Source organism: Panicum hallii, chromosome 9, assembly GCF_002211085.1.
Source record: "Panicum hallii strain FIL2 chromosome 9, PHallii_v3.1, whole genome shotgun sequence".
Taxonomy (NCBI): domain Eukaryota; kingdom Viridiplantae; phylum Streptophyta; class Magnoliopsida; order Poales; family Poaceae; genus Panicum; species Panicum hallii.
In genome coordinates this window covers 47,879,543-48,023,721 of record NC_038050.1, presented here as the reverse complement: position 1 = coordinate 48,023,721, position 144,179 = coordinate 47,879,543, and the positions used below count along the sequence as shown (strand labels likewise).

General features: G+C 46.4%; 6 protein-coding genes across 15 annotated transcripts; 2 read left to right on the top strand and 4 right to left on the bottom strand.

The window, feature by feature from the left end:
• Positions 1-45,103: 45,103 nt before the first annotated feature.
• Positions 45,104-46,633, bottom strand: LOC112873099 (GDSL esterase/lipase EXL3-like). Its single transcript, XM_025936124.1, has 4 exons — positions 46,189-46,633; positions 45,972-46,102; positions 45,645-45,839; positions 45,104-45,550 (listed from the first exon to the last, which is right to left on the bottom strand). The coding sequence occupies exons 1-4, from the start codon at positions 46,631-46,633 to the stop codon at positions 45,104-45,106; spliced, it is 1,218 nt and encodes a 405-aa protein (XP_025791909.1).
• A 20-nt stretch (positions 46,634-46,653) lies between these two features.
• Positions 46,654-47,745, top strand: LOC112873098 (cilia- and flagella-associated protein 251-like). Its single transcript, XM_025936123.1, has 3 exons — positions 46,654-46,794; positions 46,894-47,328; positions 47,467-47,745. Exons 1-3 carry the CDS (start codon positions 46,654-46,656, stop codon positions 47,743-47,745), a joined length of 855 nt encoding a protein of 284 aa, XP_025791908.1.
• A 4,476-nt stretch (positions 47,746-52,221) lies between these two features.
• On the bottom strand, positions 52,222-56,215 carry LOC112876436. Of its 10 annotated transcripts, XM_025940552.1 has the most exons (6): positions 55,669-56,215; positions 55,190-55,295; positions 54,722-54,805; positions 54,359-54,643; positions 53,102-54,270; positions 52,222-52,613 (listed from the first exon to the last, which is right to left on the bottom strand). In XM_025940552.1, exons 4-5 carry the CDS (start codon positions 54,623-54,625, stop codon positions 53,119-53,121), a joined length of 1,419 nt encoding a protein of 472 aa, XP_025796337.1. In that variant the 5' UTR covers positions 54,626-54,643; positions 54,722-54,805; positions 55,190-55,295; positions 55,669-56,215; the 3' UTR covers positions 52,222-52,613; positions 53,102-53,118. The 10 variants fall into 10 exon arrangements, 8 of the variants coding, with proteins under 8 accessions (XP_025796337.1, XP_025796334.1, XP_025796336.1 ...); XR_003225314.1 differs by having other exon boundaries at positions 53,018-54,270; positions 54,722-55,295; XR_003225315.1 differs by having other exon boundaries at positions 52,222-52,610; positions 53,018-54,270; positions 54,722-55,295.
• Positions 56,216-56,686: 471 nt separating this feature from the next.
• Positions 56,687-70,229, top strand: LOC112877918. The gene is made up of 2 exons (XM_025942289.1): positions 56,687-56,969; positions 69,610-70,229. The coding sequence occupies exons 1-2, from the start codon at positions 56,729-56,731 to the stop codon at positions 69,948-69,950; spliced, it is 582 nt and encodes a 193-aa protein (XP_025798074.1). The 5' UTR covers positions 56,687-56,728; the 3' UTR covers positions 69,951-70,229.
• A 7,883-nt stretch (positions 70,230-78,112) lies between these two features.
• Positions 78,113-98,092, bottom strand: LOC112876275 (probable alpha-mannosidase At5g66150). Its single transcript, XM_025940349.1, has 28 exons — positions 97,865-98,092; positions 97,701-97,784; positions 94,407-94,495; positions 94,150-94,324; positions 93,703-93,822; positions 93,506-93,592; positions 93,362-93,433; positions 93,150-93,263; positions 92,702-92,802; positions 92,519-92,612; positions 92,241-92,408; positions 92,063-92,146; positions 91,670-91,735; positions 91,546-91,602; positions 91,157-91,370; positions 83,347-83,483; positions 82,571-82,639; positions 82,415-82,474; positions 81,608-81,679; positions 80,633-80,680; positions 80,056-80,121; positions 79,701-79,813; positions 79,084-79,168; positions 78,866-78,976; positions 78,689-78,784; positions 78,536-78,583; positions 78,384-78,452; positions 78,113-78,301 (listed from the first exon to the last, which is right to left on the bottom strand). Exons 1-28 carry the CDS (start codon positions 98,090-98,092, stop codon positions 78,113-78,115), a joined length of 2,916 nt encoding a protein of 971 aa, XP_025796134.1.
• Positions 98,093-104,272: 6,180 nt separating this feature from the next.
• On the bottom strand, positions 104,273-105,835 carry LOC112873095. The gene has a single exon (XM_025936120.1). The coding sequence runs from the start codon at positions 105,833-105,835 to the stop codon at positions 104,273-104,275; it is 1,563 nt and encodes a 520-aa protein (XP_025791905.1).
• Positions 105,836-144,179: the final 38,344 nt, after the last annotated feature.

Sequence of the window (144,179 nt, the reverse complement as noted above, 5' to 3'; positions counted from 1 at the left end):
ATCCATACCACGCATGGTGGAAAAATAATTAACTGAGCATCCAACCATATTAATCATCATCATTGTTCCTCTTCTTACTCTATGTGGTATAAGATTTAAGTAGTCTCAATAGCCGTGAGAAATGGATGATTCGAATCGAATTTCTTAACCTTGCAAGGGAAATCTAAATACACGTCTTGTGGTTACTCACACAGTCACACGCGCAATTTTTCCCCTTTATTTGTGTTTCATGGAACAGGGCCACCATCCTCGAGTATAGGTCCACGAACCACAGAACGATGCTGGACCGTGGCTGCTCTTGCACTCACCATGTGCCCATGGGAACGACGTCAAGATGGTGGAAGGTATATTCCAGCCCCGATTCAATCAAGTACTTAAGCTTACCGATTACCATATTCTCGGCATGTAGTTAATACATTCAAAAACTTAACCACCACTACCACACACCACGACCTTAGCATTTTCACTAAATAGACGGAGCCTCAATCATCAATAGGAATATCATAATATAGCCCCTGTCCGTCGACCTTATGATTCCAACATAGGTAAAACAAGCAACTCCTGTATCTCGCGAGTGATACAAAATCACTCGACTTTTACCTGAGTCCTATTAGGGTGGCAATATAGCGACCGATACAGACTAGTATTCATATCATAGGTACTAAAATTATGCAATTAGAATTTCAATCAACTCCTACAAACTTAATGGACAATACCATATATAAATAAAAGTTGCATAAATTTTAAAAAAATAGGGGTTATGCTCCGGAGCTTGCCTTCCTGAGCAAATCTAGCATTGGGCTCTTCCAAACTTTAGATCGGGTCTTTAGCAACTTCAGTTAAATTAACTTGAGCTTCGCGGTGCTCACTCTCGAACTCTAGCACCAGCTCGTAGGTTCCGTCGGCAAGTCGTCGATTCTATATGAATGCATATGTATGAGTGGTTTTAATGGTACAAGATAAATAACTATTTCACTGTAAAGTTGTCATTCAACAAAATTCAAGTTAAGTTGTAAAGCACTTTATTTTCTTTGCCCACTTAAAGCACTTTATTTTCTTTTCCTTGGGCAGTCATTTATCGAGTAGTATCTGGATTAACTAACTTCATTAAGTAATTAAGTAATTGAGTGGTTTTGCCATTTTATTAATGGCCATCTTTCAAAAGTAAGCATGGATTAAAACAAAACAACTCATAGAGATAGTTTCTGGTGTTGAGATTTTTACGCGGAGCACATTACTTAAGTACAAACTCACCGTAAAATTTTCAGCCATTTTTATTCATCAGATTAATCATGAAAAATCCATTAACAGCTACTGCTAGGATCAAGATCTATTTATACAGAACAAACTATGCAAAAACTAGTGCTCAACATTTTACCGAGTACTCCTAAACTTATGATGAGTCTACTGTAAATTTTTAGATTTTAGTGTGTAAGATACATGGCATAGAAAATAAGTCAAGATACATCTACATTAATTAAAATTTATTTCTACAGGTAGTTCCACAAAATTTCTATGTCTCAAACTTTTCGAACATGATAATCTAGTCAAAGATAGTCTCTGATTAAAATTTTTTATTTTTTTAAGCACCAAAACTAGTTACTTTGATTTAATGTAGTTTTTCTTATCTAAAAATATATGAGCAAGTTAGACAGAAGTAAAAAGTTCCAAACTTTATCCATAGAATTTATGCATCCAGATTAGTCTATTATAAAATTTTCAACCCTAAAATATTAGTAGAACAGCATGAACAAATAACTCTACCAAAAAAGCACATCAAACAAGATCCCACAAAAACTACTCGTAGAGACATGTTCTGGCCTTAAAATTTTTTACACAAATCTTAACAAGCAGAGACTAGCTTATGGTCCAAAAATCATTCCCAGTACTATCCTATATCAAGAGATACATTTATGGGTTATATAAAATAAGATTCATTTTAGATCAAGTTTTAGTTTGTAACTGGTCATCCATCTATGCAAAAGTAGTCGGGTTCATCAAGATAAATTTTAGTTTGCATTTTTCTTATTTTTCTATAATTTTAGATTGATTTTACAAGTGACAGCCTCTTGAAAAGAAAAAGTACTTCGGGTTCTCGTAGATAAGTTCCTGGATCTAGCAGAAAGCACCCTAAAAAGAACTCGTCGATTGCAATGTAGTCCCTCGGTGGGGCTAGGCTATTCCCGGCCAAAATCCGGCGAGGGAACTAGTCGGCAGCAAGGGGAAAGGGGTGGAGGAGCACGAGGAGGTTGAGAGAAACCTGTTGATGTGCTTGGTTGGGGCTGGGGTGGCCGGAGTTGGGCTGCTGGCTGTGAGCAGGAGCTCCGGTGAGGTGCGGGCGATGGGCGGCGGTGGCCCGGCGAGGGAGGGTGGCGTTGGGAATTCGGGGAGAACCAGCAGGTCGAGGGCGATCCATTTAGAGCCTCGATTTGAGCAGAGGAGGAGCGGAAAGTGGGGCTCAACGGTGAGGTCGAGTGGCGGCGTTAACTGCGTGGTGGTGGTGGTACTCAGGCGCGTTTGAGTAGGGGTTCGGTGCAGACCTTTTATAGGCACGCAGGGGAGGAGGTGAAGCTGGGCACGACACAACGGAGGGAGGCGCAGTCGGGACAAGGTCACGGCAAGGGCGCGGCGTCGCCGGCGCGTCGTGGTTCGGCCGTCGGGAATAGATGGCCGCGTGGCGCGCGCGTAGGGCATGGGTGGATTCGGGGAGGGGAGGGCGATTTGTCACGGGCCGGTCGGGGCCTGTCGGGGCGCTGTCCTTTGGCGCGGCTCGCCGGCAGGCATCGTCGGCTAGGTGGCCGGCGGCCGCTGCCCCTCGATGGGACAGAACAGGGGAGGGGATAGAAGAGGGAAGGAGGGAGAGAGAAAAGGGTCGGGATTCAAATTAAATTTTCTCAAAATTTTAAATAGAAACTTGAAATACTTTGAACACAAAAGTTGTAGCAAATTTAAAAATCTACAACTTTTGTTTTAGCCAAAAGTTCATTTGAGCCATGGTTTAAAAGTTATTCTAAATTCAAGACTACTATAATTTGAATTACTAGTCATTTCTTGTGTTAAATTTTGAATTTACAAATTGTGTTTGAAGTACACTCTGTAAAGTACTAAAATATGAGTATATTTTTATACTACATTTATCAGGAAATGGTTGTAAACATAAAAGGAAAAAGTCTCACATACACACATATATACACATGCACATGCACACACATAATTAAATGCATTGTTTCAATAATTCTGTGTTATTATGCATGATGTAATGTTTAGATTTTCTTGCTTAGGGTCAGCTAGGGTGTTACACTCAGTTTGCACTACATGAGTAGTATCACCCACAGCTTCGACAACATCTTTGAGCCATAATAGGGTTGATAAGCTGCATTGTATGTAAGTAAATTTACAAATTATTCATGTGTAGTAAAAAATATATTATAAGAAGGAACGAACATTGCAATGTTGGGAACTGATCCGCGTGTTCGATCGCCCAATGGCAAGATAATGGCGCCATAAAAGTGAAGTCCTCAACGATGAGGCAACGCATCCTCGAACATGCCTCCATGGCCACCAAAACCACCGTGGCGGCCACCACCATGGAACATCAACTATGATAATATCATATTGCAATTGCATATGGAATCAAAATGGAAAAAGGTTTCAATTTTAAATTGGTACCACAATCCCTATCAAATATCATTTATATCCTTAAGTACACTATGATATATATATATATATATATGATAAAATCTACCATCACTACAGGAAAATAGGCTATTTTCGTCGGCCAGAAGCCGACGAAAATAGGCCAAATGCCGACGAAAATAGCTATTTTCGTCGGCCCCCCGACGAAAATAGGCCGACGAAATAAAGTCGACGAAAATAGGCTTATTTTCGTCGGCTGCCGACGAAAATACACATATTTTCGTCGGCCATGTGAGCCGACGAAAATAACACAGTATTTTCGTCGGCCACGATAGCCGACGAAAATAGGTAAATATTTTCGTCGGCAATGAACAGTATTTTCGTCGGCCAGGTGGCCGACGAAAATACTTGGCCTCCTGCAAAAAAAAATATCATTTATGCTGTTACGAAAGTCACTCATCCATAACATGCGGGATCTGTGTTCAGCCTTTGTATCCTCAAAATTGCCACCATGACATGCGGGTCACTCATTCAGAATTCTAACTGAGGTTAAAGGTTCAAGCAAAATAGACACGTGATATTTATTAGGAGTATGATTTATAATTGAAAAAATCAGAATACAGACTAGAAATGCAAAAGAAGCTAGTGCACACCCACCATTTCACAGACGATGATGAAACAAACTGCAAACTAGTCTTTAAGGTAAAATCCAAAGGAGCTCTTTTCCCTGGAATGGTGATCTTAGAAGGGCACACGTCTGAAGACTTCAATGCAGCATCACCAAATTGTACATTAAGGTTGCTGAGTCTAGAAGCCACAAAAGCATCACGAGCTCCAAACCCTTTCAGTACTTTTTCCTAACATTATGTGGTACGAATATTAGCTGAAATGACAACATATTACTAAATTATAATAGATGAATGGTTATTACCATATCAAATTTGTTAGAACCAGTCTGCTTCTCATCACCAACATGAAGCTCCGATACACTGCGCAGAGCATTTGCACTACATTTCTCAACTTTCTTGAAACCTGGCTTCGCTGCCTCCGTCGTTGATGGAACAGAAGAATCCAACGCAGCACACACAAAACCATGGGGTCATCGTCAGTTCAAGCAACATTGGCAATACTGAAGTTGTGTGGAGAAAGAGAAAATGTGGCTCATGGTAAATGTAGCTTTCTTGCTTAAATGAGAACACTAGTCGGATTCAGACGGCACAACCTGCACAAATATAATGGTCCTAGCATTTGCTAACATTGCCTGTCCAAGCTAGCTAGCAGCCCTCGATAGATGACACTAGTTTCAGATTTGATGTATGAGGAACTAATAATGTTCAGGGAATTAGAATGACCCTGGATCGAACTGTGTGTGTAAACGCGGAGGCAGGCAGGCACACCATACCTAGCGCGCGCGACATGGCGAGGATCCCACGCACCCGATGCCCGTTGATGTACACCACCCGGCCGCCCGCCGCCTCGATCCGCGCCAGCTCGTCCGGCCGGTCTGGCTGCAATAAAAAACAAACGGCAATTGCTTAGCTGCAGCGGCGGCGGCGGGTGGCCGCGGCCCCGCTGGGTGGCGCAGCGGCGGGGGGGCCGGCTGGGCAGCGGCGGGGGGGCCCGCTGGGCGGCGGCAGCGGGGGCCCGCGCGCCCGAGGCGGCGGCGGCGGCCGCGGGGTCCGTGCGGGGGGCGCGGGGGGCCCCGCTGGGCGGCGGCGGGGGGGGGGGGGGGTGCCGCGCGCCCGAGGCGGCGGCGGCGGCGGCGGCCGCGGGGTCCGTGCGGGCGCGACGCGGCGGCGGCGGCGTGGGCCGCGGGGCGGCGGGGGTGGGGGCGGGGGTTGGGGGGCGGTGGCGGCGGGGGCGTGGGGCTCGGGAGCGAGAGGGAGAGAAGACTGTGTGCGCGTGGGGGCTGGAACGAGATCCGAACGACTTTTATTATTAGGTCTCTATTTTCGTCGGCCTAGGGCAGGCCGACGAAAATGTTGTATTTATTTCGTCGGTCAGTGCTTAGCCGACGAAAATATGAGCATTTTTTCGTCGGTTTGAGCAGGCTGACGAAAATAAGTCCTAATTTCGTCGGCCTGTATTGGCCGACGAAATAAAATATTTATTTTCGTCGGCTTGATTTTAGCCCACGAAATTATACCTGGCCGACGAAATTGAGGTGTTTTGGTGTAGTGCATGGAGCTAATACTTATATTTTCCTTAATAAATTTCTTGCATAAAAATTGAAAAAAAGAAAAACCAACCGTCGGCGCGGGGAGGGTGGCACGAGGAGTAGGCTGGAGCGGGGAGGAGGCGGCGGCATGAGGAGAAGGTTGGCGGGGGGAGGAGGCCGGTGGCACGCAGGGTCGAGGCGGGCACAGGGAGGAGGGCTGCCATGGGAGGAGGAAGGGAGCAAGGCATGCATGGCGGACGCGAGGAGGAGGTCGGCGGGGGGAGGAGGCCGGTGGCACGCAGGGTCGAGGCGGGCACAGGGAGGAGGGCTGCCATGGGAGGAGGAAGGGAGCAAGGCATGCATGGCGGACGCGAGGAGGAGGTCGGCGGGGGGAGGAGGACGGCGTGGGGAGGAGGCCGGTGGCATGCGGGGTCAAGGCCGGTGCGAGGACGAGGGCGGCCGCGGGAGAAGAAAGGGAGCGAGGCGTGGCGGAAGGGAGCCGCGCGCGGCCGTAGGCCGACGCGTGAGGATGCGGCAGCGCACACCCGGCGCTAGGAGGTGGCGGCGTGAGGAGGAGGCCGGGAATTTAAAAATTTTGGCCTGACGGCGTCTTGCGTGCATTGCTAAAATTTTGCTAGGTCCCGAGCCTCCTCTCGCTTATATAGGAGGGGCATTTATAGGGGCGGGTGCAACCCGCCCCTAGAAATAATTTTTTTCTAAAATTTTGTTTAAAATGTAGAATATAGCAAAATACATTAAATAAAAGTGAAATTTATACACAAAGGTTATTGTGACCTATAGATTTAAAAAAATATGAAAAGCATATTTGAGTACAAATTTAGGTTAAGAGTGTGGAAAAATCAATGTATGGCTCCCCTTCAATAGTATCTTATACAACTCCAGCTATACTTTATGATTTTCATACCCTTAAGCATTAAATGTAGTGAAATATGCTAGGTATATTTTTTTCTTGTTCTATAAGTCACAATATTCTCAGGGTACAAGTTTCAACATTTTTGATGTGTTTTGCTATTATTTATAATTTAATCTATTCTTCAGATTAAATTAGAAAATTATTTGTAGGGGCGGGTAACACCATCACCCGCCCCTGAAAATGGGTCTTATTTTTAAGGTCAGATGATGGCGTCACCCGCTTGCCACTACAAATGGGGCTTATTTTCAGAGCCTCTAAAAATACTTTTCTAGGGGCAGTTTAGCTGCTACAATAACTCCACTGGGTTATATTTTAACCGTTCCTTGGGAAAACGGGACGTTGCTACTAGTCGTCTTTACACTCAAAGGATGAAATATTATTGTTGCTCTCTTCCCGCCAGTTCCTCTGCACATGCATGTAAATTTTCTTTACGCTGTGTGGATTTCCATAAAGATCTCTTCAACTCTTTAGAAAAGCGAGCGAGGAAGATACCGTACCCTTTTGGGTCTCTTCACTCACTCAATACGTATACACGAAGATCATCCTTGGTCGTGCCTCGCACATGTACTCAAGATTCGTTGGGCACCGACCATCCAAGTCCATACCGAAAGGTTATAAATACAGCTACATCGAGAGGGCCAGACGGAAAAATAAATGTTTGTGCCTGTGGGTGATCGTACAGACATAACCTCTGTAAAATATCACTTTGGCAATGTCTTCTGCAGATGTCGCTCATGCATGGCCGATATGTAGTTGCTTATTAATTATTTAATTTCTTTATTGCTTGACACCGTATTGAATTTCGGGCCGCCAAGCTTTTGAAAATTGACCAAACTGTGCTTATAAACCTACCTTCCTACCGTACCTGAAGATGCCATAAATAGAAGTTATATAATTAGTTTACCTTTAGTAACACTTCTATGAAATTATACTTATATTTAGTATTTCTAAGAAAACTAAATTATTTTACTTTAGTAATGCAAAAGAGAGCAACCCCTTGTGAAAAGCGTGACATTATCCTGAAACCATATGAGATCCTCCCCTCTGGTTTCGCTAGGAGGGGAAGGGGTCGGATCAACGAAAGCGTGTGCCTAAGTGGCATCGCCTCCAATCACTAGGTGGCCACCAGAGTACGTGGTCACGTTACCATCCTAAGCACCCACAACAACCTTATTAAAGACACTACTAAAACAATATTTATATTGACGGTCAAAACGTATTTGTACTGTCAGTTTTAACACCCGCCAGCAGTCTTGTGTCAGCACAAATCAATATTTATGCTAACGGAGGTATGACCGCTGGCACAAATATATTCATTATGCTGGCGATTGTCTTAAATGTCCGCGAGCATAAATTAATTACAATCATTTTGAAATTTTAAAATGCATAACTAAAATGAAAGAATATTTTCGTATTTTACTAGGCATCTACACCCAAATGCCGATCATTTGACACAAGTTCCGTATTTTTTCAATATTTTTTTGAGCATATGTGATGAACGTGGTTCGAGCCCGAGACCTCTCGCTTTGCACGTTCCTTCCTTACCATCTCACCTACTTATTACATCTTACCTTTCAAGTATTGCTATTTTTTCACACTTTCCCAAATCTTATATTGTGCGTTTGACACTCTAAATGATCTCAAATTAAAAAGTTGACAACTACAAGTTTTAGATCTCGTTGAGCACTACAACTTTGGTATAAAGTTCATCTTCATCTGAAGTTGTTTAAAAATTTTAAAAATTTGATTTTTTAAATTAAAAATTAGATTTAAGAAAAGGTAATGAATATTTGGCCTAATAAATGATCTTGAACAAAAAATTTGACAACTAAAAATTTTAGATCTCATTGAACTCTATAACTTGGATATAGGATTTGTTTCCATCTTTGATTGCCTATAATATGGATACAAGGTTTAAAATTCAATTTAAGAAATGGTAACGAATATTTAGTCTAGTAAAAGGTTTTGAACAAAAAGCTACAAAGTTTTTAGATCTCATCGAGCTCTATAACTTTCATATAAAATTTATCTTCATCCGACTTCATATAAAATAATTATTTAATTTTTTCTTAAAAAATAATTTACCCTGGAGGTCGACATAAGGGGTTGCTGGGAGTTGTGGTGGCGGTCGACATAAAAAATAGTAACAAAAATTTGTCAATTATGCTGGCGGTTGCTTATATGGACCGCCAACATAAATATAAAGTATTTGTGCTGGCGGTCGGCAATGACAACCACCAGCATATACCAGCACAAATGCTTTATATACTAGTAAGGGGCACCGCCTGAAGTAGCTAGCGCACTCCAATTAGCATGCTTGGGCTCCTTCAGATCTAAGTCCGCACTTCATCTCTGCATGCGCCATCTCGCACAGTCGAGCCTCGCTTCTTTGCAAGCCCGGTGATAATCCATCCCTTTTAAGTCTCCGTGTGTGAGCGTATGGCTTATCTCATACCACAACACTATATCATATTCTTGAGCCCCACAGGATGGTAATGGATCATAACCCTAATACTATCTTCACAATCTAACTTAACCTTTATATATTTTTAGCTTAAAATTAAGATTAGAGACCGATCCTTTTAGATACCTTTAAATTATTAGGCTAAAATTTGAGTCCCTCTGCTACCCCGCCACGAAGGCCGACGAGGCCAACCTCCACTGACCACTTCATCCGCCATATGTGCACCCGCTCTCATCCCTTTGCACGCCTGGCAGCTGCGGGTCATGGCCAAGCAGCCCGCACACATAATTGCGGCGATGCTTCAAATTATGTTTCAGTTGTTGTTTGAGGTTTTGTTCAGTTATTCCCGAGATAGGAGGGGTCAGAGGGGATTGAGGAGGATTAGATCCCCAACTAACTTGTAGGGGATCTAATCTTCTTCTTAGGGATTAAACGAACATGGCCTGAATCGTTTGGCTTCTAAGAAAGATCCTCATATATTTATGGAAGCGGATTTGACATCCTCTTGCTGCTTTATAGGTGGTAATTTCTTTAGCGACATCTAACATATACCTATAATACAACTCGCGAAGTCCTAACATAACCAGCAGACTCGTATTTATATTAGGCATTATTTCAACAATTTCTTTATGCAATAGCCATTTTAATCCATCTGGTCATAGTGCTTTGTTTGGAGGGATGGTTGTGCTTATAATCATGTTAATATTTAAATAGAGAGCGCCTCCAGCTGACCCCTTAACACTATGGGAAAAGATGTGCTATAGTAGGATAACATACCCAGTGTTACAAGTTGTTACAGCATTTCAATGTTACCAAATATGATAGCACCTAAACCGTTATATGAAAAATTCATCCAAAAATATAGATGGATAGAGTATACATGGATATATCATCATGCAAAGTTTGACCTTGAACCAAAAAAAATTGTGCAAAGAGAAATAGAAAAAGAGAAATCAGCACTTCAATAGCCACGAATCAGCACTTGAATAGTTGCAGGTCTGCTACTATTAAAGTGCTAATTTCTCTTTTTAGTTTCTCCTTTCACAAGTTGTCATTTAACATCAAACATTTTGTGATTGTAGATACTTGCTCTATCAATCCATAATTTTAGATGAATTTTTCAAGCTACGGTTTAGATACTACTGTATTTAGTAACACGGTAGCACAATAACATGTAGTGACATAGGATGTTCTCGCTCCAGCAGTTCCCCAATATCTCTTTCTTTTGCAACATTTATAGATTTTTCTTAATATTCCAACCCAATCTCCAAATAAAGGAGAAGTTTCTCCTCTCATGTATTGGGATGATATTATTGGAGAGCTATAAAAGCAACTCCCCCATTAACTGATGAATGTGATATTGGCACATTCCAAGAACATCTTATGAGAAGTTGTTTATTGTGGGAATATTGGAGATGCTCTAAGCATCATGGTATTAGTTGAATGTATGCAGTGATGGAAGGTTACAATGCGTCTGTAGTAAAGTAGTTACACCCAACAATTTTCAAAAGCATTCCGGATTAGTTCTGCCTTCTGCTCAAGATGTTCTGTTACAATCATTTTCCTTGTCTCTTAATTGTGATATTGTATTTCCTACGAAATGATTATGTGGCCATTGCATGAAAGAATTCTAAAGTTATATCACCAAAAATAATCCAGTTTAAAGTCAAACACCACCACAATTTTTAGGAGCGGTTGAAAATATATTTGCAGGGGTGGATACGGAACCTGCTTTTGGTTTTCGCTGCTGCAAACAGTTGTTTGCATGAGCGGGTAATGCGCCCACCCTATAAACCCATTTTCAGGGACGGGTCATGGGCTCACCCACTTCTGAAAGGTATTTTCTAAGGCGGGTTAGGGTATGACCCGCCTGTATAGATCAATTTATAGAAAATAAATAAGTTAGAAAAATATTGAAAACAACAAAATATATAAAAAATATCCCAACCAACCGGCCACCACCACAAAAGCCCATCTACTACACAGGTAATATTTTTTTAACGAAATATGCACACTTGCGTTAACCGGAGTTTGAACCGCTTGCCTCAAGCCCTGCGCGTATGTTGTCGGTCAAAACCTACCGGCGAGCAGCGACAGGCAACACGAGGAGCCGGGAGGCTCCCGGGACTGCTGGTGGACCCCGGTCCCTCGTCAACGGCCCGAGATCCGGCACACGACCTGGCGTCTAGGTTGCTAGGCGTGCCACCTAACCTTGTACCTGATCAGGAAGGTGTTATAAGTTAGTTTCCTGCATGCACAGACACGTATAAACATTAGTCCGAGCCGTGATCGGCTCATCGGGTGATTCCCGATATCGGCTGTAAAGAGCCGATTGTATTCAGTACCAGATCGGATCTATTTGTATGAATAAGGCAAGCATATCCGATGGTAATATAAAACTTGCTTTGTAACCATTAAGCTAATCCAATCTACGATGGTTAAAGCTTTCACTGCATAGTCAGAACATCCTACACGTAATTGAGCCTAATAGATACGGAAAGTAATGAAATAACAATCTAAACAGAGGCCTAAAAACCAACAGAGAGCCGATTCCCGGAACGATCCCTTTTTAAGTTGTTATAAAGCACCAAACGTACTGCCGGAACATTCAACCCGTTTGAAGGGTCTAATCATGCAGATATTAAACTAAATCTTCGATGAACGAAGACTAACCATAACAGATTAGATCTACTAAACAAGAACAGAGCAAGATGCTGCCCTTATACCCGAGATCGGGCACGATGATAGCTGAACGTTTACAGGTAACAAGTGACGCTCGATTAAAGCGTGGAAGAGCCGATGCTATTCTATAAATGCCAAGATAACTAGTGTTACTCGCCATCAACAACGCTTTAGTATGAGAAACATAAAAGGTAGATAAGCATTAATGATGCCGCCCCGATCACACGAGGCGTGATCGGGGGCTGCATGGCACATACCCGAGAAACCCTAGAACAGGGATGGCGATGCGCCGAGAATTGTTGGTGAATGATTGATTGTTTTATTCATAATCTAGGGTACATATTTATAGTCCGAAGACTTACCTTCCCTAACCAATCCTAACTAACCACGACACGAATCTTGGCTATCTCTATCTAAACTATTCAAACACACATGCCTATCTAGATACATGGCCAACCCCAGCCTCAAACACCCGCGCAGGGGCCGATTCGCAAGCCCACTACGATTACCTTTCGAGCCCATCTTGCTTCGCAGCCCACCTTTCTGGCCCGCCTAAATTATGGCGGTAACAGCGTATCCTCCTCTCCACCACACTACACAATCACTTGTGATTCTATGAGACATGCCCCCCTAGTTTCGGCAATAATTATTCCAAAACCATTTCTCTTTATCCCCCGCCTCTTTGACTTCCGAAATCCGTACAGGCATGCCTCTTCGAGTTCCAGGGGATGTGACTACTCCGCATCAAACTCCTTGGAAACCATCATGGTGCCGATTCATCTTCCACTCCATCTTTATAAACCTGCCCCCCGGTAGTTTTCTTTCTCTCATCCCCTTCCTTCAGCCATTAGCAACCGCACCTGATACAACTTTTCTCCTCTCGTAATGGCTTCTTTTTCTTCCTCTGCTTCCTCCACCATCTCGAGAGTACGACCCTATAGCCGCTTACAAGGTCCGTGCCCCCCTGCATTGGGATGCAGAGGAATGGAATTTCCAGACCTGGTCAGAGGACGACGAGTCCCTGACCGATGGCGAAGATCTCCACCTCCTCCTCAGTGGTGAGCTGGAGGAAGATGACGAGGATGACACGTCCTGGGAAGAAAACTTCTTCTTCTCCTCGGAAGAAGAAGTCGATTCCTCATCAACCGAGGAGGACTCAGTGGCAGGAGGCTTCCTCCTTGGTGGATCATCGGAGGATGACGATGACGACGACGACGATAAAGAAGCCGAGGACAGTAGCAGTTCAGCAGTGACACCGGCGGAAACGATGGCGGTGACGACGACGACAGCGGCAACGACAGCGACGCCAGCACGGCTCCACCGATCAAGCACCGCAGAATCTCCGGCGCCTACTGGTGGTAGACTGTAGGATTAAGCTGATAGATCAGCTCTAGGAGTAATCGGCTCCCCCTTTTGTACTTACTCCCCATTATAAATAAAATCCTTTATTTTAACCGCAACTCGTTAAGAAACCGATCTCTTGGGAGCCGATGGCAACGCATCAGTTCCTTTCCTTAAAATGCTAATCCGGATCTAAGTCAATTCTCCAATCCATTTCATTTTCCGCTTAATTCCGGAACCTTCCCCAAAAAGATCTTCGAAGATTCCCCGAATCCAAGTTATTCTCCAAAACCTTTTGCTCATAAACTCTAACCGCAAAGACCCGAACCAAAGCCTTTAGAGCACAAACTCATACTTGCGCTTCCAACCCTAGATCTAGTTCCCAGGTTCTTGATCTTTAGGGTTTCCGATGGCGGGATCTTCGAATGCCGATGCGGGTGTCATTGGACTGAAGGTAAAACTCCGACCTTTGCTAATTTAATGCAGCAATTATTAGATCCCTTGCACCACTAAATGATCCTTCTCCAGTTATTTGGCTTTTATGGATTCTTCAGATTTCAGATATTCTCTTGCTGCATCCTTCTTCCCCCAATTCTTTTTGTCTCGGGCCTCGTTCTTATGAGAAACCCGTAGATCTGATTTCTTGGGAGGCCAATCGAATTCCATTCGTGAGCCAAGACATAGATTTAGATTCCTGGGCTGACAGCCTACATGCCTGGCCAAATCCTCCCAAGGGCTGGGTGACCTGGTATAACAAAGTAGCAAAGACCTACCAGCCCACATGGGAGACCATAGGGATAGCTGATGCTCTATCTTTGTCTCTATCCCCTCTCGAGAAGAACAAAAATCTTCTAAAAAACCATCGGCTACTTTTGGTCCGATGCCTTGAACTGCTTCCTATTTGGTCATGGACCGATGACTCCAACCCTCCTAGACGTAGTGATGATCACTGGTTTGGACATCTCATCATCCTGCCCCTCTGCCTACAGACTATCCGAAGTCCCTTTCAAATTGTCCTCCAAAATAGAGTGCACAAACTGGGGTGCATACCTGAACCAGCACCTTAAAACCAAAGGCCCTATGACCGAAAGGGAACACACAGCCTTCCTGAATTTTTGGTTGGAACACTTCTTATTTTGCGGTCCTTCCCTTGTCCCAACCAAGAATTATCTCTCCCTACCATATGAACTAGCCAAAGGTAATACTGTTGGCCTTGGCAAGTTGTTCCTTGGGGAGGTCTACAGATACCTCCACCTGATATCCTTGAGCCTACTTTCCTAGAAAAAACTTAGGACTGGTGGTCCCTGGTGGTTCATCCAATTGTGGGCTCACCTATACTTTCAGAACTTCATCCCAAACTTCTTTATTTTAGCCGATAACTCTTTTTCAGATCAGAGTGGGAGGCGGATTAGATGTACCAGCTTCGGCCAGGCTTTGTATAGCCTTCCTGGCAACAAGTTGAATCCCTCACAAGCTTCAAACTGGTTTAGGATTTTCTATAGGGGCCTGAACAATCCTATCTTCCTTCCCTACACTGATTCTGAAATTTTTGAGAACCCGATCACCTTCAGATTGGCTGATTTTGCCGATGATGACAGCACTCGGCGTCTATATTCTATCATGATCCGCCCTTGCCTCCTTCCAGTCAGCATGAGCACCTCCAACTGGATCATCAAGCCAGGATACGAATTCTATCAGCCAGTCATAGCAGCTTGGCAGTTTGGCCTCGGGCAAGTTCCTCCTCACTTTTTCCTTCATCATTTGACAACAAACAGCCGATCTGCCCGACGTCATCACCACCCAAAGATGCTACAGCCTGTTTTCAGATCTTCTAATCCCAATCCCTGTTGACCTGTCGTTCACCTCTTCGGCCATCGACTTCGAGAACTGGTGGTCGATGTGGAAGACTCATGTCTTCCGAAAAGCCCTGGGGCCGATGCTGCAGCAGATTCACGCTGAGTATGAAGCCCCTGAAGGAGAGGTATTACTTTCAATTCAATGTTTTCCTCCTGACTTTGTTTAATTCCTTCTCTAATTCTATTTGCTCTTTGTGCAGTAGGAAGATGGTCCGGAGCCCAGGAACGATGATGGCTCCACCTTCCAGTTTTCACCGATTGCTCCGGTGGTCCTTTTCGGCAGAAACGCACCTCCTCCGTCAAAGGCCATTATGCGGATCCAACCTGGCTCCGCCAAATCAACTCCCAAGCGGAAGCGGTCTTCTGACATTGCTGCCCCCCAAGCCCAAACTAAGGCAAGGAAGATGATTGTCAGGAAAATTCGGAGGGAAGCTGGGCCATCTTCCACCACTCAAGAAGCTCCGATCGTTAGCCAGGTTTGGATCATCCCTCTTATAATTAATCCTTTGAACATGTATATTTTGGTTTGATTGCTCTTTTCTTTCTTGCGGGCCGATGTCGTAGACATTTCTAGTGGGGAAGAGCCCGCACGCCAAGAAAACCCAACTCTAGAGGCCCTAGAGGATTCTTTGACGATGGTCAACGCCTTAGTCAACCTTCGGGACTCCATCCTGAAGACTCCAGAGAACCCCACAACACCAGTCGATGCTTCGGTCGGCCTTCAGGATCTGCAGGAGCCGATCGTTGCCACGTCGGATGTTGGTCATTCTCTGCAGGAGCCGATCAGGTGTGTCCTCAGGAGCCGATCATCACTTCATCGGCTGTCATTGCTCCTCCTCCAGAATAGGTGTGTTTTATCACTGAGTCATTTGCATCTTCTTTTCCCTGTGCTGCTTTAATCTTATGTCTTCTTTCAGGGTCTGAACCTCTCGGAGTTACTTTCATTCGATCCTACATCCGTCTGCTCGGCCATATTATAAGTCAACAATCATCAGCAAGATTCAATCGGCGTCTCCAGCCAACTTCTCCGCGTGAAGGACCTTCTGTCAGCTTCGATTGACACCTTGGTCCAGGATTCCGATGCAGTGAGGCAGATTCTTGAGGAGATCAAGTCTCAACTTCTGGAAGTCCTTCAGATCTAGCTCTGGCCAACCGGGCACCTCCCTTTCTTCCGGGCAAGGGTAGAACAGGCTCGGCACAGAATTGAAGCTCGTCGCTCTCAAGTCCCCTTGAAGGCCAACATTGCCGAGAGGTGCCGGTTGCTTAACGAGAAGAAGGCGACTCTGGACGCTAAGGCCAATACATCTATGCACGCTCAAAGGCTTCAACTTCTGGAGAAGGAATTAGAGGACCTCAAGGCTAAGGTCCTGGCGACCGAGCAGCGCATCCAGGAAGAGAAGAACCTTATTGCCAGCTCCGAACGAGAAGCAGAAAACTTGACCGCTCAACTGAAGATAGAACTCGCAGAGCTGAGCGCTTTGAGTAAGCAGGTGGTGTCGGAAGAGGACTAGGACGATGAAGCAGTGATTGGTGAAGCTGATCGCGTCCGTCTTGAAGCCATTGCCACCATCGACGAGTTCCTTCAGTAGACTTCCTTGTAGTTACCCTTTGTAAGACAAACCTGCATGTAACTGTTTTAAGATTCTAAAGTCGATGGTCGTACATCGGCTATTCGACCAACTCAATGCGTTGGGTACAAAGTACTCCTATCCTTATATATATATATATATGTGGGCCGACTGCACATATCGGCCCTCTTCCCTTGTGCCCAGCCTGACGCGTAACATCGGCTTTCACCTGTACGAGTCATCAAGTCCTGTCGGCTCATATCCTCTCGCGTAGCGTCGGCTTCCTCTGATACGGGCCAACTGATCGTATCGGTTCATTGCCTGATGTGTAGCATCGGCTTTATGGCTCATCATCCCACATACTTGGGAAGTACTTCTTGAGATGTTGACCGTTGACCGCCACCGGGAATTTGACACCATCTAACTCCTCAAGCATATATGCGTTCCCAGATAGGACTTGGTCAACACTATAAGGCCCGTGCCAGTTTGGAGACCATTTGCCATACATTGCATCCTTAGTCCCCAATGGTAGCACTGCGTCCCAAACCAGATCTCCAACTTGGAATTCTTTTTGTTTGACTTTCTTATTGTACGTGAGGTCTACTTTGGCCTTATTTTCTTTGATCTTCTCAAGTGACCAAAGTCTGAGGTCCGTGAGGTTCTCAACATTATCATTCATCAGAGTAGCATACTCTTCAGCTGTTAAGTCATTTTGGAACTCTATGCGCCTCGAGCCGGCCGTAATTTCCCATGGTAATACGGCCTCCTGTCCATACACTAGGTGATAAGGAGAAGTTTTTGTTGCTCCATGGCATGAAATACAGTATGTACACAATGCTTCTAATAAAACCTCATGCCAACGCCTAGGATGTTCATCAAACTTTCTCTTGATCAACTTGATAAGGCTCTGATTGGACGCTTCAGCTTGTCCATTTGCTTGGGCATAATATGGAGATGACCTAATCAGCTTGATGCCCATGTCAGTAGCGAACTTCTTGAACTCTTCTGAAATGAAAACCGAACCTCCATCTGTTGTAATGGTCTGAGGAATTCCGAACCTGTGAATGACATGCTCTTTGACAAAATTGATGACATCCTTTGATGCTACCGACTTCATGGGAACTGCCTCCCCCCACTTGGTAAAGTAATCTGTGACGGCCAAAATAAACTGGTGGCCTTTGCTGGATGGAGGATTAATTTTGCCGATCATATCAATGCCCCAGCCTCTGAACGGCCACGGTTTGACGATAGGGTTCATTACTGATGCTGGTACCATCTGAATCTTCCCAAACCTCTGACATGCCTAACATCCTTTATAATATTTGAAGAAATCTTCAAGCATGTTGGGCTAGTAATACCCTGATCGCCTAATTAGCCACTTCATCTTGTGAGCCGATTGGTGAGTCCCATAGGTGCCTTCACGGACTTCGTGTAAGAGCCGATTGGATTCAATCGGTCCCAAGCATTTGAGCAGCAAACCTTCCAAAGTCCTGTAGAACATGTCATCTCCTATCAGGACGTATCTTATGGCCTTGTAACATATCCTCTTGGGTGCCCCCGAGCCGAATCCTTCAAATTATTGAAGATATCAGCTCTCCAATCTTCTTGGTCTAGTAGGTGTACCTGAAAATTGGTTTTGTTCGCCATAGCCTTGTATCCCGAAGCCATCTGTGCCAAATCATTGGCCTCCGAATTTCGGGTCCTAGGTATCCAATAGAAATTCATGTATCTAAATTGGGCCATCAGCTCTTGACATTGTACCCATAACGGGAAGAGCGACTCACTCTCACACCTGTATTCCTCTGTGAGCTGAGAGATCACCAATTTTGAATCCCTGAAAATTTCCACTGCTTGAGCTCCGGCCTCAAGAAGCAACTCCATACCCTTACGCACTGCTTCATATTCCGCGAGATTATTGGTGCAAGCGGTAGGCAATCTGATTGAAAAAGAATACATTGCCCCCCGAGGTGACACAAGTAAGATACCTATGCCACATCCATCTCCCACAAGCCAATCCGTCGAAGTACATGGCCCATGCGTGTACAAAGAGTACTGCTAGGTCAGTATTGATCCTTTCTGCAATGAGATCTGCCAACGCTTGCCCTTTGACCGCCTTTGCGGGTTGGTATCGGATATCAAACTCTGACAATGCAAACATCCACTTTCCAAGTCGGCCTTTCGACACAGGAGCCGATAGCATGTGCTTGATGACATCCGATTTGCAGATGACAATTGTCTCGGCTGATAGAAGGATATGATGAAGCATCGTGCATGTAAAGAACAGACAAAGACATAAATTTTCAATATCAGGGTACCTTGTCTCCGCATCTAGCATTCTTCAGCTGAGGTAGAACACAATCCTTTCTTTGTTGTCATGCACTTGTATTACTACTGAAACGATGGAGGTGTCACCTACTGATAAGTACACGTAGAATGGTCTATCTTGTTGGGGTGGAACTAACACGGATGGTTTTGATAGATACTTCTTGATCTCTTCAAACGCCCGTTGCTGCTTTGTCCCCCAGCGAAACTCATCATTGTCTTTAATTTTCACCAACTCCATAAAAGGCTCAATCCGCCCGGAGAGATTGGAAATAAACCTTCTGACAAAGTTGATCTTACCAATGAGCTACTGGAGCTCCCTCTTCATAGTAGGTGGCACCATTGTTCTCACAGCTTCTTAACTTTTTAGGTCGATCTTGATTCCTCTTTCATGAACCAAGAAATTGACCGGCCGATACGCCGAAAGCGCATTTCTTCGGATTCATCCTAAGCCCGAACCTTCTAGTTCATTCCAGAACTTGCCGTAGGTCCCCCAAATGCCCTTCAACCGATGCAGACTTCACCACGACATCATCAATATAAATTTCCACCAGCTTACCGATCAGGTCGTGGAAAATGTAGTTCATGGTACACTAATAAGTAGCACCAGCATTCTTCAACCTGAAAGTCATAACCACATATTCGAACAGTCCTACTGCCCAGGCACTCTGAACGCGATCTTGTTTATGTCCTCCGGAGCTATGAAGATCTGGTTATAGCCGGCATTGCCATCCATGAAACTCAAGATCTTATGACAAGCAGCCGCGTTGATCAATGTCTCCGCGACAGGCATCGGGTATTCATCCTTTGGAGTAGCCCTATTGAGGTCTCTAAAGTCCACACAGACTCGCCATCGGCCGTCTTTTTTCTGCACAGGTACGACACTTGAAATCCACTCGGCATACCTGCAAGGTCTGATAAATCCTGGTTCTAGCATTTTCTCCACCTCTTTCTCGACCTCCACCAGGACTTCAGCCTTCATTTGCCATGCTCACTGCTGAAATGGCCGAAATCCCTTTTTGAGAGGGAGCCGATGCTCGACTATGCTCCTGTCCAACCCAGGCATTTCCGTATAATCCCAGGCGAAGCAATCTGCGTACTCCTTTAGCAAAGCTATCATCGGCTCTCGTAGACACGGGCGTAACTTTTTGCTGACAAATGTTGGTCGTGGCTTATCCCCAGGACCAATATCCACTTCTTTGAGCTCGTCAGCTGATGTAAACCCGTATCCTAATTTTCCATCATCTGTTAAGTTAACGCTGCAGATGGACAGAGAAGATAAAAAGAATTTCGGCCGATCGTTCAGATCGGCTGCTTTAAATCCTTCATTGATCTTTGAAATTTTACAATTGAAGTATGACCGGCTGCTAGAGCTGGCTTCCCTGTAACTACTATGATCATGTAAAACACTTGCCATCAAAAGTTTACATTTTATTTTTTAGGGCCGATCGCGGTGTCAGACCCGGGGCCACGGGACTGTGTACATAACGTAGTTTAAATAGGCTTAAGAGATAAAGCCTATCTTATCTCTTATTTGTCTCATTTATCTCTTATTTATCTTGTATGAATAGGAGATAAAGCTAGTCAGTACAGAAGGAATCTACTCAAGTTGTATTCGGTTACGATTCCTTATCTAGTATTGGACTAGAATTCTTGTAACCCTGACCTCCCGGATATATAAGGGGGGCAGGGACCCATTCAAAGCAGATGATCAAGATCATTCAACACTTAAGGGAATACAAACCACCATACAGGACGTAGGGTATTACACGCCCTGCGGCCCGAACCTGTCTAAATCTTGTGTTCCTTGCACCTTCGAGTTCATGATCTCGGCGTCTCCTCACCTAAACTTACCACCTTGGTTATACCCTTCGGTGGGCAACCGGTAAAACACCGACAGCTGGTGCGCCAGGTAGGGGAGCGCATCGAAGATCCACCGGCGAACTCGATGGCATCTTTTCAGTTCACCAGGTCAGTACCTTCTCAGGGTACAACGTTTGTTTTTGGCTCGTGGGTCTACATCGCAGATGGTGCGGGCAGTTTTCGTCCATTCCTCATCGACATGAAGCCAAAGACTCCCGTGGCAGATCCTCACAGCGACCTTGACAAGTTCGTTGATGATCTCGACGACTTGTCAATTCATGCATCCGCTGCAAGGATCAAGGTGGATTCTGCTTCCGGCGTGACTTCATCCGGTGCTGTGGCAACCTTCCTTGGGTTGGACTCGTTCCAATCTAAGGATTTGCATAGCCGATCACGACTCGGTCCGTGCAGTTTGTCCACTGATCTCCAGGAGGCCGATATCTCCAGGTCCCTCTCTACATTGGAGAAGGACCTGGACTCTCTGCTCCAACTCGAAGGGCTCAAAGCCACCGCACGACGGGGGGTTTCGGGTTGTTTTGGTACCAACGATCTGATGATCATCTCCACCCCGGAGGGGCGTTTCATGCATTGGAAAGGTATGAAACCTTCTGATCTACTCGAGGCTGAGGATCAACTTGTGGCCCACCTCGAGCCTTTGCCTTTTCAGGAGGGCAGGCCGTTAGCCACCGTGGTGGAGGAGTCGACTGAACTAGTCGACGAGGGCTCTGAGGAACTCATCTCCCACCAGGTGCTGATGGCAGAAGAAGGTGAGGATGATGGCGACTTGCCCATCGACGAATTTGATGCGATTTCCAAAGACGAAGCCACAGCCAACGCCGGCGATGAAGATGACGCCGATAGTGAGGCATGAAGGACCCGGAACAGGGCTCGCGCAGCTCGCCGAAGGAGGGTCAATGAGTGCATGCGATCCATGCATCGCGAGCTTGACGCCGAATTTGCTACCGTAAGCGAGCGGGGCTTCCAGACTCTGGTGGCCAATATCGCCAGGGTTACGGCCATACTCGAGCGCAATAACGATCTGAACGTGCGTCAACCACTTCGTTACACGTAGAGGGCCTAGATTCAGCTTGATCAACAAAACTCAGCGTCTACTCTCAGGGAGGAGGCGTGGGCGAAAGCCGAAGCCAGGCTCACAGCCAAACGGCAGGCGGCCGTCCTGGACCTCAGTGCAGCAACAACAATAATGCTCGCAGGAGTCAGGCTCCTAGCGGGAGGCAGCAGCCACCTCCAGGAGGTAACCCGCGATAGGCCAATCATCAGCCTCCTCCAGAAGACCTGCGCCAGCATATCAATGAAGGCCGCGATGCGCGGTCCATGATCAATTTCAGGCGAAAAGTGCGTGAAGAAGTCGAGACGAAAGGTACTGATTGCAGCGACCGTTTCCCAGCTTTCTCCGCACGATTCAGCAGCTACAAGTACCCTGAGGGCTTCAAGCCGATCAGCATCACCAAGTATGATGGTAAGCAAGCTCCTCAGCAATGGCTACGTTGCTACTCCACCGCCATTGAAGTAGCAGGGGGATCCAACATCACCAAGGTCATCTACTTCCCGATGGCTTTGGACCCCGTGCCGCTCACGTGGTTGGAGAGCCTCAGCAACAACTCGATCGACTCCTAGGAGCGGCTCAAGAAGGTCTTCATCGACAACTTCCAGGGGCAATCGCTCGTGCAGGTACTCGTCATGATCTTGCTCAATGTAAACAGGAACGTAACGAGCTCCTACGATCCTACACACGCCGTTTCTTCGATGTTCACGCCACCATCGCGAATATCTCGGAGGAGGACATCATCGACTACTTCTACAACGGCATCACTGATCCAGGCATCTACAGAGATTTCGGGCGGAACAGGCCGAAGACTGTTGCAGGGTTGTGTGACATGACGCACGACTAGTCCGAGCAGGAGGAGAAGATGCGGGAGCGGTTTTCGAGGCGCCAAGATGGTAATCTGAGGCGTCCTCATGACAACCGCAACGACAAGAGCCAGCGGGACTATCCGGGTCCACCCCGAAAGCGCAAGCCAGATGATCTCATCGTGGCTGTGGATCGTCCCTCGCGAGGCAAGGAGTCGACGATGCTGGAGGAGTTCGAGAAGCTCCTGTAGAAGAAATGCCCATGGCATCCAGGTGCCAATCATGCGGCAATCGATTGTTACCACCTACGGAGGACTTTCAGCAATTCCGACGGTGGCAAGAAGAACAAGAAGCCCATGGACAAGGAACCCGAAGACGACGACCAAGGGGATCAGGGCGCAATCCAAAGTTCCAGGATGCTTCGAAGACCGTCAACTTCATCTTCGGGGGGGATAGAGACTTCGGTTCCAGGCGGAAACAAAAACTGCTTCGCCGGGAGATCATGACCGTCGAGCCGGCGGACCACAACCACTCCACTGGTCGGAGGTGCCCATCTCGTTCTCCCACGATGACCAGTGGATGAGCTTTTTGGCGCCCGGTAGGTTCCCCCTGGTTCTGCACCCGGTGGTTGCAGAAGTCAGGCTCACCAAGGTGCTCATCGACGGTGGGAGTGGTCTCAACCTCATCTTCGCCAGCACTTTGAGGAAAATGGGTCTGGACTTCACGGACATGCTGGTTCTAAGCAAGTCTCCTTTCTACGGTATTATCCCAGGTAATGCAGCACACCCACTTGGCACGGTGGTTCTTCCAGTCACTTTCGACACAAGGGAGAATTACCGCAACGAGTTCATTAAATTCGAAGTTGCTAACTTCGAATCTTCTTATCATGCTCTACTGGGTCGTCCGGCACTTGCTAAATTTATGGCAGTGCTGCATTATGTTTATCTACTTCTTAAGATGCCAGGACAAAGTGGGGTACTCACTCTCCGAAGCGACTTGAAGAAGTCATACGATTGCAACCAGGAGGCGATCCAATATACTTCGACTACGCGTGTGCCAGATGCTTCAGGAGAAGTACTCACGGCCGCGCAGCAGCTCTCGAAAGCTGTGCTGGAGATCCCTTCAAGAAAGGCTAGCAAGTCGAGCGTCCAGTCGACTGGTGACGTGGCCCTCAAGTCGATCCACTCTAGGAGGGTGACTCATCTAAGACCGCCGTCATCGGTGCAGGCTTAGATGAAAAATAGGAACTCGCGCTCGTCAGTTTCCTTCGGGCCAACTGAGACATATTCGCGTGGAAACCAGCAGATATGCCAGGGGTGCTCAGGGAGCTGATCGAGTATAGTCTGAATGTACACCCAAAGGCTGTGCCCAAAAAGCAACGCCTTCGAAGATTTGCTCACGACAAGCGTGAGGCCATTAAACGGGAAATAGCTAAACTCCTCACGGCTGGCTTCATTAAAGAAGTGATTCATCCAGAGTGGGTAGCTAATCCCATCCTTGTAAGGAAAAAGAACAATGAATGGAGAATGTGTGTTGACTACACCGACCTCAACAAGCATTGCCCAAAAGATCACTACGGGCTACCGCGCATTGATCAAGTCGTCGACTCGAGGGCGGGTTGTGTGCTCCTTTGTTTCTTTGATTGTTATTCAGGATATCACCAGATTGCGCTCAAGGAGGAGGATCAAATCAAGACTACATTCATCACCCAGTTCGGGACTTACGCCTACAAAACTATGTCTTTTGGTTTGAAAAATGTAGGAGCAACCTATCAGCGCGCTATTCAGATGTGCTTTGCCGATCAGCTGCATCGAAACATTGAAGCCTACGTGGATGACATGGTCATCAAGACCAGGAATCCCGATGGCCTGATTGCAGACTTGGAAGAGACGTTCAGCAGCCTACGCAGGTTTAGGTGGAAGCTCAACCCAACTAAATGCGTTTTCGGAGTACCATTAGGGAAATTGCTCGGGTTCATCGTCAGCAATCCGGGAATTGAAGCCAATCCTGTGAAGATTTCGGCCATCACTGATATGGGGGCTCCGGCCACAATCAAAGATGTGCAGAAGCTAACAGGCTGTATGGCAGCCCTGAACAGGTTCATCGCCTGACTCGGGGAGAGAGGACTACCCTTCTTCAAGCTCCTGAAATGCCAAGACAGGCTCCAGTGGATGGAGGAGGCCAAGCGAGCCTTACAAGACCCGAAGCATCACCTTCAGTCCCCTCCGGTCCTTACAGTACCATTGCCGGGGGAAGATTTACTACTCTACATTGCTGCAACAACCTATGTTGTCAGCAGTGCTATTGTAGTCGAGCGAGGCAAGGAAGGCCATGCATTTAGAGTGCAGAGGCCTATATACTTCGTCAGCGAAGTACATTCCGAATCCAAGGTATGATACCCGGCAGTTCAGAAACTTTTATATGCAATTTTGATTACATCAAGAAAGTTGCGCCATTACTTTGATGAGTACAAGATCACTGTGATTATGGATTTTCCGTTGGCAGATATTCTCCATAATCAAGATGCCACGGGGCGTATATCTAAGTGGGCAGTGGAACTGGGGGCTTTGTCTATCGACTTCAAGCCACGCACTGCAATCAAGTCTCAAGCTCTAGTCGATTTTATGGCTGAGTGGAGGGAGAATCAAATTCCAACTCCAGTCGACAAGCCAGAGTATTGGACTATGTACTTTGATGGGTCTCTTAAGCTCGACGGCAGTGGTGCTGGAGTTCTATTTATTTCTCCAAGAGGTGAACAATTGAAGTATTGTCAGACCCGGGGCCACCGGGCTGGGCACATTACGTAGTCTAAGAGATTAAGCCCGTCTTATCTCTTATTCATTTTGTTTATCTCTTGTTTATCCCGTTTAAATAGGAGATAGAGTTAACCAATACGGAGAGGATCTACTCGAGCTATGTTCTGGTATGATCCCTTGACGGAGGTTGGTTAGCATCTTTATAACTCTGACCTCTTGGATATATAAGGGAGGTCACGGACCCCCCTCAAAATAGAAGATCATTAGGTCATTCTACACCAAAGGGAATACAAACCACCATACAGGACGTAGGGTGTTACGCTCCGTGCGGCCCGAACCTGTCTAAAAGTCTTGTGTTCCTTGCACCTTCGAGTTCCAGATCTCGGCGTCTCCTCACCCAAAACTTACCACCTTGGGTATATCCCTCGGTGGGCAGCCGGTTAAACACCGACAGCTGGCGCGCCAGGTAGGGGAGCGCGTCGAAGATCCGCCGGCGAGCTCGATGGCATCTTTCAATTTCATCAGGTCAGTTCCCTCTCAGGGTACGACGTTTGTTTTTGGCTTGTGGGTCTGCATTGCAGATGGTGCGGATAATTTTCGGCAATTCCTCATCGACATGAAGCCAAAGACCCTCGCTGCGGATCCTCGCAGCGGCCTCGACAAGTTCGTCAACGAGATCGACAACTTGCTGCTCCATACTTCCGCAGCATAGGTCGAGATGGAGTCTGCTCCAGGCTCGACTTCTTCTGATGTTGCGACAACTTCCCCTGGTTTGGACTTGTTCCAATCTAAGGATTCTCATGGTCGGACTCAACTCGGCCCATGCAAACCGGCCACTGACCTTCAGGAGGCCAACGCATCTGGGTCCGTCTCCATGTTAGAGAAGGATCTGGACTCGCTGCTCCAAGACGGAAAGCCCGAAGCCACCTCGTGTCGGGGGGCTTCGGGTTGTTCTGGTCCCGGTGATTTGGTGATTGCCTCTTTGCCGAAGGGGCGCATTGTGCATTGGCTGGGCATGATGCTCTCCGATCTACCCGAGGCAGAGGGCCTGCTTGTGGCTCACCTCGAGCCATTGCCCTTCCAAGAGGGCAGGCCATTGGCCACCGCAGCGGAGGGGTCGACTGAACTAATCGACGAAAGTTCTCATGAGCTTTCCTCCCGCCAGGTGCTAATAACCGAAGAAGGTGAGGACTGTGGGAACTTTCCCATCGAAACTTTGAAGCGATCTCTGAAGATGAGATCACGGCCAACGTCGGTGACGAGAACGACGCCGATCGTGAGGCGCGGAGGGCCAGGAACAGGGCCCGCACAATCCGGCGGAGGAGGGCTAACGAGCGAAGGCGATCTATGCATCGCGAGCTCGACCCTGAGTTTGCTGCCGCAAGCGAGCGGGGTTTCAGGACTCCGGTGGCCAACATCGCCAGGGTGACGGCCATCCTCGAGCACAGCCATGATCCAGATGTACGTCAAGCACTCCTCTACGCGCAGAGGGCTTGGATCCAGCTGGATCAACACAATCCGGCGTCCATCATCCGGGAAGAACGCGTGGACGAGAGTCGAAGTCAGGCTCACAGCCGAACGGCTGGTGGCCGTCCTCAACACCAGATCAGCAACGACAACGCATGTGGGAGCCAGGCCCCTGTCGGGAGGCAACAGCCACCGCAAGGGGGTCATCTGCGACAGGCAAATCGACAACCTCCTCCGGAGGACCTGCTCCAGCACATCAATGAAGGTCGCGACGCGCGCACCGTGATCTCCTCCAGGCGCAAGACCCGCGAAGAAGTCGAAACTGAAGGTACTGACTGTAGCGATCGATTCCCTGCTTTCTCTGCTCGTTTCAGCAGCTACAAGTACCCAGAGGGCTTCAAGCCAATCGGTATCAAGTTATCGGAATCCCTGGTCTTGATGACCACATCATCCACATAGGCCTCAACATTCCGGTGCAGCTGATCCGCGAAACACATGTGGATCGCACGCTGGTATGTTGCTCCTGCGTTTTTCAATCCGAAGGACATTATTTTGTAGGCGTAAGTCCCGTACGGGGTGATGAAAGCAGTCTTGATTTGGTCCTCCTCCTTGAGCGCGATCTGATGATATCCTGAGTAACAATCAAGAAAATAAAGAAGGACACAACCAGCCATCGAATCGATAACTTGGTCAATGCGCGGCAGCCCAAAATGATCTTTTGGGCAATGCTTGTTGAGATCAGTGCAGTCGACACACATTCTCCATTCATTGTTCTTTTTCTTTACAAGAACAGGATTCGCTACCCACTCTGAATGGATTACTTCTTTAATGAATCCAGCCGCGAGAAGTTTAGCAATCTCCCGTTTAATGGCCTCACGCTTGTCGTGGGCAAACCTCCGCAGGCGTTGCTTCTTAGGCGTAGCCTTCGGGTGTACATTCAAAGCGTGCTCGATCAACTCCCTGGGCACCCCTGGCATATCCGTTGGTTTCCATGCGAATATGTCTCGGTTAGCCCGAAGAAAGCTGACGAGCGCGAGTTCCTATTTGTCACCCAAGCCCGCACCGATGACGGCGGTCTTAGATGAATCTCCCTCCTGAAGTTGGATCATCTTGAGGGCCACATCATCAGTCGACTGGTTGCTTGACTTGTTGGCCTTCTTGGAGGGAATCTCCAGCTCCTTGCGTAGCTGCCCGTCCTTCTCGCCCAGCGTTTTGACTTGCTGAAGGCAGTCGACGAACTGACGTTCAGTATCGCCAATCACCTTCTGCAGCCTTTCGACATCATTTGTACGACGATACAGCATATTCTTCACGTCAGTAAGCAGCTCCTCTTTGTGTTTCATTATTTTCCTAAGCTCTGCGGTAAGGGTGCTTCAGCATCTAAGGGGAGTTACTAAGGAAAAGTACTCGAGGGGAGCGAGGGCCTACCTTGGTGCGCTTTCTTCTCTGCCTTGAGCTGCTCCTGGTACTCTGCTTGTTGCTCCTTGAGCTGTTGTTGGAGCTCGGAGTTGGCCTTCTCGAGGTTCTTCAGGTCATTCTTGAGCAGCCAAGTCTCTCGAGTTCTTTCTTGCTTCAGCATGTCCAGTTCTCGCTGCAGATAGCAATTCTTTGTAATTTCCTCGGAGACGCGCTTGTCCAGGGCAGCTAACTCTCGCGCATCACTCACAACCGCGCGGAGTTTCTCCGACTTCTTCTGGGACTTGGTGATTACATGTTGCGCAAAAGGTGGAGATTGAGTCATAAACAACCCACCAATGTGCACAGCTGGAACATTACCCAAGTACTACCATGGAAAAATCGTATAAGTCCTTGAAGGTGCTCTTGAAGGTCTTCAGATTTTCTGCCATCAGCAGGAGGTTGTTCACCAGGTCGGTGGTGATGACGTTCTGGTACCCCGGCCCGGCCCTCAGCATCTCACGGGGATTTCCCGAGGACCCGGCGATATCCCCGGGAGGCGATCGCTGGACACCTGCAAGTATACAATGTAGTCAACACATTGTGCCCAGACCTCGGAAACCAGTCGCGGGCAGATAAGCGCGTACCTGTGCCATCGGTAGGTGCGGCATCAGGGGTTACAACTTGTTCTCCGCCACCAGGTCCAGCCCCATCTTGTCGGAGCTCGGGAGGCGGCAAGTCGGGAAGCGCCGCATCTGCCTCAGGGGCCACCTCCGTGGGTACTGGCCCTCCAGGCGCCGAGGGCTCGGAGGCTGCAGCAGTCGGGGCAGGCTCCGCACTGGAGGGATCAGCCCGGGTTGATGGCTCTGGGGCTGCAGTAGCCATGCCTGGGTCCATCTGAAGTTGTACGGCGCTTGCAGCCCTGATGATATCGAAGACATTGTTATCCAAGTGGGCAAGAGCAAGATCTTCAAGCGACAGGAGGAAAACTCACAGTGTCGACTTCTTTTTGGCGGCCTTCTTCACCCACCAGGCCCGTCGAGGAATACCTGTTGCTGGCGGCGAGGCTTGATCGGCCGATTGAGGGGTCCCCGCCACGGCAATAGTCACTGCAGCGGTGGCGGATGGGCCTGTTTCCACCCTTTCGAGCTCGGTCCCAGGTGGCAAAGCAGGGAGACTACAAGTGGATACTGTCAGTACTCAGCCTCATTGATACTTAGCAACTCGCCAAAACAGCAACCCAGTACCTGGAGGACTCGACTTCTTGCGCCTTGCGTTTGCGCACTTGTCATTGGCCCTTTGGCACCAGCGGTAGAGCGCCGGCCAACTCAACGCTCTGGTCGGAGGAGTTGTCCCGGTGCGGTTCTCCTTCGGCTCCTTCTCCCGCCTGCGAGTCCACGCAGTCGGTGGACTCGCTGCTGCCTTGAGCTGCAGCAAGGCGAGCCTTCTTGGCTGCAGTGGCAGCAGAAGGGCGCGCCTCTCCTTCGGCTCCTTCTCCTGCCTGCGAGTCCACGCATTCGGCGGACTCGCTGCTGCCTTGAGCCGCAGCAAGGCGAGCCTTCTTGGCCGCAGTGGCGGCACAAGGGAGGAGATGATATGGTTGGGGGAGGTCAGGTTGCGGCGGGTAGCTGCAGTACAGCTCCGTGTGTCCCTGCAGAAAGTTCTTCAGTCAAGTAACGGTGCAATAGCAGGTATCTTCAGTGAAAAGAAGTCAAATACTTACCGGTCTGGGCGGATTTTGTGCGGAGAACAATGTGGGCACGTACGGCACGGCGTCCACATCTAGCAGCACCCGCTGAACTCGCTGGAGCGCGACTTCATCTGGCAACTCCTCTGCGCACATGCGAGAAGGATCAGCGGGGCCTCTGTAGTCGAAGCCCAGGCAATGGCGCTGTTGGATGGGTTGGACGCGGCGTTTGTAAAATGAGAACATGACGGAGGCGCCGGTCACCCCCTTCTTCTTCTGTGCCTCGATGGCCTCCAGCAGTTCTCTGACTTGAATCATCTCCATGCCGGAGGGTTCAAGGTTCCATTCCCCCCTCACCACTGGCGGTCTGTTCGACTTCGTCGGAAGATGGGGAGCATGGTTTTCGATGTAAAACCACTGGTTTTTCCACCCAGGGAGGTTTGAGGGGAATCTGTACGAAAGGTATTTTTCGCCGGCCTGCTGTCGCAGTTGGATGCCGGCGCCCCCTACTACAGCAAGTTTCTTCGTGGTAGGCTGGGGTTTGACGGGGAAGAGGAAGCGGAATAGATCCCAGTGGGGTTCGATTCCGAGGAATGCTTCGCAGAAGTGGATGAAAAATGGAAATATAGCAAATGGAATTAGGGTTGAGGTGATGGAGCTCAAGCCCGTAATAATAAAGAAGGCCACGAAAGAAGGAACAAGTGGGGAGGGCCAATCCCCGTTCGGCAAAATGGAAGAATGTGACGATTTCGTTGACATTCTCCATGGGGAAAGGTTCACGGTAAGAGGGGCGCCAATTGACAAGGTTCTTTTCTTGCAGCAACCCCTCGGAAACTAGTTTGTTCAGATTGTTGAGGGAGCACTTACTATGTGTCCACTCTGCGGTCGATGGCTCCGCATCTTTCTTGCTTTCCTCGGTCTCTGACTTCTTGGACGCCATCTCCGATGCGCTGGCCACGAGATGCTCGGGGGCTACGGGGAGAGGGGTGGGGAGGTCGGAGCAGGAGAGTCTCCTTGGAGGGATGGCGGCGGCGCTTGGCTCGGATTGGGCATTTCGGTGGCTTTTGGTGGAATGCGGATTGAAAGGGTGATTTTTTCCTACCGTTATCGCGGGGTTAAATAACCAGCGGGGTGGGGAAAAGTTACTGTTCTGAAGTCCAGGAGTCACTTCCGAGAATATTCCGAATCTGAGGGGTCGTTTGATGGATTATTTGGATTCGATATTCGATTAATCATTTTTTAGGGTTTGTTCGCCCGAAAAAAGTGATTTTTTGAATTAATAATCTAACACCCATCATCTGTACCATTGTTTTGGTAATTTTGCAAGTTGTCATTTTTAGCCTGCATGCCATGGTTGTTGGATCCTTATCTCCAAATTTTGTGGGATTTGGATTCAAGGCTCGGGGGCTGCAGGATACGTGGCATCGACTACTTATTTTTTAAATTTTTTGAAGGATAAGTAGGGTTACAGACAAATGGGACCCTCAGCCTGATTCTCCGATTCAACCTAAGGCTCGGGGGCTACTCTATATGGAGTGCGATTTTTAAATCGCACACCATAACAAAAATTCGGGATATGAGCACCTCATAGCTTCGACGCAGCCAAACAAGTACTCGAAGAAGGACTTCAAGATGAAGTTTCAGAAGAAGTCGAAGACTGCTTCGAAAGTACTCGATAAGCCTGCGGTACTCAGCTACGAAGAGCTCAGGGGCTTGTCAGACCCGGGGCCACCGGGCTGGGCACATTATGTAGTCTAAGAGATTAAGCCCGTCTTATCTCTTATTCATTTTGTTTATCTCTTGTTTATCCCGTTTAAATAGGAGATAGAGTTAACCAATACGGAGAGGATCTACTCGAGATATGTTCTGGTATGATCTCTTGACGGAGGTTGGTTAGCATCTTTGTAACTCTGACCTCTCGGATATATAAGAGAGGTCAGGGACCCCCCTCAAAACAGAAGATCATTAGGTCATTCTACACCAAAGGGAATACAAACCACCATACAGGACGTAGGGTGTTACGCTCCGTGCGGCCCGAACCTGTCTAAAAGTCTTGTGTTCCTTGCACCTTCGAGTTCCAGATCTCGGCGTCTCCTCACCCAAAACTTACCACCTTGGGTATATCCCTCGGTGGGCAGCCGGTTAAACACCGACAAGTATGTCCTCCAGATCCTTTGGGAGGTATCCAATAATGAAGCCGAGTATGAAGCGCTCCTTCACAGGCTCCGTTTGGCGATATCACTAGGCATCAAGCGACTTCTTGTATATGATGATTCCCTTTTAGTTGTTCAGCAAGTCAACAAAGAGTGGGACTACAACAAGGAGACGATGGACGCTTATGTACAGTAAGTGCGCAAGCTGGAAAGCAAATTTTCCAGCCTGGAGGTTCATCATGTTTACGGGAGCATAATGTTGGCACGGATATACTATCCAAGCTGGGGTCTACTTGTGCACGGGTTCCAGCAGGAGTCTTTATTTAGGAGTTAAAGCAGCCATCCATCAAGTCTTCACCGTAGGTAACCACCGATGCGGGCTCTCAACAACCCGATCGGGAGGTTATGATGCTTGGTGAGGACTGGAGAGAGGCTTATATCGATTTCATCTGGGATCAAAGGCTACCGGCAGGGATGGACGCAAGGAGCGCAGAGGCAGCTCGTGTCATGCGCTGAAGTAAGGGGTTTGTCCTAGTCAACAGCAAGCTCTACCGGCGTGGCGCTCGTTCAGGCGTTCTCATGAAGTGCGTCCCGAAAGAAGACGGCTACGACATACTCCGGGAGATACATGAGGGTGTTTGCGGCAACCACGTAGCTACAAGAACGCTGGTGGGAAAAGTATACAGGACTGGTTTCTAGTGGCCCACCGCAGTGTCCGATGCTGAGGATCTTGTGCGGAGATGTCAAAACTGCCAATTCTTCGGCAAGCAGTCTCATGTCCCACCCACAGTCTCATCACCATACCGCCATCCTAGCCGTTTGTTTGCTGGAGCCTCGATATGATTGGGCCCTTCACAACGGCGGTGCCAGGCGGCTTCACCCATGTGTTGGTGGCTATCGACAAGTTTACCAAGTGGATCGAGTACAAGCCGATAGCCAAGCTCACACCAGATCGAGTTGTTGATTTCATCTCCGATATCTTGCATCATTTCAGCTTCCCAAATACAATCATCACAGACTTGGGATCAAACTTCACGGCCAACCAGTTCTTGGAGTTCTGTGAAAATACGTGCATCAAGATTAAATATGTCTCTGTTGCACACCCAAGGGCTAATGGCCAAGTCGAGAGGGCAAACGGCATGATAATTGATGGCCTCAAGAAAAGACTCTATGATGAAAAGAGCAAGAAAGGAGGCAAGTGGATACACGAATTGCCACATATCATCTGGGGGCTCCAGACTCAGCCGTCCAAAGCCACAGGACAAACACCATTCTTCCTCGTGTATGGTTCTGAAGCTATCTTGGCAGCCAACATCATGTGGAAATCCCCAAGGGTTGAAATGTACAATGAAGGCGAGGCAGACGAGGCAAGGCAGTTAGAGCCCGATTCTGTCAAAGAGGCTCGCTACACCGCTCTTGTTTAGTTAGCCCGATATCTCCAGGGGATCTAGTCCTACGCCGCATCCAAGACGAGTCCAGTTTACACAAGCTCAATTCAAGGTGGGAAGGTCCGTTTGTCGTCAAGCAGGTTACAAGACCGGGGTCGTATCGACTACAATACCCCGAGGGCCAAGATGTTCCGAATTCCTGGAACATTCAAAACCTGCGCAAGTTCTACCCATGAAGAAGCACGCGTGGATAGCGGTTCTCCGGACGCCTAGGCAGCCTCTTTCTTTCGAATCAATTTGGAGGCTACGTGTCACAAAATTCGGAATGTAAATTTTTCTGTTAACAGACGGAGGCTCCGGCCACGTTCATGTTTGATAATTCGACTTCTTGCCATGAGTTGTGATGGAGGCTACGGCCACGTTCATGTTTTGTTGACTTCGTGTTACAAGTTTTGACGGAAGCTTTGGCTACGTTCATGCTTTATATGAATCGACTTCCGCCGTGACCTTTGATGGTCGCTCGCGATGATGATCGGATTTTTCCCAACAAATTCGATCCGTTCGATTGGTTTATACCTAACTTGTTGGATGAGCTCGCATGAGGAGCTATTTCGACTACATCCAGAGTCATTGCACTCGGGGTAGTTTCGTTTTCTCCGCCATAAGCACGGCGGTCACGCGATGATGCTCGCATTCTTTCCCAACAAGTTCGATCCGTTCGTTTGGTTTCTACCTAACTTGTTGGATGCGCTCATATGAGGAGCGATTTTGACTACACCCAGAGTCGTTGCACTCGGGGTAGTTTCGTTTTCCTTGCCATAAGCACGGCAGTCTCGCGACGATGCTCGCGTTCTTTCCTAACTGGTTAGACCTGCTCGATCGGGATATATCTAACTTGTTGGATGGGTTCCTACTCGGAGCCACTATGACTACTTCCAGGGTCGTTGCATCCGGGGTAGTGTCTACTACTTCGCCCTCAAATCTGGATGATAGTTCAGCTAAGGCACATACAAGTAGAGACATCAAATAAAAACATATATACAAGGCAACAAGTACTTGTTTTTACAGTCTAATCCTGTAGTACATTTTTCACTATCTATTCCGCTACAGGTTGGGCTTCTGGAGGTACTCATTGAATTGATCTTCAGTGCACTCCGCAGCCACTCCCTACGCAAACGCCTCTAGTGGAGCCTCCGGCCAAAAGGATTTTACAAAGGCGAGGGCGTGGCTGACACACGCGACCGGGGCTTCTGTGAGGAACTTGACGACCTTCTGCGGTGCTCCGAGAAGTCGCTCCAGCAAGGGCTGCTCGCCTACTTCACCTTCTTCTAGTGGATCCACCATGTCCACAAGCTCTTGGGCGGCCCCCCTGAGATCCTCCAGCTCCTTTTGCCGCCGCTCATCCTTCTCGCCTAGTGTCTTGATCTGCTGAAGACAATCGGCGAATTGTTGTTCAGTGTCGGCGATTACCTTCTACAGCCTTTCGACGTCATCTGTACGACGATACAGCATATTCTTCACGTCAGTAAGTAGCTCTTCTTTGTATGTTAAGATTTTCCTAAGCTCTGCGGTGAAGATATTTTCAGAGTCCAAGAAAAATTGTTAAGGGAAAGTACTCGAGAGAAGAAAGGGACCTACCTTGGTGTGCTTTCTTTTGCTCTTTGAGCTGCTCTTGGAGCTCAGAGTGGGCCTTCTCGAGGTTGCGGAGGTCGTTCTTGAGCAGCCACGTCTCTCGCGTCCGCTCTTGTTTCAGCTTGTCGAGCTCTCTCCGAAGATAGATGTTCTTCGTCAGCTCTTCGGATATGCGCTTTTCTTTGGCAGCAAGCTCCTGGTGGCCACTCACGACTGCTTTCAACTTCTCGGACTTCTTCTGAGAGTGCATGATTACGTTCTGCATAAAGGAGGAGATTAAGACAAGCAACTCAACAACGTATACAAGCAGAAGAGCAATCATGTCTTACCATGGCAAAATCGTACAACTCTTTGTAGGCCTTCTTGAAGGTCTTTATGTTGTTGTCCGTCAGCATTGGATCATCCACTAGATGGGTGGTGATGATGTTCTGGTACCCGGGCCCGGCCATCAGCAGATCACCAGGACTCCTTAAGGTTCTTGCGGCTTCTTCAGAAGGTGGTTGCTGGGCACCTGCAAGTCAAGATGCATTCAGTACATAATGCCCGGGGTCTAAGCAGCTAGCTGTGTGCAGTCAGACACTTACCTAAGCCATCTACAGGAGCGGCATCAGGGGCCTCGACTTGTTCTTCACCACCAGCCCCGGCTTTGGCTTGTTGGGGCTTGGGGGGTGGCAGGTCAGGCAGCGTCGCGTCTGCCTCTGGGGCTGGCTCCTTGGGCGTGGGCTCCTCTAGGGCTGATGGCTCGGGGGCTAGGGTAGCTATGGCCGGTTTCGGTTTGTGCCTCACGGCGCTTGCAGACCTAATTAAGCAGAGTCAGCTATCTCATTACAAGTTGAAAAGGACAGAATGTTCATTGTGCAACAAGATGTACACTTACAACGAAGACCTCTTCATGATAGCCTTCTTCACCCTCATGGCCCATGGTGTCCCAACCATGATACTTGTTGCTGGCGGCGGGGTGACACCAGCCAGTGGCGTGGTGCCCGCCACGGCAATGGTAACCGATCCTGTCGCCGAAGCTGCTGGATCCGTTCCCATCTCTTGGCGCCAGGGCTCAGGTGGAGAAGCGGGTGGACTGCAAACGGAAAGCATCAGCATGCAACAATATTGATGTATGACAACAAGGAAGCATATTCATACCTGGATGACTCGACTTCTTGCGCTTTTCGTTTGCGCACAACCCAGCGACCCTACAGGACCGAAGGCAGAGTATCGGTCAACTCCATGGATGGTCCGGGGGAGTTGCCTCTTCTCACCTCCCTCTCGGCTTCCCTTTCCACCAGGGGGCTTCAGCCTTCAGTGGACTCGCCGCCGGGCAGAGCCTCAGCTACTCGAGCCCTCTTCGCTTCGGCCATGGTGCTGGGGAGGAGGTGGTCCGGTTGAGGGATATCGGGTTGTGGTGGGTAGCTCCGGTACAACTCTGTGTGCCCCTACAGAAGGTTTTCAGTTAGCAGTGGTAGAATAGAATTTATTTTCAACATAAAGTAGTCGAACACTTACCGGCTTTGGAGGATTCTGTGCAGCAAATAGTTGCGGGACGTAGGGAACCGCATCCACATCCAGTAGCACTCGCTTGACCCGGGTCAGTGCAGCTTCGTCCGTCAGCTCCTCTGCGCACATGCGAGATGGATCTTCAGCGCCCTTATACTTGAATCCAAGTATATGGTGTTGCTGGATTGGCTGGACTCGGCGCTTGAAGAAGGAGAACATTACGGATGCGCCGGTCACTCCCATCTCCTTATGAGCCGCTATGGTGTCTAGCAACTCTTCGACTTGATCCATGTCCCCCCTGGGAAGTTCGATATTCCACTCCGGCCTTACAATAGGTGGTCTATTTGATTTTTCTGGGAGTTAGGGGTCATGATTTTCGATATAAAACCAATGATTTTTCCACCCGGGAATGTTGGAGGGAAATTTGTACGCAAGGTACTTGTCGCCGGGCTGTTGTCTAAGTTGGATGCCGGCGCCCCCTACAACAGATGGATTTTTTGAGGTGGGTTGTGGTTTCACTCGGAAGAGGAAGCGGAAAAGATCCCAATGGGATTCGATTCCTAGGAAGGCTTCATAGAAATGGATAAAGATTGTGATATGGCAAATGGAATTTGGATTGAGATGATGGAGCTCAAGCCCGTAGTAGTAAAGAAGACCCCGGAAAAAGGAGCAAGAGGGGAGGGCCAAACCCCGTTCAGCAAAATGGTAAAATGTGACAATTTTGTCCACATTTTCCATGGGGAAAGGTTCGTGAAATGAGGGGCGCTAATTGACAAGATTCTTGTCTTGGAGCAATCCCTCGGAAACAAGCTTATTGAGGTCCTTGAGGGAGCACTTACTGTGTGTCCACTCCCCGGACGGCGGCTGCGCCTTCTTTTTCTTCCCATCCTTCTCTGATCTCTTGGGCACCATCTCTAGATCCGCTCACCACGAGTTGCTCGGGGGCTGCGGGGAGAGGGGCGGGGAGATTTGGGTGGACTGGGGTTCTCCAAGAGGATGAAGGCGGAGTGCGGCTCTATTTGGGGGATTTTGGTGGTTCTTGGCGAATTGCAGATTTGAAGCACAGTTTTTACTCAACGTTACCGTGGAGTTAAATAACCAGTGTTGGGTGCAGTTTTACTGTTTTGAAGTTGAAGAGTCGTTTCAGGGAATATTCGGAAGTTGAGGGGTCATTTGATGGATTGTTTAGATAAAATATTCGATTAATCATTTTTTCAGGGTTAATTGTCCCGAAAAAAGGGGTTTTTTGAATTCCAGATCTAACTTCCATCATTTGTACCATCACATCAGTTCTTTACCATATGGACATTTTTACACTGCATGCCACGACTATTGGATCCTTATTTCCAAACCTGAGAGATTTGGATTCAAGGCTCGGGGGCTGCGGGATACGTGACATCGACTACTTATTTTTTTGAATTTATTTGAAAAAGTAAGTAAGGAAGATTCAAGTTTAATGCGACCCTCAGCCTGATTCTCCGATTCAACCTAAGGCTCAGGGGCTACTCCATATGGAGTGCGATTTTTCAATCGCACACCATACCAAAGAAGTAATTCGGGGCATGAGCACCTCATAGTTTCGATGCAGCCAAGTAAGTACTCGAAGAAGAACTTCAAGACGGAGCTTCAAAAGAAGCCGAAGACTACTTCAAAAGTATTCGAGAAGTCTGCAGTACTCAGCTACGAAGAGCTCGGGGGCTTGTTAGACCCGGGGTCACAGGACTGTGTACATAACGTAGTTTAAATAGACTTAAGAGATAAAGCCTGTCTTATCTCTTATTTGTCTCATTTATCACTTATTTATCTTGTATGAATAGGAGATAAAGCTAGTCAGTACAGAAGGAATCTACTCGAGTTGTATTCGGTTACGATTCCTTATCTAGTATTGGACTAGGATTCTTGTAACCCTGACCTCCCGGATATATAAAGGGGTCAGGGACCCATTCAAAGCAGATGATCAAGATCATTCAACAGCCAAAGGAATACAAACCACCATACAGGACATAGGGTATTACGCGCCTCGCGGCCCGAACCTGTCTAAATCTTGTGTTCCTTGCACCTTCGAGTTCATGATCTCGGCGTCTCCTCACCTAAACTTACCACCTTGGGTATACCCTTGGGTGGGCAGCCGGTAAAACACCGACACACGGGATCGGCCTTGCCGAGTGTGTTAGAGCAGCTCGTTCTTTATGACTTATCTACTCTGTAAGGCCAGTGGATAAGACCAGCCTCACCCCTTTTTTGTAGCTTCAATGCGGTCGCAGCCTTCCAAACTGATCCCTGAGATCGGCTCTTGATCTTCCGCGTCCCAGATGCTCATGGCAGCATGCGAGATCTTGATCAAGTCATCTACATGAACCACCTCTACCTCATCTCCATCCCACTGAATTAGATATTGATGCATTGTGGAAGGGATGCAGCAGTTGGCATGAATCCAATCCCTACCAAGTCGGACATTGTATGTGCTCTTGCTGTTGACGATGAAGAAAGAGGTTGGGATAGTCTTGTTTCCAACGGTTAGATCCACACTAAGGACGCCTTGTGCCTCTGATGTTTGGCCGTTGAAGTCGCTTATCGTAACATTGGTCTTGATCAGATCTCCAGCGGACCACCCCAACCGACATAGCACTAAGTACGGCATTATGTTAACCGCCGCTCCTGTGTCGACCAACATCTTGTTGACAGGCTGGCCGTTTATGTAACCCTTGAGATATAAAGCCTTCAAATGCTTGTAGTTCTTTGCTCGGGGCTTCTCAAACATTACTGGTTGTGGCCCCAAGTCAAGCTGGGCTACCGATAACTCTTCACGGCCTCGAGCATGGAACTCCGCGGGGAGTACAAACACCATATGTGCATCAGCCGATGTCTTCACATCGGCTCTTGTCGATTTTGGCCGCCACTCCATCCTGGGAGGGCGCGACTCCCTTTTCTGCGTGTAGTGGACTTTGTCCGCCAAATCCAGGCGCGCCTTCCTCAGCGTCTCAAGATATCTGGCCTCAACTTCCTCCAGGCTACGCAACCACTGTATCCTGCGTTTCTGGGAACGGTTAAGTCCATCAGGGCACCAGCGCGGCCGGTGATACTTATCCTCTTCTTCTTCAAAGTCCACCCTTCTTCGTGGTGGTTGAATCTATTCTTGCTGGGACGGCACAGGTCCCAAACGTCGGAAAACCGAGACCCCTTCTGCATCACGCTTCCGGGATCCGCACTCCGGGCAATCCTTAGTAGTGGGCAATCAGCTCATGCCAGAGTCCTAACAATACTTGAAGAACGGGCAATGCCAATGATCACACGTGTCTTCCCGCTTCTTCAAACTTTTCCCAATACAGTGTTCATACTCTTCCTCCTCCGACTCACGCTGGAGGCATTGCTGGTCCTGGTACTCATATTTTTTGAGGAGATCGGAAGAAGCTGGCCGCTGATTCCTGACATGCCTTATTTGTTCTTCCGTGATATATCCCTTTTCCCCTTTTTGGGGCCGATCGCAAGGATCGGCCTCTTCATTCCTGGTTCGACGGCGCGACGCAAGCCCTGCCATCTTAATACTGAGTGTGAAATCTAGTTGTCGCCTCGCAGACCGGTCATAACCTTCCACCGTATTCACACTCGAAAAGGGCTGGGTGTTGACCTTCATGGCAGTTTGGTCCAAGATCAATCGGCCTTGCTCAATAGCCGATTGGATCTGCCGACGGAGTTCTTTGCAGTCGCTCGTGTTGTGAGTGAAAGAGTGATGCCACTTGCAATATGATCTCCCCTGCAGCTCCTATGCTGTAGGAAACTTGCAGCCTTCAGGTAACTTCAACTGCTTCTCCTTTAATAACAGATCAAATATCTGTTCAACTTTACTCACGTCGAAGTCAAAACCTTTCGCAGGCCCATGCTGTATCACCCACTAACCACTTCATCCACCATACGTGCACCCGCTCTCAACCTTTGCACGCCTGACAGCTGCGGGTCATGGCCAAGCAGCCCGCACACATAATTGTGGTGATGCTTCAAATTATGTTTCAGTTGTTGTTTGAGGTTTTGTTCAGTTATTCCCGAGATAGGAGGGATCGGAGGGGATTGAGGAGGATTAGATCCCCAACTAACTTGTAGGGGATCTAATCTTCTTCCATCCCTGTCAGCTAGGGATTAAACGAACATGGCCTGAATCGTTTGGCTTCCAAGAAAGATCCTCAGATATTTATGGAAGCGGATTTGACATCCTCTTGCTGCTTTATAGGTGGTAATTTCTTTAGCGACATCTACCTTATACCTATAATACAACTCGCGAACTCCTAACATAACCAGCAGACTCGTATTTATATTAGGCATTATTTCAACAATTTCTTTATGCAATAGCCATTTTAATCCATCTGGTCATAGTGCTTTGTTTGGAGGGATGGTTGTGCTTATAATCATGTTAATCTTTAAATAGAGAGCGCCACCAGCTGACCCCTTAACACTATGGGAAAAGATGTGCTATAGTAGGAGAACATACCCAGTGTTACAAGTTGTTACAGCATTTCAATGTTACCAAATATGATAGCACCTAAACCGTTATATGAAAAATCCATCCAAAAATATAGATGGATAGAGTATACATGGATATAACATCATGCAAATTTTGACCTTGAACCAAAAAAAATTTGTGCAAAGAGAAATAGAAAAGGAGAAATCAGCACTTCAATAGTCACGAATCAGCACTTGAATAGTTGCAGGTCTGCTACTATTAAAGTGCTAATTTCTCTTTTTAGTTTCTCCTTTCACAAGTTGTCATTTAACATCAAACATTTTGTGATTGTAGATACTTGCTCTATCAATCCATAATTTTAGATGAATTTTTCAAGCTACGGTTTAGACACTACTGTATTTAGTAACACGGTAGCACAATAACATGCAGTGACATAGGATGTTCTCGCTCCAGCAGTCCCCCAATATCTCTTTCTTTTGCAACATTTATAGATTTTTCTTAATATTCCAACCCAGTCTCCAAATAAAGGAGAAGTTTCTCCTCTCATGTATTGGGATGATATTATTGGAGAGCTATAAAAGCACCTCCCCCAGTAACTGATGAATGTGATATTGGCACATTCCAAGAACATCTTATGAGAAGTTGTTTATTGTGGGAATATTGGAGAAGCTCTAAGCATCATGGTATTAGTTGAATGTATGCAGTGACGGAAGGTTAAAATGCGTCTGTAGTAAAGTAGTTACACCCAACAATTTTCAAAAGCATTCCGGATTAGTTCTGCCTTCTGCTCAAGATGTTCTGTTACAATCATTTTCCTTGTCTCTTAATTGTTATATTGTATTTCCTACGAAATGATTATGTGGCCATTGCATGAAAGAATTCTAAACTTACGTCACCAAATTTGATCCAGTTTAAAGTCAAACACGACCACAATTTTTAGGAGCAGTTGCAAATACATTTTGCAGGGGTGGATACGTAACCTGCTTTTGGTTTTCGCAGCTGCGAACAGCTGTTTGCATGAGCGGGTAATGCGCCCACCCTATAAACCTATTTCCAGGGACGGGTCATGGGCTCACCCACCTTTGGAAAGTATTTTCTGAGGCGGGTTAGGGTATGACCTGCCCGTACAAATCAATTTATAGAAAATAAATAAGTTAGAAAAAATTGAAAACAACAAAATATAAAAGAAAAAAAATATCCCAACCAACCGACCACCACCATAAAAGCCCATCTACTATACAGGTAACATTTTTTAACAAAATATGCACACTTGCGTTAACCAGAGTTTGAACCACTTACCTCAAGCCCTGCGCGTATGTTGTCTGTCAAAACCCACCGGCGAGCAGCGACAGGCAACACGAGGAGCCGGGAGGCTCCCAGGACTGCTGGTGGGCCCCGGTCCCTCGGTCAACGGCCCGAGATCCGGCACACGACCTGGCGTCTGGGTTGATAGGCGTGCTACCTGACCTTGTACCTGATCAGAAAGGTGTTATATGTTAGTTTCCTGCATGCACAGACATGTATAAACATTAGTCCAAGCCGTGATCGACTCATCGGGTGATTCCCGATATCGGCTGTTTACAGCCGATTGTATTCAGTACCAGATCAGATCTATTTGTATGAATAAGGCAAGCATATCCGATGGTAATATAAAACTTGCTCTGTAACCATTAAGCTAATCCAATCTACGACGGTTAAAGCTTTCACTGCATAACCGGAACATCCTATACGTAATTGAGCCTAACAGATACGGAAGGTAACGAAATAACAATCTAAACAGAGGCCTAAAAACCAACAGGTAGCCGATTCCCAGAACGATCCTTTTTTAAGTTGTTATAAAGCACCAAACGTACTGCCGGAACATTCAACCCGTTTGAAGGGCCTAATCATGCAGATATTAAACTAAATTTTTGATGAACGAAGACTAACCATAATAGATTGGATCTATTAAACAAGAATAGAGCAAGATGCTGCCCTTATACCTAAGATCGGGCACGATGACAGCTGAACGTTTACCGGTAACAAGCGACGCTCGATTAAAGCATGGAAGAGCCGATGCCATTCTATAAATGCCAAGATAACTAGTGTTACTCGCCGTCAACAACGCTTCAGTACGAGAAACATAAAAGGTTGATAAGCAGGAACGATGCCGCCCCGATCACGCGAGGCCTGATTGGAGCTGCATGGCACTTACTCGAGAAACCCTGGAACAGGGGCGGCGATGCGCCGAGAATTGTTAGTGAATGATTGATTGTTTTATTCATAATCTAGGGTACATATTTATAGTCCGGAGATTTACCGTCCCTAACCAATCCTAACTAACCACGGCACGAATCTTGGCTATCTCTATCTAAACTATTCAAATACACATGCCTATCTAGATACATGGCCAACCCTGGCCTCAAACACCCATGCAGGGGCCGATTCGCAAGCCCACTATGATTACCTTTTGAGCCCATATTGCTTCGCGGCCCACCTTTCTGGCCCGCCTAAATTATGGCGATAACAGCATATCCTCCTCTCCACCACACTACACAATCACTTGTGATTCTATGAGATATGCCATTTTTATTAATTCTGCAATCAATGTGTGGGAGCGGGTGACGCCATCACCCGCCCCTAGAAATCCATTTCCAGGGATGGGTGACGCCACCACCTGCCCTTGAATTTTTTTCTTCTTATTCCGAAAGTTTGTTTAAATCTTAGAATATAGCAAAATAAATAAAAAAGTAAAAAATTCTATACTATGGTTATTGTGAACTATAGATACAGAAAAAATATGCCGACCATATTTTATTATATATAAAGGATAAGATTGTAGAAATTTTAAAGTATAACTTGAGTTGTACGAGATAGTACCGTGGGGAGTTGATGAGTTTATGAAGAATGTACACTGAACTCTATGTATAATGTTTTGAATCTTCTATGATGATGAATATTCATCTAAAGGATGACGTCATGCCAATTTACGGAAGATTGAACCTCTTTTATGTATTACTATTGTTTTTTCTACTTTTTTGCTGCTGAAAACTCATTTAAATCGTAGAATATAGCAAAACAGATAAAAAATATGAAGCTTATACACTAATGTTATGGTAAACTATAAGTCCAGAAAAAATAATTCAAAAATATTTCAGTATATATAAAGGTTAAGATTGTGAAAAATTTAAGTCTCATAAAAAATATTTTTAGAGGTGGGTGGAGATGTGAGCCGTCCCTGAAAATGTATTTTTGGGAGCGGGTGATATCACCACCTACCTCTATGGCCAACATTTACGGAGGCTTGTCGGCCATTGATTAACTTCGTTTTGATTTTTCAAGTGACTAGATTGTTCCAGTGTATCCAATGTCTGCATGCTAAAGCATTGGCATGTTGGCCAATTCCGGTCGTCACTGCAGCTGCCCAAAGCTTCGAGGACTTGACAAAGTCAAACCCTAAATATATCCAAATGAAGCTATCCTTGTAAGAGAAGATGTCTGCCATATATTACGGATCAAAAATCACCATGCAGGGCGGAAGAACAGACAAAATAACTTTTTTTGTGTCACCAAAACATGAGTATGATCACCTTTCACAATTTTGTGCTTACTTCTACTCGACGATGAACAGATGAATGGAGAACACCAAATGCATACTAAACAGATGATGGTCACTGAGTTGTGGTGATGTGAGAGCATATATGTAAGTACTGATTGTGCATGCGACTCACAGATATACCTTTTTACAAAACTAAAAACGGCCGGCTCAGCAAATAAATGAATTCTCGACGATCTAGGTAAAGTAAAATTTCAAAGAGACTAATAACCATACAATTTTGATCTTTTTATTTGGAGCAATGGAAGAAGTCTGAACCTTACAAACTTTGTAGGATGACACGGTCGACCACACACGCATGTCGATCGATCATACTTACGTAGTACTAACCTTAAAAGAGTCGAATGAAGGACCTATAGTAATTAATAAGAAAAAACATGAATTTAACTAATGGATGTATCTCATGTATCTCCGGATGAACTCATCGATCATGAGCTTGTAGGCCTTCTCGGTGGGGTGGTAGCTGTCCCAGAACACGTACTGTGACGGGTCCGGGCAGAGACGGCTCCCAATGTTGCAGAGCGGGCCCACGGCAAAGCCCAAGTAGCCGCAGCACGAGTCCTTGCCGTTGGTGAACCCCAGGTCCTTGTAGCGTTGGACCACGTCGCCGAGGATGGAGTAGAGGTCAACGTAGAAGATGTTGACGCCGCGGAACCTGCCGGCCAGCTTGGCCACCTCCAGGCTCAGCTTTCTGTTGAACATGAGCGCCAGCTGGTTGCGGTCCGTTGCACACTGCGTCTTCACGCCGCCGGCCATGCGCCGCTGCGAGGGCACGCACCCTATCGGCGGTGCCCCGGTCAGCGCGATCTGCCGCGCGCCCTCGCCGATTAGCCTCTGCATGCATGCGGATTGGTGGGTGATCATTCACCATGCGATGCAAAAAAAAAAGAAGGGGAAAGACTTGGTCGTAGCAAGGCATGACATGCACCTCGACCAAGGAGATGGCTCTCGCGGCCATCATGTAGGCGTACTCGGGCGAGCTCATGCCGTCGGCAAGGGTGAAGTGCTCCACGATGTCGTTGCTGCCGGAGCAGACGATGAAGAGGGCCCTATCGGGGATGGCCCCCACCTTCGCCTTGTACTCGGCGAACAGCTGCAGCTGCCGCTCGATCGTCATGGTCGACTGCAACAAATTAAACAGATCGACCCACAGTTTAGATATTAACCGGTCGATCGATCACGCTAGCTCTTCCAATGCAAACACGGGTTGGGGTTGGTCGAGATCGATCAAGCAATAGTAGGTCGATCTACTCACCGATGTCTTGCATGTGGCGTTGTTGTAGCCGCTGCCCGCCGACGCGAAGCTGACGCCGGTCTTGAGGTCCTCCAGGGTGAGACTCTTGTTCAGGTACGGTGGGAGCATCTCCTTCACCCCAAGTGCAGACGCTACAAATATATATAAGCCATGTACGTAATTAGCATGCATGTGGTGCGGTCAAAAAGCTTATTGTAGCAAAATAAATGGTAATCACCTATGAAGTCCACGGAGATCTTGCCATCAGAGAACCGGCCAGTGGCCTTGTGGCCAGGGTACTCCCTACCATACGGTGGGAAGTTGGCCTTCACGACGGTCATAAGATAGTTGTTGTTGCCGGTGTCCACAATGGAGTCCCCAAACGCGATCAAGGCTGGCACCTTGGGCCCACCAGGTGCCACCGCTGGAGCTGGAGTTGAGGGCGGAGCCCCTGGCTGAGGAGGAGGATTGCCTTGCTTAGGCGGAGGAAGAATAGGAGAAGGTAGTGGTGCTCCCAACCGTGGGGTGGGAAGACGAGGAGTAGGAGGTGGAGCGCCTTTTCGAGAGGGAGGAATAGGAGTTGGAGATGGTGCACTAGACCTTTGGGAAGGAAGAGGTGTGGGAGATGGAGCACGCTTTATTCTAGAGGGAGGAAGAAGAGGAGCATGGGAAGGAGCCCTCATCCGAGGAGGAAGAGACGGTGATGGAAGTGGTACCCCCAACTGTGGGGAAGGAAGGTGAGGAGTGGGAGGTGGAGCTCCCTTTCGAGGGGAAGAAAGAGGAGCGCGAGGAGGAGTTGGAAGTGGTGCCCCTAATTGTGGGGAAGGAAGGCGAGGAGTGGGAGGTGGAGTACCTTTCCGAGGGGGAGGAATAGGAGTTGGAAGTGGTGTACCAGACCTCGGGGGAGGAATAGGTGCGGGAGATGGAGCACGCTTCGTCCTAGAGGGAGGAAGAAGTGGAGCGCGAGCAGGAGCCCCCATCCGAGGAGGAAGAGGCGGCGTTGGAAGTGGTGCCCCCAATTGTGGGAAAGGAAGACTTGGAGTGGGAGGTGGAGCTCCCTTATGAGGGGAAGGAAGAAGGGGAGCGTGAGAAGGAGCCCCGATCCAAGGAGAAAGAGGAGGAGCTGGAAGTGGTGCCCCCAATTGTGGGGAAGGAAGGCGAGAAGTTGGAGCAGGAGCTCCCTTTCGAGGAGAAGGAAGTAGGGGAGCGCGTGGAGGAGCTCCCATCCGAGGAGGAAGAGGAGGAGTTGGAAGTGGTGCCCTCAACTGTGGGGAAGGAAGGTGAGGAGTGGGAGGTGGAGCTCCCTTTCGTGGGGAAGGAAGAAGGGGAGCACGTGGAGGAGCCCCCATTCGAGGAGGAAGAGGAGAAGTTGGGAGTGGTGCCCCTAACTGTGGGGAAGGAAGGCGAGTAGTGGGAGGTGGAGCGCGTTTCCAAGGTGAAGGAATGGGAGTTGGAAATGGTGCACCAAACTTTGGGGGAGGAATAGGTGCAGGAGATGGAGCGCGCTTTGTCTTAGAGGGAGGAAGAAGAGGAGCGCGAGCAGGAGCTCCCATCCGAGGAGGAAGAGGCGGCGTTGGAAGTGGTGCCCCCAACTGTGGGGAAGGAAGGCGAGGAGTGGGAGGTGGAGCTCCCTTCCGAGGCGAAGGAAGAAGAGGAGTCCGCGAAGGTGGAAAAGGAGTTGGAATCGGTGCTCCCAACTGTGGGGTGGGTAGAGGAGTGGGAGGTGGAGTGGCCTTCCGTGAGGGAGGAAGAAGAGGAGCACGAGAGGGAGCACCTAATCGAGGAGGAGGAATAGGAGAAGCTAGGAGGGGTGCCCCCAACCGTGGTGGAGGAATAGTAGGAATTGGAGGTGGAGCGCCCTTTCGTGAGGGAGGAGATAGAGGAGCCTGAGGTGGAACCCTTGACCGAGGAGGAGTTGGAAGTGGTGCCCCCAACTGCGGGGAAGGAAGTGGAATGGGAGATGGAGCTCGCTTCCTAGAGGGAGGAAGAAGAGGAGCCTGAGGAGGAGGAAGAGGTGGAGTTGGAAGTGGCACCCCTAACCGTGGAGGAGGACGAGGTGGAGAAGTGGGAGGTGGAGCGATCGTCCTAGTGGGAGGAGGAAGAGGGGTGCGAGATGGAGCTCCCAATTTAGGAGGTGGAAGAGGAGGAGTGAGAGGGGGTACCTTCAACTGTGGGGGGGGGAGAGGAGGGGTGGGAGCAGGATCTACAACTGCACCGGCTGCAACCATAGCTCCGGCGAGAACGAGGAATCCAGTGATGATGAGGTGATGCGGCAGCGGAAGGGTAGTGCACGCCATATTTTGGGGGATGAGTTGCTTGCCTGAGAATGCTAGGAGAGTGCGGTGTGCAGTGCTAGAGACACCTCTATGAATATATATATGGCTGGCCACCTCATGCTCACCAAGTGACTCCATCCGTCTAAATATGGCACTTGGATCCATGCATGCAAGGTTGATCGGGCGATGCAGCTCCACGTCAATGGAGAGCTCACATCTGATGCGGAACAACCGGTCCTTTCTCTACGTTGCGGCAAATGCTAGCTGCAGATATTTGCTCCCGTTGTCTAAAAAAAATACGATTTGTTATCTCACCGAGTAATCCTAAAACATCAATTTTGTAAACTCTCACCTGTGCCTCTCGTTTAATGCATTGTTCATTGAACCATTCTCCGCCATGTGCGATCCGTGTTAGTGGGTTCGCTGGCCTTGGAACCGGTGACTGATTCAGTCCGCTAAAATCGTCCTCAAATGAGCAGCACGTGTCCATCTCGTCTTGTTGTTCATGCATGGCTTGCTGCATGCTTCTCGATCGCCAATTGGAAATTGCATGCGGCCGAGCCCTCCGTCACCGCTCGCGATGCTGCGGCACCGGAAGTACTGAAGCAAAAGCAGTGCTCCGGTCCGGAAGTGCAACTATACCGTGAACATCTCCGAGACAATAATTTATTGCCAATGCAACTAAAACAACAAATTGATTATGGGTAGGAAGGTCAGGTCACGTCTAAAAATGTATTGGAATGTGAGAAGTATCATTATAAAAAAAAATGAATGCTAGAACAGCAACTATTCTGAAATGAATGGAGGTAGTACTATTTAAGCCTTGCAGATTGCAGACCATGGTGGTACTTTTCATGAGAAATCAAGAAATGCTAATAGGATTCATAGGCTAACTACCTGTTGACAAATTCAAGCATTTGTTATAAAGCTTAATAGCTTACATGCATTATAACAATAGTGTTATTAAGAACATCATTTGTATTTCCACGGATTGTAGAGCAGTGCTAGGTGATTGAGGATTTTGGCGCACTGCGGCCGGAGACCCCCGGCGATAAGCCGCTGCGCGGCTACGCACCACACCGGCGGCACCCAACGATCAGATGCAGTCGAGGGGCCAAGCCATGTGAGCTTCAGTGGGTGCCAATGCACCTCCATATCAAATCCAGAATTAAACTACTGTTCCGCTAATCTAATTCTACACTCTCGCTATAAGGCGCTCTTCCTGGCGCTCGACGCGATAGACGCGACCGCGATGGAGCTATCTCCTGCCACCCGCGTGACCGCCCAGATATTAAGTTGTTTTCTCTTTTTTATTTCTATTTTTTTCCATTACGTTCCGCAAGTGCTATCGTTTCCTTGTCTTTTCAGATTTTCCATCATCCTCACGCTCTATTATGTGTTGAAGCTCTCTTGACAACTTTTTTTATGAAAATCTTACTAAAAAGGTATATCGAGGATTCGTACTCAGAAGTTGTATGATGAACTTTTGCGTAAAAAGATTGTGCACGAAATCTTCCCGATAAAGATAACATCATACAAGTTGTGCTAAAAATTATCCTCCACAAATTATTTAAGAAAAAAATATGCATTAAAATTATATGTATCGTAAAAGTTGTGTTCAAAAATTATTTTTCAAAGAGTTGATATGAAAGAATTATACGTATCGTAAAAGTTATGATAAAGTTATGATGCAAAATTATCTCTCAAAAGGTGTGTGTGTAAAAAGTTATGCGTAAAAGTCATATTTAGAAGTTATAAATTTCCAAAAAAGAAAGTTGCGGAGAAAAAATCTTCCCAAAAATAAAATACACAGGCTGTCAGAGATCGCGCGCTGGAAGCGCTCGTGGCAGGCGCGCGCTGATTAGCAGGCCTCCTACTGATCCAGCACTATCTAGACCCCAGCGTTCATATATGGAGGCTAGCTCCGCCCGTTGTCGTAGCCACTGCTTTCTGATGCAAAGCTGACACTGTACCGGTCTAGGTCCTCCACGGTGAGGTTCGTTTCCAGGTAATAAGGTGGCAGCATCTCCTCCAACCCAAGCGCACACACTGCAAACGTATAAAGGTTTGGTTATTTGTACAGATGCTCATAAATTACATGTGCAATGACGAGAGTTCGTTGCAGTCTGTTACAAACGTAGATCAGCTAGTAGGAAGTCTGTGCTGATCCTGCCGACGGAGAACCTGCCGGTGGCCTTGTGATCACCTAGGAAGTTAGACCTGGTGATGGTCCGGATGTAGTTATTTTGCCTGTGTCCACGATAGAGTCACCGAACGCGAACAATATGTTGGCACCTTGGGCCCATTTGGTACCACCGCCGGATGAGGAGCCGCGCGCCCGGTGACATTCGCGCCTGCCGCTGGGATGCTGACTCCGGCAACAAGAGCCACCACTGCGGCGATCAGATTTTTCAAGCTATAGAATTGGGCAGAGCTGATGGATGGTGGTGTGATTGGATAAAGTTGGTCACCAGTCATAGCAGAGTGACTTTCTAACTGGCAGTTACATCCGTGCTAGATCGATCAGGATGCTGATTTGGCAGGTGATCTTGATGGGCTTACACATTTGGGATGCTCGTCTCTTGATTATATATATATATATATATACTACTCTCCCCAAGTGAAAAAGTGTTGAGTTTTGGCCTCCTTACAAAGGAAAAACCTTCTGGCTTTAGTGCAATGAGATGTGTGTAGCCTACTAGTAGCCTTGATTACCGGAAAGAGTGGATTGCTCAAGATAGTAAATTGGATTTTTTTCCCTTCATGGAAAAAGCCATTTTATTACCCAAGAAATTCACTTTATCTATTTAACCTTAGAATAAAATATTGACAATGCTCCCTCCATTTGAAAAAGATTAAAATTCTGTCCTTCTAACGAAAAATAACCTTCCAACCCTAGTGCAATGAGAAGCATGTAGCCTTTTTCATTATTAGAAAAAGCAGATTGCTCGAGCTAGTAAAATGGACTTTTTTTTCATGGAAAAGCCATTTTACTACCTTGAGCTATCCACTTTGTCCATTTGATCTCTGAATAAAATGTTTCTTCAATTTGCTATCCAAACTATTTCTATTGGTGCAATAAACTCTTATTGAGATTTATCCTTTCCATTGTTTAGAAGTTAAGTTCTAAGTTCAATTTTGCACTTTGGGCATTATTTGGACAAACTCCTGTACACAGAACACAGATATTAGCAACCATAGATTTATGAGAAAATTCCCTCTATGGCCCTAGAAATAATGGCAGTTCCCTCTATGGCCCTAAAAAATTGAAACTCCCCTATTTGGCTCTCTTTTTAACTTTGGTTCCTTAGGCTCTTCCGTCAACTCCGTCAGTTATCTCGCATGAACAGTAACTTATGATTTTTCATCTATCTTTTCTTCACTAAAATGACATCCAGATCACCTTCAAAATTCATAAGATTTTTTACAGTGTACAACTAATGGAGATGATCCCGTTTTGCAAAAAACCACATATGTAGCGTTTACTATCTTAAATTTAAAATTCACCAAATTAGGCTACTTTTTAAGACTATCTAATTTTTTAAGAAATAAAACTACTATACAAAAATTGAATAAAAATGCCTAATAATTTTAAGATGAGATGAATTAATTTATAAAATTATTTAGTATCATAAGTTACTTAGAGAATTTAGGAGTTCTTTAACAAAAATAAATTTAAACTTTCTTTTAGAAAACAAATTTTTAAGATAACTTCAAAATTCTCTAAGTAACATATATTATGAAATAATTTTATAAATTAATATATCCCATCTTAGAAATATTTGTTATTTTTACTTAATTTTTTGACACTATTTTTGTGCCATAAAAAACCAGATACTCTTAAAAAGCAGCCTAATTTAGTGAATTTTAATTTTAAGACCCTAAATATTACACGTGAATTTTTTTGCGAAATGGGTACGTTTCCATTGGTTGTATCGCTATAAAAAGTTTTATGATTTTTGGAGGTGATTTGGAGGTCATTTTAGTGAAGAAAAGAGTGATGAAAAATCACATGTCACTGTTCTCAGCGAGATAACTGACATAGTTGATGGAACGACCTGTTCTCAGCGAGATAACTGATAGAGTTGACGGAAGGGCCAAATAAGGAAGAGGGCCAAATAGGGGAGTTTGAAATTTCCATGTCCACGGAGGGAACTGCCATTATTTCTAGGCCATAGAAGGAATTTTCTCTAAATTTATCCCCTCACACATAGCAAGCTCAGACAATTCCAAAAAAACTCCCATGACTAAGTTCAATGATTAGAGCATGCTGCCATGTTGACACTGGGGTTGTCGCTGATCTCATGAGTAATTTTGAAATAGCAGATGTGCTCTTGGCACCTGCCCCTTCCTTGTCTTCGTAATCTCCTATCTCCTTATTCACCTGCTGAAGAACACATCATAAATTTGTCTCAGTTCTTGTATTCTAGCAAGATAAACCATAATGTAATTTTCAGCTAGATGTAACATAACTTTCGCTGTCTTTCCTTTCCAATTTCAATAACGATCATATGAATTTGAATTATATATTGCAGAAATGAACAACAATTCCCAAGATGTGAAAAAGGCTGCTCTGTAATTTACTTTCCTTTTGCACAATGAAAGGCCTAGCAGAAATTTTGGGATCCTGGTCCTTAAATAAGTTTGCCAACACCAGTTAAGGACACCACTTCTTTTTCTCAAACACGCAGGACAGCTGCGTGTCCTTGTGTTGGAGGGAAAACACCAATTTTGACATGAACAATTGCAAAGCGTAACTATTAAGGAGGATGAACTATACACAATGTTTACCAGGATGCTTCCAGTTAGTGTATTTCCAACAGTATCAGCATGCAACTCAGTACATCAATTCATTGTCTGCTACATGGATCTCACCATTGTATTGTTAGTGTTCAATTGTTTTGTTGGATGCCACCGCCACCATAATACTGTTTCGTTGTTTGCCGAGAAAATTCGGCAAATGTCATCCCTTCTCTTAGCCTTGATGATAGGGGGGGAATTTTTTCCATAATGTCTTGCATACATACATCTTCATCATAAGAGCCCGCTGATCCATTACTGATGATTGAAGTCTCATTGTTATGTCTAGATTGCTCTTCAGTGTCCAAACAGTAACCGGGATAATTTAAAGTTTTGTCCCATGAGGGCTGAAGGAAGACTACAAAGGTCTCACGGCTGATGTCTGTAAAACTTAAAGGTCTGCTCACAGAATGAAGTGTAGATTTCAGTTTCCCACTGGACAAGATGTCTGCTGCCTCTCCAACCTGAACAATGAAGCTCTCAGGAGAGCATTTAACAGAGAACATCTTCCTCCCATTGCATAACTGCAAGTGTGTGTGCCCATTAGGATGATGGTATTCCTGGCTGATCAAACATTTTTCTCCCTCAGAAGCCCTCAAGAATAATGGTGCTGTTAAAACAGTAAGGATTCCAAAGTCAAAGTGCCAATCCTGCCATAGATTCAACAGGGAGATTTCAGCAGCCTTACCCTGAACCGAGGTATCTCTAGAATTATTATTTTTTATTGCCATTACAGGAGTCATATCTTCTGACTTGATGCAGCAGGGGCACAGTGATCCGGACCTCCTTTGAGAACCCAGTTGATAAGGTTTTACTGCCACTTTCTTTAACGAGCGTTTTCTTGAACTGTTCTCCTTTTCCCTGATAATAATGTTATCCAACTCAGAGTGGTAGTGAATGAGCCTTGCCTTTGCAGTACCAAAGTCAGTGATGCTCTTTTCTAACTGACCTCCACCGATAACAATGTCACAAGCTCGTGCAATCAAAATCCCAAGCTCCATCATGTACAAGCCCAGTTCTGTAACGAGCTCACCAATATTCTCCATATCATCATCACAGTTAGATTCCTCAGATCCATCAAAATCATGTATCTTCTCCAAACAAACAATTCCATTGCTGATGCTTTCAGTGTTGTTCACTAGCTCTAGCATGGCGAGTTTACCTGAATGCCTTAGAAGCTTCGCAAACGAGGACACAGACCTATCAAGCTTCTTCAAAGGCACGTCGCTGCCCAAACCATGCTTCTGAAATAATCCACAGAAACATATTCAAGCACATTTTGCAGTTTCTACATCAAGAAAGCGAACATGGAAGGGGATGAAGAGGGGCAACCTTAAGGATTTGGGAGCGCGTAGGATGGTCCATGAGGGCAAGGCGGCGGGACAAGGGGAGGAGCCGTCGCCGGAGGGCTCCCATGCGTGGCACTTCGGCGATGGCCAGCAACCCGGATCCACCTCGGCCGAGCTCAGTCGCGATGGTATCCAAGACGCGGCGACGGCGGTGGTCATCAGCTGGCATTTCAGGAGATTGGAGGAGGACTAGGTCGGAGAAGGAGATCTCCGTGATGTCCAGCACCGTCGCCGCCACCGTCTTTGCCATTGGGCAGGTCTATGCCTACTGTAGGGAAAACAGTAAGGCATGAAACACAAAAGAAACACCCATTAACCAGATGGTAAGAAAGCCCAGACTAAATACCTGTTCAAAGTAAGGAACAGCCTCTGAAATTTAAGATGCTGATGTAGAAATGATTTGCTCCAAAAAACATCAAGCAATGAAATCCTGCAAATTTACTGCACAAATTCCTTTTTTTTCTTTTGCATCATATTAAATGATTCCTCAACAAGCAGCAGCAAGAAAAGAAAAAACTGAAAAACTGCTTCTGTGCACCTATGCAGGAGACTGCACCCTACACTTACAGTACTCACACAAGCTAAGGCTTAACAAGTTAGAGTATTCTTAATTTTCTACTGCAATATTTTGTCAACATAGGACCGTAATGCAAAGTCAAAGTATGATAACAATTTCTTTTCGTAGCATCCAGTCATTTTACTATACTCCATGAACCATGGTAAAACTAAGTCTAGTTTCCATGTTAAAATGGCAAATCTGCAATAAATCAGTGTATAATTTCCTTTCCTAATCTTGTAGAAATTTATTCCTGACCGTAATGAATTCAACACTCAGAAGGGAACCCTAGACCAAGAGAGGCATGTGGTGCCGAGGAATAAGGGGATTGACTTCATGAGCCCTGCTGCTGCCAGAAGTTAATCTGCAGAGCATAGATATCTGTCTGAAACATGGTGCAAAATAACAGGAAAGGAAACAAACATGGTACAAAATATCTGTCTATTGTGGTAACTGACAAAGACAATATAAAACCAAAGAGACGCAGCTTTGACTTTACTAATAATTGCAATACCATGGCCAGTAGCCGTTGAAGCTGGATCAACTTTGATCATCAGAAGAAAATTAGCAAAGTAACATTCCATGGGAAGGAAAAGCAACGACCTTAATTATGTGCATGCACCCTTATTTATTCTAGCAGAACACAAGCCATCGGTGCACCAGCGGATTGGCCGCTCTTCAGTGCCCCCACACATACATGTATACTAAAGATAAGCATGCTTCAGTGCCTTAAATACCTGGCGGAGGCAATCTGTCGAGCACTTGGTGTGCGAGGTGGTGAAGAACTCCTGCACCAGGCAGCGTCAAAGTCGGCGTCGCCGGGCGGAGAGGGGCAGGACGGCGGCTGGCGTGCTAGGAGGGGAGGAATGCGTCACTGGCGGACGCGCGCGGCAGACCCGAGTCGGCGGCGGCGTGTTGAACGCGCGCGGCAGACCCGGCGCTTCGGGTGCGCGCGGGCCGGAGCGGCCGTGACCGGGAGGCTCGCTGAGCCGCGTTGGGGAGGCGTCCGGCAGCCGCGGCCGTGGCGGGGAGGGGTCGCTGAGCCGCGTCGGGGAGGCGTCCGGCAGCCGTGGTGGTGGCGGTGCACAAAGGCCGGAGCTCGGGCGGCGCGGCAGGGAGGGTTCCCAGTCGGACGGGCGCGGGCGTCGTCGGTGAGGCGGCGGCGCACGCAGGCCGGAGGGCGGGTGGGCGGTGCTAGGACGCGGAGTCACGCGCGGGAGGCCGCAGGTCACGCTAGCACGCCGGAGGCCGCAGGTCACACGCGGGGGATTTTTTTTTTTTTAATCCCACGCGCGGGGGAATTTTGCCCCGGGGGAGTGCGCGGGGCAAATTTATTAGAAGGGCTTTCACCGCCAGCCAAACTGATAATCCGGTGGTGAAAAGCTTTACAATATTTTGCAGCATTATTGTGTAGTAAATGCCTGATTTATTTGCAGCATTAATTAGTAGTAAAAATGTTATTATTTTCAACATTCGAACAAATCCAACATCCAACTCGCCACCTGCATCTTGCACGCGCGCGGTTACACCCGTACCACCGCACCACACGACACCTGAACCACCCCGATCGATCCGACGCATGGAGCAGTTGCCATGGACCAAACGCACAGGTCACGCAGACGCGCCTGCTCTGTACACATCATGCGGCGCACGTACACCCTTGCTTTCCAAGTCAACGTGACGGACCAACCGAAGCATCGCAGACGCGCCCTTTTATACCCTCCTTTCCTTCCCCGCCTCAGCGTACTAGTCGTAGTTTGGTCCGGGCCCAACAGAGAGCTACAGAGCTGCGACGACATGCTGCGCCGGAGAAGAGCGGCTGCCGCTTTGCTCCTCATCCTTGTCGCGGCGGCGGCTGCGGAGGAGGAAGCAGCGTTGCTGCCGGCGGAGCCGATGGAGCTCTACTTCTCGCCTGCGGAGCTGGCGCGCATCGCGGGGTACGGCGAGGAGCCCGTTTCGTCGGTGTTGGTGTCCGGCCAAGTCGCCTGCGAGCTCTGCCTCCGTTCCGGCTCCGACCTCCTCGCCTTCGAGCTGCCAGGTATTACTGAATTCATTCCCTGCTTAATTTTCTGCTGTCCGATCAAGTCGCTTGCAATTAATTCTGCTTTCGTAGTAGTTTATTTATATACTAGCACAGTGCAACGGGCTAATATAAATTTTATCCGGACCCACATAGAAGTACAAATTTTATGCTCTTTCACTTTATTACACGTGGTGCTGTGACCGTGTAAGGTATTGATTATTCGGGTTTCGATTGATTTGTTCGGGTACTCCTATATTCGGATCCATTTGCCATTAGAAAACCACGCACACATTAATTCATGGCCTGTTTGGTGATGAAGCGCTCGCTAGCTGTTGGGCTGGAACCGGCCGCCAGACTGCTCCATAAACAAATGGTCGTCGTCGTTGTAACGTCTCAGCAGCAAGGCGTGATGGGCAAACTCCCCGTCGAATCATTCACAGACGGGGCCGGTCGTTTTCTCTGCGGCTGTTGGCCGGGCCGGTAAACGCCGGCGGCCTGGGTGGGGATGAACGCGGCTGCGGAATCGGAAAGCAAAAGCAACACGGCGACCTTGTAACCCAGACCATGCTTAGCCACCGCGCGTTCCTCGTCTCGATTAACTGAGTGTACACGTACACGGTCGATCGATCACGTCTCGCCTTGGAGCTGGAGGACACGACGTGCTTCTGGACCCTCGTCCTTGGTCACATGCGTCACGCAGGCCGGGTCGCCAAAGCAATGGACTAATCACGAGTACTACTACTCTGCTACCGCTTGAAAAGGTCGTTAGGTGCGCGGATGTTTAGAGAGGTAAATATACAGCGTTAGGTGCGCGGATATTGTGCAATTGTCCGGGTCGCCAAATCCGGTGTAGTACACTAGTACTACACAACAGCCGCGGGAATACACAGGGAAAGCAGCCCTGGACGGAAGAACCAACGCAACCGCTCCTCCAGAATTCCAGTTGCCTTCGTGTCTGATGATAGGTTGTCTCTGCTTTGTCTCCATACAGGTTGAAGTTAATCATAGCCCGACTCCAAAGGATAAAGTAGATGCGTATATAACGATGAACGTATTCTTCTATTTTAGTTTTCTTTCTTTTCTATGATGTTTGTCATGGCTTGAACCCCACTACACATTAATTGAGATTCGAAAAAACAGAATAAAGACCAAAATCTGTGGAGTTAACTATTGCGAACGTGCCTGGGCATGTATTTTATTAAGAGGAAGAAAATTACAGCGACGCTACTACGAGAGAGCCCTTGTAGCGCAGGGTTACAAAACCACCAAGCAAGTAGCCACAGCTGAAAACAAGCTTAAGCAAAAGAAAGAAAGAGATGAGAAGCCACCCAGCCTAAAAAACCTAGAAACGACCAACATCCAACCCTACATAATGATACATCATGATCATAATTGTCTACGGGGATTAACTAAACGATCAAGCTGTAGCCAAGGTGGTAAAGCATCCACCCAGACGGTAAAGCATTCGTCCAAAACCGAACAACGCAGCAATCAGCGGCCAAGCATCCGCCAGAGAAGCGACGACGGCGGCAAAGCTTCCACCAAGATGAGAGTTGCGGCAAAGCATTCGCCAGTAGAGCATAAGACAGCGGGAAAGCATCCACTAGAGATGACCACAGGCGTAGACATGTACCGCGAAGATGCAACAAAAGGACACTGGCAGGGTAGGACGACGACCTCAAACCGACCACCAACTGCCACGACCATCAACACCCAGTCCCCGGACGGCGGGCGGTGCTGACCAGCAAGCCGGCATAGGCGGCAGCATCCCCAGCCAGCACGTTCGCTGCTCGCCATAGCCTCGTCGCGCGCGTTGGCCGGCGCGCGTCGTCGCCAAATAGCTAGCTGGAGGGCACAGGGCACAGGGCACCCCTTTCCCCAGCATATGAAGCAGTAGACCATGGGGCGCAGTCGCGGCTTGGCAACGGAGCCTTTGAATCTGACCATGACGCGGCTGCGCGGCGAGCACACCCCGCACGCATGCAAGCAGTCCGGCAGGCTCGACCCCGTCACGCGCACCTCCTCCTCCCGCAGCAACGCGACGTCCGGACGGCGACCACGGACACCGGCGAGGGGAGGGAAGTTGACTGCAGCACCAGCCTAGTGCCGAGATCCCTCATTAGTCCCGGTTAGTGGTGCCAACTGAGGCTAAATATCACTGTTCATCTGCACGGCCGTTTAGCCCGTGTACTCACCGTGTACACACTACACAGTGACTAGCCGTGTTCTGTTTAATTAGTCGTTTACCCCGTTTAATGACCGTTAACCCATTTAAATAGCTGTTTAGTCTAAATAAATAGCTAAACGGTAGGTGACCGACTATTTAGCGTTTATCATTTAGGCTAATATTGCTAAATATAGACCATTTGGTTCAGGTTGGAGGTTCGAACCGGATCTAAAGGGTCCTTTAGTTCGGGTTGGAGCCTTCAACCCGGACTAAATGGTCATTCACAAGTTAGTTTAAAAGCAACACATCCCATTTGGAATCACATGTGTTGTGTAGGTGGTGTGGTAAGAAAGGTATACGTGAGGCATGGTGGAGCTCATGAATTAAATTTTTGATGTTGTAGACCATTTAGGGGTTGTTTGGCATGGCCAGATAGAGCTAGCTCTGGGTGGAGTTGGAGCTGGCTGGATGGGATGTTTGGCTACAAGAGTACCCAGCCCCAGAAGAAAGGGTCTTCAACATGGATTGCCATTATTACCCAACTCATAGTTCCACATGTCATCCTTCTGATCCGTATCTTCTTCTTCCTCACGACGTGCACGCCAAGGCCACAGTCGCCACCATCTACGCTAAAAACTTCGCACCCACGCTGAGCTTGTCCCCACACTCGCCGCCATGCGCCCTTGCCTCACGGGCTTGCGGCTCGCCTGTGCATTGCTCCTCCGGCATGTGCGTAGCCGTTGCTACTTGTCTACAGCTCTGCGCATCCGCAGCCGTTGTCGCTCGCCTGCAGCCCTACGCGTGCGTTGCCGCTTGCTTGCTTGCGACCCTGTGCGGCTGCGCTGAGCTCGCCGCACAATGGGGCGGCAGGCAGAAGGTGGGGCTCACCGGGGAGTGCGCCTCCACGGTGAGGAGGGGCCGACCGACGGCACCCACGGTAGCAGGGGAGGAGAGGGGCGGCACTCGGTATGGGGAGGAGGGGGCGGCGCTCGGCAGAGGGGCCCGGCAGCAGGTGGCGGCGGTAGGTGGAGGCCCTATGCGTGCTCTGCCGCTGCCGCTTCCTTGCGACCTTGTGCGGCTGCGCCGAGCTCGCCGCACACTGGGGCGGCAGGCAGAAGGTGGGGCTCACCAAGGAGTGCGCCCCCACAGTGAGGAGGGGCCGACGGATGGCACCCACGGTAGCTGGGGAGGAGAGAGGCGGCGCTCGGCATGGGGAGGAGGGGGCGGCGCTCGGCAGGTGGAGGCGAGGGGTGGGAGGCGCCGAGGATAGGCACAGGAGGGGGAGAGAGAGGAAACGAATTGTTTTTTTAACCAGTGGCAACGGCGGGTGATTACTCCATAACTCCACGTCTAGATGCATATTCGAGCTTTCTGGAGTTGCAAAAGAGATACTCCAAAACTTCAAATTTATTTGAACTACAGCTATAGAGTTTTGGAGCTTCATGAAGTTTTGGAGTTGGGGTGTTTGACTACAAAATTATCTGGAGTTGGTGGAGTTCAGCTCCAGAACTATGCCAAATAGACCCTTAGTCCATGTTGTAGCAATCGGGGCTGAAAGTCCAGAACCTTTAGTCCTGGATTGGTAATTGGTAGTCCCGGTTGGGAATTCGGGACTAAATGCCTATTCTGTACTAGTGGGACCTCCTCATCCCCTGTTCACGGTCGTCTTCACCTCTCCACAGCAAACCCGGCGCACTACTCTTGCACGGTTGGTTCACTCAGAAGAATCAATGCACAAGACAGCAACACCTTGCTCTCTCATTCTCTAGGCCTAACATAGCACTAAACACTCTTTAAGCATATATTAATACTTTGGATATGATCACTTTAGCACTATGGTGGCTTGAAAGTCTTTTTTAGTGTGTGCTTCCTCTTGTCTCCAGCAACACCAAATGGGCAAGTAGAGAGGGTATAAGTAGCCCAACAACTGGAGAGTAAAATTGCGGTAGCACCGGATCATCCCATACTAGCACTGGGTACCCTCTCTGGACATTCCTTTGATGGAAACTCCAATGGTAGCACCGGATCATCAGTACATGTATTCTTGTATTTACCGGATAAACATTTAAGTGCAATCTAGTAAGCACCGGATTATCCTCTACTAGCACTGGATCATCCGGTCACGCATATGATCAGCTTCTCGCTTCATATTTTAGGCCTAACTATCTACTCCGGACTCCGATTTTGATGATCTTATACTCTGTGGAAAGCTTGTGAGATGCTCTCTAACATTCTGCAAAAGTTCATCTCATTTTATCACATTTTGAGTACCGAATAAATACTCAAACTCATGCACTACTGTCAGATCATCCTATCACCTTTTTCTGCACTTCATATTTGGTCATAACTTTTCACTTGAGACTCCGATTTTGATAATGTTGGACTCCAGAAATTTTGTGAAATTGTCTGCAAGGTACTTTATAAATATAATATATTTGATTAACCAAAATATAAATATTTATGGGACATGTCCAATTCATTGCTCTCTTTATCCCGATTTCGGTGGCTTTGTTTGTGTTAAACCCTTCAACTATTCATTATTAACACACATTGTTAATTAAATAATTATGTTGTCACTCAGTCATCAAAATCATAATTAATAGTCTAATTTGGGATCATTTTCCTTACACGTCCCTTTGGTTAATCCGTATTATACTAGAGGGTTAACCCAAGCCAATGGGTTTGACGCGTTAGATGCTTGTGTCACGTAGTCAATGATGCAATACTCTTAAGGCGTACTCCCTCCATCCTATGAAAATGCAATCCTACCATTTGAAAAAGATCTTATAAAAAAGTACAATTCTAAGAATTGGATAACAACTACTGCCTAATTTAGTGGTTAGATTTAATTTGCTTATCAAAATTAACATATGTTCATGATTTTAGAAAGTTGGGTTAGTTGCGTGCAGATAATAAATGAGATATGAGGGCACATACGTCATTTCACACCATCAACAATTTGCCTGGAAAAAATAGAACTGTACTCTTGATGGGACCAAGGGAGCAGTGTTTAGATAAAAAAAAACACCTCCGTCTACCTTTTTTTCCTTGCCACAGTCGGCAACAGCACACTTCTTATGCCACCGATGTTGCCGATCCCAAAAATTTAAGTGGTTACCCTTTGTAGCTGAGTTGTAGCCAAGCAGGAAAAACTTGAAGGTTTTATTGAGGACGTTGGGGTTTACAAAGTTGTTGGAGGAGTACTATTATATAATGGAAAAAATAAGAGTTTCAGTTTTAATTTAATCTGAAGATAAATCATGACCATGACGAAAATTGCGTAGAGAAAACGAACATATCTAAACATGCTCATCATATGATTTAAGATAAAATATTGCAGTAGCAAGATCAACCCTAAGCAGATCATACTAGGTATGAAAGACATAGTTAGGGACAAAAAACCATACGTTTCTTGCCTGACCGGAATAACCAGGTAAAGAAGACGACGACGACGATCAGCACCTCTGCGCGCTTGACGACGCCGAGTCGCGCCCCACTGACGAGGAGGAAGACAAGCCGTGGCGACGAGGACGTAGAAGACGGCGATGTGGAAGCGTTCGAGCAGTCGCGCAGAGCGCTTCCCAAAAACCTTATTCGGTCTCTCTCGGTGCAGGATCGCTGAGGACGAGGTTCCGAAGACCTGCTCTCCCAATCGCCAGTGCACGCCGACGAACGGGATGAAGTAACGTACGCGGCGGCGCAGCAGGCAGGCTGAGGCGTGTTGTTCGTCTTCTGTATTATTTTTTTTTGGCACCTGCGCATTTTTATAAGAAAGAACCGCTAGGGTTTTTGGCGTCCCAAAAACCAAGTCGGTTACAAGTTCCCAAAATTCCGCGCGTGAAATCTATAACAGATTCGAAGTGGTAAAACAAATATGCAAAAGGAAGCCACGTGCCCGCAAGGATTGGACCGGATTTTGGCGGATCATTCACGCGCGTGCTCGCGCCCGCGCCCGCGCCCTTCGCCCGAAGCCCGAGCTCGGCGAGGCGAGCGAGCGCGCGCGCGTGTTCTTCCTTCTTCCTCTCACCCACAGTTGTAAGAGCATGGAGAGCATCCAACTATTTAAGTTGGGTTTTCTCCACCTCCACTAGTAAGGTGGGACTAACTTGTTGCCATGCACCTTTGCACTAATGCGCCTTTGAGATTTTATTGGAATTATTTGGATTTACATGGGCTGGACCCAAATATTCCAACAATCCCCCACCAGATCTCAAAGTCTCATTATGACTTTGTCTCAACCCAATATTGTTTGATATACCAGTGTTTCAATGGAGACTGTTAAGTTGAACTTCCATCTAGAATAGCAACTTACACTCGTTCACAACTTGAACAATGGACTAAGCCTTGAATTGCAAGTTTTGTGCAAATGAGTTTCACTTATAGTCAAACTGATACTTGACCTCCAGTAGGCTACTTCACGGTTGGAGCATATAGGTCGTACTCTCTGGTCTCTTCATGAGCTTAATAGAGATCACCCGAATCTCACAGACTACGACCGTCCAACAGTCGGGCTCACATAGGTGTATTCTTTCAAGAACGTTCTGCAGGATAACATCTTTACTAATTAAAACCAACAGAATACATTAAGGCCAATGCCAACTTGCCATGCAGTAATCGAGAGTATTCCATCCTTCTCGAGTGAGTTAAAAGGTTACTCTCATACTAACCTCTAGCTTGTTCTTCTCAGATCCAAATTCACGGGATCTCCGATCACATAGGTTGGGTTACCACTAGGGAATAGCTCATATGGGTCTCAAACCCATCTCCTTGGATGCATTGTCTATCACATTGCGTGACAGCTCCTTGGTGAACGGAGCAGCCAGATTTTTCTCAGTGTGGACATAACCCACAGTGATAACTCCGGAGTTTCTCATTTTTCTGACTGATTTTAACTATCTCTTGATATATCTTGAAGACTTCATATTATCCTTTGAACTGTCTACCTTGGCAATCACCGTTTGATTGTCACAGTTTATCATTATTGCCGACAATGGTTTCTCAACAATAGGTAAGTCCATCAAGAGCTCACGAAGCCAATCGGCTTCCACTGTAATTGTATCTAGTGCTGTGAGTTCTGTCTCTATAGTAGACCTCGTCAGGATCGTCTGTTTGCATGATCTCCATGAAACAACAGCACCGCCAAGAGTGAAAACGTATCCACTAATGGCATACAGCTCATCTTGATCCGATATCCAATTAGCATCACTGTATCCTTCTAATACTGTAGGAAAACCGGAATAGTGAATCCCGTATTCCATAGTACCCACCAAGTAGCGCATTACGCACTCAAGCGCACGCCAATGATCATCTCCCGGATTACTATTTAACCGGCTCAACTTGCTAACAACAAAAGAGATGTCAGGCCTTGTTGCACTCGCAAGATACATGAGTGAGCCAATCATCTGTGAATATCTCAATTGGTCTCTGCCAATTCTTCTATTCTTTCGAAGGATCAAGCTCGGATTATAGGGAGTTGGAGTAGATTTGCTATCCTTATAGCCAAAGCGATTCAACATTTTCTCCACATAATGGGATTGCGAAAGAGTAATCCCATTCTCTCCCTTGATCAGCTTGATGTTAAGAATAACATCAGCCTCACTAAGATCTTTCATTTCAAAGTTTTGACACAAGAATATCTTGACCTCGTTGATTACATCAAGACTAGTGCCAAAGATCAGTATGTCATCGACATACAAACACAATATAACTCCTTGACCCCCACCATAGTGGTAATACACACATCGATCAGCCTCATTGACACTAAAGCCTGCTGATATGAGTGTCAAGTTGAATTTCTCATGCCATTGCTTAGGTGCTTGCTTCAGGCCATACAAAGATTTATACAACTTGCATACCTTGTCCTCATGATTCTCTACTACAAACCCATCAGACTATATCATGTAGATTTCCTCTTCCAGCTCTTCGTTGAGGAAAGCTATCTTAACATCCATCTGATGGATGAGAAGACTATGCGAGGCAGCCAGGGAGAGTAGAACACAAATAGTGGTCAATCTCGCAACAGGTGAGTAAGTATCAAAGAAATCTTCGCCTTCTTTCTGGGTATAACCCTTAGCCACAAGTCGAGCCTTGTACTTGTCAATAGTACCATCAGGCTTAAGCTTCTTCTTAAACACCCACTTGCAACCCACAGGTTTGCAACCATATGGTCTTTCGACCAGCTCCCAAGTTCCATTGGAGAGAATTGAATCCATCTTGCTACGGACAACTTCTTTCCAATCATCCGCATCAGGAGATGAGAATGCCTCAGTGATTGTTGTGGGAGAATCATCTATGAGATAAACAGTGAAATCATCACCAAAAGACTTTGTAGTCCTTTGCCTCTTGCTCCTCCTAGGAGCATCACTGTGAATCTCCTTATAATTTGATTCAAGTGTGTGTTCATCATGCTCAGAAAATTCAACAGATTTACGAGTTGTATTCACTATTTCATTCAGTGGTAATGAAGATATAACATACGAGTCTTTCATAGGAAAAATATTCTCAAATAAAGTAGCATCACGAGACTCAAGCAGTGAATTTACATGTATATCAGGCACCTCAGATTTAACTACTAGAAATCTATAAGCAATGCTATGATGTGCATAACCTAGAAAGATACAATCCACAGTTTTAGATCCCAACTTGCGCTTCTTGTTGATTAGCACATTCACCTTGGCCAAACAACCCCATGTGCTCAAGTAAGAGAGTGAAGGTCTTCTCTCAATCCACTCCTCGTAGGGAGTATTTTCTTTATTCTTCATGGGAACTCTATTCAGAACATGACATGCAGTCAATATTGCCTCCCCCCACCATGCCTTAGATAATCCAACGGTGTCTAACATGGCGTTAACCAAGTCAGACAACGTGCGATTCTTCCTTTCGGCAACCCCATTTGATTGGGGTGAATAGGGAGGCGTCCTCTCATGAATAATGCCGTGTTCTGCACAGAATAAGTCAAAGTCGTTAGAGAAATATTCACCTCCTTGATCGGACCTAAGTCGTTTGATCTTTTCTCAAGTTGGGTTTCTACTTCAGCCTTATAGATTTTAAAGCAGTTAAGAGCCTCATCTTTCGTTTTCAACAAGTACACATAGCAAAATCTAGTTGCATCGTCAATCAAAGTCATGAAATAACTTTTTCCACCTTCTGTTAACACGCCATTCATCTCACAGATATCTGAATGGATGAGTTCTAGAGGTGCCAAATGTCTCTCCTCTGCCACCTTGTGAGGTTTTCGAGGTTGCTTAGATTGCACACAACTACGGCACTTAGAACTTTTGACAATGGAAAAATTCAGAATTAAACTCATGGTGGAAAATCGAAACATAGAGTCAAAATTCAGATGACATAACGCGAGTGCTAAAGAGATGCATCGCTCTCATTTATACCATCAGAAATTAGAAATTAAGTTCACGGACTTATTACAATAATCTGAAACTGAAAAACGGAACAAGCCTCCGCACTCATAGCCTTTACCGATAAATTGTCCACACTTAGACATGATAAATTTATTGGACTCAATCACTACTTTAAAACCATCCCTACACAAAAGGGAGCCACTAACTAGATTCTTGCCGATAGTAGGGACATGCTGCACGTTCTTCAGCTGCATGATCTTTCCCGAAGTTAGCTTCAGATCGACCGTGCCAACACCATGAACAGTAGTATGCGACCCATTGCCCATCATCACGGTAGAATCCCGAGCGGTCTGGTAAGAAGAAAATAAGGTACCATCATAACACCATGAATATTTGCACCAGTATCAAGCCACCAACTAGTAGATTGAAATACTGAAAAAATCGAAGGTAAAGAATTATACCCACTGGTTTCTGCTCCAGTCATGGTGACCGTGTTCGTAGTCTTCTGCTCATGTGGACGCTTCCTTCCTTTGCAGTGTGGGCACTTCTTTGCCCAATGATAGGTAGATCCACGCACAAAACAACCTTGACCTTTCTTGAACTTCTTCTTGAAAGTAGTGGTAGCGGCTTGGTCTTCTTTCCCTTGCCCTTGCCTTTGCCGTGAGACTTCTGCACCATGTTGGCACTAGTCTAGCCCTCAGCAGCCATAGATTGCCCATCCTTGGCCCAAGCTTTCTCCTCAACATCAAGGGATGCTATCAAATCAAATCAGACACTGATATCTCCATCCTCTTGTGTTTGAGAGTAGTGGCGAGATCCCTCCATGAAGGAGGCAACTTGGCAATGATGCCATCAGCCACAAACTTGTCGGGTAGGTTGATCTTGAGGTGCTCAAGCTCCTTGGCCATGCACTGTATCTCATGAGCCTGCTCGACTACAGATTTTCCATCGGTCATCTTGTAGTCATGGTACTGCTCCATGATGTACAGCTCAGCGCCAGCATCTGTGCCGCCATATCGGCCTCCAAGGCGTCCCACAACTTTTTAGCGTCTGTATGATGGAGGTACACATCCTGTAGAGGATCTACAAGTGTACCGATCACAGCATCCACAAAAAGTGTGTTGACCTCGGTAAAGGCCTTCTTCTGCTCAGGGGTAAGAGTCCCCTCAGGTTTGCCCTTGGACACCCACAGCACATTCATGGCAGAGAGCCACAAAATCACTCTCATTTTCCATCTCTTAAAGTGCTCGCTAGAAAACTTCTCGGACCTCAGAGCATCAACAAATCCAACCATGAAACTGAATTTCCTATGATAAGGTTTTCGAATTGATGGAAAATAATAAGAATTTCAGTTTTAAATTAATCTGAAGATAAATCATGACCATGACGAAAATTGCGTAGAGAAAACGAACATATCTAAACATGCTCATCATATGATTTAAGATAAAATATTGCAGTAGCAAGATCAACCCTAACCAGATCATACTAGGTATGAAAGACATAGTTAGGGACAAAAAACCATACGTTTCTTACCTGACCGGAATAACCAGGTAAAGAAGACGACGACGATGATCAGCACCTCCACGTGCTTGACGACGCCAAGTCGCGCCCCATTGACGTGCAGGAAGACGAGCTGTAGCGACGAGGACGTAGAGGACGGTGATGTGGAAGCGTTCGAGCAGTCGCGCAGAGCGCTTCCCAAAAACCTTATTCGGTCTCTCCCGGTGCAGAATTGCTGAGGACGAGGTTCCGAAGACCTGCTCTCCCGATCGCCAGTGCACGCCGACGAACGGGACGAAGTAACGTACGCGGCGGCGCAGCAGGCAGGTTGAGGCGTGTTGTGCGTCTTCTGTATTATTTTTTTTGGCACCTGCGCATTTTTATAAGAAAGAACCGCTAGGGTTTTTGGCATCCAAAAACCAAATCGGTTACAAGTTCCCAAAATTCCGCGCGTGAAATCCGTAACAGATTCGAAGTGGCAAAACAAATCTGCAAAAGAAAGCTACGTGCCCGCAAGGATTGGACCAGATTTTGACGGACCATTCACGCCCTAAGCCCGAGCCCGGCGAGGCGAGCGAGCACGCACATGTTGTTCCTTCTTCCTCTCAACCATATTTGTAAGAATATGGAGAGCATCCAATTATTTAAGTTGGGTTTTCTCCACCTCCACTAGTAAGGTGGGACTAACTTGTTGCCATGCACCTTTGCACTAATGGGTCTTTGAGATTTTATTGAAATTATTTTAATTTACATGGGCTGGCCCAAATATTTCAACATGATAAAGGGCTGTTTATTGCGAGAGCCAAGAGATAAATTAAGTGGCGGAAAGAATGTAGTGGTTAAAATATTCTTTTCTCTATATCAGCCGTCCCGCAGACGAGGAATAAGGTAAGATTTGCAGGCTTGTTGCAATTAGTATTCCTATCCGTCAAACGCTATCCGAGTTGAATTTTTTTTGTCATGGACACGTTTTTTTTATTTGTGCATATCATCTTTGCGCAGGGACCATACTAATCTTGTACGAATTTGTTAGCTCGCCTAATTCTCCTCTTCTTTGTCTGGACATGTCTACTGACCAATATATATCCTCCGCAATACTGTAGAGGAACGAATGCCACTGAACTGCAGAGGATCTGGTTCGTTCACTCTTAAGTGCCAATCTTGATCCGTCCCTTTCTGCGTGGCACCACCCTTCACTTCAGACGATGGTAGGTGGTCACTGTCTGGATTGATGCGTACGATGGCAGTGCTATTTGTCTGGTCCAGGTGCACTCCTTTTCCCCGGTGCTATCAGCACGGACTCAAAAAGCTGCTTTAGATGTCCGGATACAAAGGCACTACGGGAACCGGAGAAATTTATCACGCGTCCAGATGTAGCTCATTCACCTTTTTTGAAAGACAGATGTAGCTCATTATCAGATTGGGAGTTTCTCACCTGTTACACCTTAGAACGGGTGCGTTTCCAACGAGTACACGCTAGTAGCAAATTAGTACGATTTCCTACCGAAATAGGAGTATTCGAGTATTTGCAAAACCCAGTGAGAACAAAAAGCTCAACATGTTGTCTTTATAGCAACCATATCTTGGTACTTTTCCATCGGGTGATGAATTGTGTATTTGTCTGAACCAGGTGCTAAGATAGCCCTACTCTGTAAAACTGACGGACCCAACGATCAAGTGGCTGACTCTGCATTTGCAACGACTGACGAGTTTGGCAACTTCACAATAGATCTCCCTTCCCAGCTCCACGCCACAGCAAATCTGGAGAGGGCTTGCACTGTGAAGGTGCTCCAGCTCCCCGCGGACTCCTCATGCCGCCTCCGACACTGCCCCAGCACCACCTATGGCCTCAGGCTATCTTCTGAGGAAGATGGTGTTCGAGCCTACACCACCGGGGTGATACGGTTGCAAAACAGTGATACGCCGCATGACAAGTGTGTGAGTGTAGAGGAAAGAACTGAAAGAAGATGAACAATTAATGGAAAATTGGAGTTCACGTTTGCATCAACATTGAAGAGAAGGTAAAATTTTGAGAGAGACAAGTTCACTGGTCTCTAGTATAGCTGGACAAGCGTGTGTATAAATGTAGACCGATATGTGTGTAATCTTGGCAACGACAAAAGTACAGGAATCAGAGGGTTCATCTTTAGAGAGTTCATTGTTCACTATAGCAACAAGGAAAGACACCGTACGCAATATGTGGATCCATACTACATTTACCAATGGAATTGTCATTTGGTACCGCGAGAATTTTAATTACATAACAAAATGAGTCGTATACAAACCCCCCTTTCAAAAAAAAACTAGATTGGGAGACCACCAAATTTAACCTGCTTTGATATACACACAAGAATCTGAATAAAAAAATAGTTTCTGTTTTATATATTTTAGAAAGCTAATTTTTCATCCAAGGGTGTTTAAGATTTGTGTGCATGTGTTTATAGAAGTGACTGTACATGTATACTTGTATGTGAGCTATACATCTGTACTATGTTTCACAAAGAAAAAGTCAAAAGATGCCTTGGAAATTCATAGTGTTCCATATAATGCCAGGTGCTAGACGAGCAAGAGATTGAGCGTCTGTCTTTTCTTTTCTTTCAAACCAAATTTTGACAAATAATGAAGAGAGCAAACATCCCCAGTGTATGTTCCTCTGTCTGCTATTTTTCACAACAAACCCAATAAATGTTGGAAAAATTGGTCAAGTACCATTGCAAAATGACTCGCTTCTATGACATATGACCCGTAAGAGTAGGATAACAGACTGAGCACTTTTGCATGTTGTTAGGTTTGGTTGGTGCTATAGCAAGGACTTAGGTTCGGTGCTGTTCCATTAGGCTATTTGGAATAACTTATCGTTCATCATATCTCAAACCACAGGGTTGATGTTGCTCAAGGTCTTAGGTTGAGCTAACGTTTGAATGGTTTCACTGGTTGCAAAGAAACACAAGTTCAATTGATCCCAATCGGTAATCATGAAGGCAGTGCATCATACGGTCGAAAGACTTATGCCATGGATCAAAGGACCCACATGTGGCGAATCAGCGACTTCAAGCTCCAAACCACCATCCAGAGGAAATCCAAGTGGTAGCATGGGCGGAGGGTTGGGGTACATTGCGGTGCAAAGGTTAGGGTGGAAGGGGAGAGTGAGGTGAGTGAGAGGGCTGCGGATAAGTCCCCAGGCATTTATTCACTTATACTTTTGAGGTTTGGTTCCGACTATCAAATCCATACTAAAGAGAAAACAAAGCAAAGTACCTAGTTGCAAGAAAAGTACATGACCAAACACAAAACTTGTTTACATCAAATTTGTTAACCAAATTAAAAAACAATAATTAGTACAACTGCATAAGACGACCTAGTTCCTCGATTGATATGCAGTGGACGTTGAGTTTATTGTCATGGAGGAGTTGGATCACCGACTTATCCCACCAACTTTATATGTGCCCATGGAGGAGTTGGAACTGGTGCCCCCAACTGTGGGGAAGGAAGGCGAGGAGTGGGAGGTGGACCTCCCTTCTGAGGGAAAGGAAGAGGAGCTCGAGGAGGAGCCCCCATCTGAGGAGAAAGAGGAGGCGTTGGAAGTGGTGCCCCCAATTGTGGGGAAGAAATACGAGGAGTAGGAGGTGGAGCTCCCTTCCTAGGGGAAGGAAGAAGGGGAGCTCGAGGAGGAGCCCCCATTCGAGGAGGAAGAGAAGGAGTTGGAAGTGGTGCCCCCAACTGTGGGGAAGAAATGCGAGGAGTGGGAGGTGGAGCTACCTTCCGGGGGGAAGGAAGAAGAGGAGCTCGTGGAGGAGGAAGAGGAGGTTGGATTGGTGCTCCCAACTGTGGGGTAGGTAGAGGAGTGGGAGGTGGAGTGGCCTTCCTAGAGGGAGGAAGAAGAGGAGAGCGAGGGGGAACACCCAATCGAGGAGGAAGAGGGGGAGTTGGAAGTGGTGCTCCCAATCGTGGGGAAGGAATAGTAGGAGTGGGAGGTGGAGTGGCCTTCCGAGATGGGGAAATAAGAGGAGCACGAGGGGGAACTCCCATCTGAGGAGGAATAGGGGGAGTTAGAAGTGGTGCCCCTAACTGTGGTGAAGGAAGGTGAGGAGTGGGAAGTGGAGCTCCCTTCTGAGGGGGAGAAATAGGAGTTGGAAGTGGTGCACCAAACCTTGGGGGTGGAATAGGTGTGGGAGATGGTGCACGCTTGGTCCTTGAGGGAGGAAGAAGAGGAGCGCGAGCAGGAGCTGGTGGAGTTGGAAGTGGCGCCCCCAACTGTGGGGAAGGAAGGTGAGGAGTAGAAGGTGGAGCTCCCTTTCGAGGGGAAGGAAGAAGAGGAGCCTGCCGAGGAGTTAAAGGAGTTGGAATTGGTGCTCCCACCTTTGGGGTAGGTAGAGGAGTGGGAGATGGAGCGGCCTTCCTAGTGGGAGGAAGAAGAGGAGCGTGAGGGGGAACTCCCAGTCGAGGAGGAACAAGGGGAGTCGGAAGTGGTGCTCCCAATTGTGAGGGAGTAAGTGTAGGAGTGGGAGGTGGAGTGACCTTCTGAGAGGGAGGAATAAGAGGAGCACGAGGGGGAACACCCAACCGTGGTGGAAGAGGAATAGCCGGGAGTGGTACCCCCAACTTTGGAGGAGGAAGAGTTGGAACTGTAGGTGGAGCGCCCTTCCGTGATGGAGGAAATAGAGGAGCCTGGGATGGAACCCCCAACCGAGGAGGAGTCGGAAGTGGTGCCCCCAACCGTGGGGAAGGAAGTGGAGTGGGAGATGGAGCTCCCTTACGAGAGGGCGGAAGAAGAGGAGCGCGAGGAGGAGGAAGAGGCGGAGTCGGAAGTGGTACTCCTAACCGTGGGGGAGGAAGAGGTGGAGTGGGAGGTGGAGCGCTCATCCTAGTGGGAGGAGGAAGAGGTGTGCGGGCGGGAGCCCCCAGCCGAGGAGGGGGGAGGGGAGGAGTGAGAGGGAGACCTTTCATCTGTGGGGGAGGAAGAGGAGGGGTGGGAGCGGGAGCTACAACTGCATAGGCTGCACCCATGGCTCCGGCGAGAATGAGCAATCCAGTGATCATGAGGCGATGCGGCAGCGGAAGGGTAGTGCGTGCCATGTTTGGGATGAGTTTGTTGCTGTAAGAATGCTAGGGTGACACTTGATGGATTGCGGTGTGGGGTGGCAAGGACACCTCTATGAATATATAGGGGTGGTCGACCTCTTGCTCACCAAGGGAACCATTGTCTAAATATGGCAGTTGGATCCATGCATGCAAGGTTGATCGGGAGACCCAGCTCCATGTCCATGGAAAGCTCACATCTGTGAATTGATGCGGAACAACCGATCCTACGTTTTGTGGTGAATGCTAACTGCAGATTGATCGAATAATCAAAATACAATTTGTTATTTGACCGGTTAATCATAAAACTCTAACCTTTTAAACTCTTTACTTGTCTATCTCGTATAACGCAGTGTTCTTTGAACCATTTTTCGGCATGTCCGGTTCGGGTTAGCGGTTTCGCTGGCTTTGCGACCGGTGACTGATTCTGTCCGTTGGCTAATTCTCCTCGACTGAGCAGCACGTGTCCATCTCATCTTGTTGTTCATGCATGGCTTGCTGCTTCTCGATCCAGTAGTGCCAATAGGATTCAAACGATTTGGACCGAGGGAGTATTATTTAAACTCTATGGATTTCAGACCATGATAGTGCTTTTCATGAGAATTCCAGAAGTGCCAATACGATTCATAGGTTAACTACCTATATATTGACATATACAAGCATTTGTGTGATAAAGCTGACATACATTACAACAATAATGAAATTAAGAATATGTACATAATTGGGAATTAGTTATAGGTAGGTTTCCTAGCGGAGGAACCTGATATATCTGGAGACGCGTTCATCGATTACGATTTTGTACGCCCTCTCGTAGGGTGGTAACCATCCGAGAACACATACTGGTCCGGGTTCTCGTACACTGGGCTGATGAAATTGTACAGTACGAGTACACCTGACTCCAGCCCGATGAACCAGCAGCAGGCACCCTTGCCCTCTTGAACCCTTCATCCGGCCATCCAAGAAACAAGTAAACACACATCAATCTGATTGCATAGATAACATCAAATATCTGAATAGATAATAAAGATGTGTAGAGGTCGATGTTGGCAAGGATTGCGTAGAGGTCGAGGTAGACGAGGTTGACGTCGTGAAACCTTCTGGTGGCCTGCTTGTCGACATCTTGGTTCAGCTGCCGGTGGTAGAGCAGCGCTAGCTGGTTGAGGTCTTCGGAGACCACTGCCACTGGAGACCCCCCGCTGATCAGCGGCTGCGCGGGTACGCACCCCACCGGCAGCACCCCCGTCACCGCAATCTGCCGTGCTCCCAGGCTCATCAGCCTCTGCGAGCCACGCGATCAGATGCACTCGTTATTAGGGCCTTAATTCCTTTACCGAGAAGATCACTTAACAAATATATTCAACAGGTTGTAGCATCTCTTTCAACCCAAGCGCACACGCTGCAAACATATATAAAGGTTTGACTTGTACATCAGTTGATCACAATTACATGTGCAGTAAAGAGGCTTGCAGTTTGTGACAACCTAGATCACCTGGGAAGTCCATGCTGATCCTGCCGCCGGAGAACCGGCCGGTGGTCTTGTGCAGTGGTCGGGGATCCGAATTCGGAAGTCCCTGCCGCGTGGTGATGGTCCGATCCGGATATAGAAAGTGTTGCCCACTTGGTGCTACCGCCGGGAGGAGCTCCTGTGACATTCGCGCCGACCGCTGGGATAATGACTCCGCCAAGAGCCTGCACTGCGGCGATCAGATTGTTCATGCTGTTGAGGGATCCGAGTGGCGAGAATTGGCAGTGCTGATATGATGGATGGTGGTGTGACTGGATAAAGTTGGCCACCACTCTCTCCAAAGTGACTTTCTAATTGGCCGTTGCATCCGTACTAGATCGATCAGGAGGCTGATTTGGCAGGTCACCTTGATAGACTTTCACATTTCGCTGCTCGCCTCTTGATTATATAATAGCGAATAAGCCCGTACGTTGCAACGGGAGGGAAAAATAAATTCTTGAACGCCGTAGCCAATAAAAGTACCAGAATTATATATTTTCTATGTTCACCATGAAGACGACATTGCTTGTCCAAATTTGTCATATAAGAAGTTGATAGATCTTAAGATCGGACCCATTTGTTAATAAAATGATTAAAAGTTCCCACCTTAAGGCATGTTTTGAACGAACGAATAGAGAAATAGAGGAATATGGGAAAATAAAAGGACAAATGAAATTCGTAATGATACATCATTTCAAGATTACCATGTATCCAAAAATATAATTGCAAAATTTGGTGACAATTGTGTATGATAAATTACATTTGATGCAAATATCTCCATACTACTTAAAATGTCTCTAGGTGTTGTTTCATATATATTTGTAATAAATATAGAAAATACTGACAATCATATTTTCAGTATACATATCAATAAGATTTCCTTTTTTGCAAAAGGGCATTTAGTCTTGTGGTTAGGGCACCTGAGTAGCATCCAGTAGTCCTAGGTTCGACTCCGTATAGAAATGGATTAAAAAAGACCTAGATTCAATAATTTTTTATAAAAATAGCTGCCTTCAAAAAATAAGATTTCTTTTTGCATGATTTTTTTCAAATCGAGGTCATCCCATTTTCATTGCATGAACGGAAATACAAAGTCTTACATACCAGAACAAGACAAAAGGGAAAAGGGGAAGGGATGAGAGAAAGGGTAGTCATCGAAATAAGGGGATCATTTTTTACCTGACTTTCAGGCAGAAAGGGCCGCCCCACCGATGACCACCGGCTACCAAGGGTTCCCGGCACTACTACAACAGGGGTCATCACCGCCGGTTCTAAAAGAACATCACCGCCGGTTTTCATACCCATTGAATTAGAGTCGACGGCGATGGGATTAGCCATCACTGCTGGCTCCCCACCCGGCAGTACTGCTCCTTTCATAAAACAAAAAAAAATAGCAACGCACAGCAGCCCCTGCACGCCGCCCCACCCCAGCTGTCAAGGTCCCCCGCGGCCGCATCCTTCGCACCGCGGCGGCTCCACACCCCGCCGCATCTCTTCGCATGGCTCTCCACACGCTGCCGCGGCTGACTCTCGCCCCGTTGCGGCGTCGCTGCCTCGCGCCGCTGTGGCTCCGCGCACTGCCGCGTCCTCATGTCGCCGCGGCTCCTCGCACCACAGCAGATCCGTGCGCTGCCGACCCACCCCACCGCGGCCCACACGTCGCAGCCTCGCCCAACCGTTTCTCCGCCTCGCCGCCGTCCCGCCCGTCGGGCTGCGGCCCCGCAGCGGCTCTGCACGCTGCCGTGGCCCTGCGTGCCGCTAGCTGCCCCGCGCGCAGCGGCCTCGCGCTGCCATGCCTCCGCACGCGGCCTCTTCCTCTTGGCCGTGCCGTTAGCGCTCGCGCTCGATCTCCACGAGCAGCTCATGCACGGAGGGAGAAGGCGGAGAGAAGAGGCGTGCTGCTCCACGCGCCGCCACGGAGGGAGGAGGTGGGGAGGAGGGAAGGAGGCAGCGGCGGTGGGGGAGAGGAGGATGCGGGACAGCGGGAGGAGAGACAGGAAGGAAATAAGGATGGGAGAGAAGAAAATAATGAGAGGTAGAGGAGGAGGGAGAGAAGTACCGAGAGGAAAAGAATTGAAGTACGTAGGGCGTGTGGTCATCACCGTCGGTTTCTAATATGGTCCGTTGGTGATAGTCCGCTATCACCGTTGGGTTTTATCAAATTGGTAGTGATAGCGCGTTTGGAATATGTTGTTCTATAGTAGTGCAGGTATAGCCAAATAGCAAGCTAAAGTATTGAAACTTACGGACTTAGAAACGAAATTTTTTTTTGTGTGATTGGAGGGTAACTGACATGCTAGATGAACAAGGACTCCATGGATTTCATGTTATCATCACTGTTATCTTAGTGGATTCGACGGTTACCATTCTGATTTTTTAAAAGGTATGTATTTTGCTGCTGGATGACCCAATTAAGTTTTATTTAATTAAATGAGATGGTAAAAAGATATGTGTGAGGTAGGAGGTACTGGGTTTGAATACCACCAACGCATGCACAAGGCATGCGGGCCTTTTCCAAGGTTTGAAATATTTTTTTAGAATCTTTTATGTGTCTTGCCATTTAGTACCACCAACGTTTACTAAAAGGTCGCTTTAGTAACCGGTGAGTGACCAGGTACTAAAAATGTTGCTCAGTACCCTCTGGTTGGGGATCCAGTACCGATGGAATGACCAAAGCCCTATGACTCAAGTGAATGAATACGGAGATGTCATGCATATATGATGATGATAATGATGGTGGTGCCGGAAGCGCAGATTTCCATAATTTGACAACATATGGAGACTTTTTAATAGTCCGATTTACTTTGACATGTACTTTAGAGCCAATGACAAAGTAGAGAAATGCAATATAAAGGTATGTATTTAAGACAAAGGTAAATGCCAAGTTTATCTATGAGAAAAGGCTTAGGGCTCTATATATGTTACATGCGGAGAAGATGTCATTGGGTTGTGCCTGCTTCGTATAACTCGAGGACTGACTCGTTTAAAATTGTAACATACTTCCTCTATCCCAATATACAAGTCATTCTAGGAATTCTATAACAGATGAACAAGGAGGTAAAATATCATGTTTACCTCTATTTTATTACCCATATTTAGCACTATTTGATTTTTGCATGCACATGCACTTTATAAACAGTGTAGAATGACTTGTTTTCCGGAATAAATTTTAAATCCCAGAATTACTTACTTTTTAGAATGGAGGGAGGAACATATAATCTGAAGCATGCAACTTTCCTGATTTTGAATATGAGTGGTTGTCTGAAATTAGAATTTGTGATAACCATGAAAGTACTATCAAGGCTAACCCAGCATGATAGAAGACTAGAGCATTGGATATAACATTTGCATCGAAGGGTGACGTGACAGACATGGACCAGAAATGGAAAGATAAGGACTCGATTGGCCAACAAGAAGTTGACGGACGAAATTGAGTCCCAGACCCCACAGATGATGAACGGGATTTGATACGGGTCAGAAAAAATGTAGCAAATTGCTTCTATGTATTCTTGTTCTCTCTATATAAAGTATGCAACTGCAAGTCTGTAATTCAGAACTTCAGCAAGAAAGTGCGTATTTCCATGGGTCCCAACTCAACTACAAGAGCTTGACTGTCAACTGGGCCACCCTTCAATGGGGTGAGACCACTATCCGTGTCCCCAACTACCTTCCAGTTGAGCTTCTTCATGTCTGACTTCTTTTGATTTGCAGAAAGGTTAGTCTCGGTCAACTCCTTGATCTGCATAATTTCCACATAGAGTCATAACTTAATGGTCTTAGATCTGAAAACCAAAACTGCAGAGCAAATAAATTTTACTTACATTTCTCTTTCCGAACACCTTTCTTAGTTCAACTTTTGCTATAACTGAAAATCGAGGGTCCTCTGCTGCCTGCAGATCCAGCAAAGGTTGATCAGCATCATGGGTCCGCTGCCAAGCTGACCAAAAAACTATTGAATAAACTATTAATATACCTGAAAAAGATGGGCCAAGCGAAGTAATGTCGTACCATCATCTAGATTCTGAAAATGTATAGATGAGTTTCATTGATGAATTCAGATTGCTAATATGGTGTGTACCAATACTTCTTTATGAGTTAAGGGTGGATGGAGAGAGCATTATAATACCTGCAAGGTTATAATTGCAACATTATCAGGAAGACTGTAATTCGCATCCATCATGCTTGCTCTGGCAACATTATAGGATTTCCAATTTGTCTCATCCTGTAAGAACAAAATTATTAGTTAATTGTGGAACAGCATAGAAGCATTATACAGACAGGTTCAGAGAGTAAGCAATTATACCTCATGAGAAAAAGCCAGAAGATAGGGTGAATATACTTGCTGGCCATATGTTCTTCGCCAGTGAGGTCCATGACCTAGCTTGTCAACTTTGACATAGTATGTTCCCCTGGCCTGTCATTTTTATTTTGTGCGGAATTACAAGAGCTATTTTCAAATAAATAGCTGCATGCTGATGGAGAATACAGAGGCAACTTCAATATTGTCAACTAAATGTATACCGTGAGCCCCTTGCAGCTTCCATCCAGACAAACAACTTCACCTAGTGGCTCCTCCACACCTTTGCCATCATCTCTTACTGTTCGCCTGATAATGACAAAGTACATGGTTATTACAGAGGGTTCCAGTGTGCGCAAGGGAGATGTAACATAGTTATGTTCTAAAAAAGACTATTAGAATTCCTAGGGTTTGGTTTGTTCGATAGAAAGGATTGTAAGCTTTCCAGGAGTCCCCATTGTAAACCTAAGCTAGTCTTTGTCTACAAATATACAGCAAGCATCATATTAAGATACAGAAAACATATCCAGTGTGTTCTAAAACTTTGTCATAAAGACTTGGCTCCGGATCCTAAACATTTTGGTCAGAATGGTTCAAAAGAAAAGAAATCCATGAGCTGACTCCGAGATCCATGCCCGCCCCGCCCCGCCCCCCGCCCCCCGCCCCCGCCCCCCCCTCTCAGAAAGTATACCATACATTGTGCTCTAGAATTTTTTGGGGCCCTGCTTAAGACCAAGGCTGATCCTATACAAACTATCGAGCACAAGAGATCTTGGAACTATTTTGTCTTCTACAGTAGCAGGAACCTACAATTTGCTCAAGTGACTTCATCAGATAGTACCTGTGTAGCATAATCTCTAGCTCACCATCGCGAATACTTGATGCTCCAACAGCACGGTCCACAAGTACAGACACCTCATATTTTCCATCTGCTACATACGCTCCTAGATTGACCTGAAAAGTTGGGGTGTTAGATATCTGCAAGACTAACGGTGTCTAGTTGTAGAAAATTGAATCCTATATATATTGAAAGTATTTATGTATCATCTCACCCAGGATACATCGTTGCATGAAAAATATACACCAATACTTCTACGCGGCCCGGGGGGATGTCTCATACAGATAATTTTTTGTGACTCATATTCTATTATGGGTTCTAAAAAGCTGAAAACGGTTCAGTCTGAAAATGTGAATACCGGATAGTAATTTCCTGCAACCGGTTCAGTCATTTCAAGGTTCCAATCTTCCCTGTGGTTTCTCACCTGTAAATGAAATTCTATATGAATATCCATGGAAAAAGGGAGTTGAGAATAATTTAAAACTATAGTTTCTAAATTCAGAAGGTTTTCACATCAAAAACTTTTCAGTGGAGTAATAATGAAAAACATTAAATAGTGAGAAGGTTCCACAATGATCTACCTAATAAGTACCGTACAACTGTCTGATTTGAAACAAGTACAGCTGATGTCCAACGGACAAATTATATTTATTATTACCCTTTTTAGAAAATCCCTTCCATTAGAATCAGTATAAAATGTACTGTTCGTGACCATGTTTGCTGTCAGTCGAGTGATCACCTCCTTTCCTACATCATCATCGATAGGGATTGGGCCAATCTTATGTATTCAATAGGAACAAAATTGTTAGATCACATTTGAGTAATAGAAACACCGATACATGCTAGCATCACTATAATATCATACTGATATTGTCCAACCAGTAGGTAAATCTTATTCAAACATCTTTCTCCAAAGCTGAAAGTACTTAACTGACCGTGTATTCAACTTCAGCGTGCTCCTTGTTCTTGTAGAGTCGTGCAACCTATATAAAGAAAATTATTAACAACTATTTCCGTAGTGAACTGTTACCTAATGGTGATTAACTCATTCAGATGTATAACTTTGTCGGAACTACGCAGGCTAGAAAAAAAGAAATTTTTCTAGTACTAAGGTAACGCAAAACGAACAAAAACAGAGGAACGTATTTAGTAACGAAACCTAAAATGAAGAAGTGTAAATTGCAATAAAATCTGGCACCATCCAAGTGTCTAACAATAGGGTACAACAATTTAGTCCTTATGAAGAAAATTCAACACTTCTATGAGATTATCGTGTGATTCCTAGAATAAACATGCCTTAAATTATTAGTAAATTTTAAAAACCACATTTTTCAAATGGGGCAAGAATTTAAACAATAATATATATGTTCATTTATGCCTTAAACATACAGACCCGAATTTAGCTCCTGCGTTGATAACAAAAAGATGGATCAACAAAAAGAAATGCTCTTACATTAGGATACTAACAAACTATAGAATCTAATAAACTAGAGATATCTAATTAATTAGCCAAGACTAGAACCCATTTAGTTCTTGTGGTTGTATTGTTATCTTGGGTGGTCACTTCATGGTTTAATTAATCATGTTCATTAAACAAGCCAGTTGATCCATAGACACACATGACCGTAGTAACGAGCTCTATTCTTTAGTACTCTCTTCTAAAACTTTTCTTTTGATTGGTTTACTGTTCTTGGTTGTGCTTTTTTGTTTGTATGTTTGTATGCTTGTGCCAAAAAAATGAGAATAAATTCCAGAAAATTCCCAGGAAACCTAAACGATGGGTAATCACATTCTAAAAGTTATTCACATCCCAAAATTAAATATTTTTGGTTGTGACAGGGATCCACTAATCATGCAATCTACATCATATATTTAACAATGATGGGTTCCAAATTGCTTAGAGATCTGACCTGATAAATCCATGAGCTGAATTGTTGATGCACTTCATCAACCAGAGGTCCACGGATAACTTTCAGCGGCACCTAAAATGAAACTATAAGGGATCAATCCACTGAAATAGGATGATGAACATGAAGTTCTAACTAGCTAGTGCGTGACCTTAAGTTACTTTTTAAACAAAATATTGGTACATTAGAACTGTGTTCCTCTCTTTATTTTACAAGAGCTATTTGATAGCAAAGACCAAGTTAGGATGTCTAGATGGATCTATTTATTTGAATATAATAACAATATTGTCTTAAGTTAACCTATGTTCTGTGTTGTATATGACCTATAGAATCCATGCAATGAAACATGAAAGATTGGAGTCATGATAAACAAATCACCAAAATGTAAGTTTGAAAAACTTTGATTATTATCATTCTGATTCAGTTTTATGAAGTTGATAGAACAAAATTGCACCTCACATAACGAAAAAGGTTCAACATGCTCAAACAAAAATAATGTTGAGGATTATACTTGTTGATAGACCAAGTTGATTGAATTCTTGTTCAGGAAACAGATCAAAAGGTTTTGAGGTATTACACTATGATATTCCAGACTATATCCTTTTTAAGTCCATGGTGCTAAAATGCAACCAAAAGAAATACTGCACTATTAACAACTCTTGTCTGTGTGGAAATACAACAAGCACCAATAAATGGTGTTACTATTAATAGAAATTTTAGTCATCTTATACAACTTAATAAAATGTCATTGGTGAGATATATCAATGGAATATGGATAATAAATACAGATCATATGCTGTGAGGTATTACCGATGATGAAACAATGGTTGGTGTAGTACCATTTGGTCTAAATATATATGCTCCAGATGCCTAATATTAAACATTAAGCATATACATCATAACTGTAAATATATACTGTGGCCAGATTTTCTTTAACTGAGAAAAGATTCAGTTCCTTAGAAAAACCTGTGAATCCACGGTATCACCTTCGTTTGATATATACCAAAGAAAGCTTTGTTGAAGTGGTAAATCCACCTGAAACAAATTATCCAAATTTTGATATATAATTAGTGCTAATTAACTTGTATGATAGGTTAGGGCTCCAAGGAATTGTGATACTGTAGACGAGTTCTGTATCTAGAAAAATAACACGAATTTTTACTTGATGATTATTCCCTTAGAGCAAGCAGTCATATCATTCACAGAAGAAACAATACGCAGACATATTTTCTTCATAGAAACATAAATAGCTACATATAGTTTTTCATGATCTAAGGTTCTGTTTACCATAATATTAATGACATGGTACATTACCAAAACGGAAAATTATATACAGAATCCCTGCATGTAATAAAGTTATGTGTTCTTAACTTCTTATGCAGAAAATATTAGATCATGAGTAGTATCCAAAAAATATGCTAAGGCTTCCCTAAAGATAGTATATACAAGATTACAGTTTACAGAAATGTTTTATATATGCCAACTAGTTCCAATGCCTAACCAATTCAGAGGTTAGATCCATTGCAGATAATAATGTGACATTTTCATATATCAAGTATAAGCATGCATATAATATGATAGATCAAGTATAGGCACGCATAAGTTGGAAACTGGTTTGTCAATCTTATGTTAGATACCCCTATTGAAAAATGGCAGTTTTATATCGAATTGTCTCAGATGTAACTTGGAATACTGCTACATTTTTATCAACTCAACTATGACAAATTTATCTTAAGACTCACTCCAGATACAGAATTAAATATCCTCTTGAGTTGTCCTGATGCTGATGAAAACAACATCTTTAGAGGCCCGGGTCCAACTTCAACCGTATCAATACTTGGAGAAACCATGGTTGAGACATACCCATTATTGTTGTATCCTAGACAGATTGCAGGAAATTGATCACAATCTCACAAATTAATTTGATAATTTTTGGATTGAATGACAAAGAACATTACTATCATTAATCATGTAGTAGTTGTATGGCTAAAGCAGAAGATACTCACTAGTGGAAATAATTACTTCAGTGACAAACATTTTTCATCACCGTAAAGGCCAAATATGTCATTTTGATGAATTTTCCTTCGTCAAAGAAATCGTGTCAAGTTAGTTCTACCGTGACGAAATTCCCAAAAATGTCACATAACGGATTTTATCTGTGACAAAAAAAATTTCATCACGGAAGCATTTTCATTCTGTGACGCGTCACTAAAACGTCACAAAAATACCAGATCCACTGTGACGCGTCACTAAAACGTCACAAAAATACCAGATCCACGTGTCCTGGTCCACGGTACTCGGGATCCGCGACTGCTACAAAAGAGTTGTTGAGATCCCTTGGTTCGCGGGCGCGATTCTGTGCGTTGCGCCTGCGTTGAGCACGCTTGGTGTTCTTTGCCCGCCGGATCCGACGGTGCTCCTCGTCTTCATCATGGGGAGCGTCAGCTGTGGGCTCGTCAACTGAGATGTCCGCGAGTTGTTCGTTGTCGTACTAGGTGCCCAGCTCGTCTTCCTCCGCATTGTGAAGGGAGGCCATGCAGACTTGACGATCCGGCGAGTGGTTAGCCCTAAGGCTGTACTTGAGTAGCTCTGTGCTACTTTCTCCTTCTTCCGCGATAGGAGAAAGAGGTCTACCCTCTTGGAAGGGTAGTTCCTGCATGAAGGCCACAAGACGGGACTCGTAATCAAGTAGTTCGGAGGGCTCAAAGCCCTTCCAGTACATGAAACGTCTTTGCAATGTTGAAGTGATGGTTAAACCTAGAAAGCTACCCAAAAAAGATTCGGTGTGGCTGTCGGGTTGCGAGTAGTTCTCAAGGGCGGGGGCCGCCCGACAAGCGGTGACTCACTCATCTCCTAGTCCTTTTCGTATCTGGCTTGAAGGTATAGTACTGCACGCGGAGTACTCTTCATCGGAATCCGAGTAGATTTCAAAAACGGAGGCCTCCCGGCAAGCGGTGGCGCCCGCATCCTTGATCTTGAGCAGAAGATCCAAATCCTTCTCCAAGTTGGAGAGGGATTTAGATCGTGAGGTCTTTTCACATCGGTTTGAATCCGACCCGAATAGATCTGGTGCGTCACGAGTGGAAGTCGTGTTGAAAACGGACATCTTTTCAATCTACTAGGCCAGATCGGGAAGCAGCATGTCATCGAGGTTGTCGGTGAAGTCATCTAGATCGCTGCTTGAAATTGATGAAGAAGCCTTCAGCTCCTTGAAGTTGGCTAGGTGGCTATTGAAACCTCCCAAACCATTGGTGACATAGATCCAAGAGCCAAAGATGAAAGTCATGCCCTCGTCGAGCACGACGCTGGTGAAGTTGAAAGATGCCATCGAATTCTCCGGTGGATGCTCGATGAACACCCCTACCTGGCGCACCAGTTGTCGGTGTTTTACCGCCACGCCCATCGAGTGATACCCTGAGGTGGTGAGTTTGTAGGTAGCGTGTCGCCGAGATTAGGAATACGAAGGTGTAAAGGAACGCAAGATTTTAGATAGGTTCGGGCCGCTGAGAGCGTAATACCCTACGTCCTGTGTGATTTGGATTGCCTTTGATGATGATTGTCCCCGATGGGGTTCCTGTCCGCCCTTATATAGTCTGGGGGACAGATTTACATGGAAGTCCAAGTAGGGTACAAGCCCAGGAGTCCTACCCGAGTACTTCTCCGGTAGTTTCCTACCGTGTCTAACTAGTCTAACTACTGTACGAGTAATCCTACTGCATTACGAGTAGTTACAACAGATGTAGGGCGTGGGCCATGTCCCATCCCGTATCCTAGGTGAAGTGTGCCACGTGGGTAGTCCCGTGTGACCGGGTCTGACAATGCTGGTGAGTGACATGGCCAGGATATGCTGGCACGGCACGTGGCTTCGTCCACACTGGCAAGTGACGTGTCGGGCGGCACATGTCGCAAAGGGGACCGAGATGTGGTGAGCTAGCATAAGGCCACATGGCATGCTAGCATTATGCCACATGTCATTATTTTGTCCACCCACGTGTCCTCGGCTCGTTTGGACACGTGTGATCTTGTAATCAGTCCACGTGTCATTTCACGACATGGCCACGTGTTGTTTTCCGGTTTGTCCACGTGCCGTTATCCTGTTCGCCCACGTGTCCTCTCCTAATTTGCCCATGCACCTCTTTCCTGTGTGTCCACATGTCATTTTCCTGTTCATCCACGTGCCCTTTTTGGGTTCGTCCATGTGTCGGTTTCCTGATTACCCACATGTCCTTTCCTAGTTCGCCCACATGTCGGTTTTCTGTTTGCCCACGTGTCCTTTCTTGGTTCTGCCACGTGTTGGTTTCCTATTTGTCCATGTATCCTTTCATGGTTCACCCACGTGTCGGTTTCCTATTTGCCCACGTGTCCTTTCCTAGTTTTGCCACGTGTCTGCATCCAAATTTCGGCCATTCTAGATGAACAAAGGCATCGCAATTCTCGCATGCGCACGATAGATCAGCGCGCGTTGGTGCCAGCGCCACGCGCTTCAGGGGCCAGCGCCACCTCCCTCTCCAAACCACATCCACGGGCCTCTAGCAACACTGGTAACACTCCTTGTTGCTCAACATTGTGCCGGCACCTCCCGCCGGCGCCGCCACCGCCCGCCAGCGCTGCCACCGACTATTCCATGGCCACGGCCTATCTCATGTACTGCCAGCAGTATCGTCGATGCCGGCGCCACCATTGGCCATGTACAGGAGGACGACGGCCACATAGACCGCCACTTTGTGGGTGCCCGTGGCGGTGCGCTCGAGATTCTCATCGAGGACTGGTAGAGGTCTGATCACAGGTCCACGGAAAGACGACATGCATCCTAGTGACGAAGCAGGCCTCCGGATTGCTGACTTGGGCTAGGCGAGGAAGGAGGGTGTGATAGCCATCGGGGTCGTACCATATGTCGTTGGCCAACCACTCTATTGAAATGCGCCAGCCGACTTCGGGGTCGCGGCACATGCGGCGCATGAAGCGGCAGGTCGCCTGAAGCGCGCGGCGTTCGAACATTGGCCACACCAAGGTCGCAGCAAGGTGGCTCACAATCTGAATGGCCACCTCGGTAGGGAGATCCGCTAGTGACAACGGGCGCCGCCTCACCACCATGAGTCCCGGCGTCAATGACATCGCCGAATGAGGAGCGCAAGACGAGGCCACCTGAGGGCTCGCGCGCCGGCGTGGATGGAGCTGTGGCGTGTGGATGTCGGCGAGCCGGAGGGTTGGATAGGCGAAGCAGCGCGCGACGTATGGTGATTGGAGAGGAGGCGGTGGATCACTATAGCTCGAGAGGGGCTACAGTGCAGTTGGGGATTTCTTGAAAAAACAACCCTCTTTTGGGGAGGGGTGAGGACGATGAGATAGTAGGAGTTTGATGTTGAAATCCCCTCTTTGAACTAGCGTAGGAATGGCGACGATGTGGAGGAGGGATCTCTTGAAGATGACCCCTCTTGGGAATTGCCGCTGAAGACCGCGTCGTCGCCAAGAAGTTCAGGCATCGCTGCGTCTCGAGGGGATGGCAACCGTCTCGGGAAGATGCACAGGAACAGGAACCGTTACGGCGCCAGGGGAATTTACAAAGACACCGTTCCTTTGGAGTAGTCGTTCAGGAAATTAAACAAAGGCACATCCAAATTAAATACGTTGAGTTTCTATTTTTTCAGGGTAATATAAGATCTTCATTAATAATCACATATATATATGTATATATTTACATTGGCAATATTGGCTACTAGGACCAGAAAAGCAAAAGTTACACTATTAATTCACTCTAAAATTGTCTCCAAGAACAGCTCAATTTCGCCGCAAATCCGGCAGTGCTCGCTGCAAAACTGTCTGCATAGATGTTTTGCCATTTTAGATGAACGGCGCAATTCCCACCTGCGCACGGAAGTTCGCCATGCACCGGTGTCGGCGCCACCAGGTTCAAGGGGCCAGCACCACCTTAAATCCCAGATCGTATTTGCGATCCTCGGGCTGCACGGCAAACACCCCTTGTTGGTCAGCATTGTGCCACCGCTGCTCGCCGCCACCGCTGCGGATTCTGTCACAGCTTGTCTCATGTACTGCCTAGCAGTGTCGTCGACACTGGTGCCGCCATTGGTCAAGTAGAGGAGGAGGGCAGCCACATAGGCTGCGGAGGTCGTCCATTGGCCGCTTCGAGGTCGTAGCGAGGTGCCCTGCAATCTGAATGTCCACCTCGCATGGGAGATCTGCCATCGATGATTGGTGCCGCCTCGCCGCCATGAGTGCCGGCGTTGACAATGTCGCGGAACGAGGATGATAAGAGCAGAAGATCTTGAAATCCCCTCTGCGAACTGGCATGGGAACTGGCGATGATGTCGAGGAGTTCTTGAAGACCCCTCTTTGTCGCCAGAAAGTTTAGGCGGCGGCGCATCTCGGGGATGGCAACCGTCTTCTCGATCATGATGGTGCGCGGCAACAGGAATCGTCGCGCAGGGAAGGCCTAACATTTATTTGTTCAAAGAGAATGCGAGTGTGGAGCTAGGCGAAACACTTGACTAGCGCAGTGGTGGATAGCAACTAGCCTTGGCCCATGTTCAATCCCATGCAGCAGCAAAAGTTTTCCTCCTTTTTTAGGGCTCGTTCGACACACCTATTTTCACAGCAGGCCTTTTTCTCTTCCTGGCCGGATCAAGTGGATCCTGGTGGCTCGCTCAAACCTAGGCCGGCTCCACAACAATTTCATTTTGGGATTGATTTTGAAACAGGCCCAGGCCTTATTATCTACGGGCACCACCATGACACATGGCCACGATGTGGACATGCTGGATAGGGCAAGCAACACGTGGTTGCATGACTACCTGCCGTACCCACTACATGTACACATGGCGGCCACGTAGACCCACCCAACGGGACCCGCATTAACACATGTTAGCCACGACGACCTGTTAGCCCTCACTCGTACACGTGGACAGCCGGGTCCCACTTGACCAGTGGACCCCGCGTTGACATATTTGACCCATAACCCTGACACGTGGACCTTCGGATCCCGATTAGCACACGTGGCCGTCGGATAGACATATTGGACCTGGGACCTACAATTACACATGTTAGCCACGTCGGCCCCCTGGTCGTACTCGTACACGTGGACGGCCGGGTCCCACTTCTCCAGTGACCCCGAGTTGATATATTTGACTCACAACACTAACACGTGGACCTTCGGCATCCCAGTCAGCACACATGGCTGTCAGGTAGATATTTTGGACCAGTCAATTGGGACCTACAGTCACACGTGTTATCCACGTCGGCATGCAGGCCCGTACTCGTACACGTGGACGGCCGAGCCCCACTTCTCCAGTGGATCCTGCGCTGACATATTTGACCCACAACCCTAACATGTGGACCTTCGGGTCCCGATCAGCACACCTGGCTGCCAGGTAGACATGTTGGACCAGTCAACCAGGACCTACAATTACACGTGTTAGGCACGTCAGCCTGCTGGGCCCGCACTCATACATGTGGACGCCCAGGTCACACCTCTGCAATGGACCCACATTGACATAGTTGACCCACAAGCTTGGCACGTGGACCAGCGGGTCCAGGTCGCTACACGTGGCAGCCACGTAGACACGCTGGACCCTCTGTCATCACATGTGGCCTATGGGTCCCAACACTACATGTGGCTCACTAGTTCTATGACGTGTCACGGTTAGCACAGGTACGAGGAGTTGATGGCGCACCGTTTTTGTGATGATATGAGATGTTATTCTGTGACGCGCGTTTTACTTTCGTTATAGTTCCGTAGGGGCTGAGGCTACCACCGATGAACTACGATGAAACTGGGATTTTTATTTTTAAAATGATGAAGTTTCAAATGTCACGTGGAAAAACATCATGGAAGCTACTATTTCTATTAGTGACACAAAATTGCCAAAAGAGTAAAATGCATCACGAGTCCTTGAAGTTGTCCCATTATGTCAACGAGGCCTCTAAACTTGTAAAATGCATTTTTGGATCCCAAACCGCGTAAAGGTTCCATCTCAGGTCCCAAACGCGCCATGTGAGGTTCTGATGCCAATGTGACATGCCACCATGGTGCCATTTTGGCGAACACATGCACCCCCTCCAATTTCTATCATCTTCACTCAGCGTCCTCTCTCCTCTCCTCCCTCCGAACCTGCCTCCTCTCGCATGTGAGTGGGCGGCCTTGATCGGCGGCTACCTAGCCACCGGCTGCCTCGCCGGCGGAAAGGTTCCAGTGAGGGGGACTGGCCTAACAAGGTCCCCGAGGCGCGGCACAACCAAGGCACGGGCTATCATAGGGAGATGTCGGCCGGGGACAGCCGATAGCCAGCAGGTGGCGGCCATGGCCGTGGCAGCCCGGCGTGCGGCGGTGCAACTTCGGTGGCACGGGGAAGCTTGCGGGGAAGGGCCGATGGGGATGAGGGAGTTCTGGGAAGCTCACTGTGCTCTTGATTCAGGTACAAAGGGACTGGAGTAAGCGGTTGCAGGTGAGGGGAGCTCGAACGGCTCCAATGGCGGTCGGCGGTGGCTTACTGATTCTCGGTCGAAGAGCTAGCAAAATGATTGGGGAAAGGGGCCGGACGGTGGAGGAGCAAGTGGGGAAGGTGCTTGGTGGAGCAATCGGTCGGGGAAGGCCGGTGGCTGGCGGATTTGGTTGATGAGCTGGTCCGGCGGCAAGCACGCAAGCTTGTGCAGCGACTCGTGCGAGGTGTGGGTGAGTGGCCCACTGTGCAGTAGGTGTGGGCACGTGGAAGGAAGTGTTCCTCGCCTTCATATGCTGCTTCAAAGGTGTGAAAGAGGACCTAGATAACTTGCGCTTGCCCTGCCACCACGGAAGAAGGTTGCCTCATCCGCAGGCCCATTACCAAGCACTGCTGAAGATGCTTGGGCTCCATGCCATGTCGCACATGCAGCGGTTGCTCATCAAGGCCACCATTGCCGGCAAGCTGAGGAAGGGCAGAGGAAGGATAAGGAGATGCAGGGAGGGGCGAATGGAGGAGATGCAGACTTTGGAGGAGCTTTTTTGCATATGTTCATTTGTGGCGCCACGGTGGTGCCACGTCGGCATTAGAAGCTCACATTGCATGTCTAGGACTTAGGATGGACTTCTTTAAATAGTTTGAGAACCCAAAATATGTGGCACCACGATGGTGCCACGTTGGCATTAAGCTCACATGGCATGTTTAGGATCTAGGATGGACTTCTTTAAACAGTTTGAGAACCCAAAAATACATTTTGAGTGTTCTAGACATAACTGATACAGTTGGACAAGTTTAGGTATCTGTGGTGCATTTTACTCTTGCGAAAATACAGTTCTCTTGCATATTCAGTATTGACGTTAAAAAGTCAGAAATAAGCTAATTTTGAAACATGACACATATATGTTCTATTGTTTTATAAATCATAAAAAAGGTAAGGATACGATATTCTCCTATGCAGTTTGGTACCTCCATGAACCATGATAAATGCTTTTTTGTACTTAGCTACTTATGCCCCCAGCATGAAATGGCCAATGAATTAGAAATACAATCATATCAGAGTTCAATCTAAATATTTAGGATAAAGATGGTTTACAAGTACCTGGGGATCTTGAAATGTAATAAGAATTCCACCCCATTGGTGGCACAAGCGCTTGAAATACTAGCCAATACTTTGGTGGGTTGTCTGCTGTGATTTCAAGATAAGCCTTCAAATAAAATTTCCTTAAGTTTCTTGTCACGTTATCAACCTCAACTAGTTGCGACTCAACAATAGTTCCATCAGAGCTTTTTACAACAAGGTTTTCATCATTCACCTAAAAATATTAAAAAAAATGTAACAGTAGAACTGGAAAAGCGGTACACGAGTCCTAGTGTAAGTACATATTTAGGGTATAGTAGTGACCCTTTACCCTTGATCCCTGATGTTCTTTTAAGTATAGTGTCAGAAATTACTGAAACAAAGTGCTGAATGACGTCTACAGGCCTTACCGGGACCCTTATGAAGTCACTACGTTCCCATCCAAGAGGGTTGTAGGCAACTACAACCTGCAGAAGATTGTATCAGTATCTGAAGTCTTAATTGATATGAAGTAATTAAAGAGATTATACTCACTAAACTCTTTACTGCTGAAATTCTTTCCTCAGTTGAAGGGCAGTAGCTTATATTGAGAAGAGGGCACTAAAAATTGTCAATAAGAGATAATTTGGTCAGGTAATCTGTTCAGGAACCATATGAGGACCATTTAAAATTCTACATGAAGTTAATATATAGTATCAAATTGTAATATTTCTACATCCAAATATTGCCAAAACAATAAGAGCTGGTCCCCTTTTCCTTGTTTTGGTAAGATGAATTTATTCACCAGCCATGGGGAAAAATATGGAACAAGTGAAACATAAGAGTAGTAGCATCACAAAAGATGTTTCAAACAACTTACAGCACAAAATTAGGACAAAAGCTGTTTCAAAAAACTTACACCACAAAATTAAGTGCACAGTTTCTTACCTGACTAAATTTTACTACTGAGGACAGACATGTTCCATTGGAACTTGTTAGACAGGTCAGAGCAATGTTCACACCTTTCTCGACCTATAAAAAATATTAGGGTACGGTTGCTAATACGTCATAATGTCTATTGTAAAAACGAAGAATATTATAACAAAAGCATTGCTGCAAGGGAAACCTTAGATGCTCCGAGAGCAAGGCGCCTTGAGTAGTCATCCGTCGTGTGTTGTTTTGCTGTACCTGAGACAGCATCATGATGCTGGGAAATTCCTATCGCGTCTTCCAAGCTGGTAGTGAACAATCCTAAGGAACTCCTACCCACTAAAAATTCTATCTGACGTGCAGCCTGAAGAAAATGTCAGCTTTCCAATTTCTTTCTAGAACTTTATGTATAATTTATACAGAACCGTACCATGATTCATGTTTGTAGTTGTAGAGTGTGTGCAAATATCATACCAGGTAATATCCACTGTGCACTCGAACATATCGTTTGAAAGTTGGACGGCTTGTATAATACCCAGTCCAGTATGTATTTTTTGCATCAGCATAGCTGCAATTTGCAGTAGAACAAGCACACCGTACCATGTTTATTTTTTAGCATAAAATGTTCATGATATTCTACAAAATTTAAGGACTCACGGGAAATAATCATCATATTTTACTGGCCAAGATTTGTTTGATGCATATTTTGCATCTGTGTAGATGGATGGAGTAGAATATAATGCGTGCACTCGGCCATCCTGCAGCATTCATGACATTATCTTCAAGTTTTAAAATACTGTCATCATACCAATTAAAAAATAGCATATCACTGAACTGCTTACACATGACTAGAGTGTTTAGGAAGATGTTAAACATCATAACATGTATGTTATCTTATTAAACGAGTGAGATTCACGTAATGCCTATTGTGATCAGCAGAACCAACCCACATGAATACCTACGACCCACATGAATACCCCGTGGGGACCTCATTTCAGATAAGCTACAAGTCCCTTACAAAACTTATATCCTATGCAAATATATATCTAGTATTGTTTGCAGAAATGTAAATGAGTAATTGTTGTAAGTGCAAAATCAGTAATACCTTGTTCACATGATAGATAAGTTTGTCCATATTCCGGAACCAAGATTCTGCATATTGATGACTGAAATCTTCCCCCATGGTCCACATTATGTCGTTTGTACGAGTAACATTTGCCTGATTATCAGAAGTTAGATTCAAGTTTGAATTGGAATTGTAATTTAAAATTGCTCTAGTGAACACTACGACCTGTGGCAACAATGTTTGAAGTTTACCTGTGCTATGGCTGCAGCAACAAAATCATTAACTCGTTCTTCGACATTGTAATCAGACAGCATCAAGTCATCCTAGAAATTTGAAATTAAGATATGTACCTGTTGTAAGGTTCAAAGAGCAAGGAACTGGTTGTGTACATGTACCTGGACAGGCATGATACTTTCATCCAAAATTTCGAAGCCAAAGCCATCTGGAGGACTATAATTGACAGGAAATACATTTGCAAATATCTGATATTAAATCATAGAATCAAATTCCCTTCACAAAGTCAACATTTAAGCCTTCATTCTAACGAGTAGGATATATGAAACTATATGTAGGAAAAGAATAATATAAGAACCTGTGAAGATGAGCCGAAAGTTCTTGAGCCACGCCATATGACCTCTAAGGCCTTATCTGCTTTACGCTTTTCCCTGTCTTGGTAATCAATTCTTGCAAAATGCACAGAATCAAAGCCAAGCTTTACATGCAATAAAGTATAGAAAGGTTAAATGCATATGCTTCCCACAAAAAAATGATAATTTATCAAGAAAAAGGTCTGTTGTTTAAAATCTGAACAGCCATTATATTAAGGATTATTATTTGCATCCACCATACAAACACAACAATCAGTCAAGTAACTTGACTGGCACCTAAGTGTACATGTACCTGCAATGCCAGCAGACTGAAAATGACAACTAAGTGCTTAATGATTGTTGCAGTTCAATAAATCTAGGAGATTATAATGGTACACTGCTTTGTTGATTTTGGTTACACAGCATCATCGGAAATATGATGTCCATATTACCTCTGCTCCAAGCAAGTAAGCTTGAACCGCAGAATGTCCAAAAGGATCAATTTGCCAGCCAGCCCTTGGAGTCTTATTGAATTGTTTCTTGATCATGCGGTGACCAAGCGTGGTTTGATCAATCATGTCAATATAATGGACTGCAGCTTCATCATGCATGCACCATCCACCATTTCTGAGTCATGATATGTACAGAAAACTTTTAGAAAAAAAATCTGAACAAAAAATCAATGAACAAGGAAATTCACATCCCATACATGAACTCTAGCTGGCCTGAATCAATCAACTTGCGGACTATCGCTTGGATGTTTGAGCTTTTCTCTGCCCACCACCTTTGGAAGAAAGCCTGAAAGTAAAGGAAAAGTCAGCCTCCGAGATTAATATGAATAAACAACTGCCTGCAAAAAGTAACACATCTAAGCGATATACTTTGGCGTATTCTTTTCCACACCTGAAATTTGGAGTATATACTTTTTAACTTAGAGGAATTTTACGGTGCATGGAAAAAATAGCAGCCCTTCATTAGTCTAGATCTAATGGTTCTAAAATAAAAGGAACCTCTTACAAGAAACTAGGTACCTGTTATAAAGGACTGGGTTTGTGGGCAGGAACTCATTACAAAATTAAGTGAAAAGGGTATATTTGTATTTTTCATTAATCACCTCTCGGGTAGACCTATATGTTCATCAAATTGATCCATAGAAGATATCGGTCTGAATTGCTGACTATGGAGCCTCACGACGCCGCACCTCTCTCGACGTCGGCGCCGCCGTGGCCCGGCCCTGTTGCTCCTGCCGCAGCAACTCCCTCTGTCAGCATCACCGCTACCTGCCCATCTCGCTCTGCGGCTCCCTCTTGCCCATCCATCTCCGTGCATGCAAGCACTAGTCGCAGGGCGCCTGGGCTGCCAAGCTCCGCCGCAGAATCCCTGGCCGACGAGCCCCTCTGCTGTGATGCCTTAGTGTAGGATTTCCAATACACTGCCGTGGTGTGCTTTGATGGAGATGGGGGAAGGGGCGTTCGGGAATCGGTGGCTGGCCGACAGGGAACGACGCGCAGGCCGCCGGCAGCCAGCAGAACGGAGGTTAGACTGTCTCAACAGGTGACCCGTGAGGCAGCCAAATCCAAAATAGATATCCGACGGAACTATTTCGGTCTCCAAGAATACGGAAATCCATTTTACTTGCGAGGAGAAGCACAACCTAAATCTGAATATATTCTTCTCTAAACATCCATTTGCAGAGAAAAGGGTTCTCTTTTAGTTTATTATTGGAGAAAACAAAAATGGGTATTGAATCATTTGCGTGTAACGCGCAAACCTGGAATGGATCTTGTATTTTGAGTGTTATTGTTGGAGATAGTCTTAGGGGCAGAAGTGTAGCCGATCTATCGTGCCGAGGATTGCAGGACTAAACTACCTCTAATTAGAATAAAACACCTCCTTTTGAGATCAATAGTTCAGAAAATTCGAGAGGGACAGAACCGGAGATTCCTCCAAAATACTGTAACGAACCTTAACTTTTTGGAACCTACAATTTTAACTGCAAATTCTCTATAAATTATGTTTTTCTGATCACGTCCGCGTGCATACCTTACTTACACTTCCGTTCTCGCTTCGCGCAAAAAAAGATTAATCTGAAGGTACTATAGCTAGAGGAGTTCGCTCTATCCTTGCTCAACTAGTAAGATGGTACTAAATATGTGCGCGCCTCGTAGGCTACAACTGGACCATATCTAAACTGGGTTGGCGGTCACGTACACACCCCACAAAAAACCCGACGTTCTTGTCAGTCCAACTCCGCGAGTTCGCAACCATACATCTAGTGCGGTGCCATATGCCATGCCACATGTGCCACTGAGACCATAGGCATCATGCTCCATGTACCCGTACATTGATCTATACGCGCAACCGCGAGAGGTGGGTTCTGGTACCAGTTGTAATAGCTCATCCTCAAAACCGCACTATCGAGTCCTTTCGAGGGGCACACCCATGTACACATAACACCATACTTACACTTTTATCATCGTTTCATATAAAAGGGTTAACCTGAAGATGCTACGGTTGAAGGTCAAAGGCTTATAAGGTAGATTCACCCTTACTTAACTAGCAAGAAGATACTAAACATGTAGCATCTTCGGGCTAGATCAAATTGTATTAGGATGTAAGTTAGACCAAATAACATAATTTAGGAGCCAAACTGAACCAAGAAATAGTTAAGGGGTTATTTGGTGTTTGGTCATACTTGAGAGGAGTAATTTGGATTTTTTCCTATCTAAAACGTGTTCAATAAGACCTAAAATGTGAATGTGTGATCATAGTATCATCTTTCATTACTAGAAACAAGCCATCAATCGACTCCAAATATACCGGTAAGTAGGGGTGGTAACGGATCATGACCTTAGTACTCTCTTCACAATCCAACTTGGCACTTATATATTTTAGCTCAAAATTGTATAAGATTAGAGTCCGACCCTTTTAGGACCGACTCTTAGATTATCTAGGCTAAAATTTAAGACCCTTTACCATCCCTATCTGTAAGCATCGAACCCTGTACTAATGCGCATTAGTATCGTTTTCAATGCCTACCTGTATATTCGGGGTGGACGGAAGTGTACTAATGTATAATGTATAGATTTTAGTATCGGTTGGTGTTACCACTTGTTACTAAATAGTCCACAGGTGAATTCTAAAGAAAAGCATCTCCCTTGCTTCCAATCATAACGGTTGCATAGGTGAGATGGTAAGTAACATAGTGTACGTGCGAGGCAAGAGCTCCCAAATTTGAGTCCTATGCACCACTCACGCATATATTTCCTGTGATAAATGGTGCGACTTGTGCCTTATGACTTCTCGTATGTGCAGGCTCTTCTCAGGATTCAAATATGTTTTGCTTTACTGGTTGGTGTTACCACTCAGTACTAGAGTTACTTTTAGTATCGGATGATTATGCACGTGTTACTAACTTTTAGTCATGATTACTCGGTACTGGTTGCAGAATCGATACTAATAAGGTATTTTCTTGTAGTGTTTTAGACAATGTTTATTATATTTACATCCCAAAATTTCCATTTGAACTAACTATTTGACCACAGATTTGTACACTATTAAAATGATTTATCTTTTAGCAAAGCTATAGGCTACACTACTGTAAGGAAAGCGACACTAAGAATGGACGGATCAAGTCTTCAAGACATCGTCTTGCATTACGGAGTACTTTACTTATTCATGTAATTGTAAAAGGCACTTGATACACTACATTTTGCAAATTTATATCTAGGTGGTTCACATGTGGGTCATTTTTTCTACAGTGATGATATACAGTAGCCCGTGAACAAGCTAGAACAAAGGCTCCGATCCGACGACACAAATTCAGTTATTCTTTCGCGTAGCAATAATATAATAAACCAAAGTGGAAAATCATTGCCTGTGGGCACTGCGCATTCAGTCTAGGATGTGAACGAAGACAATGCCTGTCAGCAGCATGGGGAATGGATCGATAGCGATTAGAAGGCTCAAGAGAGAAGAAGGTGATCACACGGGGTAGGGGTACCTGCTCTACGACGACGAACTTGCGGGCGGGGTCCTTGGCGAGTGCGTCCACCACGGAGTCGAGCGTGTTTATCACGCACGCCCTCTGCCATCGACTTTCCCGAAGGTGAGCAGATCGGAGAACGGACGGCGCGGAACAGCGATGCGCGGAAGTGGCCGGCTTACCTGGATGCTGTTGTTGGATCCGAGGTAGTACTGGTCCACGGTCTTGAGCCAGCCGACGTCGTCGTGCGAGTGCGGCACCAGGTGCACGTGCAGCTTGCCGCCCGCCACCGTCGTTTCCGCCCCCGCGCTCGAGTTGGACGCCACGGAGAACGCCCTCGCTGCCGATGCCCCCATTGCTGTCGCGGCCGCCGCGATCACCGCGAGCAGCAGCGGAAGTGCCGTCGCCATGGCCGATGCCTGTGGCGAATACCCGGCCGCGTCCGGGCTCGATGATCGTAATGCAGACCAGATCGGTCAGTCTTCTCGATCTGACAACGCGGATCACCGTACCGGGGCTGTGTGGGCGTTGGCGTTTGTTTTCCGCTGGCCGTGGCGCTCACCGTGGCTCCGTCAAAATTAGCGCTCTCTCTCTCTCTCTCTATATATATATATATATATATATATGCATATTTGACAAGCGCATGGGAAATGGAGCTATTGGATTATTGGATCAAAGTCTGTCTAAATAATAAAATTTATGCTTGTAGTCTATTTTTTAGTAAAATAGGTACGGCCAAAGCCTCCCTCCAACGTAAAAGGAATCGGTGCTTGTAGCCTAAGAATGGGGTCAATTAGACAACTTAAAACCTTAATCTATAGTTTCCATCTAGTTTGCACAAAATATAAACTAAATCATACTATCTACATGCACTACGTGAAAATATGTATATTGGTAACGGGCACAGATGACCTTTGGTCACGGGCAAAGCGCCGTCACCGATCTAGCGTTACAAATGAGCGAACAAAGGTAACGGGCAATTGCCCGTTACTGGTAACACATGTTTGTAACGGGCATCTAACAAAGACCGTTACCAGATGTAGTTACCGGTCATCCTAAATGGCTGTTTCTCTGGGCCCACAGGGACCTTTTGTAACGGGCACACACACGCAGACCGTTACAGAAACCAAAGAAACGTAACAGTCTTTTGCATGCTACCCGTTACAAATATATTTTTCCACGTCTCTTTCTGGGCCCACTGGTCAATAGTTGTAACGGCTTGTAAGTAATGCCCGTTACCTTTAAGAAGTATCCGTAACGGTCCGTAAGTTAAGCCCGTTACAAATGTTACACATAACGTGCCCTGAATCGAGGGCCGTTACCTTTGGACCATATCTGTAACGGTTCTTTCAGTATGTATAGTTCTTTAGTTAACGCCCGTTACTCTCTGATCTCATATAGTATCGTGCTTTAGTTACCGCCCGTTATTCTCTGATCAGTTGTTGTAACGTGCTTTAGTTAATACCCGTTACCTATACGTAGGCCACCCCTACAGTAACCAGGTTTTTTTCTGGCTGCATCCTTGTACCAGCCAGGCAGCCACCAGATCATTGGCTGCATCCTAGAACCAGCTAGGATTTGGCAGCCACCAGCAAGTAGACATAACAAACACATTCTCATCGCATATATACACAAGCAAGTAGATATCACGAATATACACAAGATCACATCATTCCTCATCAGACATGCAACAAGTTTGAAGCCCTGAATGCAACAAGTTTCAAGTTTCTGGCTAACAATGAACTCACGGTGCATCATAAATAGAAGGCGCTATAGATGTTGCCCTTTGGGTCGAGGGTCTCCTTAAGAATGAACTCGCACAGCATCTCCCGGACCGGCTTTAGATCTTCTATAGAAACTGTTAGGGCAGCTTTGAAATCCTGCAAAATACAATCATTATGAGAATACAAGTACAAATCAGTTTCTAAAATCAAATGGAGAATATGAGCAGAGACAAGAGGCTGAGCAGTATATACTTACAGCAGCCTTTTTCATTATAGGTATGTCACCGACTAGTTTTAGCATATTGAATGCCACATAGAATCCACACAAAAAGGTCCCCGATGGCTGTTGAGCGCACTGCAAGAAGGTACCAAAATGACAAATTAATGCAGTAACCAAATAGGTATGAAGGGAGGAACCATAAAAAAACCCCAGTCGTACCTTTACATCTATCCTGTGCGTGAGTTTAGGTTTGGTTTTTATCTTTTTCTTATTTGCTTTCATCATTTCTTCCATGCGCGCATCAAAGGCCCTGCATGATCAGCAATACCGATTAGAAACAGTAAGAGATTGATTTTTCGTGAACAAAACCTATAATATACTGACCAGTTCACAATATGTCGGACGTCCGTGAACTTTCGACCAGGAAATAGTTTAGCAGAATCTAAATACCAAACCTCTTTGTACTTCATAGAGATGATCACTGTTACCCAGTGGCCACCGGTGTTGTAGGCACCCACCACATAGTCGTTCTTCATAGCATTTTTAATTGCTTGTGTTACAGTGCTTGGCTGGTGAGAAATCACTGTGGCGGTGAAAACCTGTGGGTCCAAAAACCCAACACTGCACTGCATCTCTGCTGCATTCTGCATCATTTTTCTACAAATAATCCAATTGTTAGCATGCATGAACTTTGTGGTCAAAATTAAAGAAATATATTTTTTTGGTTTGAAGGGACTTACAATGTCCACAACCTCAAGAAGCTAACATCCAGAGCACCTAGGGTTATAAGGTCGTACACGTCATTGAATGCAACGTTTAACATTAAGTCACCATCACCTTGAAAGTAGGCTTGAGGCACCTTTGCTGGAAAGCTAAGTTTATCCTTACTGTGTTCCATGACGTAAGCATGCAACCTGGCACAATTTGGTCCAGCAGCATCTAAATCCGCTTCTGACAATATAGGCACACCAGGCTTGTATTTTGGATCCTGTGTTGTCCAAATAGCGTTAACAAGCTCATCTTTAGGCAGAGGTTTCCTGGCCTGCTTCTCCTCCCGTGGTGACTGCTGCTCAGGCGGAGATTGGCTGCGCTCTCCCTCCTTCTGTTGTAGAGGCTCCGGTTGTGGCTGATGCTTAGGCGGAGATTGCCTAGGCTCCTCCTGTCATCGAGGCTCCTGTTGTGACTCCTGCTTCTCCTGCTGCTGCTGCTGCGTAGTTTTGCTGATCTACTGCTGCTGCTGCTGAGCCTTCTCTTGCAGACGCTGAGCTGTAGTACCTGCATCTGATGCTGTACCCCTGCTACCTGATGCGGTTACAGAGTTGGGCTGTCTCGTCCTGGGTGGTATAAGGATCCTGTACTTTGACCATTGGATCCTTGTACCGAGAGCCTCACCTAAGGTTGTTATCTCATCCCCCCCTACTGGCACAGGCAGACGGAAGTGACTCGTATTGGACCACACATAAGTAGGTTGCACCACTGCATACCCTTCCTACACCGGTACACAATGGCAAGTCTCTTGATATGGATAGACAGTGGCTACTGCGAGCTCCATGTTATGCCCGGTGCCATCCAAAAGGCTGCACTTGGTTGGCTCTGTCAGCTTATCTATTGTGTCCAGCATAGATGATCGACTGTCAGCTTCATTCTCGTTGAATGGCCCATGGTCTTCCCCGCTGCCACGCACATCTTCTTTCTCACTGACACTCGCATCTTCTTGCTCGCTGCTACCGATGTGTGTTGGTTGGGTAGGACACAGAGCATCCGGTATAACCACGCCTGCTTGTCTTAGCATGTTGATAACTCTGATGGCTGTTTCACCAACTATCTTTTCCTTCTCCGCATCATACCTCTCCTTCCTCTTCTTCCTGTACATTCCAGCAAACTCTTCACCAAACCCTTTACCCCAGCCAACTGAACTAGACACGCCTCGAACTTGACCTCGATGTTCTGGATTCTCAAGTGCCGCGATGAGGATATCATTCTCCCTAACCCCAGTGAAAGAAACATCGCTAGCCTTAGATGCATGGTCTTTCACCTTATTTGCTAGCCCCACCACCGCAGGGTTACTGAATGTTATGTCCCCGCTTCCTTCACTAGTGCCTTCACTAGTGGTCATTCTCTTCGCTGCCCTTGCCCGCAGATATGACCTCGAACGTCCAGGAAATTGGTCCCAAGGGTTCTCTTTTCCTTCTCTAGCTAGCTTTGCATCCTCCTCCTCCCACTCTTTCCTTTTACCATGATAACCTTTTGTTCCCGTCTTGTGTGGCTTATTATGCAATGCTCTCTTATCTTTCATCCTGGCTCACTCGCTGAAAAAAAGGAGAATTGGTTTCCTGCACAAACACCTCCCAGTCTTCTGGCTTCAAAAAGCCATGCTTCTCAAAGGGAGACTCCTCTTGCCTCACATAAGTTTTTCTTAAATGGGCCTTGAACCGCCGTTGCAAGGTTGCAATCTCTAACATAGCTGCCTTAATTGCCTTGTTGCGAACAGTTTGTTCCAGATTGGCTGGGTACTCTAGCTTTTCCAGTAAAGCTTTAAATAGTTGTTCCTTCTCAATTGGTGAGAGATCCTCAAGCTTCCTGTTGATTGACACCCTCTCCCGAGCAATGAGGCCACAGACCAATACAAATCTTTCCCTTGCAGCATCTGGGGTAGGCCAAAATTTTTCATCAAGTCCAGTTGCAGTCAACTTGTCTTCTAGCCATTTGGTTTGTGTCCTTGACCCGCGGGTTCGAGTACTACTCGCAGCAGTCTGCGCTGAGTGAGCCTGTGAGGAACGTTCACCGTCGTTGCGCTGTGATGATGCACTACTGTCACTATAGGAGTTTGTTGTTGTGGGAGACTGCATAGATGATATGTCAAGGTTGTTAGTAGAGCAACATAAGCTAGACTAAAAATGTAAACAAAATAGCTAATATTAGACTAGAAATCAGTACAAGTCCTAAATAAAATCAGCATAGACATACAGGTAATATTTTACTTAGCATAGAGGTTGGGGATAGGTGCTAACCATTTTGACAGGGTGAAGTAATGCTTATATATCAAAGCAAAAACTAAGTTCCTTCAATTGCTTCCTTGTCCAACTTCAGATCCAATGAATTGTGGGTTCCATGTGTACATGCAACAAGAGGATAAAGCAATCACTTAGTATGATTATGACAGCAAAAAACAATGTACACTCTAAATAAGCTACAAACAATTCCATGGCCTGATGATTGAGTGAACCATGTAGTGCCACCACGCCGGGGTTACGGGGCACAAGCGATACGAAAGAAAATCGCCCATGCCCAAACCACTCAGGTGGATTTTGGTTGGCTATGCTTACATGGTTCAACCGATCATTAGGCCATGCTACCATCGACAGCTTGCATACACACATCATGACACCAACAATAAGAATATATATGACAACGTAGCATAGGAAAGTATCACTAAATTATAAACCACTGCGATACATTTCGCACTGACTGAATGTGGCCATCAACAATCATCCATCAAAACCACAATCCATCAAATAAAAATGAACTATTAAGGCATGCTCAACTAATGCAGGTAATTCCAGGAGAATAATTCTATGTGCATTGACCCTAAACAACAGCAAACTAGCATATCTCCCTAATCCACCTTGACAGGAAGAGCACATTGGGTGGCCGAGCAGAGAGAGGGCGTTGGGGGTTCAAGCAGTAGTAACCTCTGTCGCGAATGGTGGTTGGGAGGGGCTGGATCCGCGTCGCCTCGTTGCCTGAGGTGGCCGGCTCGTCGTCGTGGCCGGAGTTGCGGTGGGGCTACGGCAGGAGAATGACAGCGAGCGAGGACATTGGCGGCGGCGGGCTAGGGCAGCAGAATGGCAGCGACGCCGAGCGAGGAGAGTGGCGGCGGCGGGCTAGGGCAGGAGAATGGCGGCGACCGCGAGCGAGGAGAGTGGCGGCGACGGCGAGCGAGGAGAGTGGCAGCGGTGGGCTAGGGCAGGAGAATGGCGGCGACGACGAGCGAGGAGAATGACGGCGACGCCGAGCGAGGAGAGTGGCGGCGGTGGGCTAGGGCAAGAGAATGGCGGCGACGGCGAGCGAGGAGAATGGCGGGGACGGTGAGCGAGGATAGTGGCGGCGGCGGGCTAGGGCAGGAGAATGGCGGCGACGGCGAGCGAGGAAGGTGGCGGCGAAGTCGAGCGAGGAGAGTGGCGGCGGCGGGCTAGGGCAGGAGAACAGCGGCGAAACGGATTTCTTTGAAATATGTATTGTCCCCTGATGACCACTTTGTAACGGTCTTTGGTAACGCCCGTTACTGATGTCAGACCATTAGTAATGGGCGTTGTAGTAAAGCCCGTTACTGACGTATACTTAGTAACGGGCGTTGTGGTAACGCCCGTTACTGATGTATATTTAGTAACGGGCGTTGTGGTAACGCCCGTTACTGATGTCAGATACAGAATTCAGCAAACTACAGCACACTTGCTGAACTGAAGCAGAATATATACAGAATTTATATATATCTAAGGCAGAACATATATAGTAATCTCAGGAGAATATATAGACATCATATATTACAAAAAGGATTCAAATTCCACCAATACACAACCTATATTACAAAAAGATTGAATTTCCACCAATACACATCCTACATTACAAAAAGGATTCAGCAGACATCAATCTTGCTTTTTCTTTGATTTCTGTATATGGATTTTTTCATGATGGTCGGTTCGCAAGTATGGTGTTTTGTCAGTTGCCAAGAGTCGAGGCATGTATGAAGTGTCAAAGGATGGAATTTCATCAAACTGGTTGTATTCCTCCTCCTCAACAACATTGGCAATCCCAACAATCCTTTTTTTTCCAGGCATAACCACACACCAGTTCTTCCTTGCAAGGTCAGGTACATAGAACACTTGCTCAACATCCTTGGCGAAAACAAACGGTTCGTCTTTGTAACCAAAGACCCGCAGATCAACACTAACAAACCCATATTTATCCTTGCTCACACCTCTCCTCCCATTGACCCATCTGCACCGAAACAAGGCTACCTTGAAACCTACATAATCAAGCTCCCATATCTCCTCTATTTGACCATAATATATGGCTGCCTGCATGTCATTGTCGACGGCCCGTACATGCACACCACTGTTTTGATAGACGCTCTTGGCATCTTGGGCCATGGTGTAGAACGTGTATCCATTGATATCCATTGCTTGGTATGTTGTAACAGTGAATAATGGACCCACTGCTAGTTTCGTTATCAGATTGTCGGTTACAGCTGCGCTGCATCTCTGGACATAATCTCGGAGCCACCAGCTGAAGCATTGCATGTGCTTCTTTGCAACCCAAGCCTCACTACGGGCAGGGTTTTCTTCACGTAGTTGTTGGTTGTGCTCATTGGCAAATGGTGTAATCAGGTCAATCTGTTGTATCACGGTGAAATGAGCCTTGTTGAAGGCATCTGGATCCGGAGTGATTGACTTTTCCCCCATGGTCCCAACACCTGCAATAGGGTTTTGGGGGTCCATATAACCCATGGCCCACTCCACTGCTTCGATGGTCCCATAGCCGCGAACCATGGCTCCCTCCGGAAATGACCGGTTATGTACCAATGATTTGAGGAATCCAAAGTACCTCTCATATGGAAACATCTGATGAAGGTAAGATGGGCCAAGGAACCAGATCTCCCTCGCGAGGTGTGCTGGTAGATGGATCATGAGATCAAAGAATGTTGGTGGGAAGGTAGCTTCAAGCATGCATAGGGTCTCGAAATGCCTCCTCTCTAACTTCAATAGTTCTTCCTCATCAATCACCTTCTGTTCTATTGCATTGAAGAATAAACACAAGCTCGTGACCGCGTCGCGAACCTGTACTGCCTTGATACCTCTAAGTGCAACAGGAAGAAGAGCTATCATCAACACATGGCAATCATGAGATTTCATCAAGTTGAAATTCATTTTCATGTCCTTCACCGACACTAGCCTCTTGAAGTTCGATGAGTAGCCTGAAGGTACTTTCAAACCATGCAAAAACTCATAGAATTCTTTTCTCTCTGTCTTTGACAAGGTGGTTGCAGCGACGGGAAGGTCCGTCCCCGTGTCTGTTTCCTCTGCATAGAGCTCCGGCCTAATGCCCATATCTTTAAGATCCTCCCTTGCATTTTTATGATCTTTTCCTTTCAACTTCTGTTGCAGCAATGTTCCACAAACGCTTTCACACACATTCTTCTTGACGTGCATGTTGTCAATCGAATGACGCGCATCCAACAGCTCCCAATACTCTAGCTCCCATAGAATTGATTTCTTGTTCCAAATTCCTTTCCCATCTTCTTCTTCTTCACCATCTCATTTCTTTCTTTTGCCAAGGATTTTTTCAGTCATTTTGGGTAACTCCTTGATAGTTTTGATGTCCTTGACTTGCAAGAGGGCCAGATCTCCAGTTACATGCAGAGGCGCCGCTCGATTCTCCTTTTCCCCATTAAACTGACAATCCATGTCCCGGTAGGGATGTTTCTTGCTGAGGAAACGACGGTGCCCCATAAATGCGAATTTCTTTGAATTTCTTAGCCACAATGAGCAAGTTTCTTCCAAGCAGTGTGGGCAAGCTGCACCTTTCCTTTAACTCTGGCCGGAGAGGTTGCGATGAGCCGGGTTGTCGTTGATGGTGGTGAACAACATGGCGTGCAATGTGAACTCCTCACGCCAGAACTCATCCCAAACCTCCTTCACACTAGGCTTCCAAAGTGTCTTCAAGTCATCAACTAGTGGCCTCAAGTAGACATCAATACGGTCGCCAGGTTGCTTTGGCCCAGAGACCAATATGGTCAGCATCATGTATTTCCGTTTCTTGCATAGCCAGGGTGGAAGGTTGCACATTGACAGCACGACAGGCCAGGTGCTATGTGTTGAACTCTGGTTACCGAATGGGCTAACGCCATCTGTGCTCATAGCGAACCGAAGGTTTCTGCAATCATTAGCAAACCACTTAAAGTGGGAATCAATGTTACCCCATTGTGCTGCATCTGCGGGGTGCCTAAGCTTGTCATTTTCCTTCTTTCGGCCTTCCTTATGCCAACGCAAGAGTTGGGCCTCCTTTCTTGTGGCAAACCATCTTTTCAACTGGGGAATGACGGGAAAATACCATGCCACCCTCACAGGACCCCCTCTGTTAACCTTCTTCTTGCTTCTGATCTCCACGGGCACGTTCCCGTCATCAGCATTATCATCTCCACCATCTTTTTTCCTCTTGTACCGATCACACCCACACTTGGGACACTTGTCAAGGTCTGCATAATCTCCATGGAACAATACACAACTGTTCTTGCATGCATGAATTTTTTCAACCTCTATTCCCAGAGGACAGATTATCTTCTTTGCCTCATAGACAGACTCGGCTACTTGGTTTCCCTCAGGTAGCATGTCTCTAAGCAGATCCAATAGTTGTTTGAAACTTTTGTTGCTCCAACCATGATCTGCCTTAAGCTGTAGAAGTTTTAGATCACTAGAAAGGCGAGAGTACTTCTGGCAACCAGGATAGAGGGGTTTCTTTGAATCTTCAATGAACTGCTTCAGCCTCGCTAATTCAGAAGTTGTGTACACTCGTTGAAACTCAACATCCCGCACCATTTGATCAACATTGTGCACACGTTGCAACACCTCACCATCATCGAAGCCCGTAACTTCTTGATCAGTCATATCATCAGGCCTCCTAACAAAGGGTGGGAATGGTTCATTTTCCTTCAAAACTCCACCTTCATCAAGGGCTTCACCATGGCATCGCGCTGCGCCTTCATTGAGGCCTTGAGCATGGTGTTGCGCTTCACCTTCATTTAGGCATCCTGCTTCAACTTCATTAAGGCCTTCCTCACCATGTTTGTTCCAGCATGTGTAATTTTTTGTGAAACCACGTGTGATCAAATGATGAAAAATGTTGTCCCGTTGTCCGAACTTCTTCTTGTTGAGACAATCTATACATGGGCAATACATTGCCTGAACACCACGGTTTCTCATATCTGCCTCTGCTTGACCTAGAAAACCATTGACCCCGGTTATGAAATTGTCCCAATCTCGGGGCTGTCTGTACATCCAAGCCCGATCAGCAGCTGCCATCTACAAGTTCAATGAACAAGGGCAATTTCCATACATCAAATGAGCATAATTCATCACCAAAACCAATGAGTAAGAGGATTAGGACAGCAAAGTTCAATAAAAGGGGGCAATTTCCACCTTGAGGTGGACTGTCTACAAGGCGAGCGCGCCCGAGGAGGAGGCGGCGTCGCGGCCGCGGCTGCGGCGACGGAGTGGAAGAAGGGCTGCTGCTTTGGAGGATGGCGACGGCTTGGAGGACACCGCGGTCGACGTCCGCCGGCACCTTCGGTGACGCCGGCGCGGAGGCAGCAGCAGCAGGACACGTCCAGCAGCAGCGCCGCCGCGCTCCAGCTTGACGGCGGTGGAGGAGAGCGCGGCCGAGGAAGCGCCAGTCACGGCGAGGGCGCGGGAGGACGCCTGCCGGCTGCTGCGCTAGTCACTTCGGTAATGGGCATCAATGGATCACACAAGTAACACCGCTCTATCAGTAACGGACATCAAATGGTCATCGGTAATGCGCGTTACTACAAGCGACAGTTCGGTACGATCACTGCCCTATCTGTAATGGTCCTTAAACTACCGTTACCGATACGATAGTGATCCGTAACGGACATTAAGAGACCGTTACCGATAGTACAATTTTCGTAATGGACGCACTTTAACGACCGTTACAACATTTTAGTGTAACGGGCCTTCATCACACCCATTACCAGAAGACCTCATCAGTAACGGGCGTTGTGGTCGCGAGTTCGGGGTCAAGCCTGCCGCGCTTATGGGTAACGGGTGCCAAACAACAACCGTTACAGATGTTGTGTCTTGTAACGGGCCACAAGGGTCCGTTACAAATGCTGCGTGACCTATTTGAGGTTTTCACGTGGTGATGTGCAATTACGATTCATCTAGTGTTCCAATCTGCAGCGTCACTTGTGCGGAGAAGAAGATGCGGGAGTTGGATTCCATCAAGTTCGCCAAGAGGACGCTGGAGATCCCCCTGCCTAGCGTGCTAATCGTGAGATTCGTACTCCGGCAAGTCCACCCGGAGTATGCTCAGGTAGTAGATTTGTAGGTAAGGCAGATTGCCGGGACAAAAACTTGATGGTAACACAAGACGCAAGGCTTTTTAAATAGGTTCGGGCCGCAAAGAGGCTTTTTAGATAGGTTCGGGCCGTAAAGAGCGTAGTACCCTACGTCCTGTGTTCAGAATTATATTGAATGACTAGAGTTCCTGGTTGGTGTGTGCTAATTGTGTTGTATTTACTGGGTACCCCCACGGCCCCCTTATATAGCTAAGATGCCGTGAGTTACAAGATAGGTCAAGATCTACTCGGATTGTTTACAAGTAATCAGGTCGGTTAAGATACACAATATCAAGGTTATCCGATTCGGCCTTGATTCTGATCACGAAGGACCCTTCCCACCATCCAGCCGAGTCGTTAAGCGGAGCCGTTCCCTGGAGAACCGGGCTCCATTCAGCAGGGAGGTACTTGGGTCTACCTCTGTCAAGCCCCCGAGTGCCGAGTTGTTGAATGGGTTCTCGCCGAAGTCATGAAGTTGGTCGGTGCTCGTAATGACAAAAAGCAACCCTCCAGATCCACAGGCTCCTGCAACGGTCTCGATGTTGGTAGATTCCTGCCTGATCTTCAATCTTCAACGGGATACGCCCAGCCCCCGAACCTCGGGAGGGTTCGCAGAAGTGTTTCGAGGGTCAATAGAAAAGATCCATCCCCCTTTCTCTTCAGCCAAGAGGTCAAAGGGACCAAACGAGTCATTCTACGGCACCCAGCCCTTGAGCAGGGCCACTGACAGAGTCACGGAGACACGCCGAGCCAATATGCGGCACTCAGCCCCCAAGCGAGGTCGCTGGCGGAGTCACAGAGACACACCGGGTCAATATATGGCGCCCAGCCCCCGAGCGAGGTCGCTGGCAGAGTCACGGAGACACACTGGGTCAATATACGGTGCCCAGCCCCTGAGCAGGGTAACTGGCGGAGTCATAGAGACACGCCGAGTCAATATGCAGCGCCCAGCCCTCGAGTGGGGTCACTGGCTGACTCATTGAGACACGCCGAGTCAATATGTGGCGCCCAACTCCTGAGCAGGGTCGCTGGCTGAGTTACCGAGACACGCCGAGTCAATATGTAGCGCTCAGTTCCCGAGCGAGGTCCCTGGTGGAGTCACTGAGACACACCGAGCCAATATGTGGCGCCCAACCCCCGAGCGAGGTCACTGGCAGAGTCACTGAGACACGACAATTTAATATGATGTGCCCAGCCCCGGAGCAGGGTCGCTAGCAGAGTCGCTGAGACACGCCGAGTCAATATGTGGCGCCCAGTCCCTGAGCGGGTTGCTGGCTGAGTCACTGAGACACGCCGAGTAGTTTCAAATTTATTTCCTAAGAAATAATCTGAGAAATCAGGGATCATCGGATCCGAATTCATTTGCGGGAGAAATTTCCAGAACACCACTTAATCACCTCGTTGTCAGCCGCTGATGCAGTCTCCCCCTTTTATCGTTCTCTCTCTCTCTCTATGCAGGCCAAGGTTTCCCGTTCCTTTCGGTGTACGCTCTTTATCCGCCGTTAGGGGTGATTCAAATTTAGAATGCGGCGCCAGACGGGCCGTTAGGTCTCGGTTCAATACAACGGAGACCAACCTAGCCAGTCCTTATCCATTCACTTTTGCCTTCCTCTGCCTTTTACGACGCCGCCAATTCATTTCAGATCTCGCTAGCGCTCCTCAAAGCTCTCGCCTTTTCCCTTGCACAGCTGCTGCCGCCCCCTTTTAGATCCGCCAACCTCACCAACCTTCAAGATTGCCAACGACTCCTCTGCACCTTTCTCGCCGTTGGCCGCCAACTAGGGCAACATGCCACTGCCGCCCAGCGAGTCGTGGGCGCTGAGCACCCTGACGGAGGAGGACCTCAAGGACATGGAGGCACGTGGCCTCCTCCAGGAGCACGCGATCTCTGGGTGCAAGTGCTGCTATGGCCAGACTTCCCCTCGGAGGACCAGACCGAGACGGTGCTCTTTCGGTCCTTCTACAAGAAGGGGTTCAGCCTGCCCGCGGGGCCATTCTTTCGCGGGCTCCTCCATTACTACAGGCTTGAGGCGACGCACCTCAGGCCCAACTCGATCACGCAGTTCTCGATCTTCATACATCTGTGTGTGAGCTTCCTGGGCATCCCCGCCCACTTCAACCTCTGGTGGGCACTATACCATGAGATGACGTACCCTAAGAAGGGGATGCCTGATGTAGTGGGAGGCGCCGCCTTCTTGCTCCACTAGGGAGAGAAGTATCTGGAGGCCAGCCTCAAGGATAGCAACAAGAAATGGGTGAACGAGTGGTTCATGGTGGCGAACCCCACTCTTGGTCTTCCGCCCCGGACCGGGTATCCCCTGGTCCTCACTTACAACTAGCGGGCACTGTACCACCTGAGGGCATACCCTAAGAAGGGGACGCGTGATGTATTGGGAGGTGCAGCCTTCTCGCTCCGCCAGGGAGCGAAGTATCTAGAGACCAGCCTCAAGGCCAGCAACAAGAAATGGGCAGATGAGTGGTTCGTGGTGGCGAACCACGCTCCTGGTCTTCCATCCCGGACTGGGGGAACCCGGTCCTCAACCACAAATGGGAGGAAATGACATCCTAGGATGAGATGCTAGAGCTCAAGGCCAAGAAGCTGACCGGGGCCGCTGTGGCCCTGTCGTTCTCCAAGCGGCTGACCCAGCCGATCCAGGAACGGGTCCACCCGGGCTATGAGTACTCGGGTTGGGAAGACCCAACCCAGGTGAAGAACTTCAAAGTCCCCCACGCGGAGGCGGCGAACCGAGTTGCCCACATCGTGAGCGGGGAGGTCCGGGACAAGGGCTGTCCAAAGATGTACTGCCTTAAGCGGCCCACCACTAAGGTAGGCTTCACTTTAATTTCTACCGAGTTGTTTTGATTTCAATCTGAGTTGATTTCCTTGTCAGGGTCCTTTGAATTTTGATATTCCTAGAATATAGCACATGTTGGGTTATGAAAATACCCTAATCTTGCAGGAGAGGGTACTGGAGTTCTGGTCCCCTGCGCCACTACTGGAGGGGCAGCAGGGGAAGGTGATTGACCCTCCCACCGGGCTGGCGAAGCCAGCGGAGGGGGTGCTGGTCTACACCACCGACTCCTCCATTGGGAGTGAGTTGGAGGAGGCACACTATTGTGCGCAAGGTGCCGATCTCCAAGGCACGAAAGGGGGCGGCTCACCCGCAATGTGGGGGCGCTTCTGCTTTAGAGGCGATGGAGGAGGAGCGTTGTCGGTGTTTTACCACCACGCCCATCGAGGGATACCCCCGAGGTGGTGAGTTTGTAGGTAGGGTGTTGTCGAGATCAGGAACTCAAAGGTGCAAAGGAACGCAAGGTTTTAGATAGTTTCGAGCCGCTTAGAGCGTAATACCCTACGTCTTGTGTGGTTTGGATTGCCTTCGATGATGATTGTCCCTGAGGGGGTCCCTGTCTGCCCTTATATAATCAGGAGGGACAGGTTTACATGGAAGTCCTAGTCGGGTACAAGCCCAGGAGTCCTACCCAAGTACTTCTCGGGTAGTTTCTTACGGTGTCCGACTAGTCTAACTACTGTATGAGTAATCCTACTGCATTACAAGTAGTTACAACAGATGTAGAGCGTGAGCCATGTTCTATCCCGTATCCTAGGTGAAGTGTGCCACGTGGGGAGTCCCGTGTGCCCGGGTCTGACAAGTCCCCGAGCTCTTTGTAGCCAAGTGCTGCAGGCGTTCGAGTACTTCTGAAGGCATCTTCGAGTTCTCCCAAACTTCATGTTGAAAGTGTCCTCCGAGTACTTCTTTGGCTGCGTCGAGGCTGTGAGGTGCTTATGCCCCGAGTAATTGTCCAGTTTTCTTTATATGGGGTGCGATTAAACTCGCACTCCATATGGAGTAGCCCCCGAGCCTTAGGTTGACTTGTAGAATCAAGTTGAGGGTCAATGTAGTCTTGAGTCTTCTTTCGTTATCTTCTAGCAGATTTGAAAAATAAGTCACTGATGACACGTGTCCCGCAGCCCCCCGAGCCTTGAATCCAAATCCTCAAGTTTTGGAATAAAGGGTCCAAAGAGTCGTGGCATGCAATATATGACAGCAAACATTTGATGGTAAACATGGGCAAATTGGTGTAGTAAATTTAAAAACCTCTTCTTTCGGGGTAAGTTCCCTGAAAAATTGGTGAAACAAACAACATCACCAACAAATACCCAAAATTACCTCTCAAACGAATCTTTGTGCCTTGATCCAATGACTAAATAAGACATCTGGGTAACAGATTGAACAAAACCCCTTATTTTGGAATAAAATCCCTGAAATAATTGTTAACAAACCTATACCCAAGACAAATCTTAAAAAGCCTCTTGGATCGGGCATTGCCGAGTAATTGTACAGCGTCCAGCGGGTAAGCATGAGAGCTGTCCCTTGAGGCATGTTGAGTGCCTTATCGCATCAAGCCCTTGAGCCAGGAACCAGAAGATGAGCATAAAGTAGTCGTAGCAGAACAGTGGTGCGAGCCCCTGAGTCCAGGCATTAAGCAAGTAGCTGCTGGAGCTTGAGCAGTCGACGAATACATCTAGCTGGTAATATGGCTTTAGACCCGTATACAAGAAAGAAAGGTGACTGGGCTGTGGCTTTGCTTGGTTGTGTGTGAAGCCCCTAGACTATTGATGAAATCTCATTGATCCACTTGCCACCCTTTTTGCTGTTCTCATCATAAAGTCTTTTTTTCAGTCCATCAAGAATCAAGCCATTGGTGCGCTCTACCTGGCCATTGGCCCGTGGATGAGCCACCGAAACATATTTGACTTCAATGGAGTTGTGTTCATAGCCCAAAACTGATGTGACTGAAAATTGGATCGCAAATCTGTGATAATGGTGTTGGGGAAGCCAAAGCGGTGTAAGATATCACGAATGAAAGTAATCACTCGATCTGCATTGAGTGTTGCGATTGGCTTGTACTCGATCCACTTGGTAAACTTGTCAATGGCCACCAACATGTGTGTAAAACCTCCTGGCGTAGTTGTGAAAGGCCCTATCATGTCCAGGCCCCAGCATGCAAACAGCCATGAAGGTGGTGTGGTGATAAGATTATGGGACCTAACATGGGGTTGTTTGCCAAAGAATTGGCAGTTGGTGTACTGGTGAATGAGTGCTTCGGCATCTGCCAGAGTGAAACGCCTTGCCGACTAGTGTGTGAGAAGCAGCGTGATTCCCGCACACGCCTTCATGAATCTCTTGGAGTATTTCTTTGCCCTCCTCCATGCTAACACACTTCATGAGTATGCCTGATGCCGATCCACGCTTGTACAGATTGCCCCTGACTAGAACATACGCTTTGCTACGCCGTAGAATGCGAGTGGCTTCAGCACTTTTTGGGTCGACGCCAGGGGGAAGTTTGTGCTCCTAGATGTAGTTGATGAAGGCCACCCTCCAGTCAACCTCGATCATCAAGACCTCTCGATCGGGTTCCTTAAGACCCTGAGCGATGAAACTTGAGTCTAGTGCCCTAATGGAAGGGTGACGCAGCTCATGAATGAAAACTTCCAGTGGGACGTTAGCTCGATCAGATCCCAGTTTGGAGAGCACGTCCGCACCCACATTTTTGTCGCGAACCATATGGTGAATTTCCAACCCCGAGAACTTTTTCTCGAGCTTGCGTATTTCCATGATGTAGGCGTCCATGGCGTCCTTATTGATGTCCTACTCCTTGTTGATTTGTTAAACCACCAGTAAGGAGTTGCCATAGACGAGTAATCGCTTGATGCCCAGGGAGATTGTCAGGCATAGCCCGTGCAACAATGCCTCATACTCAGCCTCGTAAGAACATCAGCTTGAATCATCTTTTAAGTTCAATTATCATGTGAGGGTCCAAGCCGCTCTTAACCGTGAGCACGGCTAATATATCAGTTTTCACTCTGCAGAGGTTGTACACTTTACCCACAACTCGTGTTTCCCTTGATGCCCGGGTTTGCAAGGCCCTTAAACACTTCCGAGGTGAGTGGCAGAGATTCACTACGAGGCCTTTACAAAGATTCCCTAACTTATGACAATCCGCTAAGGTTTCAAGTCAAAGCGGTCATAACCCTCCCTAATGAGGAAATACCTTAGCCAAGGACCACATAGCCATGTGCCTCAAAAGGACCGAGCTATACCCCATCAATGCAACCCCTCTTGCCCTTTCGGTAAGATCATCACAAGCTAAGGTTTCTAATTAATTAGCCAAGACCAGAGCCATATAGTAATTGTGGTTGTACTGTTCTCCTGGGTGGTTCTCCATGTTCCAATTGATTCAATATTCTTATTTATCAGCAAACAGCATTCTAGAATAGGTAAAACATCATCATTGATATCCGAGTTATCCAACCAAAATCTATGTAGAAGCAATTAGCGTAACTATAACATAAATGAAAATACCCAGGTTTAATCAAGGAAGATAAATTGAAACTAGGCATGTCCTTAACTTGGGTTCCATCTTATTCTAGACACATGCATGCATATAAAGTAAAAGTGTAATTGTGATACTAATAGGACTGAAACATGATCAAGGACCACTTGCCTTCGTTAGCAAACTGCTGCTGCTCAGGAAATTCTTCAAAGTCTTGACCCTGCGGATCCTCGAACTGCGCACCGTCTAACGTCGCACACAAGCACATATAGGCAAACAAGTGCAAATAATAAGAAACAGTACACCAATCGATGTGAACAGAACAAAATAATATTTTAAAAACATTGTATAAGTCGTAAGGATCGCGTGAGCGCAAGAATCGATGAAATCGGAGTTAAAACGGGGAAGTTAGGGCTAAAACAGGGTTCCAGGGGCTTATCTGCGAAAGATTTGGATCTAAAAGGACCTAAAACAAAGAAACCAGGGGCTAGATCGAAATTAAACCCTAGACAGAAGGGTTAGATTGCAAAACAGAGGGATAATGGATGGCGGGTTCTATTTTGGAAAACTACAGGGGTCTAAACAGAAGAAAAAGGACCTAAACGCGAATACTTTTGAACTGAGATGGAGTGCGGGTTGATTTCCGGAAAACGTAAGGGCTAATCTGCAAAAGCGCCTCGGTTGACCGGTACTTAGATCTGTTGACTCGGGTTTAGATCAGACGTGGGCCGCTGGATCCCGATCCGACGGTGGGGTGCGCTGGCGGCTCGGGACGGTGCGGGAGTGGCGGCGGGGCGCCGACGGCGAGGTGGACGCGGCAGTGGCTCGCCGGAGAGAGCACGAAAACGTGTTTCCCGGCTCGGTTCTGGCTCGGATCTGGATGGGGAGGTAGAGGGCGACACGAGGAATTGATCTAGGGGGTTTAGAGGCGGCACTTATAGGGTGGCCGCGGAGGTGCCTGGGCGTGCGGGCCCGAGGCGGAGACGGCGGAGGCGGCGGGGATTTCGCGGGGATGAGCCGGACTCGGACGTGAGTCCAGGTCGGGCGCGGGGAAGGGGAAACCCGACACGCGGGCCCCGCCTGTCAGCGCAAGAGGGAGAGAAGGTTGAAGCGGGGGCGCAGGCGGGTTGGGCTAGGGGTGAGGAAAAGGGGGCCGCGCGCAGGAAGCTGGGCCGGGACGGGGGATAGGCCGTGCGCGCGCGGGGGGGAAAGAGAAGGGAGGAGAGGGAGGGCCGCGGCCGGCTGGGCCGGGGGGGAAGAAAGAAGAGAGGGAGGAGGGAGACCATGGGCCGGGCTGCAGGGGAAGGAAAAGAAAGGAAGAGAGAGCAGGGAGGTGGCCAGCTGGGCTGGGCCCAAAGGAGAAGAGAGGGAGAGGGAAAAAGAAAGAAGAAAAACAAAATACTTCTGAATTTGAAACTGTAATTTGAATTCAAAAGAAAGACAACCAAAATATGAATTTAAAGAGCATGAGATGCACAATTATATGGTTTTTCCAATATTTATTTTTATACTTAAGGAAAAATTGTTTATCAAAATCCTATAACCCTTTAACCTATCATGTTATTCAATTTTGTGTACTTTTGCAAAATTTAGGGTGTTACAAACCTACCCCCTTAAAAGGAATCTCGTCTTTAAGATTATGCTGGGCTAGCAAAGAGCTGGGGAAATTCTGCCTGTAACTCATCCTCTCGTTCCCAGGTAGCCTCATCCTCTGAATGGTGACTCCACTGAACCCTGCACATCCGTATTCTCTTACTCCGGGTAACTCTCTCTGCTGTGTCCAGTATTTTGATCGGGTGTTCCTCATAAGTCAAGTCCTCCTGCACATCCAGTTCTTCCAGTGGCAACTGCTCCTCGGGTACCCTCAAACATTTCTTCAACTGTGAGATATGAAACACATTGTGCACGTCTGACAACCGTGCAGGTAACTCTAGTTGGTAGGCCACCTCGCCTTTCCATTCTAGGATCTTGAATGGACCAATGTAACGAGGCGACAGCTTCCCTTTGACCTTGAACCTGCGCAAACCTCTGATAGGTGACACCTTTAGATATACGTATTCCCCTTCCTCAAAGGTCAACTCTCGTCGTCGAGTATCCGCATAGCTTTTCTACCTCGACTGAGCCACCTTCAGGTTCTCACGAACAACCTATACCTGTTTTTCAGCCTCTTTAATGATCTCAGGCCCAAACAACTGACTTTCACCTGTCTCACTCCAATACAATGGAGTCCTGCACTTCCTGCCATATAGTGCCTCAAACGGTGCCATCTTTAGACTGGCCTGAAAACTGTTGTTATAAGAGAATTCTGCAAACGGCAAACTCTTATCCCAACTGCCTCCATGTTTCAATGCACAAGCTCTGAGCATATCCTCTCTAACACCTGGTTCGTTCTTTCTATCTGCCCATCAGTCTGCGGATGATAAGCGGAGCTGAAATGCAACTTTTGCCAGAATCGAGACGTGAACTGAGTACCCCTATCTGATACTATCTTCTTAGGTACCCCATGCAAACACACAATTCGAGAGATGTACAACTCTGCCAATCGTGCACCTGTATATGTAGTCTTCACCGGTATAAAGTGAGCCACCTTGGTTAGTCGATCCACTATAACCCATATAGAATCGTAACCATCTCGGGTACGTGGCAACCCCACAATGAAATCCATACTGATTTCTTCCCACTTCCATTTCGGCACCTTCAAGGGCTGTAACAATCCGGCTGGTCTCTGATGTTCTGCTTTAACTCTCTGACACACATCACACATTGCCACATGAGCTGCAACGTCACGTTTCATGCCATACCACCAATACCTTTCCTTCAAATCCTAATACATCTTGGTACTGCCAGGATGGATAGAATAAGCCGAGTCATGAGCTTCCTGCAGAATTTTCTCTCGGAGATGCTCCACATCGGGCACACATATTCTCTTTCTGAACCATACTGTTCCGTGTTCATCTTCGGTAAAATCTGGTGCCTTGCCTGCTTCTATCATCTCCCTTATCTCCTGTACCTTAGAATCCTCAAGCTGACCCTTTCGTATATCTTTCTTGAGGGTTGGCTCCACTTCCATAGTGATTCCTTCCGTATGAGCGATGAACCCCAGATTGAGACGTTCAAACTCTTCGCACAATTCCCAAGGCATCTGGCTAGCCATGATCGCATTCACATAACTCTTGCGACTCAAGGCATCAGCAACCACATTTGCCTTCCCCCAGTGATAGTGTATCTCCAGATCATAATCCTTGATGAGCTCTAACCATCTTCACTGTCTTAAGTTGAGGTCATTCTGAGTGAAGATATACTTCAGGCTCTTATGGTCGGTGTATATCTAGCATTTGTGACTCAGCAAATAATGCCTCCAAATCTTCAGAGCATGTATCATTGCTGCTAGCTCCAAGTCATGTGTAGGATAGTTCTGTTCATGTTTTCTCAACTGACGGGATGCATATGCAATCACATGTCCCTCTTGCATCAACACACAGCCAAGGCCTTGCTTAGAAGCATCACAATAAATGTCAAAACTCTTGTGGATATCGGGCATAGTCAACACTGGTGCGGTCGTCAGCCTTTTTCTCAACTCATCAAAACTGTTTTGACATGCCTCTGACCATTCAAACTTCTTGTCTTTCTCTAGTAGTGAAGTAAGAGGTTTCACTATCTTAGAGAAGCCTTCTATAAACCTCCGATAATATCCCGCGAGTCCTAAGAAACTCCGGATTTCCGACAGAATCGTAGGTGGCTTCCAATTCAGCACATCTCTGACTTTCCCTGGGTCTACTGCAATACCTCCCTTGGTGATAACATGGCCAAGGAACAAGACCTCCTCCAACCAGAATTCACACTTGCTGAGCTTCGCATACAGCTGATTATCCCTGAGTTTCTGCAAAACCAGTCTCAAGTGCTCCTCATGTTCCTCCTCATTCCTGGAGTACACCAGAATATCATCAATGAATACCACCACAAACTTATCAAGATACTCCATGAACACTTTATTCATCAGGTACATAAAGTAAGCTGGAGCATTAGTCAGCCCGAATGACATCACTGTATATTCATATAGTCCATATCTGGTAGTGAATGCGGTCTTGGCAATATCCGAGGGTCGTATCCTTAGCTGGTGATAACCTGACCTCAAATCAATCTTGGAGAATACCTTGGCCCCCTTCAACTGATCAAACAAGTCTTCGATGCGAGGCAACGGATACTTATTCTTGATGGTAACCTCATTCAAGGCTCTATAATCGACACACATCCTCTGTGTACCATCTTTCTTTTCAACGAAGATCACAGGTGCTCCCCAAGGTGAAGAACTAGGACGGATGTACCCATTATCTAGTAATTCTTTCAATTGTTTCTTAAGTTCCTCTAATTCACCAACTGACATTCTATATGGCCTCTTGGCAATTAGTGCAGTACCAGGTAAAAGATCTATAATGAATTCAATGTCACGTTCAGGTGGCATACCTGGCAAATCCTCAGGGAAGACATCCGGGTACTCGCAGACAACTCTGATATCCTCCATCGAATTTGCCTTCAACTGATTCACTGCACAATCTGCTGCCGACGGAAGTGTTGCAACAAACTCGAATCTTTCACCTTCTGGGCTAGTGAGAAGTACCGATCTTTTGGCACACTGAATTACTGCATCAACCTTGCTCAGCCATCCCATTCTGAGTATGACATCGATTCCCTTGGAATCCAGCACCACAAAGTTTGCACGAAACTCTCTGCCCACAACCTTGAAATAGACTCCAAGACACTGATACATAGCCCTCATATTTCCCCCAGGTGAACTAACTAGCATGTGGTTTGACATGGAATGCACGGGAATACCATGTTTTGCAACAAACTGAGCAGAAATAAAAGAATGCGATGCGCTGGAATCAAACAAAACTGATGCAGGGGCAGAGTTGACTAGGAACATACCGAACACAACGTCCTGAGCCTCCTGAGCGGTCTCCGCGGCCACATGATTCACACGCCCATGGACGTGGTTTTGCTGACCCCTGTTGCTCTGGGGCGTCTGCATGTTGTTTCGGGGCTGTTGCTGCTGCTGCGGAGTCTGCCTCTGTCCGCTGTTGTTGAACTGGCCTAGAGTGTTCTGAGTATTTTTCCTGGGACATTTGTAGGATCAAGAACACCGACTAGAGGGGGGGTGAATAGGCGGTTTAAAACTAAAATCAACAACACTAGAGAAATTTAATTAGTGACAAAGAAAGCCCTATGTCATGCTACTACTATGTCTAGAAAGGTTTGCAACCTAGGGTGACAAAATACAATTCAAGCTCTAGTAAAGTAAATTTCTCAAAATAATAACAATTAAAGAGAGCTAGAGAGATAACCAAGCTTGACACACAAATTTATCCCGTGGTGTCGATGACTTGCCGGTCACCCCTAATCCACGTTGAGGTGGATTCCAAGAATCAACCGCTCCTCTATCAAGAACCTCTTGATCTTGAGCCGGCTAGAAACAAGGAACCACTCCACACCTCGATTTCACTAGAGTTGCTCTTCACCACTCCGGTGAGGTGAGCACAAAACCTCTCACAACCGAAATCGGGGCTTCTCAACAATCTCCTTCAAGAAGCTCCACGAAATCACCTTCCCCAAGCCGTCTAGGGAGCGGCAACTCCCAAGAGTAACAAGCCAATAATCCTTGGTTGAAGATTCCCTAGTGCCACAAAGCTCAAACTCTTGATGCAATGCACTAGGAAGCACTCTCACTCTCAAAAATGCAAATCCTTGGCAAGTGTGTGAGAGAGAGGGATGTCTTAGCTCTAGAGGGTCAAGAATGCAGTCCAAATGGCCAAGAGAATGACCCAAAGGCTGGGCATTGGGTATATATAGACATCCCATCAAAAACTAGCCGTTACAGTCTTTTCTGCGAGATCGCGGACCGTCCGGTTTCAAAAACCGGACCGTCCGCCGTTATAAACCAGAGAGTCAGAGAGCATTTAATGCGTGTCAGAACTAGCCGTTACAGCCCTTGCGGACTGTCCGCTCCCAACCAGCGGACCGTCCGCAGTTAAGAGTTCCACAACTCCAGAGACATGAGAGTCTCTGGAACAAACCTGAAATTAGCCAGCGGACCGTCCGCCACCAAAGGGCGGACCGTCAGCCGTTCATCCTAGAAGAACAAGCAGAGACAACAATGTTTCTGGATCAAGTTATCAGAGAGCCTGCGGACCGTCCGCGCCACAGCCGCGGACCGTCCGCGGGCCACACAATTCAGACAGACCAGAGAACATCCTTTCTGGAACGAAAAAGAGTTAGAGTGGCGGACCGTCCGCCCAGGAGAGCCGGACCGTCCGCCAGCCACAAGATATTTCCACTAAGCCTTCTGAAACGGTAGCGGACCGTCCGCACCCAAGGGGCGGACCGTCCGCGCTTGAGCAGTCAGCACTCAAACATATTCTTTTTCAAAACCCGGCAAAGCGTAGTTAGCCCTCATGCATGCACTTAGATATTTTGAGCAAAATGGCACTAGAGACCTGTCAAGCACGAGTACATGACCCCTCTTGATAGTAAGGCTATCTATCCAACAAATCCGGTCACTTGTCACCCACTAAACACCTTGTGACCGGTAAAATTCAAAAGACCCTATTTTATACCTTTGCCTTGAGCCCAAACTTTTCTCATTGTCTCCAAAAATCCACACGTTCGCAAATAACTCTCATTCATCCGTGGATCAACCTATACTCATTTTCTCAAAAAGAATTGTTAATCCACAAACCGTTGTCATTAATTACCAAAACACGAATTAGAGGCCTAGATGCTTTCAACACCAATTGGCATAATATCCCGCTTTTCACCACATCTGAAGCAAGTATTACCATTGGCGGGAGCAGTGGCATTGTTTCTCACCGGTGTGCCTGTAGGAGTGCCCTGACGGTTCTGCGGAAAGTTTGAACGCTGCACTGACTGACCTGCATATTGAGCTTGCTGCTGCTGTTGGCCCTGTTGGTTGAAGCACTAGTACTGACTCTGTCCGAAGTTGACATTCTGTCCTCCTGAGCGGAAAGGTGTTCCCTGCGGAGCGTGGAAGCGAGGACGTGCATTGCTGCTGGATTGCGTCGATGACTCGTATTTTCTCTTCTGCTCACCCATCTCCTTGCGAGCATGCTCCACCATGATGGCCTTGTCCACCATCTTCTGGAAACTGTCAAAAGTGTGCACCATTAATTGATACTTGATAGGACCAATCAGACCCTCCCTGAAGTGATCCTGCTTCTCCTCATCATCTGTGACATCTGCAGGGGGCGTAACGAGATAGTTGGATAAACTTGTCCCGATACTCGCTCATGGACATTGTCCCTTGTTTTAGTGCAAGGAACTCTTGTTTCTTAAGCTTCATCAGGCCCTTGAGTATGTGCTGCTCCCTGAACCTGCCTCTGAATTCCTGCCAGTTGATGGTGTCACGGTTGTCATGAGCTGTTGTGTAGGCATCCCACCAATCTGCGGTGATACCTTCCAGTCTGCCTGAGGCGTAAAGGACCTTCTCCCTGTCGGTGCACTGGGTGAGGTTGAGCATCTTCTCCACGGTCTTGATCCTGTCATCAGCTTGAAGTGGATCCGGTGAGTGAGAGAATGTGGGAGGCTTGTGACTCATGAACTCCCTGTGTCTGTCCCTTGCTGGCGGTGGTGGAGGTGGTGGAGCTTGGTTCATCTGAGCCTGCATGTTGGCGATGGTGTTCGCCATGTTGGTCAGCAGCTGAGTCTGGGCGGCGAGAAGCTGCTCCATCCCTGCAGTTGGCGTCTGGTGTGGTTGGCTTGGTTGCGGATCGGGGTTAGTGTTGTTGCACGCCCTCTGTTGCGGCGCTGCAGGCTGATCAACTCCTGATCCGGACCTGGTGTTCACCATCTGATTGGGTTAGAAAAAGGAGACTCATGAATTCAATCATGGAAAGAGGATAGGAACAAGGGTAAGGTAAAGATAGTAAAGAAATAGACATCCCCAAAATTTTACTAAACTATATATTTGTATTAATAGCTTGATATGATTGTGGTCATCACTCCACAACCTATCGCAATCATTACAAAGATCCAAATCACACCATTGTCACAAAACCAAGCACACCTTCACATTAATCTAATTTAACACACTATTGAGATCGTTCATACTAGCGATTACAAAAGACTTTTAGAAACTCCTATCTAGAAAGAGATATACTCCTATCTTAAATCCTAAATTTATCCTCTAACGATAGCTGGTGCGGTAGCTGGGCTCTCCGTAATGAACGCGCTTGCGAGGGGGTGACTCAGGCAGGTACTACCTCGGCTCGTCACTGTCGTACTCCGAGGGTAACACGGATCTCCTCTCAGTTGAGCCTCCAGAATTGCCTTCTCCCTGATAGTCTTCATCAGCTTTTCCTTGACCGCCAGGATCTCTGACCAGCTGCATCTAGATCCGTGCTGAGAGCGATGACCAGCTCCTGCGTAATATCCATGAGCAGGCTCCCTTCCCCAGAGGGTGGGGCAGGAATCTGCGCACAAGTAGCTCCCCTCTTGCGCCATGGGAACTGCTGAAACTCCGTGCCCTGAAGATCATTCTTGTAAGCGTGGCAGAGATAGTAGAGTGCCCTCCTTGCGGCTTCACTAGTCCTTGCCTCCAAGGTCCTCCTCGGCACCTCGTCAAAGTGCTTGGAGTACTCCACCCAGCAGCCAGGTCTCTCATCCGGGACACAGATCAATACTAACACCAACCACTCTTCCTTCTGCTGTGCATTCCTGAACAAGTGGGCCTCATAATGCGGCTTCCGCGGAAAGCCAATCCTCTGCATGGCCCTCCAGAGAAGCGCGGGGAATGGACCCTCAGCAGAGTCCAAGTGAAGTATCTGCTTCTCATAGCGAGGCTCAAGTGGTGGTGGGTTTGTGGCGACGGCTGGCTCTGGATCATCATCTGGATCGTCGTTGTCATCTCCTGGTGCATCGGAGTCATCATCACCACCCTCATCCTTATCTCCATCTATGGCACCTGATTCACCACCATCTCCTCCTGCAGGGCCCTCATTGCTGCCACTTGAGACCTCTGGATGGTCCTCTGGCAACTCCATGGGCTCCTCCTCAGTGTCGATGTCCACCCATCCCCCACTGGGAGGATCGTAGTAGTCGTGGTTGTCCTCTGGGTCAGACACCTCCTGTGAGTGATGAATCGGATGCGGTGGTCCATGGGTGCTCTTACGGGCAGTCTGCCTAATCCTGACCATCTGCAACAAAAGTGAGGGCAGCGCAAGATAGAGGACATTTAGAAGAATACTATGAGTGACCTTAAAGCAAGATTGCATTTTTGTAAAACATCAACACACTTGGGAGACAAGCATGAGTTCAAGGAGAAAAAGATAGTGATGTAATCAAGAAATAAGCAGTTTTCAAAAGCAAGCAGGCAGAAGCTTGGTTTCTAAGCAAGATAAGACTTAAAATTCGACCATTACTATCTAGGCTAACGTCCTACAGTCAACACTGCTCTAATACCACTTCTGTCACACCCGGTTTAGGAAAAGTAACCAAATGCATCCCATATGTGCACCAGGATCAAGTTCCGCACATACAGTAGACGTCACAAGCGAATATCCGAAACAATGCATTAACGAAAAGGAGTATAATAGTACTTTATTACATGACCGACAGTCTTAATCTTAAACGAATAAATAAACATCGATAAATAGCAGCGGACTTCAACTTCGCAGCAGTTGACTGGGAGACATACGCCTAGAAATCTCCAATATCTTCAGGGAACTCCGGACAATTATCTTGTTCTGAGCAGCATTTGTTTTAATAAAGCAAGCGTGAGTACACTTATGGTTGGTACTCAGCAAGTGGAGTAAATTATATGACATGCAAGGCCAAAACAAGGATAAGCTGACATGGTTTGACAGTGATAAGCATTTTAGTTGGTCAAGTTTTATTGAACAAGCATTAACTAGGTTCAAGTTTATACCAACCCTTATATAAAAGACTGAATTAATAAACAACAATATAAACAAATAAAGAACATCAGCTTGAATCATCTTTTAAGTTCAGTTATCATGTGAGGGTCCAAGCCGCTCTTAACCGTGAGCACGGCTGATATATCAGTTTTCACTCTGCAGAGGTTGTACACTTTACCCACAACTCGTGTTTCCCTTGATGCCCGGGTTTGCAAGGCCCTTAAACACTTCCGAGGTGAGTGGCAGGGATTCACTACGAGGCCTTTACAAAGATTCCCTAACTTATGACAATCCGCTAAGGTTTCAAGTCAAAGCGGTCATAACCCTCCCTAATGAGGAAATACCTTAGCCAAGGACCACATAGCCATGTGCCTCAAAAGGACCGAGCTATACCCCGTCAATGCAACCCCTCTTGCCCTTTCGGTAAGATCATCACAAGCTAAGGTTTCTAATTAATTAGCCAAGACCAGAGCCATATAGTAATTGTGGTTGTACTGTTCTCCTGGGTGGTTCTCCATGTTCCAATTGATTCAATATTCTTATTTATCAGCAAACAGCATTCCAGAATAGGTAAAACATCATCATTGATATCCGAGTTATCCAACCAAAATCTATGTAGAAGCAATTAGCGTAACTACAACATAAATGAAAATACCCAGGTTTAATCAAGGAAGATAAATTGAAACTAGGCATGTCCTTAACTTGGGTTCCATCATATTCTAGACACATGCATGCATATAAAGTAAAAATGTAATTGTGATACTAATAGGACTGAAACATGATCAAGGACCACTTGCCTTCGTTAGCAAACTGCTGCTGCTCAGGAAATTCTTCAAAGTCTTGACCCTGCGGATCCTCGAACTGCGCACCGTCTAACGTCGCACACAAGCACATATAGGCAAACAAGTGCAAATAATAAGAAACAGTACACCAATCGATGTAAACAGAACAAAATAATATTTTAAAAACATTGTATAAGTTGTAAGGATTGCGTGAGCGCAAGAATCGATGAAATCGGAGTTAAAACGGGGAAGTTAGGGCTAAAACAGGGTTTCAGGGGCTTATCTGCGAACGATTTGTATCTAAAAGGACCTAAAACAAAGAAACCAGGGGCTAGATCAAAATTAAACCCTAGACAGAAGGGTTAGATTGCAAAATAGAGGGATAATGGATGGCGGGTTCTATTTTGGAAAACTACAGGGGTCTAAACAAAAGAAAAAGGACCTAAACGCGAATTCTTTTGAACTGAGATGGAGTGCGGGTTGATTTTCGGAAAACGTAAGGGCTAATCTGCAAAAGCGCCTCAGTTGACCGGTACTTAGATCTGTTGACTCGGGTTTAGATCGGACGTGGGCCGCTGGATCCCGATCCGACGGTGGGGGTGCGCTGGCGGCTCGGGACGGTGCGGGAGTCACGGCGGGGCGCCGACGGCGAGACGGAGGCAGCGGCGGCTCGCCGGAGAGAACACGAAAACATGTTTCCCGGCTCGGTTCTGGCTCGGATCTGGATGGGGAGGTAGAGGGCGACGCGAGGAATTGATCTAGGGGGTTTAGAGGCGGCGAACTTGGCCGGAGCGGCCATACGACGGCGAGTGGCGGCTTGGGAACTCTTGCGAGGCCATGCGGGCATGGGAGAGCGAGAGGGAGAGAGAGGGATGGCCAGGAGGCATCCTCACCACGGCGCGGTGCTTCGGCGGTGGTCGTGCGATGGCGGGGAGCAAGGGAAGCGGTGGTGCGGCGAGCTCCCGAAGCGCGGGCGGCAATGGCGGCGGCGGCGGGCGCGGAGGCTAGGGTTTAGGGGCGCGGGCAGCTGCGGCTTGGGGAAAAGAGGGCTAGGGTTCGGGCGGCACTTATAGGGCAGCCGTGGAGGCGCCTGGGCGTGCGGGCCCGAGGCGGAGACGGCGGAGGCGGCGGGGATTTCGCGGGGACGAGCCGGACTCGGACCTGAGTCCAGGTCGGGCGCGGGGAAGGGGAAACGCAACAGGTGGGCCCTGCCTGTCAGTGCGAGAGGGAGAGAAGGGGGAAGCGGGGGCGTAGGCGGGTTGGGCCGGGGGCGAGGAAAAGGGGGCCGCGCGCAGGAAGCTGGGCCGGGACGGGGCATGGGCCATGCGCGCGCGGGGGGAAAGAGAAGGCAGGAGAGGGAGGGCCGCGGCCGGCTGGGCCGTGGGGGAAAGAAAGAAGAGAGGGAGGAGGGAGACCGTGGTCCGGGCTGCAGGGGAAGGAAAAGAAAGGAAGAGAGAGGAGGGAGGTGACCAGCTGGGCTGGGCCCAAAGGAGAAGAGAGGAAGAGGGAAAAAGAAAGAAGAAAAACAAAATGCTTTTGAATTTGAAACTGTAATTTGAATTCAAAAGAAAGACAACCAAAATATCAATGCAAAGAGCATGAGATGCACAATCATATGGTTTTTCCAATATTTATTTTTATACTTAAGGAAAAATTGTTTATCAAAATCCTATAACCCTTTAACCTATCATGTTATTCAATTTTTTGTACTTTTGCAAAATTTAGGGTCTTACAATGGAGACTTCGATGAAAAGTACTTCCGCACCACTACTACCGAGCTTGAGTGACCCATCAAAGTACATGACCCAATGCTCCGGCTGGTTTGTTGGGGCTTCCGCTTGGTTTTCTCGCCACTCTGCCATGAAATCAGCTAGTGCCTACGACTTGATGGCTGTCCGGGGCTTAAAGTCGAGTGTAAGGGCTCCCAGCTCCACTGTCCACTTGGAGATGCGCTCGGTGGCGTCCCGATTGTGGAGGATATCTACAATGGGAAGTCGAAGACCACTAGGATGTTGTATGCATCGAAGTAGTGGTGAAGCTTTCTGGAAGTGATGAGTTCACCGTAAAGTATTTTCTGAATCATTGGGTAACGAACCTTAGATTTAGAGAGGGCTTCGCTGATGAAGTAAACTGGTCGTTGCACCCCAAAAGCATGGCCTTCTTCCTGTTGTTCCACCATGATTGTCGTACTGATAACGTGAGTAGTCGCAGCGATGTAGAGAAGTAGGTTCTCACCTGGTTGGGGAGCCATCAGGATGGGTGGCAACTGCAAGTGGTGTTTGAGATCTTGTAGCGCCTGGTTTACCTCCTCGGTCCACTTGAACTTGTCGTGGTGCTTGAGCAACTTGAAGAAGGGTAGTCCCCTTTCTCCAAGTCACGATATGAATTGGTTCAAAGCTGCCATGCAGCCAGTGAGCTTCTGGGCATCCTTGATCATATTTGGAGCATCCATAGCTGTGATGGTGTTAATCTTTTCTGGATTTGCTTTGATCCCGTAGTGACTGACAATGAAGGAGAGTAGTTTGCCTTGAGGCACGCCAAAGACGCACTTTGTTGGGTTGAGTTTCCATCAAAACCATCACAAGCTGTTGAAAGTCTCCTCGAGATCAGTGATGAACTCATCGTAGGATCTGGTCTTGATGACCACATCATCCATGTATGGTTCAACGTTGCAGTGTAGTTGGTCCACAAGGCACAGTTGGATGGCCTGTTGATAGGTGGCTCCTGCATTCTTCAACCCGAAATACATTGTAGTATAAGCATATGCTCCAAAGGGGGTGATGAACGCCATTTTGATCTGGTCCTCCTCCTTGAGAGCTATCTGATGATAGCCCGAGTAGTAGTCGAGGTAGAAGAGCAAGATGCAGCCAGACGTGGAGTCGATGACTTGGCCGATGCGTGGGAGCGTGCAGGGATCCTTCGGGCAGTATTTATTGAGATCAGTATAATCCACACACATCCTCGATTCATTATTATTCTTTTTCAGTACATGTACAGGGTTAGCTAACCACTCGGGGTGGTAAACTTCTTTAATAAAACTAGCTGCGAGTAGTTTTGCTAGCTCTTTCTTGATGGCCTCCCTCTTGTTGGTGTGGCAGAACCGCCCGAATTAATCTGGCTCAAGTGCAGTAACCATCATCCATAAAGATGAGCCGGCTGCCATGCACTTCAAACGGAGTAATCCGATAGTTTGTCGGGTAAATCCCGATGCGACTACTTAAGATTTCGATCGAAAAAAAAGCATACACATAACTCGCATGAAGGCAAGTCCAGAGATTACAACATTCCAAAGATTTTATATTCACAAGTCGGACATCAATTATTACAAGTTGAAATCACCTCTCGAGTACTTTTAAGTTCAACATAAATCTTTATTCGGAGTTTTAACGGCAGCGGAAAGAAACACGATCATCTAGCGTCGATCTAGATACCACGATGGAGCCCATACGTGGCATCACTCGGTAGAGTCATTGCTAGCCGGGGGCGGATCCCACTCCACTGTCCAACCAGTCGGCATAGTACTCCGCCAGGCCAAACCAGCTATCATATCTTCAAAAGACATACCTAAAAATATTGCCACAAGCAAGGCTGAGTATAATAATACTCAGCAAGGCTTACCCGACTAGTGGTATGTAAATACCGACTACTAAGCATGCATGGCTCTAGGGTTCTAGGGTTTCTTTTTGCTGAAAAGCAACAAAGAGTAAGTCCTTACTTTCATATTTTAGTTTTCAAAATTCTAGTTCATTTAACCAGTTTAGCTGAGCATCTACTTCTAATCAAACATGGTGGAAAACAATTAATCATCCAACAAGTTTCATCATAGCCATAGTTCCTCTTGTTACTCTACGAGGCAGAAGTATTAAGCAGTCTCAATTAGCACGAGAAATGGATGATTGAAATCAAATTCCTTAACCTTGCAAGGGAAACCTAAACACACGTCACGTGGTTGCTCACAGAGTCACACGTGCAACTTTTCCCCTTTATTCCTGTTTCATGGATCAGGGTCACCGGCCTCGAGTACAAGAGGTCCACGAACCACAGCTGATGCCGAGCCATGACCCCTCTTGCACTCACCATTGGGCACATGGGACAGCGTCAAGACGGTGGAACCTGTGCACGCACCGGTTCAATCGGGTACTTAAGCTTACCGATTACCATATCCTCGGCATGTGGTTAGTACTTTAAAATGCTTAACCACCACTACCACACATTGCGGCCTTAGCATTTTTCTCTACTTGAAAGGGGCCTCAACCATGAATACTTTACCATAGCCCCGCCCGTTGATCTTATAGTTGCAGCATACGGTAAAACATTCAACTCTCATAGTTCCCGCGAGTGGCAGAAAACCACTTGACTTTTACCGTACCTATTAGCAGAGCAACTACTCGATTTCCTGTTCTAGTAGTCATTACAAAGGTGCCTAGGATCATGCAGCTAGGGTTCCAACAAACTCCTATGAACTTAAATGCACAGGTAAAAAGGAACAACAGTTGCATAAATTAAATACTAGGATCATGCCCCAGGGCATGCCTTCTTGAGTAAAACTAGTCGGGGGTGCTTCTGAACGTTGGTCCGGTTCTTCAGCGACTTCTGTTAGATTAACGTGAGCTTCGTGCTGCTCACTCTCAGACTCGGGCACCAGATTGTAGATTCCGTCGGTGAGAGTAGTCGACTCTATATGAATGCACATGAATGAGTGGTTTTACTGGTAGAAGATTGCATTATAAAGTAGTCAAAACTTAAGTTAAGTAGTTGAGTACTTTATTTTCTTTTCCCTAGGTAGTCATTTATCGAGTACTTATCTAGATTAATTGACTTCATTAAGCGAGCGAGTTGTTTTGCATGTTGTAAACTATTATTTTTGACAGGAAGCATTGGTTAACCAAAACTACTCGTAGAGTTAGTTTCTGGGTTGCAAAACTACTCGTAGAGGTAGTTTCTGAGTTGAGATTTTTATGCAGGACTACCCGTAGAGGTAGTTTCTGAGTTGAGATTTTTATGCAGAACTACCCGTAGAGGTAGTTTCAGAGTGGAGATTTTTATGTAGAGCTTGTTACTTAAGTACAAACTCACTGTAAAAGTTTTAGCTATTTTTATTTAGCAGGTTTTACATGAAAAATGTATTAAATGACTACTGCTAGGATTAAAATCTATTTTGCACAGAACAAACCATCCAAGAACTAGTGCTCCACTTTTTATTGAACAAACCTACTTATGTGAGTAGGTTACTGCACATTTTTGTAAATTTTTCCTAAGCAAGAACCAGATGTTAACATTTTAGTTTAAAAGGGATCTAGCCTACAACAAAAGTACTCGAAACCACTGGTTGTGCTTGGATTCAGAGCATGAAAATTGTATGAAAGACTTTACTCCTAGCACTGAAGCTACCATCAACATTTCATGAGCAGACCTTTCCTAAAACTCTTGGAACAAAATAAAAGGACATTTAAACTTGATTTAAATCTACAGCTGAATTTATGTTGAAATAGTTCCAAGGTCTTTTATAAAGTTGTAGATCTTAACTTAAAGATTCCAGAACATCTTAGTTGATTTTCTTAGGATTTTTCTGTGAGTTGCTTTGCATGTACAAAGTTAATAGATTGGTTTTCAAAATTCTTGTTCCTGGTTTATAGATGGATCCCTGAGATTTTACAGAAAGCTTCTCGGAAAGATTGAAATCAAAGAAAAAGGATCCTATGCAAAGGGGAACGGCTACTGCCGGCCAAAATCCGGGGACTAGGGTTGCCGATGGTGAGGGGTGAAGGCAGGAGATGCAAGAGGGGAACAAATTGCACCAGTTTGAGGTCTTGGGTGGAGAACGGGTGGACCGAGGCGGCTTGCCCAAGGTGGCACAGAGCCGGCGCCAGGTGAGGATGGTGGTGGCGACGGTCCGGTGAGGAAGATGATGGGGGGACCGGTTGTGCAGCCTCAGGGTGAGGCCGAGAAGGTGGTGGAAATGTTGGTTTGGATAATGTGGGGGCGGAGTGGTGTGTCCACGCGTAGGTGGTGACTCGCCGGAGCTAGGGTTGGGGGCGATGAGCTTAGGGGCTTCTGGTGGGGCTTTTATATGCTCGAGGGGAGGGGTAGTGGCCTGGGCTCGAGCCGCCAGGGAAGGCTTGACCAGGGGCAAAACTGAGAGCGTAGCTGCCTTGCTGGCGTCGGTGGGGCTCACCTTGGCGCCCGCAGCACCCGCGTCAGAGGAAAACCGTCGTGTGGAGGCTTCCAGAGGGGGTAGTGCGAGATTTGGTGGGTCCGCGGAAGATTTCCGATGCGCTGGCAGGCCCACATGGCCGGGCAGCCTCAGCTGCACTGGTTTGCGCCAGCCAGCTGGCCTGCCAGCGATGGGACAGGGCAGGGGAGGAGAGAGGAGGGAGAAGATGATGGGACTTATGTGCAAGAAACAAAAAACAACAGGGGCCCAGGTGAAAAATGAGCTTAAACTCATTCTTCCTGGGGTCAAATCAAAAACATTTGGATACCATTTTTTTTAACTTTTCAAGAAAAACATTTTCTCTTTTATGAGTACGTTCACTTGAGCAAGGCATAAAAAGTTATTTTAAATTTCGGAAAAAAGTATTTAAATGACACATCATTTCATGTGAATTTTCGCACTGTTAGCCTTTGAGTTCAACTAGACTTTTATTGCTCTTGTTATAATAGATTTGCCATTAAATTTTCAGTCATTTGTGCTCAATTTTTAAAGTTACAAGGGTTTGTTTGCAAGAGATCAATTGTTTATGCATATACACATACACATTATCATTTGCTTGAAAGATAGAATTTTATAGGTTATTTTATACCTTTCTTGCTCTTTTATGCCTGATTTCATGGTTTGGATCTTTGTTTAGTCTTTTAGATACCTAGGGTGTCACAGCCAACCCCCCTTAGAAAGAATCTCGTCCCGAGATTCGGATAAAAACTAAGTGCGGAAAATGTGTACCTTGGATTGAACTAAGAAACCAGGAAACTTTTGATTGAGATAACTTTCCGTTTCCCATGTGGCTTCTTCTTGAGTGTGATGGTTCCACAGAATTTTATATATTTTAATCACCGCCCTTCGGGTACTTCTTTCCTTCTGGTTAAGGATTTTGATGGGTTGCTCAATATAAGAGAGGTCTGGTTCTATCATGATTTCTTGTTGTTCGATAATTTCGGTAGGAACTCTGACATATTTTTTTAGTTGAGAGACATGAAAAATGTCATGGATGGCTGCAAGCTGCGAAGGAAGTCGCAACCAATAGGCCACGGGTCCACATTCTTCAATGATTGAATACGGACCAACATAACAAGGGGCTAACTTTTCTTTTACTCCAAATTGTTGCAGACCCTTGGTTGGTGAAACCCGAAGGTAGACATGATCACCAACGTCGAATTTCAAGGGTTTTCACCTCTTGTCAAAGTAACTCTTTTGTCTAGATTGGGCTGCATTAAGATTTCTTTGGATAACTTTCACTTTTTCTTCTACCTCTACTACCAACTCTAGTCCAAAGATTTTGCGTTCTCCAGTTTGTGACCAGCTCAACGGAGTTCGACACCTTCGTCCATACAATGCCTCGAATAGTGCCATCTTTAGGTTTACTTGATAGCTATTGTTATAGGAGAACTCTACTCAAGGTAAATATTTGTCCCAATTCTTGTCATAATGAATGACACAGGCTGCGTCTTCAAGAATTTGATTTACTATTTCAGTTTCACTACTAGAAATTTGGGCTTTTGCAATGCTGGAAAATTGTGGCAATAGGGGCCCAATCGTGGCAATATGTATCAATCGCCACAACATGATGGTCGTTGGCAGCCGTGGCAAATAGTTGCATGGTTAAAATTTTGGGCCACATTTTTTTATTTTGTTGCAATAAATATGGTTTTTGCCACGCAATGATGAGTTGTATTTGATACATTTTGCAAGGACAGAAGTCGAGGCAATAGTAGGTTTTGCCACGGATTTATGCGTTGCAGTTGTAAGTTTTGCAATGACCGAAGTCGAGGCAATATTATTTATTGCCACCTATTTATGTGTTGCATTAGCCATTTCTCGCAATGGTCAACAACGTGGCCATTGGTTCTATTACCACGACCATCATTGTTGTATTCCAATATTAGATTTAGTTGCAATAGACTCTACTGCTATGATAAGATGTTGTGGCAATAGGTTCTTTTATTTTCCACGTAATTATTTGGTGGCAAAAGTTTATATTGCCTCGTAAAGATTTTGTGGCAATTGCATAATTTGCCACCAAAATTATTTGTGGCAATTGTTGCCTCCAAATTGTTTCGTTGTAATTGGTTATATTGCCTCATAATTATTTTGTTGCAATTGGATATATTGCCACGCATAAGAATTCATGGGGATTGGCTCTATTGCATGGCAAATAGTGTATTGCACTAACCCCATTTGCCTTGCAAATATATCGTTGCAAATGCTCTATTATAGCAATGCTAATATTCCATGGAAATAAGCTCTAAGGCCACTCAAAGATTTCGTTGTAATATGGGTGGTAATGCAATATATTATATAAAAATATTTATTGCATTGACAAAAATAATGAATCATATGCATGCCATAAAGCTTTCAAAGCATTTGAAAAAGAGTATGCACTTAATCATCATAGCACGTGATAATCCATATGTAAATGTTTGTATATTCAAGAAACAGGGGTCCTATTCTAGAAGAATGTTATGGAAACTCAACAATATCTTCAATTGTGTTGGTTCTGATGTTGTTTTCTTGGTTCATTTGAGCACGCATGTCCTAAGTCAGACCTCTCCACCTCAGATTTTATCCTCTTGTTGAAATGAGATTGAACTAAAGTAAGACAGTGTACATTATTGAACTCTACCACAGAACAAGATAATTAACACATGAACAGCAGAGCAATAGGATCAATATATCCATGTAAAACAATTTTGAAGCAGAATTGATAAGATGGTATTCACTTCTTTTCCAATCCTAAAAACAAAACTACACGAGTGCAAGATTCCACGTCATATTTGAGTCTAAAGTAAATAGGCAAGCATATATAATATCATACAAGATTAACATAGATAGAAATAAAGTTCAAATAAGATTCTTCAAACTTGTTTGTACTATACCGAGTCATTCCTTGTCCGTGAATGAGTTTTAGCAGCAGAAGCCCTCAGTTGTAGTGGAGAAATAAAAGTATTCGTATTGTTAGTTTGGAAAAGGCTTCGGTTAACGGCAGATGCCCAAGTGTTGCAGCCTTTGTCACCGATTGCTGGCCCATTTGCCATTTCTAGGTGGAGGATGCTGTGTGGGTTAGTCTGCATATAAAAATTAAGGATCAAAGTTAAGAATCATATGCAATGTACAAATTGTTCATGAATGTAAGCAAATATGGAACTTATTACCTGCTGCAATTCTTCTTTTTTCTATTCAGCTAGCATAGAAAGCATTTCTTGCCTAAGTTCTTCTCTAAGTGCTTCTTTAAATATCTCTCTCTTCTTCTCCTCCTCCTGTTGAATCTGCCGCTTACTTTCTTCAATGATCATTTCCCTTTCAGCTTCTAGATTTGCAACTTTCTCTTTTAACTTTTCTACCTCTCCTTGGACCTCAATATTTTTTTGTTCAGCTGCAGCTGAAGCATGTGCTTGCTCTTCCAATTTAGCAGCCATCAATTGACTCCTTGTTGGAACTTTTGCCATGTATCCATAAGCATGAATTTTGGATGTTTTGCAACTTGTGCTTTGCTTGTAAGCGGACTGAAAAACAATGTCTTCCTCTTCTGGTGTAAGAAAGGCTCTTTCGGAGCCACATTCTGTTTCTGCAATTTTTTTCTGCAGCATGATACTGAGTGTAGTATGAAAATTGTATTAACGTACAGATAAGGATTGTAGTACAGGATTCTGAATCATTTAGTGAGTATTGAAAAATCAGTACTCACATAGACATCCTTAGATGCACTGTTTGACCATTCACCATTCTTCGTGTGAGTTTTCATCCAAAGAGATATATCATTTGGCTCTTCTCCAGTTTCTGCATCTCTTTAAGATGACAAGAATGCATCATATGAACTTTTCATCATTGAAGAAAAGAAGAAATGATTTTATGATATTATTACCTGCTCATAGCTACATTGTGAGAATGGTTTGGATCCCATCAGATGCTTTGTCTTTTGTTCCTTACAGTTTTTGGAGTTCTGGCTGCTAACTTTCTACAAAAAAGTCAGTACAAATTGAATTTCATGGGCAGTGAATGAATATAGTTAGCAAGTGCAATTGGGAAAATAAAGCCATATCTAAAGAACCTGGAATGCTTCAGTTCCAAAATACAAGATCAAGTAGTGCCACTCAACAATATCTACATCTTCAGGCTTGTTTGCCATTCTATCACAATAATTATCGTATGCTCTGTATGTAGAACTGAGTGTTGACCGCCATCCCTTTTACCGTTCTTTGGCAATGTCCCATATCTTTTCCTTTGCATTTTCAGTATTTAGAAGGTCCCACCTATTCTGTTGGAAGATAGAACACAAAGAAAACATGAGCTCTTTGGTAATTACAAAGTTTAGATGGTTACAAAACAAAGATTGATTGTACTTACAAGTACGTCGGATGCTATAGAATTTTTGATATTTTCCTTTATTTCTTTCCACCTTTTCACTCCAATACGTGGTGCCCTTTTCCTTGTAAACATTACCACTTCATCCACAAATGAGCGGGTGTTTGGACTGATGGCACCACCAAGCCTTGCTGAAAATTCAATTTGCAGCTTCTGGGAGCCACCCTTTATCCTCTTGTGGGCAGCCGATAATCCTTTTAGGGTATCACACCCAACTTTCTTGGGACCTTGAGAAGCTCCTGAAAGGAAACCATGAATATTTAATTAATTGAACACATTGTGCAGATATGAACAAATAATATTAATTTTGTGATGCAAAACACACCATTTTGCTTAGGCTTTTGATGCCTAGCATGGGATGGGAAGTCTATTGGAGGTGTTGGGCTACTATCATGAATTTCTTGTTCATCATTCATATACTGATCCAAAAATATTACTGCATCAGAGATAACCATCAGCAAGGTATGTAAGAGTAGCAAAGTTGAGAATATCTGAATTTTCAGTGGATGAAAGTAAATTATAAATTATTGGAAGATCTCCTTGCAGCCTCAACCATTCCTTATATGTTTTGATCGTCTCGTCCCTATAGTCATCGTGGAATTCTACAAGTCATCATGGATATATCAGTGAAGTGGATAATGAAAAAAATTGGCTATATTTATTATGTTGAGTGCAACACTTTAACTAACCCCCGTCTGGTTCATCGCTTTGCAGATTCTGAAGCCAAACCTTGAATGCGTCAATTGGTGGATCTGTAGCCGATTGATCAGTATTAGGGTGATCCCTCGATCGCTTCAGCGGTGTTATGGTGACTTGCCGCTCTCTAGGTTCATCCCTTGACAGTACTAGTTTGACTTTCATCTCGTTCTCATTTGTTTCAATCATTGATAATGCTTGATCTTCATAATCAATCACCTTAAGATTTGCTATGTCCTTGCCACAGTGCTTCTTGTAGTATAAGTAGTCCCTACCAGCGTACCCAAACTTTAATTTCATACAAAGCAAGTTGTAGAATGAGATATCAGCCCTATCAATATTGACTGTGATGAATTCTTTTTCTCGAGGTGACCCTTGCACTAGAATGCTAGAGTCCACATCTCACCGGTCATCCTAACAAAAATATTAAAAGAAAAGAGTCAATTAATTAACATGATCTTTTTTATCAAGTTAAGATAAAGCTGACTAGAATATTTTGTCTTAGCTGGCTGAGTTGTGAAGCCCAAAAAATGCAAAATATTCTCGATCGGCAAGCATCTCAAACACAATAGTGCTAGATACATTGATTGGCTAATGTCATAATGTTATCAGGTTCACTAAAATCTTTAAGACTCGGTTTGATTAGTAGTATGTAACACACATACCTATCAAGGATCTACCAAAATAATATGCACACAAAGGATATGGATATGATTCAGAACACAAGGATCTAATTACTAGAGGGCTTGCAGTACAGGCGTGCCCCTCTTATTCCATTAAAAAATACTAGGGGGCACCAAGAGGAATCTAGTTATAGTAATGAAAAATCCTAGATTGATTGAGTAGGAAGATTGATTACTAGTAAGCCCTTAGGTGCACTAACAGGAGGGACTAATTAGTGGCAAGTAGATGCGTTCTAATACAGAATAAGAAGGACGAAGAGGAAGATATACCTAGTGGGGGGAATATTATACAACCCCGGCTGCACATCAACAAGTTATTGTACTTGTGAAGTTAGATGATCGCCATTGTTGGTGCAGAGATCTTCGTCATCGACACCAGGGGAGGGCGGCGCGGTAGGAGACGTTGACATGGCGATGGAGAATGAGGTGCTCGCAGAACTGCCTCCTAGGAAGGCCGATGGATGAGATTGGAGACGTGCACCAGTTTAGGGGTAGGGTTTCCTTATCTATTAGAGTTGGTTTTCAACTTTGATGTGGGAAACTTCTGGGCAGGCTGGTGGGGTGGGGGGAGCCGTGACTTGGAGGGAATTGAAAATAGCGTTCAGGTGCATGTGTCTTGTTAGTTTGTATGCATGTGGGTGTACATTTTTTTTACTCAAAGTGTGCACGTTTAAATTGAGTTCTTGATGCCATGCACGTTTAAAATTTTGTCACGCTCAATTGAAATAAGATACGAGGAAGGTCAAGAGCTATGATGACATGACCACGCTGACAATCACAATGGCCACGCCGAGCACCCGCGGCCACCACGCCGATCATGGCCGGCCACCGTGGCTAGCACGGCCACCACGCCGATCACGGCCGGCCACCTTGGCGAGCCCGACCCCCACGTCGATCACGGCCGGCCACCACGCTGACCACCGGGATGACCACGCCTGACACCGCGGCGACCACCGTACGGGAGCACGACAACCATGCCGACCATGACCACCGTGGCGAGCACGGCCACCACGCCGATCACGGCCGACCACCGTGGCGAGCACGACCACCACACCGATCACGGCAGGCCACCACGCCGACCACCGCGATGACCACGCCGAACACCGCGGCGACCACAACGACCACCGTACGTGAGCACGGCAACCATGCCGATCATGACCACCGTGGCGACCACGCCGACCACCGTGGCGAGCACGGCCATCATGCCGGCCACCGCGGCCACCACGCCGATCACGACCGGTCACCACAGCCACCACGCCGACCACCGTGGCGAGCACGGCCATGTTAGATGATATGCATCTATGATGCGGCCATGTTAGACGATATGCATCTATGATATGAGCATGGCCACGGTACGATCTACAAACTCACTCATTAGAAGAAAGAGAGGAGTAATGTACAAAGTAATGATCGATTCAACATGTAAGCATGATTGAATTATTAATTAGTTGAATAACAGCATTGAGGATGTACAAATTAAGGATGGATCTTAGATATTGGCATAAAAATATGGCAAATAAAAGCAGAAATATATTGGTACTCTTGTTGGCCAAAAAAATGAAAATTTAAAAAACATGTTCAATACGTGTGTGTTCGTTCACTTATACGGTGAACGTGTGTGTACTTTTTTTTTGGATTTGGACTCAAAGTGCACCTGTGTGTGAGTAAAGATCGATACTTCATGTAAGAGTGATCGACATCTCTGTTGATTAGAGGAACAAGACACTACAAGTGACACATTGGTTCCAAGAAGAATATTACGAATGTAGTATCTAATTAAGGGTGCATCTTTGCCGATTATGTAGATATGTATTTATTTTGTAGATGGATATATTGGTAATATGTTTGGTATGAAAACATAGGAAATCAAAGCTGAAATATGTTGGCCATGTTATTTTGCAAAAAAGAAAGCTAATTAGAAAATAATACAATTAACTGGGAGGTTCAAGGAATCGCACCTGCAGCCTGTCAACCCAAACGTGACCAAGCAAACCATTGCGCTACTTATGTGAATTCATCCATACGACGTATACTATACTAATTATAGCAATGTTGGAGGGAACAAGCGCCCCTTCCCTTGCCCGGCCCATCTCCTATACGTTCAGCAAGCAAGCGCCTCCACAGCCACCGCCGCCATCACGTATCTTCGCCGAGACTCGCCCGTCACCCCTTGTCGCCTTACCCCCTGTTGGACGATCCTGTTGCCCAGCTGATCGCAGGCGAGCAGGCTAGGATGCCGGACGATCGGCCGGGGACGCCGCAAGCCACGCATTCTGCAAGGGATAGTTTCTCTGATCTGCACTTGGTTCATCAAGATCAGGTATACCGTGATTCAAAACCCTACAGTTCTCCATGCATGGCGTTATATTCAAGTGCATGATTAATTTATGGTTTTCATGCATGGAACTTGAAGCAATTGGTCCCATCCCCATCCACCAGCCATCTCCAATTCCAATTATGCATCCAGTAGCTAGACCTCTCCCATCCCAATCTGAGCTGACATGGATTGCAATAATATTGACAAGTACTCAATTTTTGTTTGTACATTTAATAGTTATATTACTGTATGCAAATGTTAATAATATGTGGATAGATTCATATTTAAATTTGACTATCATAATTACAAGCTAAGTTTTTAGAACTGAAGATTCTGGTGATTGCATATTTTTAATATGGGTGCATGTTTTGTGGTTGATTTTTTGTAGTGGTCAGTTGGATGCTTTTTCCTTAGTAGTGCTTGTATCAAGTATGTCAGTTGATAGGAGTTGGATGCGCATGGATAAGTCAATAATTGAGTGGCAGAAAGGATTCAAGGAGTTCATGGATTTAACATTTGAAGGCACCTCCCAAGGAGAGATTGCACCCTGTCCATGTTCAAGATGTCGTTGCATGTCGTATAGAACACAATCTGAGGTCCAAATTCATTTGTTTTTCAGAGATTTTGATGAGAGCTTCATACAAGGAGAAGCTAATGATGAAGATTTTGATTATGAAGAACTTGACAGTCAAGGTGTGACAGGTGACAGTGCTTCTATCAATGATCTGGTTTCCACATTAATACGAGGTGCTATACATAGAGACATCATAGGTTCTAATAATGAAGAGCCAAATGATCGTGCTAAGAATTTCTTTAAATTATTGGAAGAGGCACAGAAGGAACTCTATCCAGGTTGCAAGGAGGCTACAAAGGTATCTTTCATTGTCAAGTTATTTCAGATAAAGTGCATGTATGGTCTCTCCAACAGTGCTGTTCTCACTTGTGCTTCCAGAAGGCCATTGTATTCCAAACACATTGGATAAAGTACAAAAGGTTGTTCGAGATCTTGGCCTTGACTACCGGAAGATGCATGCATGTGTGAATGATTGTGTGTTATTCAGGAAAGGTTATGCTAACATGGATTCATGTCCTATCTGTGGTGAATCTAGGTGGAAAATGGCAGCTGCAGGTGAAAATGATGAAGGGAGTGGTACTGGTGCAGGCAAGAAGCATTTTTCATGTAAGATTTTACGCTATTTCCCACTTATTCCATGTATGCCAAGGTTATATATGAGAGAGACCACATCATCTTATATGTGGTGGCATAAGGAAGGATTGGTCCGCGATGAAAAAATGCGTCACCCTGCAGACTCCCCTTCATGGAAACATGTGGATAACGAGTACAAGGAATTTCCGAAGGATCCTCGCAATGTTAGGCTTGGTCTTGCATCTGATGGTTTCAATCCATTTGAGATGTTGAATGTTACCCACACTATATGGCCGGTTATGTTAATCCCTTACAATTTGCCTCCCTGGTTGTGTTTGAAACAACCATATTGAATGATGTCTATGTTGATACCCGGGCCAAAATCTCCAGGAAATAGCATTGGTGTGTATTTGCAACCCCCGATTGATGAGCTAATCTATGGGTTAATGGTGTTGCAACATGGGATGCGAAGGAGAATAAAAATTTCACTTTGTGTGCAATTCTACTATGGACTATTAATGATTTTCCAGCATACGGGATGCTATCTGGATGAAGCACAAAAGGCAAGTTTGCTTGTCCATACTGCCATAAGGATACTGATTATTTGTGGTTGAAATTTGGTTTGAAGCATTGCTATATGGGACATCGCCTTTTTTTGCCTAAGGGCCATAGGTGGCGCCGTAACAAGATCAGTTTCAATAACAAGATTGAAACTAGGGAGCCTCCAGTGCCACTGACCTGTGAATAGGTGTTGCAGCAGTATGAAAGTTTTGAGCAAGTGACATTTGGTCAGACGACGAAAAAGAGGAAGCAGCGTGATGAGGATATTAGATGGTACAACTGGAGGAAGAAGAGTATTTTTTTATCTACCTTATTGGGAAAAGTTGCTTGTACGGTATAATTTGCATGTCATGCACATTGAGAAAAATATATGTGAGAGCATATTTGTGGCAGAACCAACCTGAATTATACCGGCTCAAGTACGCGAGTCCACTTCCGAGGGCTCCAACGTGATTCAAACGGTATAATCCCTTGGCCTGTCGGGTAACGTCCCGATAAACCACCGATACACATGATCAAATAAGGTTACCTCACACGAAGGTGAGTCCAGAGATACAATCACCATCATATTTTACATCACAAGGAATTACATGATAAGAGTTTTCAAAAGTAATACGAAATTTCAAACTTAGAGAAAACAGTACAACTGTTGAAGTGTTGACTTTTGGCAGCGGAAAACATACACGATGATTTACAATACGTCGTCAAGACGGATGTCATGCTAAGCCCGAGCACGACATCACTCGGTATCACCAGTGCTGGCCGGGGACGGATCCCATTCCACGGACCAACCTTCTGAAAGAGCACAGGGCCAGGGCAAGGGAAGAGTAGGGTCTTCAAGACACTACCTGCAAAACATATAACTAGCAAGGCTGAGTATACTAATACTCAGCAAGGCTTACCCGGGATTGGGTATACTTTAGCCCATAACTAGACTCATGAAAGCTTTTCAAGGGTTCTGGGTTTATTTTCAGCTGAAAAGCCATAACGAGTAGGTCCTTAATATCAACTTTTAGCTTTCAGGTTCTAGTTGATTATCCATTCTAGGTAAGCACCTATAACTACTCAAGCATGGTAAAATCTTTAACCAAACATCATCTTTGATAATCATAACATTGCTCTTGTTACTCTATGTGGTAAAAGGGATAAGCAGTCTCATGCATCGTGAGAGGCGGACGATTCCTGAATCGAGATTCAACCTTGCAAGGGAAACCTAACACACACGCTTGGAACATCCAATGATCGTTCCGAAGCAACCGTTTACCTTTCATTCCGGGTCGTGGAACAGGCCACCACAAGCGACTTGCAGGACCGTACGCACACCCTATATGTGCAGGACATACGTCTGTAGCGCGACTACAAAACCCGTATTCCTGTCTGCCATGCAGAACGTACTCCCACAGGTCGGTGCGTGAAAAGAACCAAATTAATCGAGTGGTGGAAGGTATGTCCACTTGCCGGGCCGATCGGTTACTAGGCTTACCGCTTTACCATATTTCGCGGCATGTGGCTAGTACTGTTCAAACGCTTAGCCACCACTACCACACATATCGACCTTATCAACTTTTAACGAAACAGACAGGGTAATCCTCCAGGTCATGATACAGCGCATGACCCTGTCCGTCATCCTTATAGTGATTGCAGGAATGTAAACATGCAACTCCTATATCGCGCGAGTGACAGGAAATCACCCGACTTCTACCGGTCCTATTAGCGGAGCATCTATCCGTTAAGGACTCGGGAGCATTACATTGGATTCCTAGGATTCATGCATCTAGGGTTTTACTTCATTTCCTAGACTTAATGCAAGATATAATATAGATAGACATAGATTGCAGTGTAAATAAAGTAGTGGGATATGTCCGGGGCTTGCCTTTACTGGCGGGGCTGGGGTTAGTCAAGTTAATAACGTCCGAACTTTGGTTCGGGCCTTCCGAGAATTCCCTGACGAAGTCCTCAGAGTTTTCAGAACAACCTCCTTCTGGTTCCGGGATTAGCTGGTAACTTCCGTCAGCGAGAGGGATCGAGTCTACATGATATGCAGGACGGAGTTTAATGGATGCATACACTTTCATTTCAATTCACGATAAAGTTGCAATCCAAATAAAGGAACATTACATTTTGACAAACAATCTAACTACCCTGTACTGGGCAGTCATTTATCGGGTATCAACCAAACTAACTAGTTACGTTAAGCAACAGGGTGGGTTACCCTAAACATCTATACTAACTTCATTAGGTAGCATGTTTGGTTATTTAATGGGTTGGTGTATAGGTCTTGGCCGTAACCGATGAGGATGCATCAGGTTTAGCCGATTGACGTGCTTTGGTCATGTCTAACAGAGGCGTGTCTATTGTGCTATCTTACTGATCTAGAGTTGTATACTTTG

Bases quoted from the DNA above. Each gene is read 5' to 3' on its own strand.
- LOC112873099 (XM_025936124.1), bottom strand. From the start codon at position 46,633: ATGAGGGCTCCTTCCCATGCTCCTCTTCTTCCTCCCTCTAGAATAAAG. The intron at 45,840-45,971 runs GTGAGTAGATCG...AATTTGTTGCAG, and splicing joins ACGCCACATGCAAGACATCG to TCGACCATGACGATCGAGCG. The intron at 45,551-45,644 runs GTGCATGTCATG...GCATGCATGCAG, and splicing joins GAGCCATCTCCTTGGTCGAG to AGGCTAATCGGCGAGGGCGC.
- LOC112873098 (XM_025936123.1), top strand. From the start codon at position 46,654: ATGGAAGTGGTACCCCCAACTGTGGGGAAGGAAGGTGAGGAGTGGGAG. The intron at 46,795-46,893 runs GTGGAGTACCTT...GCTTCGTCCTAG, and splicing joins AGGAAGGCGAGGAGTGGGAG to AGGGAGGAAGAAGTGGAGCG. The intron at 47,329-47,466 runs GTGCCCCTAACT...GCTTTGTCTTAG, and splicing joins AAGAGGAGAAGTTGGGAGTG to AGGGAGGAAGAAGAGGAGCG.
- LOC112876436 (XM_025940549.1), bottom strand. From the start codon at position 54,625: ATGGCAAAGACGGTGGCGGCGACGGTGCTGGACATCACGGAGATCTCC. The intron at 54,271-54,358 runs GTTGCCCCTCTT...GGATTATTTCAG, and splicing joins CGCGCTCCCAAATCCTTAAG to AAGCATGGTTTGGGCAGCGA.
- LOC112877918 (XM_025942289.1), top strand. From the start codon at position 56,729: ATGCTGCGCCGGAGAAGAGCGGCTGCCGCTTTGCTCCTCATCCTTGTC. The intron at 56,970-69,609 runs GTATTACTGAAT...TGTCTGAACCAG, and splicing joins CCTCGCCTTCGAGCTGCCAG to GTGCTAAGATAGCCCTACTC.
- LOC112876275 (XM_025940349.1), bottom strand. From the start codon at position 98,092: ATGGCGACGGCACTTCCGCTGCTGCTCGCGGTGATCGCGGCGGCCGCG. The intron at 97,785-97,864 runs GTAAGCCGGCCA...AGTCGATGGCAG, and splicing joins GATCCAACAACAGCATCCAG to AGGGCGTGCGTGATAAACAC. The intron at 93,593-93,702 runs GTTCTTATATTA...ATTTAATATCAG, and splicing joins CTTTCGGCTCATCTTCACAG to ATATTTGCAAATGTATTTCC.
- LOC112873095 (XM_025936120.1), bottom strand. From the start codon at position 105,835: ATGCACGTCAAGAAGAATGTGTGTGAAAGCGTTTGTGGAACATTGCTG.